Source organism: Mauremys reevesii, linkage group 3 (genome assembly GCF_016161935.1).
Source record: "Mauremys reevesii isolate NIE-2019 linkage group 3, ASM1616193v1, whole genome shotgun sequence".
Classification (NCBI taxonomy): Eukaryota; Metazoa; Chordata; order Testudines; family Geoemydidae; genus Mauremys; species Mauremys reevesii.
The window spans coordinates 101,997,385-102,122,608 of record NC_052625.1 but is presented as its reverse complement, the minus strand read 5'-3'; the positions used below and the strand labels follow the sequence as shown (position 1 = coordinate 102,122,608).

At 42.0% G+C, this 125,224-nt stretch overlaps 2 protein-coding genes across 14 annotated transcripts; both read right to left on the bottom strand.

The window, feature by feature from the left end:
* Positions 1-24,640: 24,640 nt before the first annotated feature.
* EPM2A (EPM2A glucan phosphatase, laforin) lies at positions 24,641-76,747 on the bottom strand. Of its 11 annotated transcripts, none has more exons than XM_039530702.1 (7): positions 76,377-76,509; positions 75,161-75,208; positions 72,693-72,822; positions 59,398-59,482; positions 56,226-56,400; positions 29,674-29,915; positions 24,641-26,547 (listed from the first exon to the last, which is right to left on the bottom strand). In XM_039530702.1, exons 4-7 carry the CDS (start codon positions 59,447-59,449, stop codon positions 26,273-26,275), a joined length of 744 nt encoding a protein of 247 aa, XP_039386636.1. In that variant the 5' UTR covers positions 59,450-59,482; positions 72,693-72,822; positions 75,161-75,208; positions 76,377-76,509; the 3' UTR covers positions 24,641-26,272. The 11 variants fall into 11 exon arrangements, with proteins under 11 accessions (XP_039386636.1, XP_039386635.1, XP_039386633.1 ...); XM_039530701.1 differs by having other exon boundaries at positions 72,693-74,388; positions 75,161-75,237; positions 76,377-76,492; XM_039530699.1 differs by lacking the exon at positions 76,377-76,509 and having other exon boundaries at positions 72,693-74,388; positions 75,161-76,317.
* A 23,078-nt stretch (positions 76,748-99,825) lies between these two features.
* FBXO30 (F-box protein 30) lies at positions 99,826-122,203 on the bottom strand. 3 transcript variants are annotated; one of them, XM_039532449.1, is made up of 5 exons: positions 121,956-122,203; positions 120,081-120,150; positions 116,473-116,578; positions 102,419-104,515; positions 99,826-100,565 (listed from the first exon to the last, which is right to left on the bottom strand). In XM_039532449.1, exons 4-5 carry the CDS (start codon positions 104,498-104,500, stop codon positions 100,362-100,364), a joined length of 2,286 nt encoding a protein of 761 aa, XP_039388383.1. In that variant the 5' UTR covers positions 104,501-104,515; positions 116,473-116,578; positions 120,081-120,150; positions 121,956-122,203; the 3' UTR covers positions 99,826-100,361. The 3 variants fall into 3 exon arrangements, with proteins under 3 accessions (XP_039388383.1, XP_039388384.1, XP_039388382.1); XM_039532450.1 differs by lacking the exon at positions 116,473-116,578 and having other exon boundaries at positions 120,085-120,150; XM_039532448.1 differs by lacking the exons at positions 116,473-116,578; positions 120,081-120,150.
* Between the last annotated feature and the right edge of the window lie 3,021 nt (positions 122,204-125,224).

Here is a 125,224-nt window from a genome sequence, read left to right as displayed (position 1 = left end):
AATTCTCCTGTTTTGCAGATCATTGTGCCCATGAACAACAACAATTGTTCTATAGTTGAAAATAAGTCTCAGATGTAAACCAACATATACAATGAGATATCATGCTATTCTCATGAGATCCCTGTGCATTGGTGTAATATACAGAATGTATTATCCAGTTTCTGGACACCTATACAACAACGTTGCACAAGAAGGTTGGCTGCCCCTATGTGTGGGAATAAAATGTGGCAGAATGATTTGAAGTGCTGTCATGATGGCACTTCAGAGCAGATATACCATTACCTGCAAACTAGAGCAGTACTGATGGTGCATTTTCTCCCAATTACAGTAGGCCCAAAGACTTATCCACATGCTTATCTTTACACTTGGGAGTACTCCTACTGAAGCCAATGGCAAAAACTGCAATCCTACTACTCAGTTAAGCATGTGTGTAACCCTAGGCACCCCAGTTTTCACACCCTACACACTACTGCAATGATTTTTGTACAAAATAGGCCTTCTGAGGTATCATTTGAAAACTAATAACACACTGGTTAATAATGTCAATGTAAAATATGTGTAACAATGCTGTATGTGAAATTATGGATATTCACTAACATTATGCTTTAAAGCCTGTGACTAAAAGGTTTTTAAACCAGGCATGTTAGGGGGAGTCGATAAACAAGTTTGCTCCAGACAAAGGAAAGAGGTTGACACCTCACACCAGGTGTGGCCAAATTCAATGCACTCTTCGTTTGTATTGGAGGTTGCAGCACAAAGATATAATTTGCATGGTAGCAACTATCAGTGGGGGGGGGGGGGGGTGGAACCAGCATAGAGCCTCATAGTCCAGATCTCATGGCTCCTTAACTCCTGAACTAATGAACTTTATCTGAGGGGACCTTTCAGAAGAATCCATTTCAAAGGTTCACAGAACTATAAAGACAGGGGGAGTGAACCCCTAAATTACCCTTCACTTCAAAGAAACCACGCGATTTGATCTCGCTTGTCCAGCTGGCCACTACAAAGTTGGAAAGGAGCCAGGACGTCAGAGAAACCATCTCGAACAAAGACTGTCTCTTGCTAGATTAAGTTTTAGACTTGTTAAATGTATGTTTTCCCTTTTGTTTCCTTGTAACCACCTCTACCTTCTGTCTTTTACTTGGCATCACTTAATCCCTGCTCTTTTGGTAATAAACTTGTTTTGCTTTCATCGTAAATCAGTGCTGGGTAAGTTCAGTAAAGTGTGTGCCACTGATAAGCTGACAAGTTGGAAGTTTATCCTGTCTCTGTAGAGGCAGTGAACTGCATACCTCTTTTGTGAGGGTCCAGTGAGAGGGACTGGATCTTGCAGGACAATGATTTGGGGGCATATTCGGGGCTGGACGGGTACTAAGATCAGCCCGCAAGGAATAACCAAGTTGGGCAAAGCCAAGGTGAACCTTGCGGGCTAATGGAAGGCTGTTGGGGCCAGAGTTCTGACTCAAGAAACCCAGGGGTATAAGAGAGACATTGACTGAACCCCTTACTGGCATGGGTGAACTGCAAAACATCACAATATGGTAGATCAGGGCAGGATTGGAGCCTTACCACATATGTAGTTAGGGCTGGAGTTCCTGGTTTAATTTCTTTAGATTTTCTGGGTATTTGTCACACCTTTTATATCATTTTTTGTTTTTCATGGTTTCTTTTCCTTCCTTTTTATATTAGCCTTAGGATAAGAAATTTAGGCTCCCCCTCCTTTTTGTTGTTGTTGCTTATATCCCACTTGAGAGCAGAACATATCTTGTTACTGGAAAGGCGAACATTCTGATTCTGTAGCACCACAACAGAATCCCAGCAAGCCTGGCAGTGTGCTGTGCAGCTTGACAGGGGACACTTGTCCGAGAATCAATCACAGCCCTTCATTCTGAGACTGGTAAGGGTGCACAGTTTGGCATTTTGTAGGCAGCACCCTCAATCCCATAGGCAGGGGACCATCCCTCACTTTTCTGTAGTAATTTGTGAAGCCATTTAAGAAACAACATTTGGGGACTTCAAAGGAATACATGTCTAGTTTTCCTTTGGTCACCATGAAATGAGGGTGGTGGGAATTAGGGTTTATAGCTTGTGGGTTTCCAATAAATCCCCCAGGACCCTGGCATCAGGCCTGATGGATAACACTGTGGGGGGGGGAACTGCAATGCCTGTCTTTCCGGGCTAATAATGCCGAATACTCCATCCTACCACAGGATATATAAAGGCAGCAGCTGCTCTTCAGGTGAGCTCTCTTCCAGGATAGCAGCCTAGGGTGATCAGATGTTCCAGTTTTGTAGGGACAGTCCCGATTTTTGCATCTTTTTCTTATATAGGCTCCTATTACCCCCCACCCCCTGTCCTGATTTTTCACATTTGCTGTCTGATCACCCTAACAGCAGCCTATTGTACAACTAACAAACCTATCAGGCTGATCTATCCACCCTCTCTATTAAATAAATCTCCTGGACTCTTCCTCCTTCCATTTCTTACTTCAGCAATGCCGATGCTTCTAACAGATTTAGTCTTCTTGAAATACTTACTTGATGTCATCTCTTTCTCATGTACTAAGCTTGCTGTGAGAAATCTTTGACACTGTCTGAGAAATTAAAAGGACGTGAGTTCTGAACATCTTTGTTCAACAAAACTTTCCCTCATGTTTAACACCTAGTGTCTCTCTTGCTGGATAAGCTCCTTCTTTGCCACTGTCTTCAATGCTCCCTTTAAATCCTCCTCCTGCTCTTATCTTTGCATCTTCTTCCCCAGGGAAGAAACCCATTGAGCTTCCTTTTGGAGTAGAAGTGCTGCAGAGATCAGTGTGTCAGCATCCATTGAGCCATGCAGCACTAGTCAGAGATTGCCTGCAGATGGCTTGAGTAACCTCTGCTCCACTGCTATAACTCTTCCTCACGCTACTCTGTCCCAAGACAATTCGCAGCAGGCCAAAATTGGGCCCTTTTGTTTTATGCCAGATTAATGTTTGGACCGGTGTGCAGTAGCTTTTAAAAACACATAGAAGATGCTTGGTTATATATTTTTTTAATTGATAGAGAATAATACAGAAGGTATTAGAGTGGTATTATATTGACCAGTGCTACACCCTCATTTGGAGCACTGTGCTCAGTTTCAATTGCCTCACTTTGAGAAAGGTACAGGCAAGATTTAAAAACTCCAAGGAAGGGCCACCCAGCTAGCTAGAGGGATGAAAGATTGACATATTGCCAAAACTAGGCTTATTGAGCCTGGAAGAAGAGTTAGAGTAGAATAAACTGATGTGCTCATCATTGTGAATGATGTGAGGATAAGAACATAAGAATGGCCATACTGGATCAGACCAAAGGTCCATCTAGCCCAGTATCCTGCCTTCCGACACTGGCCAATGCCAGGTGCTTCAGAGGGAATGAACAGAACAGGTAATCATCAAGTGATCCACTCTCTGTTGCCCATTCCCAGCTTCTGGCAACAGATGCTAGGGGCACCATCCCTGCCCATCCCGGCTAATAGCCATTGATGGACCTATAACTGTCCTGTCCTGCCTTTTCCCCTGCCCCTGAACAGGGGAACAAGAGGACACTCAATGAAATTAAATTTCAGACAAATAAAAAGGAATAGTGCTTTCAAGTCCTGCCTACAGGATTTACTTCCACAAGAGGTCAAAGAGTCCTGGAATGTGAATGGGTTTTTAAAAAGGCTGGAGACTGTCATGTGATCATTGGGAACCATTTGCAGCTCTGCAAGCTGAAATAATAAGGATAATTGAATATCATGCTTCTGGGTGTAAGCTAATTGCCTGCAGGGTTCTGGAGGGATTTTTCTCCTCTGTACACAGTATAGCATAACTGAAGAGGTGCATTCTGGGAGCCTTCCATCTTCCTCTAAAACATCACTGCAGAAGGCAAAATGCTAAGCTAGATGAACAAATGATCTAATCTAGAAGGGCAAGACTTCTGTTCCTATATGACTATGGTGAACAACCAGTCAGACTGCAGGATAACCTAATGCCATTGTATAACGAAGTTTTGAGTAGCTTCAGTCATTATTTTTTTCCTGAAATGCCAGTGAAGGTCCCAAATGGCACAAAATCCTGATTGCTATGGCAACATACGTATAAACTATTGTTCAGTTAATACTGATTTATGCTTAGCTGGGAACCAGGAGTGAATTGTCTGTATTTTAACAACACAATATCTCTTGCAGCCCTTTAATCTCATTTCAGTGCGGCTGAGTTTCAGGTAATGGAGAGGCACAGTATGAGCTCCATTAGGCTCAGATCTTACACTGTAACTGTAAGGGGAGCTATATGAGGCTGCCAAATAGGACTTCATATTTTAAAGTTATTTACTCAATTTTACATTCTTCCAAATGCACTTAATTGAGTGACGATTAGCAACTGATATTAATTAATAGGGTTCCTATGTAATTATTTCTGATGATGACCAAGTCATCACTGTGATGATTAGGGATTTTTTATTACCACGAATACCAATTCTCCAGTAAAGCTCTTCAGCAAACTGAATCAACTGCACATAGTTATTCTCTGTTCACAAGCAACTGCGATAAAAAACACTCACCCGTAAAGTGGGAAGTGCCAAAGATGACCCAGAAATATGCCTCTACTTCTGCCTTCGTGGCATGACCTCAGCATGGAGAGAGCTGTGCTTTGTAGGATCAACAGAATTTTAATGACAATCATCATACCGAAAAAGTTATCCACGTGGATGACCTTACTACTTTCCTCAAGATTGAAAAATGGGCATGTAACACTGTTTGATTCTCCAGACCTTTCCTCTGTATCTTAGATTCTTCTATAATATCTCAGCTAATAGAGACTGAAATCTTTCAGTCCAATACCAATGCCAATACTGTGGAATCACTATTCTCTACTCCCAGTCATAAGAACAGCCATACTGGGTCAGACCAAAGGTCCATCTAGCCCAGTATCCTGTCTTCCAACAGTGACCAATCCCAGCTGCCCCAGAGGGAATTATCAGAGCAGGTAATCATCAAGTGATCCATCCATCGTTGCCCATTCCCAGCTTCTGGCAAAAGAATAGTCAGAATAACTTATGATACAGAAAATTCAGAGAGCTTCGAACAGAGAATGCTGCCATATCCAAGGCATCTTCTGGACCACTTCACTTGCTGCCAATTTTCTTGCACAGTATAATTCAGGTTCTTCAGGAAATTGCAATAGTGACTGTGCAAGTTGCATGTGTCTTTCTGGCCTATTATTGAACCAATGCACCAGCAGAGAGTTCAGGGATACCATACTACTGGTTGTGCTGTTGTTCATATCAGGTGTTAAAGAGCCCCTGACTACTTGATCCCATAGTATTTTATGTAAGAGTGAGTGCTAACACCCAGGGCCGTCCCTAGGGGCAGTGCGGTGTCTGGGGCGGAAGTAACAAATCTGTCACTTCCGGGACAGACCCATCACTTCTGGGACTGACCACACTGGCCAATTGAGCTGGCCCATGGGGCCCCCCAAAGCGTGAGCCCGGAGCGGTCGCCCCAATTCTCCATACCCTAGGGACAGCTTTGCTAACACCCCCTTCCAGTCCAACCAAACTCCAACTTGATTAAATATATCTTTCAAACCTCATTAATTTATTATTATTACTGACAAATTTTTTTGTAAGTGTCCACTAATTTTGGGTGCCTACCTTGAGACACTTAGGGTCTGAATTTCAGAGCCACTGAGCACCCTTAACTCCTGTTGATTTTAACTGGAGATGTGGGACTCAGCACCTCTGAAAGGCAGGTCCGAGGTGTCTCCCATGAAGCAACCAAAAATGGAGGCACCCAGAAATTAATAGGCACTTCTGAAAGCATTGCCCATAGCGTTCACAGTGTGCTAGACATTTTACACCAAATAAAGAAACAAAGCCCCCTCTGGAAGGCTCTTGAAATGTAAAAGAGGCAATAAGCAGACAAGAGATGAAACAAAGCATATTGTTGTTCAAATAGCAATGTTAGTTCCATCTTTGTTTTTACAGGTGACATTTTTCTCTAATTTTGCCCGCAGTTTCCACTGGATTCTTATTTACTTCTCTCTGTAACTATGTTTTAGTGTTGCTATAAACTGTTAAACAGTTGCCATTTCCTGCTACTGAGATTTTGGCAAGCGCATTTCAACAGTAGGTACAGTGATTCCAGTAGACAGATGAGACAGATACATAGTGAAGTGCTGTTGGTCCTTGGGGATGAAAGGTGCATAGATATAAGCTGATATTATTCTATAAAAAAGAAAAAAAATGTCCTGACAGTCTGATGAAAGAAGCGAAGACTAGCTCAGAGACTCCTTATCCTCCCGTAACAAATATCTGGCAGGGTTGATTGGGATGCACTGGCTTGCACTTTGGTTTTTTTAGGAGTAATTATAGCAACCTAATCTGAATACAGAATGTCACCTTCTTTGGTGGTAGGTTTCATTTTCCTCCAGCAATAGAAATGAAAATGGAAATTCTGTTTTAAAAGCACGGAAAAAATAGGAACATTCTTTTCAGAGACAGAATAATGCATCCTTGAATCCTTAAAGGCCTTACAAGAAAAACTCTACAATTTTCATTTGCAGCCTTAAAAATTAAGACTCTAAAATCAAACTTTTCAAGACCTTCAACTAGAACTGCATAGCAGTTACTCAAAGGCCAGTAAAAACTACAATGAATGAAAAATTCAATAAATGCATAGCAAGGGACCATTTGAAAACAGAGAGAGAGGAAATCAAATTAGTTTGGAAGACATTTTAGGAGTATCATATTGAAAGAATGTGAATGCTGTGTTTCACCAGTCCTTCAGAGGGACACAGACTTGTTTATGTGACCCTGCAGCTCAGACTATGGGAATGTGAATTGTGGTGTGCACTGTTTAAAGAGGACGACATTAATGCAAACTAAGTACCTTTTAGTTCATGCCTGCAGCATCCCGACTGAGAAGTTACAGCTCAACAACACTGCAATTCACAACCCCCATAGTGTCAAGGATGGGGCCAGATAGACATAGCCTCAGTTCTATATATTAGTCGGTAATGAAAGAAGGTACTGGTGTGTAGATAAACATTTAAATCCATAAAATGTTTGATGAGGCATTGCTATTCCTTTATCTGCTACCTTTCTCTTTTCTTATGGTACATTTATTTCCAATGGCTCTGTTTTCTTATTTTATATAGACCACATGCTGAAAGTCCTTACTCGTACAAAACTCTCCATGAGATCAATGGGAGTTTAAACTGAGTTAGGACTGCAGGATCTGATCATGTATCTGCTCTATGTAATCTTTACAGTTTGGGCCACATTACAAATCCCGTCCTCACAATGATGAACACTTATTCACACAAATAATCCCACTGGAGTCAACAGGAATTAAGTGTGTGAATAGCCACTCACCTGTCAGGTTTACAATCTTGTCTTTTCTGAACATGTTACAGCAGTGCTTGACATTTCTTTAGCTAACTATTAAATCATACATGCAGTGAATTCATTCCTTGAGTACGTGATGGATTATTATTGTTGTTGAACCCCATGGAGGATGTTGGTTATGTAAGGAGGAATTCTTTTTGAAATACATTATTGTAAATTGCATCTGTAGTTATTGTTATGAATAGTTTGTTTGGCTTATAACTTAATAAAATTTTTAAGTATAGGAAATACTACCTATCCTGGGAAGTATGTCCAGGAGTGACATGTTGAAGAGTGGGTGCAGGGAGAATATCAACTGAAACACTGTTTTGGGTATTTGGGGCTTGAGTCTATTTTCCACTACACATCAGTCATTACCCATGAACCTAACACTTAATGTTTAAATGGTGCTTTTAATCTGCATATCTCCAAGAGTGCCACAGCTACTATTATTGTTTGTACTGCAGTAGCACCTAGGAGCCCTAATCATGGACCAGGGCCCCATTGTGCTAGGTGCTGTACAAACACAGAAGAAAAAGACAGTCCCTGCCTCAAAGAGCCTAATTATATTAACTTTGCATCATAAACTACATGTTATCAATCCCATTTTAGAGCTCCAGAAACTAAGGAACAACAAACTAAGCCCTGAGTTAGATGCTTGGGAATCTCTCAGAAGGGAGAGAGAAAGAAATCTTCTCCCCAAACTGGGACAACCTCTGTGCTGTTTGTATCATTCAGACCTACAGGGAAAGAACAGCTGTTGGATCCACATAGTGGTTGCGCTTTGGCCCCACATCTGGCTAGCCCGACCCCCACATCTGTCTGTCCACTGATTGCATAGAGCTCCCACAGTAACACTCAAGGGATGCACTCTTCTGAATGGACCTCCCAGAAGCCTCTCTGCCCCCAAAGCATACCACCCTATTTTACTGCAAAATATTGACTGAGCTTGCTGTAGGGACAGGGGCAGTTGTCAAATTCTACTCCAAGGACACAGTCTGTGGGGGAGGCTCAGCTTTCCTCCCTTCCAGATCAATTTGCAAAATATTATAGTGTAAGAATATGCCATTGCCTTAGGAATATAAAAAGAAAACCTAGAAGAAAACATAACTGGAGATAAGAACACTTACCAGCTGGAAGAGAAGGAAATGCAGAAGCCAGTTGCAAAATGGCCACTTTAGGGCTGCAGCTGCTGGTCTCTGCCAAATTTAAAGGACCAGTCTCTGGAAAGTCATGCTGCGGAAAAGTGCCTATAATAGGGCAAATCCACACTGATTAAAGCTACAGTCACCAATGAAAGTAGTTCTGAGGAAGGAGTTTCTTGTCTGTGTCGTATACCCCCACTGTAGCTTTCCAGTGTGCAAGTTCTAAACAATAATTTGGAGCTCTGTTTTACATAACAGGGGTATCCCTCTTTTTTGTTTGAATCCCACAAATATAAGAATCAATGCCACAGGCACTTTTTTATTGTTATTTTTTTATTTGGAGCTCAGAACTTTTAATGAAGTCACAAGCACAAAGACATCTTTACGTGTTTCCCCTTTTTTCTGTTCTTTTTCCCCTCTATCGTCTATTCATTTTTTCTCTTCCTTTCCATGCTTGTTTCTGCTCCTAGCTCCTCCTTGGACAAATTGAAAATGACAAGTTTTCTTTGCAGTTCCATTTTGTTTTTCTGCTAACACATGGAGCAGGTCTGTGTGGGTGGCACAAAGCATATGTTCTTTATATATCGCTCTCTGAAACATTCTGGGTTGGTGCCTAACCCTGGTTTACATCATGATCTACCAAACACATTTTGCTATACCTCTCAAGAGCTTACTCATTGAGGGAAGTTAATGCATGTGTTAGCCTAAAACTGTCACCCTTTTTGTTCTGCAGGATACTGCTATAGCAGCTGACATTACTATAAACTCTCATTAATGCTCCCTGCTGATTGATCCAATGGTACGTCGTGATGAGTAATGGATTCTGTACACTGACTTTCCTCCATTTTTCTCCTCTTCTTTCTCTCCAAGAAGAAGCGCACACAATGTGAGATGCCTAGACTTCCAAGGCCTGAGATGCTTGGTGCTGGCCTGCAGATCCACACTAGATTGATCCTCTTCCTAGACTGTTTACTCTTTCTTCAGAACAAGTTCATCTGGATCTAAAACCATTGGATCTGAGGGCTGTTTTCTGGCTCTATAATGAGAGTCCTTGCTCAACCCTGGTTCCTTAAATACCTCTGGATCAGATGGATCCTTCTCTCGTGGATTGGCTCTTGAAGAAGAGGCTGACACCAATGATGATTGAGCACTCTTGATTGACATACCAGCTGGACCCTTCTCTCATGGATTGATTCTTGAGACAGAAGACGACACCAAGAAGGTTTGAGAAGTCCTATTCTTTGGATCCTCTCTTGGTTTCTGGATCCCTTTGTGCTTGGTACCAAAGAGGAGGTGTAGTGAGGCGGCCTGGCTCCCAGCCGCCCCAGAGAGCAACGAGTCCCTACGGACGCCAAAGTGGACAGAGTCGCTGGAGCCTGCGCTCGCCCCCCAGAGGTCAAGGCGCAGGGCAGGAAGTATAAAAGCCCAGCCCCAGGGCTCAGAAGCTGCCTGGCTGCCGGAAAGGCCAGACGCTGGTGCCCTAGCTCCCGCTGGGGAGACTCCTGCCGCCTGTGACCGACCCGAGGACTGGCCGTACCTGCGGAGCCTGGATGCTGACCAGACACTGGAAGAGCCCCTAGGCTGGCTGGTACAAAGGGACCCCGAGGAGCTGCCCAGTTTACCCCTCGCTCAGTATCCTGAGGAGCCCATGGTGTGGGACGCTGCGGAAGACGCCGCCGAGACAGAGGTACCGGTAGAGGGGGAGGTCGGAAGTAGCCCGGGGGCAGCCGACCCTAGTCTGGCTGCAGCACACCCAGAGCCAATGTCAGTGTGTTGCGGCCAGGATCCCCACTGACACAGCAGCAGGCTGCCTGCCACTGTTAGGGCCCCAGGCTGGGACACAGAGGAGTGGGCGGGCCTGCGTCCCCCCTGCCACCCCACTCACGGGTGGCAGTCTCCCCCTCGCCCCAGGAGCCTGGGCTTGAACTGCTAACTGTTTGTTCAGCCCCTGCCTGAGCTCTAGTCCCATCTGGTTGAACATAAAGCACCTTAATCCTCAGAAAAACTTCATAAAGAATCCAGGATTGCTAAGTGTTTATCACCTTATTTGCCTGTAGATCATGCAGAGCTTTGAGAAGGCAGGGTAGCAAAAGCCTGAAACACTGAACTAAAGCAAAAATGGAGTGACAGAGATGGATGCATTGTTTCCAAACTCAATTTTTTAACCTGGGATAAAGAAGAAGCCTTTAGGAAGCAATAGATTCCTGGTGCACTCTCTGTAACAGAGCCACTACATCTCCTGCCTTTCCGCACAAAAGAAGAGTTCCTGAGGGAAAGAAGAGAGATTGAACCAAGGGCTGGGAGAGGGGGGCTCAAATCAAAGGAGCTTTTTCAGGACTAGGCAAGAATCTCATGAGTTTATTCTTTAAAGATACACTCCATTACCGCTAGAAAATAGATACAATCAATACACATAACTATAAGATAGGGAAGTGTTAACCCCAGGTCCAGAGCATTGGAGTAAACTCACAATATTTGTGCAGGTACCATATGTTTACTTGGATGTTTACTGACTCACAAAAGCCATTCACCGCCTCCAACCATAGACCCTTTTGGAGTAGCTGGCTATGCGGAACGGTTCATATCTCCCCATATGTTTGCTGTCATTCATCAAGAGCAGTGATGAAATGAGACTTAAAAACAGATCAGGAAGAGTTAGAAGAGTTGCCAGTGTGTAGGAACAATGATGGTTTCTTCAGGCGCACACGTTTATGTTATGTATGTTATATTATGTTATATATATGCTGGGTGAGACTGGTTATTGAAGTGCTGCATAGTAAACATACCCAGAGAAAAAGCTGCTCTCACAGGGAGCAGGGGTTTATAGGAACTGAACTCTTACATGTTTTTCCCCAAGCCAAGGCTCAGAACCAGCACTTCAAAGGAAACTGGGACATGAACTGATTTAGCTTCACAGCATCCCTCTCTGAGGCTCCTATTCTGCAAAGTTCTGAAGAACATGCTTGACTTAAGTATGTGCTGAAGTCTCATTGACTCATTGGCACATGCGTAAATGTTTTGCTGAATAGCAATAGACTTCAGCACATACTTAACGTTAAGTGCTTTGCTGAATCAGGGCTTATGAAAGGTAAGTATTATTAGCTCCATTTTAAAAATGCCCAAACTGACAAATAGAGAGTTTAAGCCCTAAACTCTGTTCCCAGCCCAGATAGCCGCACTGGACACTGGGGTTTTCCTTAATGGCAGGGAGAGAATAATCTTCTCACCAGGTGTAGACCTTGCTTGGAGCCCTAGGCATAATTAACAGTGTGAACCAAAGGCTGCGAACCACAATAGGCCTGGCCTTGGCAAAATAACCACACAGTAGGTATTAGCTAACACCAAATAAGCACATTCCTGACTGGAAAGGATGATTCAAAAACACACAGGTCTCTCAAGTAACTACATAAATCCATTCCTAAGTATGGTACAAGAAAAAAACCAACTTGTCGTAAGCTAGGGATGGGATGACAGAATAATGGATAAGGATGTTTTGTTCAAATCAGGAGGTACAAGGATAAGGGCAGTAACTAACCATGTCTGGAGTGTAAGACATGACTTGCTTGTATTGATGTAAGGAGAAGTCACAGGAGAGGCAACTTTGTGCTAACCTAGGGGACAGGATCCTGGTGTGCATTAAGCGGGTACCTTGTCATGGGCATACCTGTGTTAATGTACCTGTAGCTCCTATGAGGCGCTAGTACTGTGCTTTGTCGACAATAAACCAGGTCGAGCACCTTTGCCACCGAACTGAGCCTGTGGTATTTCTTGTGAATAACATTGAGGTCTGCTGAGTGAACATGCTGCACTGTGCACTAGGGCAGCTGACATTGGAGTGCCTAGAACAGCGACACTGGCAGCAGTGACAGCGCTGCAACATTAGCAACAACATTCCACAGCACTAACAGCACCAGGCAGTGGGGGGCCTCAGGGTCAGAAGAAAAGAAAATGCAACTTAAAGCAGCGATTCTGTTACCTGTCAGCTCTGGGCTTTTGGGGAACCAGGGTGCAGTGCCCAGGCTGTATGATTCACAAAAGCCTTTCCTCCCCCACCACCAGCCTCTGCTTGAACCAAAGCCGATCAGAATAAAACCTTACAAAAAGCAATGAAAAGGCAGTGGGAGACACCCCCTAAACCCCTTCGGACAAGGGTGATAGGATTAAGGAAATGCCCCTAGCCTCATTTGCATCGAAGATGGGGCAGGGAGGCATCCCCATTAGCATACAGAAGTGGAACAGAGATTCCAAGGCAAGAACCACATGGAACTCTGGGACCAGAAAAGCCAGAAAGCACTGCATGATGGGGGATCTCTACTCCAGATGTTAATGAACCCACACCTGCACACACCCAGTCCAGTAGTTATCAGACCAATTCTAGTAATAAATCCTTTCTTGGTATCCAAAATACTGACATTGCCTACTGGCATTGTGAGCTCCCTCCAAGGAACACAGCCCATAGCCAGGAATAATCAGTTCCTATTGTCTAGCCTGAACAGAACAACTTTGGTATACTCTGGGATGGGCAAACTTTTTGGCTCAAGGGCCACATCTGGGTGGGGAAATTGTATGCAGGGCCATGAATGTAGGGCTGGGGCAGGGGGTTGGGATGCAGAAGGAAGTACAGGGTGTGGGAGGGGGTGCGGAGTGCAGGATGAGGCTCAGGGCAGGGGGTTGGGGTGCAGAAGGAGTGTGGCAGGAGGCTCAAGACAAGGGCTTATGGGGCTCAAGGCGGGGGTTGGGATGTGGGAGGGGATGCGGTGTGCAGAAGGGGCTCGGCAAGGGGTTGGGATGCAGGAGGGGTAAGACAGGGGGTTAGGAGGCTCAGGGCAGGGGCTTGGGGTGCAGGATGGGTTCAGGGTGTGGGATCCGGCCCAGCACCCCTTACATCGAGCGGCTCCGGGGTGGCAGCAGCATGCAGATGGGCTAAGGCAGGCTCACTGCCTTCCCTGGCCCCGCGCTGCTCCCGGAAGTGGCCAGCATGTCTGGCAGTGGCTGCTGTGGGTAGGGTGAGGCAGGCAGCTCTGCCGCACGCTGCCCTCACCTGTGGGTACCACCCCTAGAACTCCCATTGGCTGCTGTTCCCTGATCCCAGCCAATGGAAGCCGCAGGGCACGGAGCCCTCTGCCCCCCCCCACTTCCCCAGGGGCCACAGGGACATGGTGCCAGCTGCTTCCAGGGGTGGTGCAGGGCCAGAGCAGGAACAGAGCCTTCCTTAGCCCCACTGCACCATGACGCTGGCAATCCCGTGGGCCAGACTGAAAGCCCTGACAGGTTGGACCCGGCCCACCCTACTCATGCTCAAGTAAGTGATCTGTTGCCAGGATCCAACATCTGCATCAGTTCCACTCAGACTTCATCTTCTCCTGACTGATCATGCTGGAGGCTCTGCCTGTCTCCAGCACTCTGGACTCCCAGCTCCCACCACCACCTAAGAACCCTGATCGATTCAAGCTTCACGGAGTGGTGAGATCCCAGCTCGCTCGCTCTCTCGGTATGGCCTTCTGACCCTGACTCATGTGGTCAGTTATAGTTTTCTAAATCTGACTTTTATAATCAAATTTAAGTTAGATTTAATATTGTAACTGTTTTGTTTGGTTGGCTCCCCTTGTATGGTTATTACCTGGCAATAAATAACTTTCATGGTTAAGCTCGTTGATTCTCTCTCTCTCCCCCTCGTGGGTGTTTTTTGGCTTCCCCAGTTGCTCTGCAGCAACATTCCTCGTATCTAAACTAAAGATCCCTGCAGCACCCAAAAATCCTGTGCGGTTTGCTCATCAAGTGGGTTACTACCAACACAAATGTAACATGAAAGTGCAGATAGGGACGTAACATGGCGCATATGATGGTTGCAGATTGAAAGTGCTGCTCGACTCAGCCTGCTCAGGCGTACTCTGTTCCGGTGCGGTGCCCATGGCATATGAGGGTGACAGCTTGGAAGTGCTGCTCGACCCAGCCTACTGAGTCCAGGAACATATAAGTGCTGATTAAACCGGTCCTCTCAGACGCGCTCTGTTGATGTGTATGTTCGTCTGATTCTGGGGCTGGAAGAACCCAGCCCTGGGGAACCTAGGTCCTGCAGGATAGCTCCATTGGGAGAGAACTTGCAGAAGGGAGAAGTAGAGCTCTGTATGAGAACAGAAGTGACACAGGCAGTACATTGATAGAATTACAGAATCCCTTGCCCCCCCACCCCCAAAGAGTAACCCGAATAAATGAGCATACCCCAAAGTAACGGCCAAATCTGGTAACAACGCGTCTGCCCTGTTGTGTTACACTCATTTGTTCTGTGCCATCTGTCTCTCCATGCACCCTGGCCCCTCAGCCAAGCCTGCATTACAGGCCAAACCCACGCCCCACATTACGATACTGGTAATTTAACCACAGAATAAACCAGATGCTGTATATTGGATGCACGATGTTTGACAATGCCTCCAGGTAGTTGGGGGGGTTATTAAATCCCAACACATCTCTAATGCATATGGCTACTTGTCTTGTTAAGCAATTGTACTGGGTTAATTGATTTGATTTGCTAAAATGTTGACTCGGTGTTAGATTTGGAATGAACAGCAGAACAGATTTAAAGTCCATTCTGTGGGCATCATGTACGGTTCCACCTAATTGTAAGCAATCTAATCAAGTGGGCAGATATGACCCTGCTGTGTTGCTGGCCTCATTGCTGGCAACAGCCATGAGGGTTTTGTAAGGAAGCCTTAGTATAGACAATAATACAAGTGGAATAATCACTTAAGCAGTGAAGTGGTAAAATAAAAAGGACTTAACATTTGTATCAAAATTCATGTGCAATAGAGGAGCCACATATGGAATAACACTAAAAACCAGCAGAGCTTCAGGCCTAGGAAACTTCTCTACCTCAGGTGTCTGACATGCAGGTTCCAAAGGGTGCGTGGAATCTGCAGAGCAGTACTTGGGAATAGGGTTATTCATGCATCTGAGAGCCAAAACGCTGGCTGCCACTTCTTCACTTCATGGAGAATTCTCCAGTGTTCTCTGGAGCCACTTGTCTTCACTTGAACTGGAAGTGCCCCCCAAAAGGGGCTGGTTTGGGTATAATTGGCAAATAAAAAAGGCACTACTTCGGCCTATGTCACCAGAGACTGGAAAGACTTAAGAAAAAATTAATGTCATACTATAGCTGGCACTCAAACCCCTTTGAGTGTATAGTCTGGTTACAATGCTTTTGCACATCTGTCAGATAAAGCAGTGCACTAGATGCACTCAGGAACAATAGCTGGATTTGGAATTCCTCCTGAAGGGATCTGGGGCCAAAGGAATTAACCAATTACAAGGAGGCAGCATGTTCAGATGCAGCAGGTATAATCTTGTTCTGGTATTTTCAAAGGTCTGGAACAAACTCTTACTGCGCATTGAAAGCATTGTAAGAGGGCCATAGCAGAATATAAACCCACACAAGGAAAGGAATTTTCCTTGAACTATCCACAGTTTGTGGGTTTGTTTTAAGCGGGGTGGAGTGGGGGGATGAAAAGCAAAAGGAAAAGTAGCACATAAGTAAACTCATTCATTGGAATTTAAGTCAATCATACGTGTGCATAATACATGTGAAACATTGCTAAGAACTGCAGGTCTGTATGAAAGATTGCCCCAGGATTCTGCCAAGGTCAGTGTAGTCACTGGAGTGTTCAGCAGTTATGCTTCTGAAGTTCATACGCCCACATCTTGAATACTGCGTACAGATGTGGTCTCCTCATCTCAAAAAAGATATACTGGCACTAGAAAAGGTTCAGAGAAGGGCAACTAAAATGATTAGGGGTTTAGAATGGGTCCCATACGAGGAGCGAATAAAGAGGCTAGGACTTTTCAGCTTGGAAAAGAGGAGCTATGATAGAGGTATATAAAATCATGAGTGAGATGGAGAAAGTGAATAAGGAAAAGTTATTTACTTGTTCCCATATTACAAAAACTAGGGGCCACCAAATGAAATTAATGGGCAGCAGGTTTAAAACAAATAAAAGGAAGTTCTTCTTCACACAGCGCACGGTCAACCTGTGGAACTCCTTGCCTGAGGAGGTTGTGAAGGCTAGGACTATAACAGCGTTTAACAGAGAACTGGATAAATTCATGGAGGTTAAGTCCATTAATGGCTATTAGCCAGGATGGGTAAGGAACAGTGTCCCTAGCCTCTGTTTGTCAGAGTGTGGAGATGGCAGGAGAGAGATCACTTGATCATTGCCTATTAGGTTCACTCCCTCTGGGACACCTGGCATTAGCCACTGTCAGTAGACAGGATACTGGGCTAGATGGACCTTTGGCCTAACCCAAAGGGGGAAAGAATATCTCAGTGGTTTGAGCATTAGCCTGCTAAACCTAGGGTTGTGAATTCAGTCCTTGAGGGGGCCACTTAGGGATCTGGGGCAAAAATCAGTACTTGGTCCTGCTAGTGAAGGCAGGGGGCTGGACTCAATGACCTTTCAAGGTCCTTTCCAGTTCTAGGAGATAGGTATATCTCCAATTACTATTTATTATGACCCAGTACAGCCATTCTTATGTTCTTATACATATCCTTTTCAAAATGAGTGTGACTGTCACTCATTGAAATTTTGCTCTTCTCACATTCTCCTCAGTCCAGAGTGTGTGGTCTCCCTTCTGGGATTGTGCATATATACAACACATGCCACATTTCAGTATGGGTGCTTGCACAACATAGTTAACAAGCACAATATGGATTTCAGACATAGTAAAGTGGGAGAACCAGTTTCAGCTTCTTTTAGTTTCCAATCCCCTGGAAAAATTAAGCCATTTCATCTGATCATTTTACTGGTATTATTTATTACATTGAGACTGTGATACAGACAACAAAGTCCTGAGTGTACTTCTAAATGCTAGCCATCATTTGCCAGGGCATTATGATGGCAGATATACACAAATTTAGACGTCAACTCATCATTAGTTAAAGTTGCGATCCAGCAAAGCACCTCAGCACATGTGAAATGTTATGACTGAAGTCCATGGGACTATTCTAATATTTATAGTGTGCTGAAGTGCTTTGCTGGATCAGGTCCTAACTGGGGCGAGAGTGTGTCCTGTACACTCAACCAAGGCTTTTATAATTCTAAAGAACAAATAGTTAGAATGGTTGATTACTTGCAACTTACCTCAATTACTGTCCACTTACATACATCACCAAAAATAATAATAATAATAAGCAAGTGTACTTTGTATAGGTATAAACAGGTTCTCAATTATCTTCCTTTCATGTCTCTTTCTCTCCTCTTTTGTCATTGACTAACAGATTCATAGGACAGATGCTCAGGTTACTCTTTGCTTTTCTCATCCGTGTTGATATTTTGATAATGGCAGTGGATTTTTCTTTATTTGTCACAGACTTAAATAGGGAGAACTCAGTGTCTTGACAACAGCACATGGTGGAAGCAGCTTTTGGTGATTTGGCTCTATGCTTCGCAGAGGTGATGTGCTTTAGCCCGGAGTGGGGGAGGTAACTAGGAAAAGGAGAGGATGACAGCTGCACATGGTGGGCCAGGTTCTGATCTCAGCAACAGCGGTGTAAATCTGGAGTAGTACTGAAGACAATGAAAATACTCCAGATATATACCAGAGTCTTTGAGATCAGTATTTGACTCTTTATCTGGTGGCCCTTGAAACAAAACTAATGTTAGGGCTAGTCAGGAATGGAGAACAAGAACCATGTACATGACTGAAATAACATTTTTTATTTCAATGTCATAAGCAGAAGCTCACAAATGGCAGAGCTCAGCATTTTCCACAGTGTATTCTAGTCATGTTTCATGTTATTTCTTCTCAGCAATCAAGACAAGCCTAATCAAATTTTTCCTTTTTAAAATAATCATCTTGGCAGACTTTGTTAAATAGTTTGCCAGGTTTTTTTTTAAGTCTCGATGCAGCATTTCCTCAGTCACCCCATCTTTATCCTTCCATACACTAAACTGTGCAATAAGGGGAATGAAATTTCCAAAGCAAATAGAAATAACAGAGGTAACCTGTGTGCTGAGGTCACACTGCTCTCACTCCCAGAAGCAGAACCATCTATTACCCCATCCTCTGAACCTTTCACCGGGTTCCTGTTCATTTCAAAATTGTCCTCAAGATTTTTGCCACTCTTCATGAACTCCTTGCTCTTCCTCTTCTCCTCCTTCTTACTTTGCTTCCCCAGCTTTAGCCACCTCTTCCTGGATCTTTTCATGTGACCTTGCAACATTGGAAGGTCATTCATTCTGCCCTGTCTAACTGGAACACTCCCTCCCTCTCAAGTCACATCTTCTCTTACTATTGCTATTAAATCTTCCTCTTTTATTAGTACAGGCCTGACTCTCATTCTGCAAAATGTTTTGTCATAATGTGTTGTAAAGCAATTCTACAGCATTTGTCATACAAACACAGTATGGTACCTATTTAATTTATTTATTGTTATCAATTCCTAAAGTTAGGCACCCAGATCCACAGTTAGGAAATAGGAAGCTTGACTTTCAAAGATGCTGAGCACTCACAGCTCCCATTGATTTCACTAGTATTTGAAGGATACTTTGAACAACCCTCAGATGCGAAGTGCTATATGAGCCCCCAAGTATTATTACGAAGGAAAGACAAAACAAACATCTGCCTGCCGAGGCTTGAATCCGTTCCTTGTTTTGAAATGAAACAGCCTATTCCAGGTTGGAACATTAGACCTTTTCTGTAAAGTATATGCACATTACAGAGCCAGAGAGTCAGGAGTCTTAGTAACTAGGCCACAGGGTGTCTGTGGCTGCAATCAAGTTGGCAATATTTTGTTTTGGTTTGGTGGTTTTGGAGGGAAGGCCGGGGTCCCTGTGATAGTTGAATCAATCACGTATATTAATATACTGTTAACTTTTAATTACAAGCTTACTCTGTTAATACAGAGTCATGCTCTCAGTGGAGTCTTTACTGCCACTATAGCTGGAGTCACTGATTCTCATTCCCTACCCCGCTATAAGCCCCAGGTGAGACTAGCATTATCATCAGCCTTTTAGAGACAGGGTCGCTCAGGCACAGAAAAGTGAGGTGATTTGTCCAAGCTCATGCAGCAAGTCAATGATTTCCAGGCTGGCCCCCTGAATGCTGGATCACACTGGGCCTCCCTCACCTCCATGCTCCTAAAAGGACTAGTTTTCTTCTCTCCCTGGCACATCTCTTCCAACTACACGACATGCCCTCTATGCACTTGGTCAGTTATGCCAGGGGGAGTTAGTACCTGTGCAAAATATAAAAATCAATCAACTTATAATTAACTGACTTTGAAGCTACTGTTGCTTCAACTACACTCCCCCACTCTAGGGCTCTGGCTTATAGGGTGACCAGATGTCCTGATTTTATAGGGACAGTCCCGATTTTTGGGTCTTTTTCTTATATTGCAGGGGTTGGCAACCTTTCGGAAGTGCTGTGCCGAGTCTTCATTTATTCACTCTGATTTAAGGTTTAGCGTGCCAGTAATACAGTTTAATGTTTTTAGAAGGTCTCTTTCTATAAGTCTATAATATATAACTAAACTATTTCTGTATGTAAAATAAATAAGGTTTTTAAAATGTTTAAGAAGCTTCATTTAAAATTAAATTAAAATGCAGAGCCCCCTGGACCAGTGGCCAGGACCCAGCCAGTGTGAGTGCTACTGAAAATCAGGTCGCATGCCGCCTTTGGCACACGTGCCATAGGTTGCCTACCCCTGTTATATAGGCTCCTATTACCCCCCATCTCCTGTCCCAGTTTTTCACATTTTCTGTCTGGTCACCCTATTGGCTTAATACTTGGGGGTCCTTCTCCCAGTAATACTTGAGAGGCTGTGCTGTAGCAGCACCATTTCTGTCTGACAACAAAGAGTGCATCAAGTCACACACATTTTGATGCGTCTATTTGTTTAGGCATACGTTAGGAAGTGCCTTTCCTACCTACTTACCCTATTCTGAAACACAATCCCACACATCCTGTTTAGGATCAAAACACCTGTTCCTGGGGCTTGACTTTATTAAACAAGTTGATTTTAATGCTCAAAAAATCACCACCTACAAAAGTGCATTCACATCCAGCACCTACCATGCAGGGCACTGCTACTGACTTTTAAGACTTGCTTTCTGTGGTTAAACTTGAGAATAAAATTTGTTCAGAAGTAATACATATCATGACAATCTCACTGACAGTGATGCCAATGGGAGTTTTGCCATTGACATCAAGAAGAATGGGTTCAATTAACCGTTTTATAAATAGTATATTCAAAACTGTGCCCCCTAAAATAGTGCCTTTCCCTGAAGTACCAGAGAAAAGAAAAAAATAAAAACAAATTCCCTTAGCTGAATATGTTAAAAAATACACTTCTGTTCATTTACCCATGAGAACACAAATGCTGAGAATTAGAAACACTTACCTGAGTGTGCCTGTTCTCAGCTACATGGATGCAATTCCTATTAAGCAGAGAGCAGACTTTTGTCTGTCTTCATTTTAAAGGCTGATATCTGCTTGCCAGATACGTGCTTTCTCTACAGTCCTTATGCTTTTACTTATATAGTCATGATTTCCCATTACATAGCTCCGGTGTTTCTTTGATTAGTGGTATGGGGTTATTTTGCTTTAAATTCTACATTATCTTTGCAACATCTCACTGCAATTTAGTAAGAAAGAATAAAAGGAGAGGAACAGAGATTTTATGGCAATTTTCTTTTTACTATATCAAATCAACAATTTTCCCAACTGCAGAACAGTAAAGTCAGTGTGCAATCCTGTAAAGTAGAGATGAAAAAAACCCTACAGTGGTAGGTGCTAAAGTCTATCCTTTTGTGAGGGAAAGAGTATTCCCTATGGTACCTTTGCTAGTGCTTGTGCTTCTTCAGAGATTGGGTTTCTATCAGTTCCCTTGGAAGACTATTCCAGACACACACAGGTCTCACATTTCCCAGCACCGTGCACCGAAAAAAGTTGGTTTAAATTCAGTGAGGGGAACATCAGTGTTTTCCTGGGCACCTGTCTCCCACCATGGCTTTTCTTGCATGAGGAGTGTGTGCAGATGTCTGACTGTAAGCTCCTGAGGGTAGGGACTGTGTTTCTTTGGTAACTTTTGCAGTACATAGAACACAGTTGAAAAAAATAATGAGACGTTGAAACTAAATGTAAAGCACCTAAAGGCCCCAGCCAAGATCATGGCCCCATTCTGCGCTCTACAAACATAGAGTGAGCCCCGAGAAGCTTACATTCTTAACAGGAGAGACTGACAAAGGGTGGCAAAGGAAGCAGCGGTAGGGAATTTATTTACCAGTAATCACAAAACCTGTCTGCAGCAGAGCCAAGAATAGACTACAGAGCTCCTGACACCCAGTCCCCTATCCACTAGATCACACTGCCATTCTAATTATTTTTCTTAGTCAGTGGACCCTATTTCCTCATTGGTCACATTTTTTGGTCTCAGAAGGAAAAATATTCATGAAGTCACAAAGCGCAGGCACATTAAGCAAGTCCCTCTGAGGGGATGAATGCCTCTTACGAAGATATTGAGGGGAGTTCAGAGCAGTTGGGGCTTTGCAATATTTGGCCATAGGAATAAATATGAATATTAGTATCTATCCTAATATTGATATTGAGATATCATTAGTAACCTGGAGTTGTAAATGGCCCAGGTTCATTCAGCAAATTCCATTTGCTTCTTCAATTAAACTAGATAAAATAATATGAGGGCTTTATTTCTACCTGGCACCAAATAGTTGATGTGCCAATTCTAACTGACATCTGTTTTCCCCAATGATACCTTCCAGTGATGATGACCTATATGAGCTATTGCATCGCTTTTCCCTCTTTGTCCTTGTACACTACTTTGGTTTATTTTGCCCACTTTAAAATAACTACTGCAGTTTATCAATTCTTAATTCCCTTCTTAGGAGTTATTCTCTTCTAAATATAGTCTAGCCATAAAGGTGCCACTCTCAAGAGGAAATATACAAGCATATTAGCAGCAATGCCCTCATCCTTTCACTCAAATTGCATAAACAGTTTAGTATGATCCAATCAGCACAAGAACACATTTCAAATTAGAATTTTAATAGGTAAGCATTAGATACAGGCTTATCATGTCATTATGCAGCTGGAAAAATTGAATACTTTAAAACCTTTGCTTTCATGTTGCTGTAGCCTTTTGCAATGGGCTCTTTATTATTTAAATATCTGGTGCTTACTAATTGCATTTGACAGGCAGGACTTTCAATTAGTGTTACCTAGTAGAGTGGCTTTCAATAGGGAGGCAGGAATCAGTGCTCTGGGGACAATGTGACAAGTGGGTATGTTACAGATTGTATTGTGGGTCTACAAGCCTTGGGAACCCTTCGTGCCATTTACTAGTACATTTTTGGCAGGCTGGTTTCATCTATCTAATCTATTTATGTAATCCACCTACTGTATGCCCTCATCACACTGTATCTCAGTGCCTCATCAGTATTTAAAAATAGAAGTATTAGTCTGGAACCATCATGTATGTAGCACTACGATTTCTTTGCTATTTGCAGCTCTTTGATGTTGACAGTATCCACTGGATATTAAATTACTGACGTTCTTGTCCAAAAAGACATGGAACACAACGTAGTATAAACTTGTACATCAGATCTGCACAACATGGGGTATTCCTGGCTGGCTCTTGTTGCCAAACAGTGGATGCCCTGAAGTATAGAATTCAATTAGCCTTAGCCTGCAACAATTACAAATGTAACCACTGTAAGGAGTAAGGAGCCCCTTTTGCATGGGCTACCCACAGAGGTGAAAGTAAGCCGGTGCGCCGTACCGGGGCGGATTGGCTTCCCCTGGCAACAATTTAAAGGGCCTGGGGCTCCCAGCAGCGGCTGGGAGCCCCAGGCCCTTTAAATTGCCACCAGAGCCCTACCGCCGGAGCCCTGGGGAAGCGGCAGCGGGGCTCGGGCAGTGATATAAAGGGCCCAGGGCACCTGCTGCAGCTACTGCTCCAGACCCTTCAAATCGTCCCCGGAGCCCTGGGGTAGTGACGGCGGGGCTCCGACGGCTATTTTAAGGATCCAGGGCTATGGCAGCTGCTACAGCCCTGGCCCTTAAAATAGCCACCGGAGACCTGCCGCCGCCTCCCCAGGGCTCCAGCAGCAGGGCTCCGGGGACAATTTAAAGGGTCCAGGGCTCCGGTAGCTGCTACCCCTCCAGGCCCTTTAAATCATGCCCGGGGCCTACTGGAGCCCTGGGGTAGCAGTGGTGGGGCTCCAGCAGCTATTTAAAGGGTCCGGGGCTGCAACAGCCACTACCGCCCTGGCCCAATAGCTGCCAGAGCCCCACCGCCACCTCCCCAGGGCTCCAGGGATGATTTAAAGGGTCTGGAGCTCCCAGCTGCTGCTACCACAGCACCAGCCCAGGCCCTTTAAATCCTGATTTAAAGCACCCAGGTATTTAAAGGCCCCACCTCTTCCTGTAGAGGTCACGCCTCTTTCGGTTGAGGCCCCGCTCCCTCCTCAGGACTCCAGAGTACCGATAAGTCCTTTAAGTTACTTTCACCCCCGGCTACCCAGATCTTGGGGCCAGGCACATAGTAGGAAGCAGGGCGACTTGCCTGCTCCGTCCCTCCCCAGAGTTGGGTCAGCAAGAGGCAGAGAATGAGTTGGGGAGCAGCAAAGAATTGACCCACTTCCCTTACTCACCAGACACCATAGCTAAGCTAGCATGGGTAGGGTGTAATTTACTGCTGGTATAGGCCAGTGGTAAATAACTACCTCCTAAGAGCAAATAGGAAGAAGAGGAGGAATCAGGAGTCAGGTGTGAGTTACTCCCACGCAGAGTCTCCCCAGGGCACCACTGCTTGCTCAGGACTGTGCCTAAAGTCACATTCTAACCTTAAGCGTATGTCCCTAGCTGAGTTGCATTTTGACATACTCATGTGCTCCATGAATACGATGGGCATCATCAGTACCCTTTAGTTCACAAGGTCAGGCACACAGATACGAAACCCGTTCTTGTTCCAGTCAGACTGTGGGAGACTAGAAACAAACAATTATGGTTCTAATGGCTACTGTCCGCTCTTAAGTATAACTAACAAATGTGAGCAAAACACATGAGAAAACACCCACTTATGGAAGTGTCATAAGGCTTTTATTTAACATTGGGCTATAGTTTCATCCAGTTTCTAACTGGTGACATACATTATTTCAAAACAGAAATCAGAAATAAAGTGATGATCAAATACATACATTTAAAATAACTTCCAGAAGCTTCTTCACATCAGAGGGCATCTAAGGGGTCAAAGATAAAGCAAAATATATTATGATGGACATTCTCCATGAACAGTGCCCAGCATATTGTAACAGGGAGATCGCTAACAAGTCTCCAGTAGTAGGATTTTCTTATAATTAAGATCATATGTCTCTTAACACCTCTTTATCATGGAATAAATCTCTATATAGACAAATCATTTTTCTAAAAATAACTGGAAAAGGGATTTAGTTCAGCCACCTGCCTCTAGAAATTAGCTTTTTAATTTTTGTATCCTTAACAAGCAACTCTCCCACCCAATCAGACCCTCAGCAGAGGAATTTCTCCACTTCCTCCCCTCGAGGTCATGAGTTGCAGCACCTATTTTTGGCTGAGTGGGGCTTGTTTGGACTCTGGAGGCTAGTGATGCCCTTCCTAGTTTAGCTAATGGGACAGCGACGTCTGAGCAGCAGTGGAAGCACTTGTCTTCCACAGGAGCAAGAGACGGCTGCTATTGCAGAACTTCCAGGCAACACCAAGTAGGGGAATGAGATGGACACTGCACCTCGGACTCTAAATTAGGCAGCACAGCCTGCATATAAGGCTCACCAGGCCACCTCCCATATCTTCTGCTTTAACTCCATTTTCTTTATTGTTATGTATCTTGTGGTAGCACCAAGAGGCCCTAATCAAGGATCGTGGCTCTGTGTTAGGCACTGTACAGACGAGGAAAACAAAAACAGTCCCTGCCCCAGAAATCTTACAATCTAGGATAATCTAATAAACCTGGAGATCTGCCTTGCAGTAGATTAAATATGCATAAGTGGAACTTTTCCCCACCTTTCTGCACAGCATCTACAATACCCTAAGCACCATAACGAAGTACAGCAGTACATTTTACTAAACCACATTAACTATAAACCTAAACAAGAGAGAAAGGGCAGCTCTTGCCTAATGAACTGAATTGAGCTTGCTATTTGTTATAGAAACACAACTGCATAAATCAATTTCCTTCTTCTTTTTCTCAGTCAGACCATTTCATTAGAAACATCTTTATAAACACAGCAAAACAGTAGGCTCTACCTGAAATGGCCAAACAACCCTGACTACCCAAGCCAGAAAAAAACAAAACCCCTACACCGCTGACTTTTATTTCTTTACATAACCCTTCCGCATTGCTCCACCTTCTTCCTACCACAGTCTTGCCATCTCACATGGTTGTATCTTGTGATATTTGTCCCAGCTCCTGGAGTCACATGAGCACATGAGAATCTCAGCTTTTGTTTTGCAAAGTAAGTTCCTAACCCACCTGGTTGCAGAGAAAAGTTTGAAAACAAGGACCCCAAAGGCTAAAAAACAGAAGGCAAATAAAAAGAGACTAAACTAATTATTGTTTTTAAATCTCATGATTTTTCACACACTCTCTCACTCACACATATGAATTTGGGTGGTCTGACTATGAATTTTGAATGCTTGGGGTTGGCAACACTGCAAGGAATCTCTCCCCTCCTCCAATCAGCTTTCCTACCACTAAGGTTTGCATGAGTAGCGAAGAGGGCCAAATTTCTGATAGAAATCATCTTCAGCACGAGCCAGAGCTTCCTCATCTATGTAGACTGCAGGTCTCCTGGAGGCCACGAAGTACTGCACTTTCCTTAGGTTCCATCCCATCACATACTTTAACCAACCACAGACTGCGGCTGTAGACCTGCCAACACCAGCATTGCAATGTACGTAGACGATGTGTCCATTCTCTAGCAGCCCATGCAGGAGACAGACAGCCTGAGGCAACATCTGTATTCTTCCTAGGATTAAAAACAGGGCACATTCCCATGAACACAAGAAAGGGAGGATCACTGTTAACAATATATTTCTCTATTCTGCTGTACTGTAAAATCATAGTGGCATGCAAAGAGAAATCTATTAAAGCTAGTTTCTCTTCTTTCTCTGGTAGGAGAATATGAATGTCTACATAGGTTTTCTGCACTGTCAGAAATTAAGTACCCTTTTGCACAGGCTATGCCTAAGATTTCCAAAAGTGACTAGTGATTTTGGGTGTCCACACTGAGATGCCTTACAGAGGTTTGATTTTAAAAGGGTGGATGTGAAGCACTTCCTAAAAATCAGGCCCCATCTGGTTGGCCACCCAAAATCACCAATCTCTGTTGAAAATCATGGCCTACATGTGAAACTATAGTGTCAGTTTTCCCAAATGACCTTCAACCCTCACATGTTGCTAAGTAATAGGTCCAGGTAATACAAAAGTCCACATAACTTGGACCCAGGACCTTCTTTGGCAACAAATGGTGATCTGCAATAAAACGTGTTTATAAATCAGTGGTTCTCAATCTTTTCAGACTACTGTACCCCTTTCAGGAGTCTGATTTGTCTTGTGTACCTCCAAGTTTCACCTCACTTAAAAACTACTTCCTTACAAAATCAGACAAAAATACAGAAGTGGCACAGCACATTATTACTGAAAAATGGCTTACTTTCTCATTTTTACCATATAATTATAAAATAAATTGATTGGAATATAAATATTGTATGTACATTTCAGTGTGATACTTGTGCCTGTTTTTCATTTGTGAGCTTTGTCTGAAGCCTGAGCCCCACCACCCTGAGCTGATGCATGTAACTTAGCTTTGCAGGGGTCCCCTGTGGCATGGGACTCCAGGCAACTGCCTTGCTTGCCACCTCCCTAACGCTGACCCTGCACTTGCAAAAACCCCCGGTTGAGAAACACTGATCTAGATGAGTTGAGTACCCCCTGGAAGACCTCTGCATACCCACAGAGATACACATACCCCTGGTTGAGAATCACCATCGGTTACTATTATATGGCCCACTGTCCAATACAGACTGAGTTGAGGCAACCAATTTTATTTCACAGACCACCATAGATTATGTTAAAACAGTAGAGCCAGAAGTGAAATGCTTTTGTCATACAGTGTTTGCGAAGCCATCCAGATTCCCTTTCATTTCTTGTCTCATACAAAGAATAATAAAAAAATAACAACTTATACAAGAAGTATAAATGTTTCAACCAATATAGAGGCAGAATCGGTCCACAGAGTCATAAGGAAAATAGGTACTAACTTGATTTATGTAATAGTATGGTTACTTTAGATGAAATATACTTTAAATTCAGCTAATTAAGGTATTAAATGAATTCATTGTCAAAATGAATTCATTGCCAAAACAAAGATGGTGTTTGTCATCAGTTCAGATATGGATGCTGTATAGTATTTAATCTGAACACTGTTTCCTCCCCTCCAAAAATCAACTTTTAACTAAACTATAACTGTATTCTTATATTTCCAATTTAAAATAAGAATATGGAAAATACACTTTACATTTTATCCAAAATGATGGGGACAAGAGCATCTCCATAAACCCATGTCTCTGTCTCAATTTTAGAAATGTGCAAAATTAGCAGCCTTCATAAGTCTCTCCTACGAAAATGCTATACACCTCTACCCCGATATAACCAGACCCGATAGAACACAAATTTGGATATAACACAGCAAAGCAGTGCTCCGGGGGCTGGGGCTGCGCACTCCAGTGGATCAAAGCAAGTTCAATATAATGCAGTTTCACCTATAACGCAGTAAGGTTTTTTGGCTCCCGAGGACAGCGTTATATCGGGGTAGAAGTGTATTTTGCCATCATAGTACATTAGCAATCTATTGGAACATTCTGTGTAGAGCACTGACATACCTTTCATATCATGCTCAATTCTGAACATTAAGTAACAAAGAAATCCTCCTAATCACACACCTCTCTCTACTTATATGTTTTTAGGGCCTATAAATGGCAAAACTTCTACTGACAAATTGGAGTGTTTGTGTGCAGTGGGGGGACGGTGGGGCATGGAATTGGTACTGCTGGAACCATGAGGTTCTCATGACCCATTTTCTTCAATTATGTGCATATGCTGCCACCTCCCATAGCTCCGTGTTGAGGGTGACTAGGTCTTTAGGCATGGAGGACTAGATGGGATTTCCTTTAAAATTAATCAACATTGCCCTTTAATTATCCATCAAGCACATGGTTAAACAATATGAAATCTTTTCCCCTCAAGGGTTGAGAACTTCCAGCCCCTATCAGTCCAAGGAGTGAGACTACAAGACTCAAACCCTCACTTTTTCCCATGGCATAGCTGAGCATTAACACCAAGCCAATCCATATTCTTGATTTCATTTTTCTTTCAAGTCTCTTGCCTCTCTTGGTGCATATAACTGACATGACAGTTCTCTGTCTGTGACACCAATATTACTCTGTATTAAAAATTATCCTGTATATTTTCTAGTGTGGCAAACCACTCAAGTTTTCCAAACTCCTGCTTATACATGGTTTCTTATCACTTAATCTATTTTTATCAAGGAACCAAGGATTGTAATAGCCAAATAACATATCCTAATTTATGTTACAAATTGGCGTGCTATGCATATCCTATATGATTACAAATTATTGTATGTGACAATACAGTGGCTCAATAGGCTGGCACATGACTGCAAAGAGAGAGTGGTGTACTAAGGGAGTAGGTTACCTAGCACTGCCTCTTTGCTTAAAACCAGCAGTTATGGCAATTTCAGAGTCTTGATGTGCAAGCCAATGGTCATCAACCTGATGAATTTGCATTCGCACTAAGTGCTGAAAGAAAAGGTTTTCAAGCTGTCACCAATTTTTGGAGGGGATGGGAATATACCGAGAGCGGAAGATATGTATCAGAAATTGTTTGGATGACCTCTCTGCATATGACAAAGTGTACAGAATTCATTAGGAACAACACAACAAAGTTCCAATTACTATCACACTAATAATAAACAGAAGCTATTCAGAAAAAAAACAAGACTAAAGCAATGTAATCATGTCATTGAAAGGTTTTCTTATTACTTATCCAGTTGTAAGACAGGTTTGAATATTACCTTCTGTGCTCATGTCTGGGGTTGGCATCCAGACATAAGCAAGACCTTCCTCTTTATATAGTTTCATAAGGACCTCTGGGCTCATGGGTTCTGGATAGCGGTTGCAGCCCCAGGAATTCTGAACAACATCCCACTCAGTCTGGAAGTTCATTACAGCTGTAACACCCAGTTCGTGTTTTAGCTTGATGGTTACATGCTCCACTTGCCGAGGGCAACTTCCCAGCCAGATGTTTGGCAGAATCCTAGCATTGAAAAAAATTGTAGCATAGCTCATTAAGCACTTTCAGCAAAGGAACTCTCCACCCCTGCACAAAACTCACATTTTCTGTCAGTTTATAAGGCATTCCAATTCAAAACCTGGGCAGCATGTGAGATACGTTGTTAAACACACCCATTTTGTGTCAGGAGATAAAAAGCTTCTTGTTTTATTACAATTTAACCTGTAATGTTGTATTTTAAGAACCAAACTCTAAACCCAGCGCACGCAGCCAAATTCACTTCACCTGTGTAGACTGGAGCCCTAGCAAAACCATGGCCTAATTAGTAGCACAGGTCCCAAAGACACCAGTCATTCAATCCTGCAGCTGAAACTTACTTGCAGCATTGATGACAACAAGGAAACCCAGAAGACTCACACAATCTCTGTGTAGAAAGAAACCCAACAGGCTCACACAATTCAAATGTGGAATGTGACAGTAACAAACTGTAAGCCATATAACTATTGTTGTTTTATAGCTACTGCCATCACAGCGGGAAAATCAGATCAGGTTAAGCCACCACCAGCCTAAGCCATATTTTCTGTGGTAATCAAAAGAGTTTGGATTACTTCTTCCCCACGTGCCTCTGCAATTCTGGAGTCCAGCCAGAACCAGCTACAGAAATGTGAACTAGTTTGGGCTCCTTGGAAGCTGGAAGAACCAGAAATTCTGCGAGAAAACTCAAGAGGATCGGATAATTTGTATAAACAGCCACACCTTTTGGTACTTAGCCAAACCAAACCTTCAAACCTTCTGTGGTTTACCCATCTCTAATGATCATAAAAACTATTATATGCCTTAGCAAGCTTTGGTACATAAACAAACTAAAGCACAGAAGTGGGTGCCTAATTTGCACATGCAATTAATGTGATTGCATTCCTAATATTTACATGTTTAAATCACCAGCTACACACTTACTTGGTCTCTGGCACATACAAATATCCTATTTGCATAGGTAGGTACAGTAACCACAGACACAAAATAGGCACACAATTGCACATGTAATTTTGCAAATCAGGCCCTTGGTTAGTCACAGCAAAAAAAATATGTCATCAGCTTCCATGACTCCTTCCAACCTATGATGAAAGTAAGTGTAGCCCACTCGTGGTGTGTGTTACAAGTCCCACTTTGCACCAATCCACAGAGGATATGAATTGTTACGGCACCCACCTAAAGAGCCTTGGCCCTTTAGTTCAAGCTGTAGCCACGCATGCTTTCAGCTCTGTTTTCATCCCCAGTGTGTTGGCCAAGACAGCAACTGTCACATGAGTGCTTCAAAAATGAAATAGGCCAATGATGTACAGCCCACAGCTTTTTGCAAATTCTAATCATTTGGGGCCAGACTGTGGAGTCCTTGCTCCCCCAAACGAGCATATATTCACGAGTAGTCTCATTAAATTCTCATGCGAATACCCCCCCTTAAATTTGATGGTGCTACCCCCAGCTATAAATGGTCACTAATAGGAGTAAAGGCTCTGCAAATGGGCCTTTGATAATGATTATAGCGTGCAGACTACTACTGTAGGATTGCTAGAAAGCTGAATTCAGTGTCATCGGTTTGTATTCCTTATAACTGTATTCCACTAGCACCCACAATATGCTAGGCACCCATTAAACATATGGGAACACACAGTCCCTGCCTTGAAGAGGCACCTCTCTTAATGTGAAGATGAAGAGTGTGATTTTAAAATTCTGTATTTACAGCAGGGCCACATCTCCCCAGTTTATAAAGAACTAATAAAAATGGTTCATTGGGACACATTTATTAGGCAGAAGTTGTATCTTGAGGATTGTCAGTTTAACTTATGATAGCAGTTTCTCCCAGGTCACTATGTGTGTGAGCTTGTTTGGACAGACACAGTTCATTTGATTCAGCATTAGGGGGACAGTTAAAGTGCTCCATATAAATGCCCTGGCCTACAATGTGATGGCTTTGCTTCCCCTCAGTGGTAGATGATGCAGTGGAAGTACTCTCGACAGTAATCAAGCTTTAACATGTTAGCTCTGGGAATGGGAAACTAGCATTTACACCACAGAAAACTCATCTCACTTGTCACTTCTCGTGTTCTAATGCCTGTTCTTCATACTTTACATTTCCAAGGTGTCTGGGGTGGAGGAGGAAAGAGTTGAAATGGGATGGTCAGGATTACAGTTCCTTCATTTCTCAAACTACATAGACCCACCGTAGTCACTGCTACACCACCCCACCTTCCACTTGCATAAGGGATATTGTATAGAAAAGGGGACCTAGTCAGGACTTGCTTACACATTTGAGATCTGCCACTATCATCATGGCCCCTTAGGGCCCTTGGTTGTCAGTATACATTGAAGCAGCTAATTTTCACTGAGGACTAGATCAGTGCCTGGATGACCCCATGATTGGGAGAGCAAAATGGTGCCTTAATGCCACCTTTGTGACTCCTCTCCCTATACCGAGCTGCACTGAGTGCCCCTTGGCCACAGCGATTCATGGTACGTGATAAGAAGACAAATGTGTTCTCTGAGGACAAGAGCATCTGGTATTTTTCTTCACAGTTTTCCTGAGAATTCAGTACATTCATAAAATAAACCCCCAATGTTTTATGATTTGGGAATCAACTAATGTACAGAGTTATCATCTCTTCCAGGGGACAGAAGTATAGATTCTAGCAGATGATTTAACCAGGAGGGACTAGAGTCCTTAGACCAGGGGTGGATAAACTACAGCCCACAGGCCAGAGCTGGCCCCTTGGGGCTTTGGATCCGGCACGCAGCGCCACCGGCACCACATCCCTGAGGCCCCTGGGCAGGGGGACACAGGGCTTCAAGGCACACCCCCTTCAAGGCACACCCCCTTGCCTCAAGGCACACCCCGCCTCAGCGCAGCTCCCATTGGCCGGGAATGGGGAAGCACGGCAAGGGCAGTGCACACAGAGCCCTCTGCCCTCTCTCCCCCATGGGCTGCAGTGCTTCCTGGAGTGGCACAGGGCTGTGGACAGGGAAGGCATTCAGGGAGCCACCCCAGAGCCACTTGAGGTAAGCAGGGCTGGAGCCCGAACCCCTCCTGTACCCCGCCCCCCAACTCTCTACCCTAAGCCCCCTCGTACACCCCACACCCCTCCTGCACCCCAACCCCCGCCCTGAGCCCCCTATCACACCCTGGACCCCTCCTGCACCCCTTCCCTGAGCCCCCTCCTGCACCACAACCCCCTTCCCTGAGCCCTCTTGTATACCCTGCACCCCTCCTCTGCCCCAATCCCTTGCCCTGAGCCCCTTCCTTCACACCGCACCCCCTCCGACACCCCACACTCCCTCCCGCACCCCAACCCCCTGCACCAGCCCTGCATCCTATTTCCCCACCCAGATGTGGCCCTCAGCCCAAAAAGTTTGCCCACTCCTGCCTTTGACCAATAATTCAATATAAAATTGGGCTACAGAGAAAACAGTACCTTAGAAATCGTTTCCTACGCTTATCCAGCATACATGCAGATGAAAATCTGTGGGTGCAACATATTCTATATCCAGATTATCTATCAGGTGCTTTGAGACTGTCCACCAGAACTTTTGGACCTTCTAGAGTCCCTATTGTACCTGAGTTCACAATTAGTGAATCATCTGGTGGCTTTACCATTGAACATCACCATATTTCCATTCAATGGAATGGAGGAAAATGGCAGTACACAGAGCAGAGTGAAGACTAGGGCGGTCACCTGCCTGGATTTAGACCAGATGACTCTTATGAACTGGTTCTTTGAGACCAGCTCCAGTAGTTTTGCCACTGAAGTCAATAGGATCAGGATTTGGCTTCTGGTCTTCCCTCGTCTGTTTATCAGTAATGGCTATAAAGCCTTGGTATACAGTGCATGTATTACTTAATTGGGTTTAATTGTTCTTTTATCAGGACAGCATTCATTATAGATAACGTGCAGTGCACAGTGACACCAAGTAGATTTGTTTATTTAGTCAATTTATTTAAGAGATCTAATTATGATTATTTCATTCTTTGGTGCCTGGGCTTTCTTTCAGCTTTATCAAGTTCATTCCTTTATTTTCTCTTCACTTAAAAGAGGGTTTTAGTTCAAATACAATCTGCAGAAATTGATGAACAGTTCAGTAATTGTATTCTATATATTCATCCCAGATATTCCTCACAACGGTTTCACTGTATGATAGATAATGGAAGTTAAAGAATTGTAATGCTAGGAATGATCCTTTCACAGTTTCACTTCCCTTACCAAAAAGTATGCCTTTTTAAAAAAATAATGAACTTGTTTCCTTCTGGAAGTTGCCACTTTATTTCACTAGGTAAGCAGGTTTGGACTGGGTTAGTACCGGTGGTGAGTGACCTCCTCATTTTCAGCTTTGAGCTGCTCAACAGTTGCTGCCTTCCAGCTCCAGAAGTGATTACTTTTCAATGGTAGATTAAGTAACCCTTCCATATAGTTTGAAAAACATTTACAGATTAAAGGGGATATGTAAATATAAGATCATTTCAACCATTAATCCCTTTCTCTTCCTAAAAAAGTATGACACACTGGTTTTTTAAAGTGGAATTATAGGTAGAATATGTCAATGCAAAAATGTTGTTTGCCGTATTGTTGTAGCTGTGTTGGTCCCAGGACATTAGGGAGACCAGGTAGGAGAGGTAATATCTTTTATTGGATCAACTCCCATAGGTGAAAGAGACAAGCTCTGTGTCTCAGCTCTTTCACCAACAGAAGAAGGTCCAATAAAAGATATTACCCCACCCATCTCTTGTCTCAGTGTAAAAAATGGCCCTTTCTTACTCAGTGTATCTGTGCACTGTGTTTCACTAAGGCCTGGTCTACACTACAGAGTTAGGTTGAAGGAAGCTACCTTAAGTCGACCTGTTAATGTATGCGTCTACACTATCGTGTCCTTTACGTCAACCTAAGTTACCTCTGATGTTGACTTCTGTAATCCACCTCTGCAGCGCTTAGTTTGATTTTCATGGGCCGACTGCAAGGTAGTGCAGGCGCAGCATTGTGTAATTCGACTTAATTGGCCTCCAGGTGGTGTCCCACAATGCTCATATGTGACCATTCTGGAGATCATTCTCAACACTGCAGCCAGGTAAACAGAAAACAGCCCTTCCCCTGCTAAAGCCCCGGGAATTTCTGATTTCCCATTTCCTGTTTGACCAGCACTGGGGAGCATGCCAGCTTGAGCACAGCTGATCATGGAGCCTAGATGCCCCAAATATGCTCCAGCCTGGTCTGCACAAGAGGTGGTGGATCTCATTGCTGTGTGGGGAGAAGAGTCTGTGCAGGCAGAGCAGCAGAAGAAATGCTCCAATCCAGCAGAAGAAATGCTGACATCTATTCAAAGATCGCTCGGGGAATGGGGGAGAAGGGCTATACGAGGAACACACAGCAGTGCCGTGTGAAAATAAAAGAACTTTGCCAAGCGTACCAGAAGGCAAGGGAGACGAACAGTCATTCTGGTGCTGAACCCCACATGTACCAGTTCTACAATGAGCTGCATGCGATTCTCGGGGGTGACCCCCACAAGCAACATGGACAGCTCACAGGTGTGTGAGTCTAGGGACAACTAGGAGGATGACGTGGTGGATGAGGAAGAGGAAGAGGAGGAGAATGGGAGACAGGCGAGTGGTGGATCCATTCTCTCCAAGAGCCAGGAAATATTTTTAACCCTGGAGTCTTGTAGGTCGCAGGACATCACAATCGACTTCATTAATTCGGGGGTTCAAGGTCGAATTAGATAAAGTCAATTTAATTTTGTAGTGTGGACAAGGGCTAAGACTAAAACACTACATAGGGACTTAGAAGACATGCTTAAATCCCATCTCAGACACAGACACCCTGTGTGACTTTGGGCAAGTCACTTAGGGTCCAGCATCTAAGGGCTCCTCTACACATTGCTTCAGGCCACACCAGAGAGGTGTTAGTCTGCACTAGCCTGTTGTGCACTGACTGGCCTGTGTGGACCCTAAAAGTTCCCCAGTGCATGCCAATGTAGTCCTGTTTCAAAAAGTACAGTACTACCTTTGTATACTAAGGAACTTCTAGTGCAGGGATTCTCTAACTTCATTGCACCGCGACCCCCATCTGACAACAAAAATTACTACATGACACCAGAAGTGAAGACCAAAGCTTGAGCCCACCCGAGTCCCACCACCCTGGTTTGGAGGGCCGAAGCTCAAGGGCTTCAGACCCAGGCTGGGGGCCTGTAACCTGAGCCCTGCCACCCAGGGCTGAAGCCCTCTGGCTTTGGCTTTGGCCCTGGGTGGTGGGGCTTGGGCATTGTCTTTGGTCCCAGCAAGTCTAACACCAGCCCTGGTGACTCCATTAAAACAGGGTCCCAACCCACTTTGGGGTCCCGATACACAGTTTGAGAACCGCTGTTCTAGTGGATGGCAGGAGGGTCCACATGGGCCAGTAAGTGCAGGACACACTAGTGAGGACTAATATTAACATCCCCTTCATGCGGACTAAAGCGTCCTTTTGACCTGTAAACTGAGGCAACCAATGGGGAATTATCACTCATAGAAAACAAACATGGAACCTTGTGAAGTCACTTGTACAGTTACTTTTCTGACTGTCTCCACTTTAATTATTTTTAACTATGCAAACATATATCGTGCTTGGATGATTCTCCTCCAAGACTCTTTATAGTCTTGATTAAATCATGGCAACTGAAACCACATATTTATTTCATGTAATCAATATATATGCAATAGTTTGCTCACCCATAAGGCCATACTGAGTCTGGAGCAGTGAAAGATTAGCGTCTTGATACATTTTTGCAGAGTGGATTGCCACTTTCAAGCTAAGAACATAAGAACGGCCATACTGGGTCCATCCAGCCCAGTATCCTGTCTGCCGACAGTGGCCAATGCCAGGTGCCCTAGAGGGAGTGAACCTAACAGGTAATGATCAAGTGATCTCTTTCCTGCCATCCATCTCCACCCTCTGACAAACACTCTCCACCAAAGAGCCACACCACTGTGCCTTTCAATCCCAGATCTTCATCTGCAGCCTACAGCCAATCCAGCATCTGTGGCCTTGTAGAAAACAGAATGATTCAAGCCTTCAAGGTTTATCTATTATCTGGCACAATATCCCAGAAGGTCTGCTTATACCAACGGCTGACAGCTTCGGTCAAGGAACAGTACTTTGCCGGAGTCAAAGTACTTCACACAGGTAATTGGCCATAAAGTCACTCTCAACCTGCAATTTGTTTATATTGCTAATCTCATTCAGATCAGTCAGTTCATTATTTTGAACACAGAGCAGTGAATTCTTCTTCTGAGGCCCACTCAAGATGTAATCTAATGTCATCGAAACTTGAAATTCACTTCACTTGGCCACTCAGATACTGCACTACCACCTCACTTGGATTAAGGAAGATCAAAATAAGAATTTGAGGATGCCAAGAGGAATACTAATATACAGGGATAAAAAGGCATCATGATTCAGCTGAGGTAACAAAGAAAACAGTCTTCAGGTTGACCAAGCCTTCCCTCAAGGCTTTTATTCCCGAGGGACTAAGGATACAAAATTTATAGCAAAAGAAAAACTTATTTTACATTCCAAGAAAAGCAATACAAATAATCCAGTCTGCATTACACCAGACTTCTGCAGTGCCTAGATATGCATGGAGTCTTATCTCTGCCAACTCTCCACTTCTGATATTATTTATTGGACCAACTTCTGTTCATCAAATTGTATTGTAGCACAGTATCTCAGAGATCACAGATGACTTGGACCTATAGTGCTGGATTACGACCTCGGTTACATCTGTGTATAACCTGAGTAACTCTACTACTGTAAATCTGTAATAACTCCATTAACATCAGTGTAGCTAAATCCACTGGGTCTAGTCCATGATCATCTCAATGAAGACTATCCCCTATGATATATTACTTCCTACTTTATTCATCTTAGTTTTAAATGATTCCAGTGATTATGCTTCCACTACTCATCTTCTTCTTCTGTTTATTTGTTGCAGCTCTATTCCAAAACCTAATTCCTCATACCCAGCAGATTTAGAAAGACTGATTGAGAGGGTATGATGACTGACCTACTTTCTCATAGCTAGATGTCCTCTCCCTCCAACCAAGAACTGAAACAATCTGTGCTGTGGTTTGACTTGGAATGCCACTGCCTGCACTACACCTATTATGTGGATACATGGAGGAATTCAGTCTCCAAGACTCTCAGTTAACATTTTTCACAAGAAATGGGGGTAAACAGTGAGAGAGCAAAATCTGCAAACAACCGAGAATTATTCTGGATAGTCAGGACTAGAGAAGTTTGTTAAAAATTCCACAGATACCAAACAAAGCGGAACAAATAGGCAGAACAGTGGTGGTAATACACCTTGGAATAAGTAATATGAACTACTCCCATATATAACTGGGTTCTAAATTAACTAAAATCAACCAGGAAAGAAAACAATGTGTCACTGTGGACAGCAAAATGAAAACATTACTCCAAGTGGAGGTCAGAAAGCAACATTAGACTATACAAAGAATGGCATTTAAAGTAATACTAAAAATATGGTAACACCATTATACATATTAATAGTAATCTCACATCTGGAGTCCTCCATTCAATCCTGGTCATACCATTTCTAAAAAGATACAGGAAAAATTGAAAAGGTCCAGAGATAGAAGATAAAAATGATTGGCATCATGAAAAGATTTCCATATGAGGGGAGACAGAAAATAATAGGCCTATTTAGAGGTAGACAGAGCACGACATACAGACAAATAAGAAAGCACATGGCAGAGGTATATAAAACAATGACTGGAATAGAGAAGGCCAATTGGCAAAGCGTCTGGGGAAGGGAGGGCAAAAGGGACATTTTGCCCCGGGCCCTCCATTTGAGTGGTGCTGCAACCTAGCGTTCAGGGTCACAGTGACACTCGGGTTTGGCCCAGTGGTCTCTCCATCATGATGGAAGGGCAGCCAGACCAAACCCAAATAACCCCGCGCACCTGGTCAAAATGTCCAGAGTGGGGAATTGGGACAGGAGCTGAGCCACCACTGCAGGGTGAATATGGCGCAAACTTGCTCTCCAACTTCCCCTTCCCCCTCCACTTCTCCTCAGTGGTAATTTGGGGGAGGGGAGCAAAGAGGGGCTCAGTTTCAGATTTTGCCTCAGGCCCCTCTAAACCTCTGTGCAGCCCTGTCAATTGGATAATCTTATTAATCCTTTCATAACACATAAGCAAAGGGATATCCAATGAAATTGAAAGGCAGCACATTTAAAACAGAGAAAAAGTTTGGGGGCAGGGTGGGCGGTTGTGCACAGGATAATCAACCTGTGGAACTCATTGCCAAAGGCCAAGAGCTTAGCAGGGTTCAAAAAAAGATTAGACAGATTTATGTAATATAACTGAATCCTCCCATTATACATATAATAAAAATATAAAGGATATAAACATTCATGATTCAGGCATAAACAAACCATTAAGAGGAAGAATATCCCCTTATGTGATGGTAATTCCACATATTTCCTTCCTTTCATCTTCAGCTGAAGTAGCTGGTACTGGCCACTGAAGGATACTTAACTATCTGGATCACTGGTCTGATCTGGTATGAAAATCCCTGTGTTCCATTAAATACACTTTACATGAAAATAAAAAAAACAAATCAAAATAACTCCTTATCTGATGAAACAGTGGAGTAGAATTGGCAGATTGAGGCCCAGCTTTTTCAAATCTGCAATTGCTTACTCTGAAGACCTGACCCATTCTGCTGGTGACTTACTGATAAAGTTTGCCTGCAGACCAGTCAGATCAAGTTTTACAATGAGAGGCTTGACTTGAATAGGATTGAGTGAAAACAGCCAGATGCACTGAACTACTGACAGCATGAGCAAAAACACTACTGACTGGAGTAAAAGAAGAAGACGATACAAGGATTTGCCAGCAGTATGATTTATTCATTGAAAACTATTCTCTAATAGGCACGATAACATCAATTTTATCAATAAAGACACATAAAACAGCCATAATCTGAGCAAAAGCCAACACAGGAAAAGAGCTGATTAATGGGGAAAACATATACTGCTGAAATGACATAGCAGCAACCTTGTTAAGGCTACTTACGCTCCAGAACAAAAGCTTATTTTTATCTAATGCCACAAGCAGAAGGAATATAATTTGGTGATTAGAAATTCATCCTAGTTTACTACTAAAGCTATAAGGTTTTTAAGTAGAGAATGCAACTGCAGGTTTTTAATTTAGGAGAATTAAATAGACTACAATATAGTTCCAATGGGTTTGTTTTTTTCCCGCCTTTCATTGTTTGTGGCACCCTGATGAAAAGTAATTAAGCTCTGGCAAATTTTCTTCTTAGATGTAATTTGGACTACTTATCTGGGATTCTCAGATGGGAGCAGACTTGGCAACTGAAAGGAAACACCTGCTTTTATTACTGCAAAACAACACAGTTTATCAGTCTGCAAAATTTCTGAAGCCCTTGAACACTCGTTGATATGCTTAATACACTTATTTATTCAGTGTTCACAAATTTATTTATGAAATATGGCATCAAAGAGCCTGGTTCACTGATCTGCAAGATGAACAAGTCATTAAGCCAATCAACCTCAAGTTAACAATGGAATCAAATGAAAACAAAGGCTAAGATATAAAAATAATACTGTGCTGATAACAGACATGAGCCTATGCTGACATTGAGGTGCTAAGCAACTCGCGTAGGTGCAGAGCACCCTCAACTTATATTGATTTGAGGAGAAGAATATGTTAGAAAATTCCAGAAATGGAGTTTGGCCAAATCGGCAGCCCCCTGCTCCAATATGCAAAAAGGATGGAAAACTGCCCTAGCAAGGTGGCTAGGGATTCTCCGTTATACCAGTCCCTGATGCATCTCTCAAATATAAGATGTGGAAGGAAGCATGAGCAGAGTGCAGCATGCTCCAGTCATTCTGGGTTGATGGAATTACCCCTAAGGGGCAGTTATTGATGGCATGAATTAAAGCATCCCAGTAGCTATGCTCTTTTACATCACAGCCTGAACTCGGCTTACCCCAAGGAAAGAGGAAGTGAAAAGGTGGATTTAAGCCAGCTTTGTTCCTCTGCCCCAATCAGAGCTCAGCTGGACCCAAGGATCTGGCCCAATATTTTTTAAGCCTCTAAAAGCAGAGGGCACACCCCACTGAATTCAATTGAGACATTCCTGCTTGTCAACCCAATTAATTTGGCCCTACAAAATAAGTAAAATAAATACATAAATAAACAAAACCAAAACCCTTAGTCAGTTTCTTTATAGCTTATAAGGCTGCGTTAGAGTCTTATGAGATGCAGTCAACCCTATAAAATGGTGTATAGTAGAATAAAACTACTTTGATTCTGTCTTCTTTTACGGGAATGTCCTAGCACAACTTGGCATGGTCATGCAAGGCTTTAAGTATGTGACCATCCTCAACTTTGAAAAATTAAGCGTTCTCTTCCCCATCACCTGATATGTAAGCCATGTTACATGAGGCTGCATTTTGCATTTGTGCATAAAAGTTAAGAAAATCTGTGTTTCAGATGGTTATTTATATACACTCCAGTGCCTTATAGGAGTTGATGTCCAAAGTTAGCCCTGTGAAATTTGCAGTCAAATTTTACCTTCTAGCATCCATGCTCAGGTCTCATTGACTCTGGGGAGATGTTTGCATACTATATACAGCAGAAAACAGAATTTGGTCCTCTGGGACCTGATTTTTCCCTCTCTCTCACTGATATAAACTGGGTGTAGCTCCACTGAAGGAAATGGCATGTCACTGGTGAAAGCCAGAGTGAAAGAAGAATCAGGTCCAGTGGGCTCATGCCAAATGATCTGAGGAGCTAGTCATGAAGATGGTTTCTCATTTGGCTTCAGAGAATTAATATGTAAATACTCTGATTACAGAACACAGCTTAGTGCATTGGTTGCCAACAATTACTTGCTACATATGTCTTCATCACATTGCCAGCATCCAAATTTGTTTTGAATTAGAACAAATAATGATGAATGTGAGGTACAACAGGCTGCTTAACAAAGCCAGATAGAAATGAGCCATGAATCTGTTGGCATCAGGAACCAGGATTTCTAACATTAGTGTTTAATGATGGGACTGATGCCACTACTAGCACCTTTAAAGTTAAAATGCCTTACAAAATTGGTTAATGGCCCTAAGGATGAAAATTAAGTAAACAGTTCAGAAGACCAAGGCGTTGCTGGTGAAAATGTCTTGTTTCATCTGTGTCCTAAGTTAACTTCACAATCTAAACTTCCTAAATAATGAGCTGTGAACCTACTGCCCAAAATCCTACTGCTGTGATCCATTGGGTACACATTAGAAACAAGCCCTGAAGATGAAAATTGTGTAATTGAAAATTAACTTATTTTGGCTGAGAATTGGCTTTGTTGACTAGTCCCAGTGTATAAATATGAAGATGACTGAAAGTCTCTGCTGGACATGAAGAGCCTAGAGCTTTTTGGAGGAAGCACATTCAGAATTTGTGGTATATGAAGAGGATGGAAATGGCCCACTTAATGTCACTCAAATGCAACCCCTTGGACAATTTTATTTGTAGTTAAAATGTCTTAGTTATTCATATTTTTTAAAAATAACACCATAGTGAATAGTAAGAATTGTTAAGAAAGCTAGAGACAAATGCTGGAGAATTACAGATGGGAGCATTAGGCCTTATAAATACTAATAGAAAAAATCTGAAAGAACTCATCTGACTATAGTGAGAACTCCAAACAGTTCTAAGACAAGGTTACACCCCAAAGCACAATCATGGGGACAAGATGGCAGGGCACTTCAATTGTATATAATGTCCCAATCAATTGCTAAATTATAAACCCAGGAAGAGCAGTATTGACAGGGATGGTATACTGCCAAAATTTTAACATGGGGCTGCCTCAGTCAGCCATACACATGTCATTCTCTGAGTAAATACTCTTCTCTGAATTTTAAATATACAAACAAATTTTATACGCCACCTGAGCGACACCTCCAGCACTCATTTTCCAACCTACCACCTAGCCTATCACCAGATATGAGTGGATACCCAACTAGCTATTCCATAGCCAGGGGCCATAAATTGTCCTATATGCCACTACCACCATCACCACTGAAGTTGTCACATAGGGAAGCTAACTACAGGAGCCTCCATGAGGTGCTGGGGAGCGGGAAGCATGGTGTATTAAGAAGTATTGGGCTGGGTTATGTGAGGAGGGACTGGTGGATTTGAGGTGGGGTGGAATTGATGGATTTGAGTGGTTTTCTCCTGACTCTTGGAGGAGGAACTTAGGTGGTATGTGTCGCAGGGAGAAGAGGAGTACTTTTGGAGTTGTGAGGACTGGTTTGAGAATAAAGCTCCCACCCACTACCAGGTATTCAAACTCTGGGCTAGATAGACAGCAGTGAGGAGAAAGGTGGGCTGCAGGACTCACACTCACTGCAACAGCAGAAGAGCCCTGTCTCTTCCCTTAAAGAGCTTAGTCTATTTATCTTAACAAAGAGAAGGTTAAGGAGTGACTTGATTACTGTCAGTAAGTACCTACGTGAGGAACAAATATTTAATAATGGGCTCTTCAGTCTAGCAGAAAAAGATAGAACATGATCCAATGGTTGGAAGTTGAAGCTAGGCAAATTCAGACTGGAAGTAAGGTGTAAATTCTTAACAGAGAGTGTGATTAACTTTTGGAACAATTTATGAAGGATCATGTTGGATTCTCAACCACTGATCTAGTCTGAGCTCCTGTATAACACAGACCATAGAAATTCTAAGAATTATTTTGGGGAAGTTCTATGGTCTGTGTTATACAGGACGTCAGACTAGATCAGTGGTTCTCAACCAGGGGCACATAAACCCTTAGGGGTACGCAGAGGTCTTTCAGGGGTACATCAACTCATCTAGATATCTACCTAGTTTTACAACAGATTACATAAAAACACTAGCCAAGTCTGTACAAACTGAAATTTCATAGACAATGATTTGTTTATATTGCTCTATATACTATACACCAAAATGTAAGTACAATATTTATATTCCAACTGATTTATTTTATAATTATATGGTAAAAATGAGAAAATTAGCAATGTTTCAGTAATAGTGCGCTGTGACACTTGTATTTTTATGTCTGTTTTTGTAAGCAAATAGTTAAGAGAGGTGAAACTTGGGGGTACACAAGACAAATCAGACTCCTGAAAGGGGTACACTAGTCTGGAAAGGTTGAGAGCCACTGGACTAGGTGATCACAATGGCCCCTTCTGGCCTTGGAATCTATGACTCTCTTCTGGCACTGGAGCAATAGGAAGGGTGATAATGTGAGGTGTACTCTCAGAGGTGGTAGGGAAGGGAATTTTTCCCCAGCAGTAGCAGGAGGCTCAGTCCTAACCTCAAAGAGGGCTAAGTGCAGTAACAGGTAGAGCTTTTTCCTGTGGCAGAGGGACCCCAAGAGGTACTATGTCCAGTCCTCTTCAGCCAGGACTGATAACCATATGGTGGAGTCCTGAGAAAGCTTTGGAAGTCAAGAAGGGGAAATAATTAGTTTGACTAGAACTTTTAGGAAGCTGGCCTACAGCCGTTTGTTTCTATGGGAGCATAAAGTTAACAAGCGCTGGGAAGGGAGGAGTGGTTGTCTGATTATTTTTAAAACTACTTTTTACTTAGATTTACTTTGTTGCCTAGGATTATGATTTCATCTGCTTTGAAATAGGAAGTGTGGGCACTTTGATAAAGGTATTAAAAGTGGTCAACTGTAGTTTATGTAAGTACCTCTAGATCCTTTGTCAAACACTATTATTGTAACGCTGTAAAGTGTTACTCAGCCCTGGATAATAGACAACCTTACTTCCTACACCACAAGTGTAGTAAGGAAACTGGATTTGTTTGTTATTTTCTCTATCTCCTGTGGTGGAAATGTTGCCTACTGGAGAGCAATGAAAATGCCTCTCTGGGCTGACCATAAAGGATATGAGCTCTTACAGCCCACACCTACAGTGCCTTGGCTCCATAGCTCAAACTGTAGCAACTCAGGCTTTTAGTTCTAGAGATCCCTGGTTCAATCCCCCAGGTGTAGACCAGGAAGGTGGACATCACAGAAGCACCTCAGTGTAAGGGTAAGTTCAGCAATAAAGGATTTAGCCTTCTGTAGTGATATCAATAGGCTATGTTGTGCTCATGGTGAAATTCACACAAATGTGAAGGGTCCACATAAGGCCTTCCACATCTCTGAAGCCTGTTACAGAGGGAGGGGCACCAAAGGCGCAGCATGCTGGGAAACTCTGCACAACTACCTGGTGGAGAGTAGGGTGTTTTTCCACAAAGGCTCTGAATATGCCAGTTTTGGGGTTGGCTAGAGATACACATATCCAGTGGCCCAAAACTGCAGGGCAGAGAGGCAGCAGCCATTGAGAGAGTCGGTTTTGTGGCCACAGCCCACCAACAGACTCTATGGGTGAATGTAGCTATCTCACTGCTCCTCCTTCCTCACTCAACACCCTGTTCAAAGTCAAAATACTTAGGCTGGGTGTTTGAAGGGGTAAGTTTCACCCTTAAAGAGCACACCTAAAAAGAACTACAACTACTAACATTTATCGCTTTCACAATCTTGTTTGCATTTCACTTTTCTCCACATTAAAAATTAAATTCATGTTTTCATTGCATTTCCTCCCTTTTTTCTCTCTGGATGCTTATAATCATATTCAAATTATGCAGTCTCACCACAGGAAAAAATAAAATAAAAAAAGGACCCTAAGACATTTCATTCTAATTTGCAACTCTTTTTGGTCTGTGTTTTTCCCCACACTAATAAAAAGGATTTGAAATCCATATTTCATATAGGTTGGTGACCTGTATAACACACTGCTCAATTTTTGTCATGGTTCACTGAGGACTTTCACAATAATAGGAGTTACGCACCTAACTCCTTGAATTTGAAATGAAATTTTCCACAGCACAGCATTAAAGCAGAAAATGAGAGATTTTCAGTTAGAGCCCTTTATCTTCTCTCTAGGAAAGCAGCAGCCATTCATCTGTTTTGTTTTGTTTTGTTTTCTTCTGCAGAAATAAAACAAAACTCAAGAAAATATAGCAGCAACTCTGTAATATTTATTTATTCTCAGGAAATAAAACAGTAATGTTTCTGAAACTAAACTTCAGGGAAACTAAAGGAGATATTCAGGTTTCATTTCTAATAGCTTTTTTGTTTACAGTTAAAATACAACAGGTTTCTTTTTTACACAGAGAAACCTTGTTGAATTCGTCTTTCAAACATCAAGGGTTTTTAAGCGGCAAATCTGCGTCTATCTTTGTTGTCTGTTTTATAAATTCCTAAGGCATGAGGGAAATTTTGCAGGTTAACTGTAGTTCATCAGTTTTTGAGATATTCTCTACTCTAGTTCCATAGTTACAATAGCTAAGCAATGTTTGCTTATTTTATATAGGGCATTTTGGGTCAGAACCACAAAGGGACTTAAGTACCTAAAGCCTGGTTGAAGGTGCTACTGAGATCCACAACCTCTCTGTCCCCTCCCCCCATCCATTCAGTTGCTGCCCAACACTGTAGATGCCTAAACTTATCTTGGCACCTAAAATTTTTGCTGTAAAAATTCTGTGGGTGCCTAAGTTTCTACCTCTGAGCATAAGCACTGCTTCCTCCCCCAAGACATCCAGAAACCTATCGCCTGCTTGAGCCACAGCATGGTCTACAAAATGGGGAATAACAGGTGTTCCCTCCTCCTCTCCTGCTGAGCTCTTTTGGATAGAGTTAGGCACGTGCGCAAGAAATGGCTTAGGTGCCTACACAGCTGACTCCAGCAGAGGCTAGCGGCTCCTGGCTGTGATGGAAGCAGAGAAGGGCAGGGTTTAGGATTCACCCCTCTCATCAGCTTGTTAGGTTAGGTGGCTCCCCATCTAGCATGCTGGCTTCTTTGGATCAGATTCTTAGGTGTCTATCTCTTCCCATTCTTTTTACAGGAAGTCTGGGCACCTAATTCAGGCTTTGCAGATCCCATTTGTGTTCCAGTCATTTTCTAGGCACTTAAAAGTTAAGCATTGCAATGCTGAGTGTTGCACCACCCATGTCACCTTTATGAATCTGGGCCTTTGTAATTTAGAAGATACTTGTTTCAGAAATACAGTATGCACCTAACAAAAAAATCATAGGAAAAAAGCTAAGTCAGTTTGTAATCATATCAGCTTGTTGATTATGGTCGATCAGTTTCCAAGAAAGAATAGTGCTGCATTCTAGCCTTGAAGCACTTTCCCCACAGTGCTGGCTGTGAGTGAAAATGACTCAGATTTTGGAATCCTAGTCAATTTCATTCACAGCTGGCAATGTAGGCAAACTGCTTCTGTATAGCAGCACAATGCTACTCTGTCTCTGACAGCTTGGACCTTAAAGGATAAAAAGGCAGTAAAATGGGGAAAAAACAATCAAAAGAAAAATAGAGTGAGGAACAGAGAGACAACAAAGAAAGAGGAAAGTAGTAATAGTGGAGATATACCAATCTCCTAGAACTGGAAGGGACCCTGAAGAGTCATTGAGTCCAGCCCCCCACCTTCACTAGCAGGACCAAGTACTGATTTTGCCCCAGATCCCTAAGTGGCCCCCTCAAGGATTGAACTCACAATGCTGGGTTTAGCAGGCCAATGCTCAAACCACTGAGCGACCCCTCCCCGCAACATGATTACAAGAGTAATGACCCAAACCAATTTTCCCTCTAACCAGGGTATCTCAGCTAATATTTGATTAATTGGACCATCAAGAGTTGCCTTTTGATAGCCCACAGGGTGAAAACAGTGTAAATCACTTTGTTTAAACCTATGGTTTCCTTGCCAAGAGGGTTCCTCTTCTTGCCTCGGCTTTTTTCCCCTGAAGAAATGGAATCAGTGTCCATTTTCCTTAAGAAATAAGGAGATCTTATGCAGCAACACAGCTGTGTGAATTTCCATTCAAACAGCAGCAATGTTTTTAAGCAAATGTTACACATTGGCAGCTAATTTAGGAAAATAACCATTTTGACATCACCAGCCAATCTCAGCTCACTGCTGTTTTACAGTGGGGAGATCATTCTACCCTGCATAATGACTCACTCACAACCATCTCTCTAAGCCCTTGTCTACACTGCAGAGTTTTGTCAGCAAAAGGCAGCTTTTGGTGACAAAAGAGTGGACGTGTACACACTGCAATGCCACTTTTGGCAACAAAACTCTTCACTCTCACAGCGCTTTAGCGTGGCTGTGTAATGTAGTGTTGTGGCTGTGTAGTTGCTGTAAAGATCTAGTAGGATGCCCATGGAACTATAGGATAGAGAAACCTGCATCACGTGACACAGTACCTGCCCCAAGAGGCATTGCAAACCCTTCCCAAAGCACCGTGTGGCCAGTTGCACAGTAGGATAGCTATCACAGTGCACTGCTCTCTGTGTTGATGCAAGAGCTACTAGTGTGGATGCGCTCCAGCGACACAAGAAGCATAGCGTGGACATGCAACAGCAGTTTAATTAAAATGCTTTAATTAAAGTGGCATAACTTTTGGGGACAAAACTCTGCAGTGTAGACATAGCCTAGATAATCTACTCAATCAGATAGCCAGTTCCCTTTCTCACATACATACAACAGAACAAAATCCAGACAACAACAACAAAACAAAACAGGAAACTACTAGGAGGGATGCTAAACTTCCTCGCTCACTCATTTTACATTGTTACTGCCCATTCCCTACTGCTGGGGTTGTAGATTGTGTGGTTAGATTGTAAGCTCTTTTTAGCAAAGGCCTTGCCTTCACATCTGTTTGTCAAGCACCTAGCATACTGTTGGTGCTGTACAAATAGCCAGCTGCTCCTGTGAAATAGTAGCATTATTTTTAATACAATCCTATGCATCTTTTCCTTCCCCCAATACCACCACTTCTAGTTCAGCTGAGCTGAACAATGACCTTACTATCAGCTATTTTCACTGTGTCTCGAAGACTTGTCTCTCTCACCAACAGAAGTTGGTCCAATAAACAATAATACCTCACCGACTGTCTCTCTATCCTGGGACCGACACAGCAACATTGCATATGACAAATTATTTCATTTTGAACTTCAGAACCCATCTGGTTATGAGAAGAATTCTGTTTAAATGACCATCAAAATGTATGTTTCAGCTCCAATCTCTTTGTAACTGCCATCCATGTGGCCAAATTCAATGCACAAAGCTAAACCGACCTCTGAAAGCTCATCCTTACTCCAGGCCCATGAAGTTGTATTTACTTCTGAGAGGGAATCCACATTTAATTGCAAGTCACATAACAGCTATGTGACTACAAGACCCCTCTTCTGACCAATGGTTGATTCCTTGACACCATTCTACCGGATCCCTAGCAATAATGTCAGGAAGGCATTGCACATTCATTCTGTCTCCCCACCTATGTAAGGCTGCGAAAGCCAACCAGATCAGTTCTTCCAGGGCTGACTCACAAAGGAATTTAAAAGGGTTTATCAGTTTTGACATTTTTGACTGTGGCACAGAATGCTTTTGAGAACAACCCGCTTTGGCAGGGGAGGGGTCAGAAGTACAAACCATAACAGGTATTTGTACAGGGAGGAGGAAGACTTAGGCCTTCACAAAATGTGCTGCCCCCCAAAGAAGAGTGAAACAGATGGAAAAGAAAGAGAGAGGAAAGGAGATGTAAGGGAGGAAGTTTCTTTTTAACAAGCTCTTGACATTTTTAATGGGTTTGAATTATTTCTGAACCGTAAAAAGAATTATTCATTTAATGACAATGACATGGTTAAAAAGGGATAGTCACAAATCCATGCCACACATACCAGGGCAATTACACAAAATCAATCACGAAATGTCACTGGAAAAAATTCCTGTTGTACATCAAGAATGATTCCAACTGCTCCATGTCCAAAGGTAGGCAAAATCCCAATATAAAATCTCAGGTTTACTGGACTATGAATATATGAATAATGCAAACAACATGCATGGTAATTTCCTGGAAAGAGGAGAAAGGAAAACAAAATACCCCCAAACCAGGTGAGCATTAACAATACTGATGGATATCACTTAATAAATAGCTTGACATAAAAAAAATAATTAATGGCTGCCAAAGTTGGCAAGGTTTTTAAACAGACCCATTTGCTGTCACAACAGTTTTTCGCCCATTTCATCATGTTTATACAAACAATCTACCATTCTTCGGTAGTTAATTCCACAGTGTCATTTCAATGTCTAGATAGTATTTTGTGTCCCGCTGATACCACAGTACACAATAAATCTGACAGAGTACTAGAGAGTGGCCATTCTTCAGGTTTAATAGAAAACATAATGCAGATAATGATAATAACGGTAGCTTAACAACTGATAAGAGTCAAGCAAAAATCCTGCTCTGAAATTACTCCACCTCTGGACAATCCTAAACCAAACTGCCCTATGATCTTCTGTTCAATTAAAATTATATCTGCTCTGTAATACCAGACTGCTTATAATTGTGGTATTCACCAGAAGTACACCCCAACCCCGTTATAACGCCACCCGATATAACATGAATTTGGATATAACACGGTAAAGCAGTGCTCCAGGGGATCAAAGCAAGTTCGATATAACACGGTAAGATTTTCAGGCTCCTGAGGACAGTGTTATTTTGGGGTAGAGGTGTATGTCTAGAGCACAGGATTGAGAGCCAGGAGTCCCAACTTCCTTCCCCAGTCTGACACTGACTTGCTGTGTGACAGTGAACAAGTCTAGGGCAATGTAGATAAGAACTCCTTGCTTGCATTCAGAAAACAAAATAAGTGGCTTGCTCAGTTTGGTTAATCTGTCCAACAAGCTGCTTCACGGGAATGTTGTAAGGCTTAAATAATGTTTAGAATCAGCTTCAACATCAAAATAGAAACTATTATCTTTAAATAGTTTCTCTGAAATTATTTTTAATTGTATTTTGTTACAGCTGATGTATTTATATATTTTTGTTATGCAATATTAGAATTAAAATTGGTCTTATTCTTAAACTTTCAGTAGCCTGTGCATGTTATTTAATAACTATAACTAGGCTTGGCAGAATTAAATGATAATATCAATGTTTATTTTTAAGCATATTTTAAATGTTCACAGTAGCACAAAAATATGGGATTATGCATTTTTTCAGTGTTTTATCTGTTTATATTTTCACAGTTGTGGGAAATTGCGGGGGGTGTCAGACAATTGTTTAATGACAGTAGATGTTGAGATGCAAAGTTCAAGCTTTATAACAGTTAAAACACGAACTGTCAATATCACATCAAGATACACAAAGTAAAGTGCCCCAAGGGTCAGTCCTGGGGCCAGTTTTGTTCAATATCTTCATTAATGATCTGGAGGATGGCATGGACTGCACTCTCAGCAAGTTTGCAGATGACACTAAACTGGGAGGAGTGGTAGATATGCTGGAGGGGAGGGATAGGATTCAAAAGACCTAGACAAATTAGAGGACTGGGCCAAAAGAAACCTGATGAGGTTCAACAAGGACAAGTGCAGAGTCCTGCACTTAGGACGGAAAAATCCCATGTGCTGTTACAGACTAGGGACTGAGTGGCTAGGCAGCAGTTCTGCAGAAAAGGACTTAGGGGTTACAGTGGACAGGAAGCGGATATGAGTCAACAGTGTGCCCTTGTTGCCAAGAAGGCTAATGGCATTTTGGGTTGTATAAGTAGGAGCATTGCGAGCAGATTGAGGGACGTGATCATTCCTCTCTATTTGGCATTGGTGAGGCCTCATCTGGAGTACTATGTCCAGTTTTGGGCCCCACGTTACAAGAAGGATGTGGAAAAATTGGAAAGAGTCCAACAGAGGGCAACAAAAATGATTAGGGGGCTGGAGCACATGACTTAGAAGACAGCAGAAGAGAAGAATGAGGGCGGGATTTGATAGCTGCTTTCAACTACCTGAAAGGGGGTTCCAAAGAGGATGGATCTAGACTGTTCTCAGTGGCACCAGATGGCAGAACAAGGAGTAATGGTCTCAAGTTGCAGGGGGGGGGGTTTAGGTTGGATATTAGGAGAAACTTTTTCACTAGGAAGGCGGTGAAGCACGGGAATGGGTTACTTAAGGGGGGGGGTGGAATCTCCTTCCTTAGAGGTTTTTAAGGTCAGGCTTGACCAAGCCCTGGCTGGGATGATTTAGTTGGGGATTGGTCCTGCTTTGAGCAGGGGGTTGGACTAGATGACCTCCTGAGGTCCCTTCCAACCCTGAGATTCTATGATTAAATATCCTTAAATCAAACTCTAATAAGTTCTTAAGCAGCAGGTTTCTTATTTTGCCTATCTCTAAATTGAGACTAAATGGACATATTTTTTTAGTTTGTGTGCCTATGGTGAAATTGACATTTACCAATAAAAATCTAATCCTTCCATGCCTAACTATAACTGTATGTTTATGCATCCATGCATATCATGTACACATATAGTATACTATAGTTAAAGGATTATTAGAACAGGCATCATAAAGAAACTAGCCGGTAGTTTAGTGGCGAGGCAATGCACTGCCACACAGAAGGTGCAAATTTAGGTCCCAAACGCCAAAAAAGTTTTCCCCATTGCTCTTGAGCAACCGCCTCTGACTGAGCTTTCTAGTTAATCAGATCCAGATGTTGAAGTTGATTGGTTGTCTAACCAATCTCAGGGGCCAGTGGGAAGGGGCAGTAGCCAACAGTGCCCTTTTCCATTTATGACTTGTTTTTCTAGATGCACACTCCCCCTCCCACCCCTCTTTGCTTATATCTTTTGTCAACTCCAAGGCTTATTGCAATGTGTTCTCAATGGAACTACACTTGAAGACCAGTCAAACGTCAGGAAGTTCAGAATACAGCTCTCTGCTTCTTCAACAGTACTTCCCTCAGGCAGCATGTTATACCTGTGCCCCTTGACCTGCACTGGCTTTCCATACATTTCTGGTTGCAATTCAGGGGGCTGGTTTGAATCTATAAAAAGGTCAGGCCTTGCTTATTTTAGAAACCGTCAGGCTGCTTGTGCAATACCACAGAAGTTGAAATAAGCTGAGTTTACACCTGAGGAAGTTGAGGACAAGGTGTTCTCAGTGAGGGGATCCCTTATCTCTGAAACTTGTTTTCTCTCCCCCAGTTTGAATGTGCTTACCTTCAAGCCACACTGCAATGCCTATCTATTTACCTAGGCTTTGTACGGGAAGGGTGTGGGAAGTTAATGAGGAGGGAGATTTAGAGCACTTTGATCTAGTCTTCTTTGACACAGGTCTAGATCAAAGCACATTAGCAGATTGTTAATGCATGTCAGCAGGGTCCACATGAACAGTCAGACTGTGGCAGACTAGTAGGGGTAGATTCACACCCCAGCTTGCTGTGAACTAAATGTTTGTGAAGACAAGCCCCCTAGGCTCTGTGGGGAAAAGGCTGACAGTGGGAAGTTAATGAGAAAGGAGAGTTTCAATTTGGGTAGGTTAGGGAAGGTCTTTCGTTGGTGAGAATCCAATTTTGATTTGTATGTGTTGTGAAGAAAATGTTGTTCATGTACCAAAGTTAGGGATAGGCACAATTTTAAATGTAAATGAGCCCAGCATATACAGATAAGGCTCTGTTCCCATAATGTGGTCTTCCTCATTTCTCCCCTCACCCCATGCACACACACACTTTTTTTAAAAATAACTAAGTTATAAATTGTTTAAAAATTATCTCCTGCATTTAATCTCTCTCCCCCACAGCAGATACCAGTAATGTCATCATACAACTCCAGATGAGGGAGACAAATTGATTTGACACCAAATGCAAATATACATGGAACACATAAATAAAGTGACTTTTTAAACTATTCTATAAAAGGTTATTTCTATTGTTAAGTAAACAAGAGAACAGATGTAAACAAGTTTAAGACTGTGGCTCACAATAATTAGATAAAGCTCAAATTTCAAGGATGGATGGTCAAGCCTTCACTTCAAATGTCCTGGCTTTGGGTGATTTTTGTATCACAAATATGGTTTAAATTACTTTTTTGAATTTAATTTATAAATGATTTGCTAAAATTATTGCCTTTTTTGTATCATTCACGTCCCATTCTTGCTCCCTTAAAATCACTAGCAAAGCACCCGTTAACTGAAATGCGGAAGGAGCAGGTCCTTAGTGACCTTTTACAACTACCCCCATCTTGTTCCTTATTTTTAATGAGAACTTGTGCCTTGGATTTTTTTTTTTTAACTTGCAGTACAAGGGATGACTCTTTTACTCTGTAGCTCATTATTTCTTAGTCCTGTTACTGAGGCTGTTGCTCTACAGCAGTGATTCTCAAGTGTGGCCACGGTAGCCGCATATGGTCACCACAACGCAGCTACATGTGCGGCCACCATAACTTTTGGGGTCCCAGAGCCCCTTCCCTAAGCTCTCTACCATGGGTCACCAGCTCTGCTCCCTCCAGCAGCAGCCCAAATCACCAGGCCCATGGTGGGCCTGGTGATGTTTCATTATAGTGTAGTAGGGCTGCTGCCTTTGGCTGTGGGAGGGAACCAGCCCTGAAAGAGAGAAGTATTGAACAATTCCTTTTCAAGAACATTTTGAAATAAAAAACAGTTTATTGATATTTATAACAGGTAACTTTAATGGTATTATTAGTAGTACATGTTATTCTTTAAATAGAAAGGATTTTATTGACATGACACTTCCAAATAACCACATGACTATGTTGTCACTTGTTTAATATTTTAACTAGACAGAACCTTCACTTATATTCTACACTGACTGAAATAACTCCATGGTATTTAAAGTACATATAAATGCCCATAAAACCCTGCCAAATAATGGTGGGGTTCCAGGACTAGTCTTGCTCAGTGACTTCTCTATCTCATCTGCTCAATTTAAAAATCAAACATTCAATTTTTTCCCAAATTCAACCTGACACTTAAAAATCAGGTTATATTTTTTTCTGCCTCTACAGTTACCACCATTAGTAAAAATACTGCAATATCAGCTCAGCTGCAGATTTCTGGATGTTGTCTGAGGCTTTCGAGAACCATGTTCGCTCTTCCATAGCTTTATTAGCTCTGTAATGCACAGAGTGGTAAAAATATTTTTCCCCACCAAATTAAACCGACAGACGTCAAAGATAAACAAGGCGCAGATATTCTGAAGAAGAAGATGTTTTACAGAAAGAAAGGTTACTCACCTTTTAGTAACTGGAGTTACTAAAGAGATGTGTGGTCCCACTCCGCACTCACTATGGGTGTGCTCCATGTGCCTGAGCAGTGTCCGCTGGTCTGTGCCTGTGCCTGCTCATGCTCCAAACTGGGGACGAAAGAGGCAGTACGGACGGACTGCCGGCCTCTCCGGTTCTTACTGTACTGTGGATTATAGTAAGGTTCCAAAGCAGAGAGGAAGGAGAGTGGGTCATGGACTACATATAGGGACCACACATCTTGAAGAACTCCAGATACTATAAAGTAAGTAACCTTTCTTTCTTCTTCAAGTGCAGGTCCCTATGAGTAGTCACTGTGTGTGACTTATGAACAGCATCACATTGAGGCGGAGGGTGTGAGGAACTATGCTGCATCACAGATCACAGGCCTGCTGTTCCAAAGGAAACCTCCATGGATGAAACTTGCGTAAGGGGGTAGTGCTTAGTAAAAATACCTACAAAGCCTCATGTTGCTACCTGCAGATCTCTAATAGAGGAATTCCTTGCGGCAAACCCACAAAGGTACTTGTGCTGTGGCACAGTGGACCCTCACACTTTGTGGGGGAGGGGTGACCATTTGTTCATAGCTAACAGGATGCAACCTGAAATCCATACCTAGACTTTGCAATGAAATTGCTTCTCCTTTATTTGCTCGGCATCACTACATTGCAACGTGAAGGTTGTTTGGGTGCCTTAATTGTACACTCTCATACTTAACATATTTGGGTTTCTTTTAAGTATAACCTTAACTGTGAGTTTTCTGGGTTTGTTATGCTTGGTTTTGGAATAACAACAACAGCTCTGTAAAGTTTTTAACCTTAAATTACTGATCAGTACTCTCACTCCATGGGAGTTTGCCACTGACTTCAATGAAAGTAGGCTTGAACTCAAAATCTCTCCATTATGCAGACATATCTGATTTTTATCTGCTATGGGGCAGTTAATTTGCATTAAGCTTTTCTGAGGGACTGTAAATTTAGCCTTCTGAGTTGCCTCTCTGTGTATGTGAATGGGTCGTTACTTTCTGTTCTACCCAAATTCCCATTTGCCACCATGTGGTCTAAGTCTCTATCCATCCTTTCAGTTCAGATTTCCTCTTTAGCTGCCTGGATTGAACAAGCCCTTGAGAATTCTCATTGTTTGTTTTTTTACCTGGAATAGTGAATGGCTTGATGGCCTGCAATACTAAAATAGAAGTCAGTTGTGTGCTTCATCTCATCAGTGTGTCCAGAGACTTCGATCCAGTGTCCTATTGGCAGGCAGTAAACTCCATCTACCAAGTTGCTTTCACTGTAGACACAGCAGCGGTCATGATGGGGCCCATTACCTGAAACAGAAGCAGCAACATACACAGGTTGTGAATCAACACTGTTTACATGGAATCAAAGTAAATGGGAATTTAAATATGAATTTAAGGTCTTTGGAACAGGGACTGTGCTGCAGGGTGGCTGGCGTCAGTAAATGAAGTAGATCTAGCTCTCCCCGGCCAGAACAGGTGCTTCCACTTGCCCAAGTTAGAGGGTTGGGAAGCATCTGATGCTATAAAGAAAAAGGGAGAATCAGAGACAGTGAATCAGAGCTGCCTGCGTGAGAGTCAGGAAGGGCAGATGAGAACGGCCAGAGCCAGAAGGTGTTTCCTGGGGGAAGGCTGAAAGCAAGGAGAGCAGCAAGAGGCGCTTTCTCACTGACATCCCAAAGCCAGAGAGTGAAGGGGGCTGAAGATGGGAGGAATAGCAAAGGGAGCTTTAAGTCAGAGAGCTGGAGCCAAAGGCCAGAGAGAGCAGAAGGCAGGGGAACCATTGGAGGGGCTTACTCACTGACATCTCCAGAGCTGGAGCCCTGGACCCAGAGAATCAAGAGAAGTCCATGGGGAGAGACAGATGCTCCCCTGGTAAAGATGCTCTCCCAGCAGAGTGGCTGTGGAGTTTCCCCTGGGAAGAGGAGGGTTGCACTCTTGTTGGAAGACCTGTGGTCACTGTCCTGGTACAAGGACAGGAGAGGATTGACAGAGTCTGGGCATGGCTGCAGGTGCCAGTGCATGGTATGTGGGGCATCCAGGGACAAGATGTCTTGAATTTTAATGACTGCATTGACTGTGTGTGGGAAATGGAATACACCTGAGATTTTGTTGGAGATTCAATTAGCTGTGTTTTGGTAATAAACCAGCCCCAAGGGGCGGGGGTGGTGGTTATTATTTAATCAAGAGAGCCTACACTGGATTTACTGGGGATACTGAAAGGCGAAATTGAGGCAGGTTTGCCTGTTGTGCCGCAGCCTGAAGAAAGGGGACTAACCTGATGGGGCTGCTCTATGACAGACTCCCATTTACTATATGTTTGGAGAACACCAAGCATAATACAATTCGTATCACCCAGTCTGACTGGCCTTAGGCACAACCACAAAATAAATGCTTAGCAGCCACCATCACTGAAACCTTTCGAAAGAAGAAATAATAAAAACTGTAGAGCAGGGGTCCCCAACCCCCGGGCCGCGGACCGGTACCGGTCTGCGGCCTGTTAGGAACCGGGCCACGAACCGACCCCTAGCACATCAAGCGGCATGTCTCCGGCGGGGCCCCTGAGCCCCGCCCCCTCAGAGCCGCGTGGTGAGGGGGCCGGGCTGCGAGCTCCGGGCTGAGCTCAGCTGCCTCCACTCGGCGTGGAGCTCCCAGCCCCACCCCCTCACCACGCGGCTCTGAGCAGGACAGAGCTCAGGCCCCGCCGGAGACACACTGCAGCTGTCGGGCGAGGCGCTGAGACTCCGGGTGAGGAGGGAGCCGGGGGTAAGAGGCTGGGGCCAGGGGGGTTGGCTAAGGGGCAGGGAGTCCTGGGGACAGTCAGGGCACAGAGAGGTGGTGGTCAGGGGGCAGGGAATGGGGGGGGTTGGATTGTGGGTGTTCCGGGGGGGTCTGTCAGGACTCAGCGGGGCGGGGATAGGGGTTGGGGCAGTCAGGGGACAGGGAGCAGGGGTGCGGTCCCAGGGTGGTGGGGGTCTCTGGGGGATGGTGAGGGGACAAGGAGCAGGATGGGTCGGGGATTCTGAGGGGGGCGGGCAGTCAGGGGGCAGGAAGTGGGTGGGGGTCAGATAGGGGGCAGGGCTCCCACTAATTCTGCATTATGGTCAGTTGTATAATTATTTCATTATATATTACAATAATGATAGAAATAAAAGTACAAAACTAAATGTAATGCGCTTGAATAGTCCCAAAACCATCCCACAGGTCCGGGCAAATTTTTTTTTCTACGAAACCGGTCCCTGGTGCCAAAAAGGTTGGGGACCGCTGCTGTAGAGGATCCCAAATCATCACCAGGATACTTCCAAGCACTTAAAGGTTACAAAATAGATAGATGAAACTGTTTGTTTTTCAAAGGTATGTCTCTTCTCTGCTTACCTGCTAACACCTGAGTTCAATGCTCCGTATTTCCCCTGCAACTTTTGAGGACATCACTAGTGCCTAAAGAAGGCCTCCTCTACAATAAGAGATTTTACCTAAAATTTTCCACTGTTGCTATCATCAGTTCAACTCCCCACGAGGTAAAGAAATCTAGACTAGACAATGCACCAGGTTTTAAGACCCATGTTGTGTAGGCCTGCTCTCAGCAGCGAGCCCTGTCCACACTTGCGCTTCCACTACTGTAGTACAGAGCCACAACAAAAACACAACCTCCTTTCTCCAATTACACATTTGTGGTGTTGTCAACAGTTGCCAGGGGAACAGAAAACTCAAGTCTACACAGATAAAGAGCCTTTCCAGTTCGTTGTTATAATTCTTTCACTTGCCATTTTTAAAGGTTAGAGTCAGAAGGCTAAATTATGCCTCTTCCAGCACGGGGATGCTAGAAGGGGGAGATGGCTAAATGGGCCCAAATAAGATTCAACACAATCCAAATTCCAACACTGGAAAGCATAAGGAGGTGTACTAGCTAGTTCCGCCAGCAGTGTTGGTGGTCCCAGAAACTGGATGAGGCACAAGAAGCCAATAGTGCAACTCAAGGGAAAGCAGTGGCTATGTCTGTTATAGGGGTGTAACAGAGGGTGCTCCCCACAGCACCCAAGAAGCATCATGACTTTAAAAGGTACTGTGTCTCCAAGAGCTGCAGCTGGTAGTACCTCTTGTCTCAGCCTCCCAAGAGGCATAATTAAGCTCCTGTTATGATCATGAGGTGGGAATCTCAAATTGTTGTTTTAAAAAAACACTTTACGTTATACATAAAATATGTGGTTCAATCAATAATAAAAACCAATCGCTATTCCTTCTCACAAAGGCAACAACATTCAAGTAATCATCCTTAAAGTATAAAATCACATAATGATATCCATTTACTTTCTCTGTTATTGGACTGGTATAAGGACCGATCTGTCACTCTTCTTCTCATACAAAGATCAATTTTCAGACCTACAGATCATACCTACAGTTAAAGAAAGATTAAAACATTTTTTTTTCTATTAAAGAATTAGTATGGAGCATAAGAAAGTTATAAATATAATTAGGGTTTCAATCTTGCCACTTATTTGATATTGCACACTCGGCTAGATTTGTAAGGTCTAATAACAAACAGAGACTATCTCAGATCAGTGAAATTGTGTTTTTAAAAAAGTATAATTTATAGGGACAAAAAAAGGAAAATATTTCAGTAGACCCCTGCAGTTGTAAAAAAAGGAGACTGAATAACACATGTCCTAAGAGGTAACAGAACGGTTGCTTGTGTAGCTCGATAATTGAGCTGAGGTACACTACCTTCAGTGTACTAGTGCTTACTGCGTGATGGTGTCTTAATCATGGGGTGTGAACACATACATGAGACAAATAAAAGTTATAGGAAATCTACTGTGAAGAGAGCACGTGAGAAAAACTAATGCAAATGATTAGGACGAACATTTAATAGTTCTTTATTTTCTACATTGCATGCAGCACTTTTTGCCCTAGTTCTGGGTTACTATTTTAATATAAAATAAGAAATGTAAAAGTACAAGAGAGAAAAACACTTCTCCCTCACATGTTGCTTAAATATTATATTCCATATGCAATGATACAATGCAACTTCCATTAAAATATGGCAATCAAGACCAGCTTATAGCTTTTAATGTTCTGACTCTTGTCCTTATGCATATTTTTATTTCATATCTTTCATTGTATGTTTGTCTTGATGCTTTTAAACAATATTTCAAGGCAGCAGAGCACAGCAAAAGTACCCTTAAAGTAGAAAAACAATGACATTTATGAACACACACAAATAAACCAGCTGAATACATGATGGTTAGGGCTTTCATTGGTAAGCAACAGCTTTCTTTTTTCTTTCTAGTTTATTTACAAAACTTATTTAAACTGGAAGGTTAATGACCCCAAGCCTGCAGACATGGAACAACTTTCCTGTATAAGGACTACTAGTGATCCAATAAAGGTAACAGAACTTAGCCTAAAACTTGCATCAAACCTACTCAGGATAACTTTCTGTGAACAACCCTAAATAAAATATTTTTCTTTAGAAATTCCAAAACATTCCTTTGACATTCTGAAAAATTTATACATATAAAGCACATAATGTTACATTCATTAAAATATATAAATGATTACTAACTGCTGTCCACTAAATAGCCACATCGATTGCCTTCTTCAACAGCTTTGGCCATCTTTCTCAATACTTACTTTTCTCATCTTATCACTCTTCACCTATTTATCCTAACTCTCCAGATCTCCCCCTCTTCCCCCGGTCTCCTCTCTTGCTCCAATTTACTCTACAACCTTCACTCTCTTTTCATAGTAACAGAGTCACACCTTCCCTCCCCCAGTCTAACACCACATTCCAACTCTTCCTCTTGCGCTCTTTTCCCTCACCTCTGGCAACAGCTGCTCAAACTCTACACTGGCCTTTTCACTTTCCTCCTTTCTCCCACTTGCTCTTATTCCTCCCGCTTTCTCCACCCCTTACTCCCACTGGAATTCTACACCACTGCACAATGCAGAATTTGCACAGAATTAATGTTCCCCACAGAATTTTTTTTTTAAATTTTCATGCAGAATTTGCTGCTGCTCCTCTCCCACCCCCCCACACACACACCCCAGTAAGAGGACTGGAGTTGGCTCTGCTGAAGATTGAGGAAGAGGATGCAGTTGTGGGGCAGCATTGCCAGTGCTAGGCACGAGACATGGAGGTGGCGGGCACCCAAGAGCCTGGAGGTGGCAGCTGTGGCTGCTGCTGCACAGGCTCATCCCAGCCGTGCTGGAGGCTCCCATGGGCACAATAGACATCCAGTGAGAAGGGGAACCCGGCTGGCAGGGGATGAGAGCGGTGCCCTGTGGCTTGGCTCCCTGCTCCTCAGGGGGACACTGCCAGGCAGAGCAGCAGAGGCAACGGGCACCAGGGCACATCCAACATGGTGACTGGCGCAAGCTGTGCTCCTCAGGCCACTCTCCTGAGTGCACCAGGCAGCCCAGTGTGCGATCCCTGCTCTGCTAATGGGCTAATGGCCAGGGAGCCCTTCAAGCTGAGAACTTATGCCCCTGCCTCAAACCTTGACTGAAGGAGCACTGAGAAGTGGTCCAATGTTGGCTTTCCAAGGTGTTGGGCACCCATAACCCCCATCACACGCAGCGGGTGGGAATTGGTACACATAGCCAACCACGTTTGGACATTTTGTTCTCAGTCTCCTATTCCCTTCACACTCTCTTTTCGTCCCATTCCCTCAGTTAAAAACAGTCTTAATTCATTAACAGTACAAGTATAAGAAGTTCGATTCTCTGGACTCACCGTGCGAAGTATCCTTAGCACTATATAAAGCTAATATGCTCAAAGGACTTTAACATTATCCCCTGACACGACTGCACAGCATTCTGCAGAGGTACAGAAATATCATTGTCCATTTTATATACTGGAAAACAAGGACACAGAAAGCGTAAGTGACCTTCTGCCCAAGGTCACACAGCAAGTGAGTGTCCACAGAAAGAACCCTGGAGTTCCTGGTTCCTAGCTTGGTGCTCATTTAACAAGACTGCACTTGTCTCACCGCTTATATTGAAGTATTTTACCAAGCACAGAGATTGGCTACCATAGATCTTATTTTCTGGGGGGAAACAGGCATAGAGGAAATTTTTTCTTGGATTGTAAACTTTGTGCACTAGTTTTGAACATTAATTTACTCAAAGTGACTTAGAGATAATGGACAATGAACTTTGGCCATTTGAATAATATTTTCTGAACCATACTCTGCTTATAGTGAAAATCCACTTATGAGGCCTCCACTATAAGGCTTCACTGATAATACAGATTATTTTACTTCGCTTTATTTTCTCTAATAGTCTGAGATCATTTTTACATTTTATATTTGATTATTTTGAGGAGAGCCTCATGAAATTCTTTTGTTAAATAATTTTTGTGGTCTTTTTGTCTTTTTGTGTTATTTCAGTTTATGGACCTGGGCACGGTGGGTCCTGCTTCCCATGGGGGTTGAGCGGGGAGACCTTGTGCTCACCCAGCTCTGCAGGTTGAGTACAGTTTCAGACTCCGGGCACTGCAACTTGAATCTTTTTTGTTGTCTATATTGTTACAGACATATTTGCTGACAGTATTTTGAAATAAATTATCAAAATAATTGAAACTGGCATGATTATAGTGTGTTATTTTGAAAAATAAAATATGCAGAATTTTAAAATATTGTGGGCAGAATTTTTAGATGCAGAATTCCCCCAGGAGTAACTCCCTCTGTCTCGCTTTAGTGCAGTCTAGAGTTGCTCAAGTTCCCTTTTTCCCTGTTCCCTCTGGGGCTCCTGCTTTAGTTTTTAGAAAGCAGACACAACCTGTGATGTCTCTCTCTCTCTCTCTCTCACTTCCTTCATCTTTGTTCTTACCGGCTTTCCCCCTGTGTGGCAGCCAGTCAAAGGAGAAAGCAGCAACCGAGGCAATGTTCCCATTCATCATGCTCTCAATAGCAGAAACACTGGCTTCCTGCTCTCCCATTTCTAACTCTTTTCCCTCCTCTCCCTGGAGGTTTATGCCATCTGCTGACTAACTTTCCCCTGTCTCCTCATCCTAATTTCTCTTCAACTTGGACTCCTGGTCCTTCGTTTCCTTTCTTCCCAATCCTCCATCTTAATTCTTGATTACTTCAACCTCTGTGTTAATGATCCTTTCAACTTTGCCATCATTCACTTCCTTTCTCACACGTAGCTCCAGTGCCAACCATACACAAAACTGTAGCCACTCCTTCAATGTATAGTCTTCACTAGGCATTGGTCCCTCTCTTCTGTCACTTCCAAGTAGCTTCCTTTCTCTGATCACTATTTATCATTGAAAGAGGTGGAGGAGTAAACAATCAAATAAAAAAGAGGTATGTTTTCATTTAGGTTTTATTTTTTAAACAAACACCCTCCATTCATACAGTGCATTTCATTCAAAATTACACCAAATTGTTGTAGTAGCAATTTTTCATGCACATCATACACACGTCAGTCATTCCACCCACCACTGAAATAGAGCAACAATGTACAGTGCACAGCAACACAATTTGAAACAGGAAGGGAAGACAACTACTGCATTCTATTGAAACCAATGACAAAAAAGTAGGTAGATGGAATGAAGTTACCCAATCAATATTGACCTAGGACACTGAAGTTTACATCCCTCTCATATAAGAAGTGCCATGAGACCTTAATTATTGCAAGTGATCAGGATTGTGCCTTTAAGTCTAATCCAAAAGATGCCACCTCCACCAGAAGTATCTCCTAAAACATGCTTGTTTTACAAGATAAGTACAGAATACAAGTTTCGAATTAAAAAGAAAACAAAAACCCACTGAATTAGTTTATATGATATCTTTACTGTCACAATTTCTCATGGGCTGTCCCAAATTATTTAGATACTGTAAAGTGGCAATGCAAGGGAAAAGTTCTAGCTACACAGAGCTACATAAACAAGTTTGAAGAAAAGTAGTGAGATAGCAATCATTTATAATTCATAAACTACTTTTAATAGCATTTTGCATGCACGTCTCTTAGTTTTTGTCCTCCAAAGCCATTTCAATAATAAAAAGCTGTGGCCCCATAGGAAGCAGAACTGCTAACACATTCTGTTGGACTTTGTCACAAATAGCTCTATTTGGGGAAAACCCCACAGCTAGAAGATGTATCTGGCCACAACTAGGTGAAGAAACCACTTGTGGTGATTCAAACCATCTGCTCAGTGGCCTGCTAAGTCATTCTGTACACCCCGCAGGTAAGATGCTTCTAGATCTACTGAGCTGGCAAGACAAAGCTTCCTGAGTAGGGCTGCTTCATGACAGACTGGGGAAGAGTGGGCTCCCCTCTGCTTGTTAAGGTAAAACATTGCCGTCATGTTGTCTGTGACAACTAACAGCCTGCTTCCCCTGATTTGCAATAGAAATACTTGGCACAGCTTTCAGTTCTCTGACACTGATGTGTAAAGCTAAGTTCTCTGAGGACCAGAGACCCGGCAGACAACTAAAATGGGCTCCCTATCTGAGGACCGAAGCATCTGTCCCTAGCATGAAAGTTGGTTGTGGGTGAACAAATGGAATGCCTATCTAGGGACTTGAGGACATGGGAGGGCACTCTTACCAGGGAATCCAATTGATGGCGGTTTGGTGGGTAGACAGATGCCAGCCAGCCTCACAGAGTTCTGAGTCACAGTCTGACATAGTGAACTACATAGGTGCAAGAGGCCATGTGACCCAGAAGCCTCAAACGGTTTGGTGGTGTTGTGAGCAGCAGACCTACGACAGTTGATCAAATTGCCTGGAACGTGGAAGAAAGGCCCTGGCTTGAGATGATTCCAGTGCAGCCCCCATAAACTCTACTCTCTGGACTGGGGAGAGGAGATACTTTTGTGTGTTGATTAACAGTCCCAGATCATTGACTGGATCAGGTTAACACTATGCACTTGCCATTTAGACCAGCCTTTGACAAGCCAGTCATCTAGATAGGGACAAACCTACACTCCTGATCCTAGAAGGAATGCAGCCACTACTGCCATAACTGAGAGCTGCTGACAGGTTAAGAGGAACTTAAGGTATGTCTATACTACCCGCCAGATCGTCTATACTACCCGGCGGCAGTCGACTCCCCACTGTGAGGACGGCCAGGTAAGTCGAACTAAGATACTTTGACTTCAGCTATGCAAATAGCGTAGCTGAAGTTGCATATCTTAGTTAGAAACCCACCCCCCAAGTGTAGATCAGCCCTTAGTCACAGTTTATAAGTACCTACACGGGGAACAAATATTTAATAATGGGCTCTTCAGTCTAGCAGACCTAAGGCATAACAGAATCCAGTAGCTGGAAGTTGAAGCTAGACAAATTTAGACTGGAAATAAGGCATAAGTTTTTAATTAACTAGGATAATTAACTACTGGAATAATTTACCCAGTGATTGTGGTGGATTCTCTACCACTGGCAATTTTTTAAATCAAGATTTGATTGTTTTCTAAAAGATCTGCTCTAGGTTGTTGTTGTTGTTTTTTTGGGGGGGGGTGTCTATGACCTGTGTTTTACAAGAGGTCAGACGAGATGATCACAATGGCCTTGGAATCTATGAATAATCACAAAAAGTCAGTATTATGCAGTTTCAAAGTTCCTGCATGTTTTAATTCCCAGGATTTGTTTTTCACTTTTTTTTCCTGCTACAACCAGTGTTAAAAAAATTAAATCACCATTTACACTCACCCTTCTATCCTTGGGGTAACACAAAAACAAGCACAAATACCCTGTGGAAAAAGGGCCACACACAACTAAAAGGATATATTTTTAAAAGCTCAGGCCACTTTTTAAATGGATCATTTTCTTTAATCTTGATTGTATTGATTTTTTTCCCTGAGAACAAATGTTGGTTTAATTTTTTAGAAGGTGCCAAACTTTTAAAAAGTTGTGAAATAAAACCCAGCCTGTATAGTGCTTTTCAAATATTTAATCCATCACTTACCATCTACAGACTTCTCTAACCAGTCATGTATGCCTTTCTAATTGAAGAACAAAGAATCTGGATAAGTTTATGAGCAGATATAGGCTTGACTAATATACATCCTGCCTGAGCCCCGCTGCGCTGCCGACCGGGAACCGCCTGTGTTAAGTGCTTCACAGTCGGAACCTGCACCTGCACCCACAACCCCAACACTCCGGGCCCCAGCCCAGAGCCAAAAACTCCCTCCCAGAGCCCACACCCCTCACCATCTCCTACCCCCCAGTACTCTGCCCCAGCCTGGAACCCCCTCCTGCACCCAAACTCCCTTCCAGAGCTTGCACCCGTCACTCCTGCACCCCAACCCCCTGCCCCAGGCTCAACCAATGCACACTCCACAGTTGAGAATGTTACACTGATTTGTGACAACCCCTGAAGGATTTTGGATCTATAAACTACAAATGACACTAATAAAAAGTAAAACTCATGAAATGTCCAGTAGATTCTATGAGATTAGGTGCAGTGTGACCGTATGACCCCTACACCCAAACTCCCTCCCAAAGCTTGCATCTCTCACTCCTGCACCTCAACCCCCTGCCCCAGGCTCAGCCCGGAACCCGCTTTCACACTCCGAACCTCTGTCCCAGCCTGGCGAAAGTGAGTGAGGGTGGGGGAGAGCGAGTGAAAGGGGGAGATGGAGTCACTGAGGTGGAGTAGATCTGGGTTGATCTTAAATTCAGAAAGTGATCTTGTGCACAAAAAGTTGGAGACTACTGCATTACAATGAAGAGAAACCTCAGAGTTCTATTATGGGCCGAATTCTTCTCATTATCTGTATGTTCTACTATATGGTGTCAATATCAGCAGTTACCACAATTGGACTTCCACTGATACACATACAGTGCTCAGATGTACTTATCCTTTATACCAGAGCCTGTTATGAAAGTCTCCCTGCTATCCAATTGTTTCAGTGAAATTCAGTCTTAGATGGCTTGGAATAAGCTCTGCCTCAACCCAACCAAGACTGAATTGCTATTGATTGCTACAAGATAGAGGTATGGGAGGATTGAATTTAGATAGGTCAGATATTTTGGCAGTTGATCCTGCTAGGAATTCTTAGGGTCATTTCAGACTCTTGTCTTTCTAATGTCAACATATGGAAATTTAAATCAATGAAAATTCAGATGTGGTTGATTTCACACAGTTGATGAATGTTGCCAAGATAAAACACTTGCTTTCCACATCTCATACAAAGATTCTTATTCCTGAGTAGACAGTTAGTTATTATGCTTTTTAATGCTGTCTTTCCTGCTGTCTCTATACAGTCTTTCCAATAGGTTCAGAAGCAGCAGCTAGCTTTCTTACACTGGTTAAGTATGATGACAGAATTCTTCATTTCCCACACATACTGCACTTCTAGATCAGTAGTTTGTTTAAATACCTCTCCTTTCATGAGCTAGTACCATGTGATTAGTTTGAACTAACCACACAGTACATCCTGGCATGATCTTTTACAGGAAAGATATAGAGAATTTGGGCTTGGGACTTCTGAGATAATAAAAGAATGAAATTCACAAATTTCCTGACTTGAAGGACTTGACAGAGTAAAAGTCATGTCAATTTCAATCCTTTGCAGACTCATAAGAGATACCAGTAAAGTACAAGGATGGTATAATGTGTACATTTGTATTATATACACTTGAAGATCAGTGATATTTATTTCTTTGTCCATCTCTGAGGTAGAATTTTAAGTCTGTTGCAGCACTCTGTTAAAGACCTGATGTTATTTTATCAGGGGGATAATTTATAACAGTAAATGTTAGTCAGGGGCCCACTGGGTCTAGGACTGAATCCAGTCAATCCTGATAGCCTCCTTTTTAAGGATCAGTTTAAACAACCACCACACCACTACCACCTGGAATCAGAACTTAAAGACATAAGACATATTGCTATATAGTAAACTGATATGAAGCAATCAATGAAAATTAGTTCCCAATCATGTCATAACTAAGTCACAGTGATATTTTAGGTGGACAAGATAAAACACTATATGCTATTGTAAGCTGAAAATGTGGTTGCACAAATTTACTGAGAAACTGTGTTTAAATGCAGTCACATAAAAAAAGGAAAGTATGATTTTGGGGCTGATTTCAAATTGATTCCTATTTACTCATATCAGTAATGTTTCTTCACAACTGAAAAGCATTAATATAACTAACATTTTCTCTATCAATGAAGCAATGGGTTCTCAGTAAACCATTGTGTATTACACATAATTAGTCAACATCAACATCCAGTTATACTTAATATTCCCTCCCTTACTCATTGAAAAATAAGTTTGGTGTGGGAGGAGAGAATAAAGTTCTACATTGCCTTAAAAAACAAAATAAATTATGCTATTGATTAAATTCCTATGTTGCTGCCTTCTGCAAGGGTTGAGGAGGGATTTGTTATATACAAGTAAAATGGTGACACCTAGTGGAAGTAATAATCAGCAAGTAAAACATCAACATTAAAAACAGGGTTTAGAAGTTTGGGTTTTTTTTCTAATTTACAGCAGTTTCCCCCACCCAGGGGATCAACATATTAGTTTGGGGGAAGGAGGAGATGTGAATTTCACCAGAAAGGAATAATAGGGCAGGGAAGGAAGAGTTATTTGCCTGAAATTCTGCTTCCTTAGAAATATCATGAAGGATTCCTTCTTGTGCTCTACTGCTACTGCTGCCCTCAAGGATTAAAATAAGACACAAATGGCAATTAGGCATCTAACTACCTTTCACTTCTTTGAAGCCTCCCCTTTCAGAGATTTCTACTAGCCTTCTGCTATAGTGCTGAGAAGAAACCTGCACAAACTGTATAGTTAAATAAAATGTCATGAGCTAGTCACTGAATTCTACATTCTCCACACAATGCCAGGGATAGTTCAGTGGTTTGTGCATTAGCCTGCTAAACCCAGGGTTGCAAGTTCACTTCTTAAAGGGACCATTTAGGGATCTACAGCAAAAATCTGTCTGGGGATTGGTCCTGCTTTGAGTAGGGGATTGGACTAGATGACCTCCTGAGATCCCGTCCAACTCTGATATTCTATGATATAAAAGTAAATTATTGAGTCCTTATAAGCAGCACACACCCAGAGTTCTGCAAACTCAGAAAGAATCCCTGACTTCACACATCTTCTTTTGTAACATTCAATCAGCCATGACAGCATGTGTGCTGGCCCCTCAGAGCCAAATGTGGAGCATGTATTTTTTTTTCCTTGAGTGGGGGAAAATTGAGAGAGAAAGCTACAAAAAATCAATAAAATAATAGAAAGTAAAGAGAAGGAAAGATGGGAATGAAACAGCTGAAGAAAAGGAAAGGAGAGATGGAGAGAGAAAAGCACATGGCAACAATGTAACAGGGAGAAGTTAAAGGGGATTCACCAGTTCATCGCAAGGGGGACTACAATAAGTTTGGGAACTACTTCTTGATGTAGTCCTCTGCTTAAATGCTCAGAACAGAAGAAAACCAAAACTAGTCTTTGAAAATGTTTTTGGAATACTGCAATTTTATCTAGAAGTTACCTATTAACTCAAAATGGAATGGACAGAGTCATTCAAAGCAAATCCCTGCACGATGACTGGTTGAGGGATATAATCAGGCAATCCAAATGCAGCAACTTGTACTATTGCCCGGGCTTGAGTAACTTAACAAGACTCCTACTAAGAAGTGGACACAAAATATTGAGACCCACACCAACAGAATCCAGAGGAAAAATAGAGCACTGCTCACAGGAGCACTCCCTACTTGGACTGATTATTCATGCTGAGTAAGACAGGGAGCAGAGCACTGATAAGAGATAGTGACTAAACACACCTAGCAGTGGGAAGCAAGAAATCTCACTGGAGTCTGAAGAAGAGCAACAATTAAACCCATAGGCATGGCTGATCTCAGTGCTTTTAACGCACGGGCCATGTAGGCACTAACACCAGCATCTTGACGCTTAACCAATTAGTTTAATGTGAAAGCGTACACTCGTCTCTTCAGTAGCCAACAGAACTAGGCTTTAAAAGACAAAGAATCCACTACCATTTATGGAGAGTTCTTTTTATTCCATATTGACAGAAGTAGTAGTACATTTTAATGAAAGGAGCTCAAGCATAGGTCCAAAAGTTGCCAACCCTGCTTGATCACTCCTGCACTAGAAAAGAGTATACTCACTATAAATATGCAGTTTGCTTTGTTATTTAAGCTGCTATGTGCCATATGACCGCTGCTATTTTCAGACCATTAAATGCTCAAGCCACTTGAAAATTATGAATATATTTTACTTCAGTTATTTTTTCCACTATTTATATCACTTTATTAACCAACACTAATTGCAAGTCTAACTGAAATTACAAAACTTTTTGAACTGCTTTCAGAAGATGTACATTTCCCAAGACAGAAAAATCCAGCTTCAGTTGCCTAACCCAACTTGGCAGGGGCTGGGATGCTGCAGAGGCAGCATGCTCAGCCCCAGGCTTTGTAGCATAATTATTTTAAATAGAATTGTTTTTCAAGGTTTGCCATAAGGCATCAGCTGTTCCTGAAAGCAAGAAAAATGAGAGATCATCAAGATTTCATTTGGAACCCAGAGAATCCCTAGAAAACAAAAGTGGGAAAATTAATGTGAACAAGATTAATTATTTTGGGAAAAACAAAATGTGTTTATTAAGTGCTTTGAGTGTATATTATGTCATTTTATAGTAAACACACCCTGCCCATTCTCTACTGTTTAAATAACTGAATTCACTTAAAAAAACCCTATATTAGTATGATGTTAAGACTGAAACTATAAACACAAATATTACTATTTGTTTCTGGTAGCAGCCACAATATGCTGGCACTTTACAAACCGAAAAAGGAACAATCCCTGCTCTGAGGAGCTTTCGATACAAAGGCAGACAAACAGTGTAGAAGGTGCATAGGATATATAGTTATGGGCCAAATATATATATATATATATATTTATATGAAACAAACTTTTTCCAAATTACTCCTCCAGCTTAGCATTGTCAGCCATCAATTTTTCCATAAGCATCTTGTCAGAGGTGTATATTCAGGAGTGACTTGAACGTAAAGAGGATAAGGGCCATAACGAGCAAGCTCAGCAAAGTAATATACCTGCAGTAGTCTTATTTTGGCCACGATGCATATGGATTTGTGATCTAAGCACAAATCTATAAATCTATCTAATTCTAGCTTTGATGCTGGCTGTCTCACTGGCTTGGAAGAACCATGATCTCTGTGTCTCAGTTTCTTCATCTCTAAAATAGTGATAATACCTATTTATCCTGCAGGAATTTTTATGAGGATTAGTTACGTTTATGTTTGCAATATACTTTGAAGATGTAAATAAGTATTAAACACAGTATTTTGAAGTATATTTTAAGGAACATTATCAGATTAAAATCTTATTTGAAAATAGTTTTCTTACCTAAAGCTGTCAATGTGGAACAAATCAGCATTATATCATAACTGATGTGATGTAACATGTTATACACTTAACTGGCTGGAAATCCTTTTAGTTGCATAGGAGTGCCTCAGCCCAGCTATTTGTAACAAATAATTCTGCCCACTCCTATAACACCCCCACTATTGCGAGTATGCCTTCAGGAGTTACAGATATTCTAATAACTGTGTTATAAATGTTTTCCTAAGAATTGGTTCATTTTCACCTTAAACAGATGGTACTGAACATCTGACATGTTGATTTATATTTTATAAATCTTTTTTAAAGAAAAGAATCCAGATCTGTTTTCAAACTAATTTTTACAACAGAATACAGAGGATCACCAATATAATAGTCAAAGTTTTTATTGATACATCATTGATACAGGGGTGTCTTGCAGTCTTTTTTTTAATTATTGGAAGGAGAAAACCTCTTGTTAAGCTCCTTTCCACATCTTATCAAGAACAATGATATCCAGGAATCTGAGGGTTAAAGACATAACCATTTTTGTTGACTGAGAATGGAGGAACTACTCCGATGATTACCATAAAAGCTCAGCAGTATGTTGACAATCTCAACAATCCACAGACTGTTTTCTACCTTTGCAGCCAGGCAGGAAGTTCAGATTGCTGAATACTCACCATGATAAAGAAAAAAATTCCATACAGGTTAGTCCTGAAGGAGTATTTATGGCAAAAGTAGAATATACTCAGTACACCGTCCATTAAACAAGCACCCAGAGATTAACAGAAGCTTTTATATTGTGGTATGTCTGAACTGGACAGCAACTGGGCCTCCATGGTTACATGTAAATTGGTTCAACACATTTTCACAATGTAAAAGAGAAGGGGGAGAAACATTTCCCAATAAGTACAGGTTAGCCTCACTGCAGCTAAATTCTATGGGGAGCTGAATGATGGTTTAATAACACAAATAAAAGGGGTTTTCACTCACCATAGCTAAACTAGGCTCTTCTGACCAAAATCAGTCACCCAAAAGCCTCACTTGCACATTTCTTGCATGTGCCCTGGGTCCTATCCTGATTATTAGAGTCAATCATTGTAAAAGTATTGACAACTGGTGATAAAGTTGCCCCCACCTTTCCTAGCGTCTCTTCTCATTCAAGCTCCAGAATAACAACTTCAGACTGACACCAAAGCAAGTTTGAAACACTTATCTTTATTGCTTGTCATATACTGTGTAATCTTAGAGTGGAAGTCTGCCGGGCCTTCCTACACACCTTCATTACACACATCATTGATAAGGCAATGAGTTATTTTGGACTTGGCCCCTTCTAGAAAAGGGCCTCATTTCTGCTCCTTTGGATGGATGAGAGATTTTGATTTCGTACGTTCCCCTTTCCTGGACTTCTGCAAAAGAAAGAAATTGTCAAAACAGGCTGAGTATGTCTAATTTAGTTGTTATATATAACAAATTTCATTAGTCACATGTCCTAAGCACATCAAAACATCAAAAGTTGTTTTCAAAGACATAAGATTGTTAGCTGTATATTCTTTTTTAATTTATTTATTTCGCTTTCCTTGGTATATAATTATGGCATGTCTTCCTGCATAACCTGTATGTGCAGCTGACTGAAATTTGATATGTATCCTCCCTAATGTGCAAAGCACAGCTGTATTGTCACTTGCTTCTTCTGTGCACAGAATTAAATTTTAGTAGTTTATACACTTTAATATACAAGTTGCTCCTTATTTAAAAAGATAATATCCTTCAATGCATCTTTTCCCCTTACATTAAGTCTCAAGCTCCCATCACTGAAAAGGCACAGAATCAGATCTTTAGCAGATTAAACAAACAAAGTGCCCATTCTCTCTTGTGTCTAAGATATTACAGTGAAATTCACTGAAATAGTCTAAGGCAATGGTTCTCAAACTGTGGGTCAAGACCCCATTTTAATGGGGTCGCCAGGACTAACGTTAGACTTGCAAGGGCCTGGGGTTGAAGCCAAAGCCTGAGCCTCTCACCTGGGGCTGAAGCCGGAGCTTTGGCTTAGGTTTCAGCTCCTCCCCCCCCAGGGTCACGTAGTAATTTTTGTTGTCAAAAGGGGGTCGCAGTGCAATGAAGTTTGAGAACCGCTAGACTACACTACACAGTTAGGTCGACATAAGGAAGTTTATGATGACCTATTATATCAGTGTCTACACTACAGCCTTCCTCCCACCAATACAAATGCACTACTACATTGATATCATAACTCCACCCTCCCCGAGAGGCTTAAGGCTTATGTTGGTGTAGATACTGCGCCTTTACATCTGCTGTCTTGTCAATTTCACTGCAGGAGCCATGAAATTGACAAGAAACAACCAGGGGCAGCTTTGGACCCTGCTCCAGGCAGGGAGCTGGGGTAACTTCAGATTCCACTCCTGGCTGGGTACTGGGGCGAGAAGCCTGAGTGCCCCCTCCTGCCCACCCATTCCCTAGTGGTCAGAGGCCATAGCTGCTTCCACCTGCTCCTGGTGGGGAACAGGAAGAAGGGGGGGAAGCCCACCGGAAGCCCAGGCTCTCAGCTCCCCACACTGCCCCTCTGAGGTCAGTGGAAACTCTCCTGGTGAGGACGCACACCACCAACACAAGGAGAGTAGTGTGGACATGCACCACCGCAGGTTTGTATTGTAGATATACCCTAAGGGAAGTGAAAGTCCCTTTAAAAACTAGATTGCCTAAAGCACTAGAAAATGGTGCAGGGAATTGGCAGAATAGAAAAAGTAATGTAATATGTCTTTTCCAATTCTGCCCTTGATTATTTTAATGGAAAAGCTCACCAGCTACAAAAAGCCACCACGCTAGTTCAGATGTTGAGTTCATTTAAAAAATTTTAATGAATCCTGGACTTGAAGCAGGAATTACTTGGTATAATTCTATGGCCTGTGTTGTGCCAGACTAGATGATCAAAATCTTCCCGTTTCATTAAAACTCTATGAATGCACAAAGTGGAAGAAAAAATATATGGAAGAATGACAAATGGAATTGTTTTCTGGTAGTCTTAAAAATCTAGAAAAGAGGATGCTTTATCTGACTTTTCTGTTACCAATTTAAAAGGAACAAGATTGCACATAACTGAAATCCTAGAAAATCCTCTGTGGATACATAATTCAACTATTCTATTTTTACAAGAAAAAAGTGGAGGCTGCAATTCTAATACCTTCAAGAAGATGAGCACCAAAATCCTTCCACTTGATAAAGAAAACCCACATTTTTCAAGCAATCAGATGGTTGATAAAGGCAGAAAGGCTTTACTACTACCATATCACGTATTTTCTGGATTCCTCACAAATACCCAATAAAGACAGAATCCTTAAAGTTGCCTGTAAAGTAAGTGATCTGATAGGAAAGAAAGCTCCTACTGTATTTCTCTGGACTCTGAACCAATCTCAAGAGCTTCACATAATATACAAGAGAAAAACACTGAGAAGCTTACTGCCTCTGAACTAAACTTTCCTTGACAAGAAAAATAAAGCTGCAAGTTTGCTCCAAAGAAAGCTGAGCCAGCTACATTGACATACTTATATATTTCTGGGGCAGACTGCTGTAACCCCGTTGGATAAAATCTGAGCCACAGTGACAGTTTTACTAGAACGGGGCTCTACATAAATACTGATTACCAGGGAAGTATATTTCTTATAAATTGAAAGATTTATTCGGGTCAAACACTGACCTTAGTGATTTACTATGTTACTATAATCCCACCTTTTATCAGTGTCTGGCTTCTTCAGCTCTTCAAGGAAGAGACTCTCTCTGTAAAAACACCTAGCACATTTTGGGTGCTATCACAGCACAAATAATAATTACAAAATGATTAAACAATTCAGTCAAATGATTGTTTGACGGAAAGCTATATTTTTTATATGCCAAGGGGTTATAATTAGCAGTTTGACTTGTTGTGTTATGTTAGGTAGCAAATTTTACAGGATGTGCAGATTTCCTTCTGTAAAAGGTAAACTTTGTGATAAAGCTCTTAACAGGTTGATTTCTCTTAGCCTTTGTACTGGACACACACTGAATACTTTGTGATATACATAGGGGATCAGACAGCAAGTGTGAAAAATCAGGATGGGGGTTGGGGGTAATAAGAGCCTATATAAGAAAAAGATCCAAAAATCGGAACATCTGGTCACCCAAGGTGTACAGAGGAAGGTGTTCTACCATTATACAAGCGGTTGCACATGGTTCTCTTTCTTGACATCTTTCATTGACAGTATAGGCCAATAAATGAAATTTAACTTCTTCATTGCTGAATAGCTTGTTCACACGTGCAAAACAAGAGGTATGAAACACATCCCAATAAAGGGATTACAGAGTGCTGATGCCCACCCCAAATCCTGTACTTCTTCCCTCTCCTTCCTTATTACTAGGCACATAGGGCACCTCTACACTACAATGGCAAAGCTGTGCCCCTACAGCGCGGTAGTGCGGATGCCTCCTGTATGGGGGAAGGGGGTTTTCCGTCGCTGCTGTTAATCCACAGGTGACGGGAAGACTTCTCCCAGCAGCGACCGAGCCGTTTCAACACCCTTAGCGCGTGGCACAGCGGAGCGAAACAGCGAGGTCAAGCTAGTCTTTCGGTGCAATTAGGCCTGAGGTTAGAAATCGGGATTGCTGTTGTTGGGCGCCCGCCCCCCGCCGGAGCGGCTCACCCCAGGCCGAGCGGGGGATCGTGCAGCAGCGGGGGAGGTGGGTCTCAGTGCAGGCGGAGGGGGAGCGGCGGGAGGACGCCGCAGAGCCCGGTGTGGGTGTGCGGGGGGAGGGGGGGGCCCCAAGCTCCCTAGAACCGAAACGCAGCGGGAGCGACCCGGCGGCGGGCAGCGCCCCCTCCGGCAAAGCGGCTGCTCCCAGCGGGCCCGGACTGGCTGAGCACGGGGCGGGGCAGGGGGGGGGGATCCCGGCGGCCGCGCCCCGCCGCTACCTTCCCAGACGGTGTCGGCGCCCCGGCGCTGCAGGAACTTGTACCAGAAGGTGCCCGCGGCCTCCTCGTCCGGCAGCGCCGCCTCCGCCAGCCACAGCGCGGGCTCCTGGGCGGGGAGCGGGGCCGCCGGGCGCGCGGGCCGCATGGGCAGCGCGCGCTGCGGGTCCCAGTGGCCCAGCTCCGGCCGCGAGCCGGCCACCAGGAGCACCACGCCCCCCTCGGCCAGCCCGGCCGGCAGCACCACCCCGAAGCGGAACAACATGGCAGCGGCCGGCCCGCTCCCAGCCGCCGGGAAGGCGAGTAAATCCCCGGGTGATTTATCACCTCCGGGACGCTAGGGGGACCATACAGACGCCACTTACTTCCGGGTTCTGTCGTCATCACGTAAACGCGTGGCACGCTGGCAAATGGGTGCGAGGCACGAAAGGGGGATATCACGTGACTCGGAGAGCCCTAGGGTGCAGTGCCTCATGCGCATGCTCAGGCGGGGGCGGGCGGCCGGGCGAAGGGGAGGAGAACCCCTGGGCGCGCGGGTCAGGCGCTGCCTGGGCGCAGTTTAGCTCTGTGAAACTGTGGCTGCTGCCAGCCCTCTCTGCAACAGATACTGAGCTGCCGCCTTCACTGTGGTACCTGGTACCCACCCCAGGGGAGGGCTAACACCTACCTTACTCCGGGAGAGTTCAGCCCCACCGCTGGCTACAGTGGAGAAGTAATCAGCAGACTAACAGGGGTTGCAACAGGGACAACATGGTTCAGCTCTGCTCATAACACTCACCTTTACTAGCAAACCAAACAGCAATCTGGTAAAGGACAGAGAGACCTAGTATTTGCATTACTTGCATGATATCTTCTGGAAAAATCCTCTGTTAGTCATCATCCACACCATTGTCATCCTGCCCTTAGCGCGTGCAGGTTGGGATACAGCTTTTATAATGTGTTAGGTTCATATATATATTTAAGGAGGTTTTAACCCCCTTTCCTTACTTGAACCTCCAAACTCACTACTTTGGAGTGCCCCATTTTCCATAGGTCAACTTGTGAGTTTCCCCTTATTAACATTTACGTCACCTTATCATCATAGTAACAGGCAGTTTACCTTAAGGAAGTCTCTAACATTTCACCCTAGCTACTAGCGGTCATCTCTTGTAGAAACAACTATCCAAACAGAATTATTTTCAAAATATCAGTATATCACAAACAGGAACAAGCTCTGCAAGTTTATTAACAAATTACTTATGCTAATTTAACTTTTTAAAATAGCTAATTTATCCTAAGGTCTAATTTGGCTAAGATAAATATTTTACAAGCCTGGGGCTTATGCATGAATTAATACTTATATTTCATCCCTATATCTTCAATATACCTGATATCTTTTATCCTTGGCTACTGACCACATACACAGCTAAAGGGTTTCAACAAAGGTTTGAGCAAGCTCAAACAAATAATATCTATTCCTTTCCTCATATAGAAAGATATTGGTTTTGTAACCAACTACCTCTTTTAATATAGCATTGCTCATGTTACTGTTTATACTACAGAATCTGCAAGACTCCAGTAGTGGTTAGGTCCCCATTGTGCTAGGTGTTGTACAAATAAAGAGATAGTGTCTACACAGAGTAGCTTACAGTTTAAGGCCCCAATCTTGCAAACAGCTACTCATACTAGAAGTGTTTGCAGGATTGGTGACTGTGGAGAATGTTAGGTAATGTGTTCAGTTAGTGTTATTTATATACAGAGTTATAGGGGAAGTGAGGCCTATGGTGGGACATGAGACAGTGAAGTAACATCTGAGGACTCTGTAAATGCATTTTGATTGCTAGGAACCATCTTGGAATGTTCAGTTGAATTCCAGCAGGTGGGCAAGGGCCATTGGAAGAGAGAAAGTACACTTTATATATATATATATCCTATACCTAAACCACACACTCTTTTAGGAGGAATGCAAATGTATTTGTCTAATTTATGTGTTTGATTTTAGATGCATAAATTAATTGGACAGCACTACCCAGAATCAAAGAAAGATTCTTTGCTGAAAATTTCAACAACCATTATTTGTTTTTTTAAAGAAACACCACAAAGTGAACTCAGAGATTTAAAATATGATGTTAAAATGATTATGCTAATAATAGGAAACTGAAGCTAATGAACTACCTAAACCAATAAATGAGGCACAGACCCAACTCCTGTAATTAAAGTCTAACTGCATGACTTAACTGTTTCAGATCTCTGTTTGCTATAATCTAATGATACCACAATAACAAAGAAAAGAAGTGGAGAATTTAGCTTTTATATGCAATGTCTGGGGGAAGACTATTAAGCAAATTAAGAAGCTGGTTATCACATAAAACTCTGTTGATAAAGAGAACAACAATGTTTTGGAGCTATTGCATAGCAGAAATAATAACTCCAGAGGTTACTGTAACTGTTTGCTGCTGGTTTATGATGTAAGAGTGTATTTTGTGCAGGATAGATTATAAAAATATCCATTTTAGTAAGTGCACTTAATCTTGAGATTTATACTGTGATATTAGATAGGGCGAAACACAAGGGATTGCTTATTAGTATTATTTAAAAGCAGGACCTGCTCCAGGCACCAGTTCAGCAAGCAGGTGCTTGGGGTGGCCAAGGGAAAGGGGTGGCACATCGGACTCTTTGGCGGCGGGTCCCTCAGTCCCTTTCGGAGGGAAGGACCTGCCGCTGAAGAAGAAAGCAGCGCGGTGGACCTGCTGCCAAAGTGCCGCCAATCGCAATAGCGGTTTGTTTTTGTTTTGTTTTTTCGCTGCTTGGGGCGGCAAAAACTCTGGAGCCGGCCCTGTTTAAAAGGAATCATAGAGTAGTATGAATACATGTTTATAGAGTAAATAATTTGCTACTGTTGTGAGTTTGTATTTGATTTGCCAGAAGCCTGTATCTGTAATGAAATGCCAAATTTAATATAGACATTGCAGGACTGTTAAAATCACTATGAAAATATTCCAGCCAATTTGAATTTTTCTGTACAGAGTATGTAAGTCATAGCAAGAGCTGATGATAAAACTTGCCGCTTAAGAGTCTATCTCAAGACTTAAATCAAATCCTAACAGCTTTAATCAAACTGAATTATTTTTACATTATATTGACCTAGCTGAGATCATTGCAAAAGCCATCTGAGCTCATTGGGCTCAGCTGTGCAAAGCTTATGTGATGTTACTGGCTGTTTGTGAAGGTGTAAGAAATTATTGAATAAGTTATACTGTGTCTGCATGTGTTATTTTATAAAGGATTATAGTACTATAAAGACATTTGCTACCTTGTTTTGAAGGCTTTAATCATAAGGCTAGCATTCACCACAGTTGCAAGAACACAATGAGATGTCTTGGAGGTGCTAATATTCCCTTTTCTTTTTAACATCGAAGCTGTTTCTCTTTGTTTCCTTGACTTGATACGAAAAGATGTGATTTGTTTTGAAAACCAAATCTAGTCTAGAGATTAAATGAACTGTGGCAGCAATAACTTTGCTCTTCTAATTTAAAACAGTTACACTGTTACCATATAGAAACACACTGTGGTAAAACATGAATTGCTAAAAACCTTTCCCTTGGGCAATATCATTTATAATTTATATAAAATAACATTCATCTTTTTAACGTTGCCTTTATGACCTTTTTCACACAATCACACCAGTTTGTAGTTCTCTTACTTATACTTGCTTGATATTTGTTTTTACTAGTGATTTTATGAAACGGTAGTAATTAATGCTATATGGACCTGATCAAAGCCAATTGAAGTCAATGGAAGGATGCCCCATTGGACTTCAATGGATATTGGAGGATGACCACCAAAAAAAAAAAAAAGTAATTACTTATTCATAATGCAGCATATTGAAATACACTGTTTAGTACTTAGTAAAGCTGGAAATGGTCAAAAAATCTGCAAGTATTTAATAATGCCAGGGCTGAGTGTATTCTTAGTACTTGAACTGAGATACCACGGGGGTCCACAAAAGACTACCTCAGTTGAGGGTGGGATGGAGGCCGGAGTCATAACTCTCATCCCCACCTACCTTGACCAACATAGCTGACCCCATGCAGGGATGAGAAGAGTTGTATGTTAATTGCAAAAGCAGCCTTGAGTCTAGGAGATCCTTCCAGTCAAGTATTTCCCTACAAGTGTCACTACAGTAATGGGCAAAAAAAGGTGGGAGCGATACATTATAAAGATTCCCAATAAAGAAAGAAGTTATAAACACCATAGACTATTAAAAATCTGTGTAAAGTCAATACTGTCTAGTGGTTTCAAGTAGAGATGGTGTGAGAAGTCAGAACTCTGGGGTTTTACTCTTGGCTCTGCTGCGTGTGAACTTTGGCAAAAATTTTACTTCTTACAGAAGTCACAGCCCAGAAGGAGAGGGTATATGGGGGCTGTAAGCCACTTTTGCATCATCCCATCCTGGGCTGCTTTGGGTGTTGGGCATGCCCTCTGCTGTAACTTAAAAGCCCAGAGGGCCTGTATAAGCTATGAAGGCTTTCCCAAGTACCCTGTGGGCTACAGAACTGCATGATGCAAACTCATTCCCCAAGATGTCCTCCTGCAACATCCCATATATCAGGGATTGCAAAGAAGTCCCCATGGCTTTCTTCTGCAGTGCTTGCACTAAGGCAATTCTTCCTTGGACGAATACAGGACTTTTGGGGCCCCTTACACCACTCTGACCCTTTAACCTCATTGAAGGGGCTGGAATGGAGATGAGGATCTCACTCACAGGGTTTATACGTACCACTTATATACCTCAGAGGGGTGTTGAGCAGGGTGGATAAAAATCAATGATTTTTTTTTTAAATTGGATTTTTTTATTTAAATAGGATTTTTTTGGTAAAATGCTTTTTGAGGAAAAAACCCATCTAAAGATAGTTTTAATTAAGATACATTATAGCTCAAAAATATCTCATAATGGAATAGGGATTATAAATTCTAATCCTACAGTATGAGAGAATATATTCATGTAATGTTTAAGAAAAGTTTTGTAAATGAGTTCCAATAGTTCATGGATTAGGGACCCAATCTTATAGGGTTCCAGGGGCTTCTGTATATTAACATGGTTCAGTCATTAAGACCAGGATACAGTCCACCCAACAGAGCAGATGTTGCAGGCAAATTGCTGGATAAAGTGTATGAAAGAGAAATTGAGCAGTGCGCAAAAGGTCTAGAGGATAAAATTGTTAACCTGAGTCTTGATGGGTGGAGCAATGTCCACAATGATGCTGTTGTATGTGCTTATGTGACAACAGAAGAAGGGAATGTCTTCCTTACAGAAACAATTGATACATCAGGAAATGCACACACAGCAGAATACTTACAAGAAGTAGCAGTAAAAGCTATAACAAACTGTGAAAAAAAATTCAAATGTCTAGTATGCAGCTTGGTCACAGATAATGCTGCAAATGTATCCAAGATAAGAAGAAATTATTTTGAAGAGAGTCCCAAGCTAATAACATACGATTGCAGTGCTCATTTGATGCACTTCGTAGCCAAAGACTTCAGTGTTCCAGAAATAAAGATTAATGTTGTTGAAATTGCAAAATACTTCTGTAACAACCACTTTGCAGTAGTTGCTCTGAAAAAAATGGGAGGAACCAAGCTAACTCTCCCACAAGACATGCGATAGATGGAACTCAGTAGTGGACTGTTCTGAGCACTATATCAAGAACTGGTCTAATCTGATGACAGTTTGTGAACAAACTCGTGAAAAAATAGATGGCACTGTCACAGCCAAAGTTCTCAACATTGGGCTGAAGAGAAACGTTGAACACATGCTGAGTACCCAGAAACCTATTTCTGTAGCCTTGAACAAAATGCAGGGAAATAGCTGTTTTATTGCTGATGCTGTTGAAATTTGAAAGGAACTGAGTGAGATCTTAAAAAGAGAAATATGCAATGACACAGTTAAATTACAAGCATTAAAAAAGCGAATGGGACAAGCACTATTTCCAGCTCATTTTCTTGCAAATATTCTGAATGCTTGGTACCAGGGTAAAATCTTAACTGTTGAAGAAGATGAGTTGGCTACGACATGGACATCCAGCAATCTTTCCTCCATAATGCCAACTATAATAAACTTCAGAGGTAAGGGTGAACCTTTCAAGAACTATATGTTTGCCGATGAGGTTTTAAAGAAAGTCACACCAGTGAACTGGTGGAAGTCACTTAAGCACTTGGATTCAGAGACTGTTGAAGTGATAATCTCACTTTTAACAACAGTAGCTTCTTCTGCCAGTGTAGAAAGAATATTTTCTTCCTTTGGACTAATTCATTCCAAATTGAGAAATAGTTTGGGACCTGAAAAAGCAGGAAAGCTTGTTTTTCTTTTCCAGATTATGAACAAACAGGAAAATGAAGGTGAAGACAACTGAGTTAGCTGCAGAAGCCAATATTTAAAGTTTCTTGTGTTGACCTGGCTGACATAGTTGATTTAATTTTTTTTTAATTTCATTTAACTATTTTAGTTAAAAACAGTTTTAACAAAAACAAACCTGATTTTAAAAATCTTGAATGTTTAACTAAATTCAAAAATTCATATTCTTGTTTTGTTAAATTATTATATGTTTGCTATTGAAGAAAAAAATCCAGAATACATAACGTTGTTGTTGTTTTAGTTAAATAAAACAAGTTAAATGTCTGTCTGGTGATGTTCTCCTCCCAGTACAGCGTAGCAAGAAAACCCTCCAAATATTAATGATTTACCTGTTGAATTGGAGGTAGTTCACGTTCCAATGACTTCATAAATATCTGCTTCAATTACCTTTGGTAAATGAAATAACCAAACAATTATTCATTTTCTGATATAGCTGTAAAACTAATCTGAAAAGTTTTCAAAATAAATCACACAAAAAAATGTATAGTGTACCTTCTAAAAATGGTCTATCTCTGAGTTGTGAAGACTATGTATTAAAGTTATAGCAACCAAGAAGAATGCACTTTTATGTAGAAATCCATGATTAAATCGAGTCTTCCTGGCTAGTGATTTAAATCAATTTGATTTAAATCAAATCCACCCTGGTGTTGAGACTTAATTAGTGTTTGCAAAGTACTTTGAGATCTTCAGGTGAAAGGTGCTGCAGAACAGTAAGTGCAAATTATTATTTCAAAGTCAATCTAATTAGAACAACTGAGGTCTTAAATTAACCTGTTATTATCCCTGGAATGTCAAGCTTCCCATTAAACATGAATCTTAGAAGAAAAAAAGATTCAGTTTGAAATGAGGCACAAAACAAAAGAACAACATATTTGGCTGTATGTGACATCAAAACACTATTCCATTAGTTATAGGAAGGAGTGGGTGACCCAAAGTTAATGTGACACACACCATGTGAGTGTTTACAAAAAAAAATGTTTCCTTTGTAGAAACAAACCTAATATAAACCTTTCATTTTTCAAAAGCAAACACAAACCATAGTAACAGACCTGCAATGGTACCGAATTAATGTAGTATCTGTAACAGTGCATAGTTTCAGTGTCCTTAGGAATGAGTGCACTTTAGCACCTTCTACCAGTTGGCAGAAAATTCCTATATTTTACCTTCCTGTCACTTGCTTTAAGAAAGAGTTATTGCTTAGTTTTCACTATTATGTGGGGTTCTCTGTTGTAAATGCATTATGCATGACTAACAACACTTCAAGAAGTCCAAACAGCAGAGGGCAAAACATTAGGCACTGAATCATCTGGAAGATCTGAGTTTTACTTAAGTAATATTAATTGTGCTTCATTTGCCTTCTTTAGAATAATAGTGGCCACAATTTTGTGTTTTGAATTCAGGAACAAACCAAAATCCCCACTGTTGTATAAAAGGGGAGGTGGGGCATGGGAGTGCCATGGTCAGTTTCCAAGCAACCATGGGAAACAGAGTGAAATTAGAAAAAGAAGATTTTCACTATGCTCTCCAGCACCCGATGTTATGCTTTTAGCATAGCTACAGCTCCATAGTTTTATTGGAAGTTATAATGGTATCAGAAAAATGAAAGGGATTATGTATAGATGGGAATATGCTTGAGACTAGATCCAGCTGACCACATTGTAACAATTAATATAGCAGCTGTAACCCATTTCCTGCTCAAAAATTAAAGTTAATAATAGTAATAATAATAGTAGTAGCGGGAGAGGGAGAAGAGTCAGGCTTTTCATAACCCTGTACTTCTTGGATCATTTAACTGTGTTTTCATCAATCCTTGTAAAAAGGGGAGGAAATTGTGTGGAGGAGGGAAATATAGTTGGATTGGTTTATCATCATTGTTATTAAACATACAGTGCCCAGGGTGTGCAACATACAAAAATCAAATCATGTTTGGAGATGGTGCAGGCGGACTCTCATTTCACCCCTTGACAACATCCTCCAGTTCTGTAAAAATCTAGGCTTCTAACCTTCTCCTATCGTTGTCTCCTTTATACTGACACAGGAGAGTGACTGAGCAGCTTGTAGCATTGTTCACCATGGAAGGAGAAAAAGGCAAAATAGAAGAAAATTGGATTTGTGAGTAAAAACTGGGATTAGAAAGCGCCCATCACACCCAAAAAGCAAATCTAATTAGCATCCATTCAGAAGTGAACAGACAGGTACCCTGAATACACTCTTATCCTTAGAAGGTTATTCCTGTCAATACAAAGGTCACTGGAAGGGCATCCAGAGAAGTTATGGAGTCCATGAAAGATATCATACTGTATCCTGAATCTTTTATTTCCATAGTTAAACAGCAAGCCACAACCATACTAAGGCTGATTACATGTTTCTCTAGAGTCAAGCTGTCAAAGATGAGGCCTAAAGGAATTGGATATAGCTTCTGCTAATTTGAGTATTTCACTACAGTTACCAAAATAAGACTATACATTGATAGGTATCCAATAGCATTTAGTATTTCTGTATTTAAAAAAATCACGTTTTATTCCATAATCTAGAGGTGAATGGAATTATCACGTAATAATATATATTTAAATAAACTTTAATATTATTTCTGTACCAGTGTACTGAGCACATTCCTTCATCATCTCCTTGGCTCCATGTATTCATCAATTCTGCAGCCACAAAATTGTGCTCCAGAATTTCATCTTTCATTTAAACGAAAATTCTGGGGCATATCCTCAGCGGGGATAAATCAGCATGACTCTTTTTGAACTCAATGGACTTAGATAGAATAATACCTGCTGAGGATTCTAGTCAACATGGCTGCAAAGAAAAGCCTGAAAATATGAACTGAGTGTAAATCAATGCAGTGCTGTCTGACGGAGTTTGCTAACATCCTGAAACAATAGTTCTAGAGAGGCGTGACTTCCCCCGTTTATATCAATAGACCATTAACACTGAAATTTAAAGATGACAATCTGTGGTATACTGAAAAATGAAAATGTAGGAAGAGTGTAAAGTAAACTGAATAACAAAAACAACACAGGAGTTACTGAACTGACTATATTCTTCTTTTTCATATTTAATTCAATACAAAACCTGTATTATAGATTTATCTGAAGCAGTCACAGATAGAATCTAGCAATTTTGCGACTGAATTTAGGCAGTAACTCTTTCAGAAATTATGACTCGTGCAGGAAGTATTGTTTGAAATTTTTGGCCTGTGTTATGCAGGAAAACAGATTGGATTAACACAATAGTTCCTAATGTCTTTAAAATCCATTAATTTAAATCCGCTTGTCACAGAGAACCTGTGGCTTTGGTTATCATACTAAAAGCATTAATGACATCTCATAGGATCTCATAGCTGATATTCTGATTTTGAAGTCCTTTATGCACAGGTTTTTCTGAATTCCCCAGAAAAGTCCTTACAGCTTCAAATTTAAAATGAGTGGTTTGTGGCAGTGGACAATTTTTTAATCAAATGAGAGGTTGTTCAAACATGCCACTGAGAAGGGGTGATGGAAACTAGCAGGAAAGGGCCAGTCAGAGAGTCAGTAAAACTGCGTGTCTCTTTCAGGGAAGTTGAGGGAGTGATGTGGACGAGATCCACAGGAAAAGGATATAAATATGCATGACTATAGAAACAGGAGCCACTGGTGTGGACTTAAGCTGCATTACTCTGCTAATTCCCCTTTTTTGCCTGCCTGGTTCCATCAGGGCCACTGGCTGTGTTCCCAATAACAGCCACCAAGGATACCTAGAGGGAGTTTTTGCTGCTTCAGTCAACATCAACAATATCCACTGAGTTTTATGTCTATATTTAGCATAAATATTATATATGTATATACACACACACACCCCTATATACACATGCTTCATATTTTGCAAAAATAGGTAAAATTACCTTTCTTAATGACATATGGCATGTCTTAAGTAGCCTTCTACTTGCCTAGAGAAACTCAAGATTTAATTCTTGTTTATTTAGAATCTCTCAATTGTATATACCATATATAAAATTAATTATATATAATATGTATATATGCACACAGCATATTTACATACACAGTAAACAGTATGCATAGCCTCAATAGGAACTAAACCATTATTTTACTTATATAGCAAAAAGGATTCAGGAATAAAAATAATCTCAAAATATTTGAAAGATTAAGACTAAATTAACAATTAGAGGATCATTTGTTTTCAGCCTGCAATTTTGCAGGTGCAATTATATACATTCACAATATAGGTCTTGTAGATGTTTTAATAAGTGTTTTTGGGAATAATCAAGTGCATAGACATCTAAATTTCCTAAATGGCATCCATAATTATAAAGGAAAACTAGATGAAAATGGCACAGTTGTACTAATAAAATATACTAAGGCCCTACTCCATCAAAGCACATAAGTGCATACTTAAGTTTAAGCACATGAACTATTCCTACTGACCCTATCAGGGACTTGTATACTAGAGTACAGAATAACTTATGTAGGTATCCTGAAGAATTATATGCAACTCTCCATTTTCAAATGGCATTCATCTATTTGGTACTCACTGTCTTTGACCTTATTTAGATTTAAAAAAAAGCAGTTGGGGTATAGGCCATTTGAGATACATCAGCAGTTTAACTTTTTTGGTTGCTGCATGAAGTTATATCTTGGTAGCTGATAATCCCGCTGGAAAGTAGCAACAGGAGCTAATTGTCTCATTTAAAGTTGCCTTTTCAGTTTATCTACATACATCAATTAAAATCATTCACATATCCACATAGTTATTCTCAGAAGAAGATTGTCATGTGTTACGGAACACAAATGCCCAAAGTCTTTTTGAATCTGGGGTAAACTGAAGTTGAAGAAGTTAGGGATTTGAAGATCTAGTGCCAGACACTAATCTGACCAACATTGGCATAATTGAGAACCATGTAGTTATTACCTCAAGTACATTTTTATAGTTCTGTGGTTTTCTAAAACCTCCTTAATCCCACTCACTACATATAACCGCAAATCAGTAGAATTGCTTTCTTGAACTAGCAGTTCATCAGTTTCCCAGACCAGGTAACTTTTGATCTGATCTTTCTCCCTTCAAGAATTTCTACCAGGAGAATTGATTTAATTCGATTGAGGTGAATCTCTTGCTTATTTAGTAAAATATTTTGCTTGCATGGGTATAATTGTATGTAAATTGTTAACAGCTATTTTTATTTTCCCCTGCAAGCATTTTGAATACCAGCCAACCATTCTTCTACTTAGTTCTTAATGAATTCTTGTAGTGGAATGTTGAAATTGCTTAGCAGTATTTTGAGTACTTAGCTTCATTTTCATTGTAGTCCATTTTTTTATGCTACATGTACTTAATACAATTCCAGAATTAGTCATTCACAATTACAGCTAATCTAGTGACTAAACAAAATATTAAGGGGGAAGGAGTGTGAATGTAGTGTTCATGAAAAGTGATATTCTGACAGCCAGAATTGGGCTCGTAGAGGACATCAAGACTGAATGCTAACTATGGAGCAGCTATTATTGTTCCATAATAAATATCCAGGGGTGGCTCTAGCAATTGTGCCGCCCCAAGCAGGGTGGCATGCTGCGGGGGGCGCTCTGACGGTTGCCGGTCCCGCGGCTCCGGTGGACCTCCTGCAGACGTGCCTGCGGAGGGTCCGCTGGTCCCACGGCTCCAGTGGAGCATCCGCAGGCGTGCCTGCGGGAGGTCCACCCGAGCCGCTGGACCAGCGGACCCTCCGCAGGCATGCCTGTGGGAGGTCCACCGGAGCCGCCTGCCGCCCTCCCGGCGGCATGCCGCCCCAAGCGCGTGCTTGGCACGCTGGGGTCTAGAGCCGGCCCTGTAAATATTGTCATTTGAAATAATTTTAACAAACAAGCAACGAAAACCAGCCATCTTATTTACCATTTGTGATGTTCCCCTCTAGTGTTATCTGGATCGGTGATCTGCTAGGTCACTCCAATCTTGACTCTGGGAGCCAGCCTTACCCTGCTCTGCTGTTAGAACTCCCACTCCCGGGTTGTTCCCTCACAGCCTCTGGCATGTAAGCTGCTTCTTGGCTTGTGCAACCGAATGACACTAGCCAATTCTCCGGTCCCAGACACAGTCCTAGGCACCTCCATCTTTCAGTGTCCCATTATGCCCGCTGGACATTGCAAGCTTATATGAGTTTGTCAATTTAACAAAGAAATTGATATGCACCAGGCTTGTTATCCCAAGGGGAGTTTCTGACATGCTTCAAACCAAATGCACTGCTTCAGGTAGAATAAACAAATTTATTAACTACAAAAGATAGATTTTAAGTGATTATAAGTCAAAGCACAAGTAGTCAGATTTGGTCACATGAAATAAAAGCAAAACACATTCCAAGCTGATCTTAACACTTTCAGTGCCCTTACAAACTTAGATGTTTCTCACCACAGGCTGGCTGGTTGCTCTTCAGCCAGGCTCTCCCCTTTGATCAGTGCTTCAGTCACTTGGTGTGGTGTCTGTAGATGTAGGTGGAAAAGAGAGAGGAAGAGCATGGCAAACATCTCTCCTTTTTATCATGTTCTTTCTTCCCTCTTGGCTTGGCTCTCCCCCCCTTCGGGATCAGGTGAGCATTACCTCATCGTAGTCTCAAACTGACCAAAGGAAGTGGGGTGACTCACTCGAGAGTCCAACAGATCCTTTGTTGCTGCCTAGGCCAGTGTCCTTTGTTCCTGTGAGGCTGGGCTGGGTTTGTCCCAGATATGCCCTGATGAGGTGTGAACTGCCCCTCTGCTCTTGGAGAGTTTTTGCCTGGGCTTATTTTAAGTTGTGAGGACACATTTTCAGCCTCATAACTACATACATGAAATTACAACCTATAACATTACTATAATACCACACAATGATATTATAAGGACGAACATGGGGGTATAGGATGTTCCCCTGAGGTACAGAGTGTCACACCATTATACCCTAATTTTTTGAGTTTGAGAATGTAAATTAGTAAAACTCTTATTTCTACATTATCAACAACTCAGCAATACTAATAATGTCTACATTCACAGCCCTAATGATTGGTGTAAATAGTTGCAATAAAACAAGCTTACCTGATGCATATCTGAACCAACAGGCACTCCCAAATATCTAAGTGTCCCAAACCAGCCACCTAGGACTTTATTTCAAGAAGAAGAACTTCTAAGAATATCAGGGCCAACCAATGAATGCTTCCAGTGCTATTACTGCAGAATTAGATGAGGAACAATAAAGAAAAGAACAATGCTGACCACAAGATTTAAGTGTAAAGAACACTTGCTTTAGCATGGTCTTCTGATGGGGCCACACTGGAGCCATGAGGATGACTCTTGCTCTGTCCTGTTTGATCTTTACCAGGATCAATGGATCAATGGCACTGGTGGAAAGGCATACATGAGTGCCCCCATCCATGGAATGAGGAAGGCGTCTGAGAGGGAACCCTTGTCCAGACCTTGGAAAGAGCAGAACTGGTGGCACTTCCTGTTCTGTCTGGACATGAACAGGTTCACCTGGGGAATTCCTCGCCATTGGAAAATCACCCTGACCACCTCCAGATAGAAGGACCACTCATGGCGAGATGAGAAGGTCCTGTTGAGGCAATCTGCAAGGATCTGGACCCAGGCAGATGGGTGGTGATCAGATGAATGGCATGCCATACACAGAGGTCCCATAGGCTGAGTGCCTCCTGGCAGAGGGCAGAGGATCTGACCCCTCCCTGCCTGTTGATGTAGTACATCATGGCATCAGGACCTGCACCACCTTGCCTTTCAGGTGGGACAAGAATGCCTGGCAGGCCAGGTGAACCGCTCTGAGTTCCCTGATATTGATATGGAGGGCCATATTGTCCCGCAGCCAGCACCCCGAAGTTTGCCCAGGTGGGCTCCCCAGCCCAGATCCAAGGCGTCAGAGACCAGGGTCAGCAACAGGGAAGAGGCCGCGAAGGGAACTCCCTCCAACACTGACTTGGGGTCCCACCATCAACTCAGGGATGAAAGGACGTGACCACTTGGTCCGGGGAGTGTCTGTTGGGGATATAGACCGAAGCCAGCCATGCCTGCAGCAGCCGCAGATGAAGTCGAGCATGGCTGACCATGTACATGCACACGGCCATATGCCCCACCAGACGCAGAAAGGCGTGGGCTGTGGTGACCGGGTGCCTTCTTAACTGGCAAATCAGGTCCTCCATGGCCTGAAACTGTGCTTCTGGAAGGAAGGCTCTGGCCCACGTGGCATCGAGAACAGCCCAGATGAACTCTATGCATTGGACTAGCATGAACATCAACTTTTCTGTGTTTATTAACAGACCCAGGTCACGGCAGATGGAGTTCACCAAGCCGAGATTTTTCTGTACCTGATCCGGAGATCTGCCCTTGATAAGCCAGTCATCGAGGTATGGAAAGAGATGGACCCCCTGCAGCATCTGAGGTAAGCAGCCACCGATGTCATGCACTTTGTAAACACCCTCAGGGCTGAAGAGAGGCCAAAGGGTAGTGCCGTGGAAATGGCACCCTCCCACTACAAAACAGAGGAAGTGCCTGTGGCCTGGGAATATAGAAATTTGGAAGTAAGCATCCTTCAAGTCGAAAGCAGCGTACCAGTCCCCTGGATCCAGAGAGGGGATGATGGAGGCCAAGGAGACCATGTGAAACTTCAACTTCTTGAGAGACTTGTTGAGGCGGCGCAGGTCTAGGATGGGTCTGAGGCCCCCTTTCGCTTTCGGGATTAGGAAGTACTGGGAGTAGAATCCCTTTTCTTTCATGTTCCGAGGAACCTCCTCCACAGCCCCCAGACGCAGGAGATTCTCGACCTCCTGAACAAAGAGTTGCTTGTGAGAAGGGTCCCTGGAGAGGGACGGGGAAGGTGGTGGGGAGGGGCTGTCAAAAATTGCAAGTATAGACACGCGATATTATGTCCAGGACCCAGTGGTCTGACATAACCCACAACCAGGCTGAGCAGTAGGGGAACAGGTAGTTGAGGAAAGGTAGCGGATCCAGGGAATTAGCTGGGGCATTTCTCTCGATCGCGCCAGCAAAACAAGCATTTCTGCTCTGCAGAATGCTTGGCTTGGCCAGCTGGTGCAGGTGAGCAGGAGGTAGAAGGGCTGTGATGACTAAAATCAGTGTCCCTGCCCCTCCTTCTCACAGGTCTGGGGCAAGACTGCCATGACCTCGATGGCAGGGGCAGCCGGGATGGCTTACGCGCCAACTGTAGCATGTGGATACCCTTGATGTCCTTCACCCTTGATGTCCTTCACCCTGTACAGCCTCACATCAGTCTGCTCAAAAAACAGACCATTCCCATCAAAGGGAAGGTCGTGGATAGAGGTCTGCATCTCCTGCAAGAGACCAACGACCTGAAGCCAGGAGCTGTGCCTCATAACCACCACGGCTGCCACCACCTTGGCTTCTGAGTCCACTGCGTCCCATGCCATCTGAAGAGCAGATTGGGCCACTGAGGTGCACCAGAGTACACAACCAGAGTAACATACTCCTGGGCTCAGTCCTATGGGAGGGAGTCCTTGAATTTATGGAGAGAGTCCCATAAATTGAAGTTGTAGTGGTCCTGGAGGGCCTGGTGGTTCACCACCCAAAATTGTAGACTTCCAGTAGAATAAATTTTTCTTCCAAACAAGTCAAGTCTTTTGGCCTCCTTATTTTGTGGGGTGGAGTTGGTGCCTCTGCTTCTCTTTTTCATTGGCCGTGGAGTCAACCAGTGAGTCAGGAGGAGGGTGAGTATAGATGTATTCAAAGCTTTTGGCCAACACAAAGTACTTCTTCTTGACCAGCTTTGAGGTGGGAGGGATGGAGGAGGGCATCCGCCAGATTCCTCTGGCAATTTTCAGGACGCCCTCATGCATGGGTAGTGCAATACAGGTAGAGGTGCAGGCTGACAGGATGCTGAAGAGAGTGTCCTCTTGCACAGCCATCTCCTCCACTTGCAGGCCCAGGTTTTCGGCCACCCGTTGGAGCAAGGTCTGGTGGTCCTTTAAGTTGTCAGGTGGGCTGGCACTGGAGGGCTGCCTCATCAGGGGATGAGGAGGAGTAGTGAACCGTAGAGGGGGGCTTGGTCTTCCTCCTCCATTGAGGAGGATGGCTTAGGCATAGGTGCAGCCTCCTGAACCTTGGACACTGGGTGTGTCTCTGGTGCCAGGCCCGGTGCCAATGATTGCTGCTCCATTGCTGCAGCCGATGATTGAGCTGAGGGGAAACAACGCCATGACCAGATCCTCCCAGGTGTTCCAACATGGCCACTGATCAGGCCACTGTCCTGGTTGCCACTGTCTCGATGCCTCCACTGGCTTGGATGCCCAGTCTCGCTGCTGAGGTTGGGGCGACAGGCTGAAATGCCACTCAGTTCCGGAGGAGTCCCCTTCCAAAGACCACGGAGTGACTGTCAAGGCCTGAGTTTGCCTCGAGACCGGTGTCCCTCCCAAGGGGACTGGTACCAACGGCAGTGCCGAGGAGATCAGAATCAGGAGGGAGATTGTTCCCATGGCGTTGGTGCCTTTCCCTCGGTGAATCACATCGCAACAGCGGTGACCGTAATGCTGGAGACCAACGGTAAGTTCACAATGATCTATATGATGTGTCTGTCAGTGTGGAGGTGGAGAGTGCGCCATTGTCTTGAGCAACTGGTGGCACTCCACGACTCCCTGGGAAGCTTTGCCCTCTTGGGGCGCCTTCGTCGAGACCTGCAGCACTGGTTGTGCTGTCAGCATGGGGAGAGGCCTGAGCTCCTTCAGCACCTGAGTTTGCAAAGGCGTCGGTGCCAGCAGGAGAGTCAGTCCCATACCTCTTGCTGGAGTTGGACGTTTCCTCAGGCTAACAGTCCCAGCAAGAGATGGTCGACTGAGGCTCCAGCATGGGCGTGCGACTTGGGGCAAGCTCCTTGCTCGCTGCCACCTTCTTTGTCGGTGCCAGGGAGTTGTGTTTTTTAGCCCTCTTCTTAGGAACCAGCAATGAAGAATGGAGCTGGGCAGGCACCGATGCCAGTGGTGCACTTTGCACCTATGTTGAGGTGCTGGGTGACTCAGGCCGGACCGGCTCGGAGGCTGGGCGGAGGGCAGATTCCATAAGGAGAGCCCTGAGCCTGATATCCCTCTCCTTCTGGGTGCGAAGCTGAAAGTTCTTACAAATCTGGCACCTCTCTTTAACATGCACTTCCCCCAGGCACTTGACGTAGCTGCCATGGGGGTCACTAACAGGCATAGGCCTGTTACAGGAATCGCAAGGCTTAAAGCCCGGAGATCGGGGTGTGCCCTGCTGGGGGCAAAATCTCCGCTGGGACCTAACTAACTAACAACACTTAACAGGTACTAAAGATAACTATGTACAAGCCTAACGGCACAAAGTCCAAGATAAGGAAAACTGCAAGTCCATGACGAGCAAAGAAAGCCACTCCAACTGACCACCATGGGCAATAAGGAGGAGCTGTGAGGGCGTAGGGCTGGCAGCACCTGATATACCAGTGCGTGAGCGCGGCACTCAAGGGGGCGACATAGCCCCTACGGGTACCACTAAGACAAAAATCTCTGATGACCACGCACGTGGGCGCGTGCACACCTACAATGGAATCGACATGAGCAAGCACTTGAAGGATCAACTGTCAAGTTTCTAATAGTCTAATTAAATTCCAGATACTGATTTGAATATTGTATAAATGTAATTCTTTACTGCTTTTCTGAAAGTATGGCAAATATTGTAACTTTGCCTTTAGGGACATACCATCCCTCATGATTCCAAATCAAAATATAAAAGGGAAAACGATTGAACTATTTATTACCTGTCAGCTAACAAGAGTGATGGATGGATTGAACATTATTACCTAAATCACATAGTGGCTTTTTAATTGAGAAACATTCTGAGCAGCAAACAGTTTGATTTTGATTAGCAAAGTTTGAAAATTGCATGACAAACCATTTGAATCCACTTAAAAAAAAAGCTCTACTCATTTCCTCCAAAGAACTTTTTTTATTATTTAATATTCTACTGTTGTCATCACACAGCTGTCTGAACATGGAAGTGAACAGCAAATACATTTCTTTAGCTTCCATTTTTAAAAAGCTGCCCTTCTCCTAATATAGTTCTTGGTGCTAAGAGAGGTTATTTGTTAAAAAGGTTAATTTATGTAATAAATCCAAGAGACATCACCTTTCACTCTGGAATGTTCTAGTTAATAAAATAATTCAGTCACTAACAAGGTTTCTAACTGTGAACAAGTTTATTATTAATAAGAGCTTTGTCCATGTTGGTGGAGAATAAATGTCTTTGTCCTAGACAGCTTTATTATTCTACTATTCTATAAAGAATTCATTTATATATGCTGCACTATCCCACAGCTTGTTTTTAACATTGTTGCCAACATAAATTCAAGGAAACAAAGCATCTTTGATGTATTGATCAAACCAAGGTTTGAATGAACTCTGAATGAACTCCACATGATTAATCTAGTCACACTAATTGTTTAGCATCTCACTTCACTGATTTTAATGTGATTATTTCTATATGATCCATGCTGAACAATAAATAAATTACTTTTGTGCAATAGCACCACCATCTCCCATCATCAGTTAGTTCTACAATTCCACTACAAGTCTGTGGACACATGCTTCTCGCACAGAGGCAGAATGGTGTTCTGTCTATATGACTAATAGTATTTTTACCCTTAATTTATTTTAGTTTTTGCCCAAAATGGCATCCGCTGGAACAGATTTGATCAAAATGTACTACTAAAGTTCAGTCCTTCAGGTGTCATTTTGCACACACCTGCTTTAACACAAAAGCAGAACTGCTTTACCATGCTGTATAAAACACTATCTGCTGTCAGATTTCTTTAACTGCATGGCTAAATCATGAACATCTTACTTGTCTGCGTGTCAAAAGACTCTCTGTGTGCATAATGCGACCTAAATCCGTAACACTGCCAGGCTTTAGAACTAAGATTAGCCAGCAGAGTTATGATTCTACTTGGATGGACAGATGGAGTTCTTATCAAAAGGATTATTCACATACTGAATGGTACAGACACCTCTGGCTAAACGTAGTCATGACAACCCGTTGTTAACGTATCCCTGAATGGAAAGTAAAATAAGAGAAGTCTGTGAAAATATACGAATAGAAAACAGGTTAACTCCATATTTTATCCAACAGCAGCCAAAATTTTCAAACCTGGGGGTAAACTTTTGAAAAACAAACTGCAATAGTAGCAACAGAATTTTTGCCATCATTGAAGGATGGATCCAGCGGCACATCTTGCCCCCATCACACATGATACATAAATGAGGAACCATGGCTATATCCCAACCCTGTCCATGCCATAAATTCACTGCATTCTTACAAACAATATCGGAATTGGGAAAGTCCTCATCTTATGGCTAGACCACTTCATCAGCACTGTCACTGCTCTCCTCCTCCAGTTTGTATTACCCACCTGTCCATGAGATTAACCAACTCCACAGCAGGCCTGTGAAAACTCAAACCAGCTCCTTGAAATAGTGACAGGGCACTGGTTATCAGAGGCCTTTTCAACATCTTTCACCTGACAATACTGCACCATCATGAACATTATTCTCTCTCCATTCTGCACAAGTTCACTGGATCCTGCTCTCTACAAGATAAGAGATGCTCCAATACACCTTCTGACTGTGTTTGGAAGAATTCAGTTCAGCCTGAATGCTCTCTTGTCAGAGTAACCAAAGTTCCCATTGGGCCAAATTGTCCAAACAGCCAGTCACAGCTATCAACAATTTGCCCAGCAAAATAGGAAAAACATTTTAAATCTGGCTGTGGCTTCCTGCTAACTTAATCAGGTATGTCCTCTGGAATACCTTATGCACAAAGAATCCCCAGAGGAAAGACAAAGTGACATCCTCCACATTGTGAGATGTTCAGTGTGGAGAAGGGAAAATTTGATTTACTTAACAAAATAGCCACATATTCCTATGTACTGATAGGAATATAGCTATGAGTCAGAGTAGGCTGCTGTCGTTTAAATGATTAATAATCATGTATTGCGTGGACACAACCTTTTTATGTTTAAAGCTATCTCCCCATACCAGTCTTTAGCATAGTAAAAAGCTACCGTGTGGATGGAGTCCCACTCTTTCATGAATAATTCTAGTATATGTATGTTAAAAAAAATTCCCAAGAGTTTTATTTACATTTTTCCTAACATTCCTAGTATAAAGCCTATCTCCACTATAGTTTTTACTCACAGCCTAGTTGCTCTGCATTGTTGCTACTATTATTTTAAGCAACAGCCTTCTCCATATGCCCAAAAACTTTAGCCATAGGCACAGGAGACTAGATATTGAAGCGTTCTTTGTGGCTATGGGGAGCATTACAACCAATAAAATATAACCTTGTGGTCAGTTTAATTTTTCTTTATTACCACTACTTCCAGTTGGAGCTTTCTGAGTGAGTTATAAGGATAACTGATAGAACTAGATTAATCAAAATCCACTATCTTTAATGGTGGAGGAAAACCTACATAACAGCATCTGCCAGCTTCAATAGCAAAACATCAAAGTATATCATTATGTGGAAATCCACATACTCAGAGAAAATTTATATTATTCAGGAGTATAAAGTGAATTTGGGTTTAGAGATTAAGTGTATTTATAGATTATGTATCTTCCAGTTTTCAGAAGTCTGATTTGACAGTGAAATTCCCTTGTGCTAATGTGATTTAAAAAATATTCCTAACTGCAATCCAACAGCCAGCCATAGAGTGCCACATTTAAATACTGAAAGGAGTGTTCAGAAGCTTAACAAAAAAATATAAAGTAAATTCATACCAAATAAAGGGAAACTCCAAATGTATTTTATTAGAATTTTAACAGACATTGCAAAAAAAATTGCATAATGATTGAAAACGTAACATTTTAAAAAGGTAGCAATGCAGCATCAAGTAAAAGACAAAGAATGCAACAGCTGTGTACATATGCTGTAAAGGAGATTGCAACAGGGGAGTCGGAATTTGGGGAAAATGAGAATGAGGATATTTTTAAAGTCCCAGGACAAATATGAACAAAAAGGCAAGTTCTGATATGTAATCAGTCTATTACCGATGTTTTACAGACTGCATAGCAGTGTAAAATAAATGTTGTTATACTAATTACTTAATGTATTCCTGCATCTGAAACAATTTACAAGCAGAAATTTTGTTTACATCATTGATATTTTAATAGCTCTGGATTTTCATAAAAATAGAAACTTATATTAACAAAAAAGTCAGTATCTAATATTTGAGAACAAAAGTGCATGTGTTGAGAATGTAGTGTTATCTGTCAAGATGAAAATATCTAATATTTAAAATGCCTATTTTAACAAAGCAGCATAACTGATTTTACTTTAGCTGCATATTTGCACTGAGCTACAGGCTAGATTTTGTCAATATAAGCCCTTGCAGTACCCTCTTCTCTCTAGAGAAACACCTCTGCCCAGCCCAGTTATTCTATAGTAAGCAGGATCCTGGTAGTTACAAACAATACTAAGTACCAAAGTCACAGCAGTCCTTGGCTAAGTGAATATCTACTACCTTGGAGGCAGTTTTAAAGATGGAGCCTGAATAGTCTGAGTTCTTCCAGTATGACAGCTACTTCTGGATGTCAGGGAAAGGCAGCAAGGGTCTATTACAGCTAAGAGATACAGTGCTGAAAGGGAAACTGTCCCTGCATGGGACTGGAGGTTTCTCTCTCTTGATTTTGAGAGTAAAGGGCATTGCAACACACTAGAGGGCAGGGGGGTAGGGATCCTTCTACCTACAGCTAAAACCTAATTTGTATGTCCAAATTAGTATATCATCTATGTTCCCTGCAGCCACCACCATAGATACGTATGGAGAGTTACCGAAAACAGATTAACTTTTTTTTTTTGTGCAGAGGGTTCTTCCCTCATTTGCTCCCAACCAAGGTGGGAGGAAGAAGTGCCCAAAAGACACATGGTCCAGAGATTCAGACATTCTAGAGAACAGGATGCAGAGAGCTTGTTTTGCTTGAGCTCTTCAACAGTTTTGTCATATGGCACTGAAGAACTGGGTTTTGTTTCTTTCTGGAGCACCTTTAGCATTCTGAACAGAAAAAGGCAATGACTGTTTAGCTGGATTGGACCCAGAATGGACAATACACAGATGCTGTAATTGTGAACTGTAGCCAGGATAGCCATAAACAACTATGTCTTATAGAAGTTACAAGCTTTAAATTTAACCACTTCTGTAGCATTCTCTCCTTAAGGGTACCTTGTTTTACCTAAAATTGAAATACATACTGTATTTCATCATTCCAAACTCTGGTCTGTTTTTGTTTTAGCGTGTGGCACAGTTACCAAGTGCAACAGTCCGTGGTCACCAACACAAAAGTCTGAAAGTTGTTTTGAATTAAGCTAGTGTACTTTTGCTATTACCAGGGCATTTCTCATAGTACATACTTCCTATTCACAAAATGCTATGCAAGTTTCTACATTACAGGAGACTGTGGAAACAATTTAGAGTTGTTCATTTAATCAAAGATGTGGCTGAACAGAACATTTTGAATATGCCATATGCAACTCATGGAAATGGTCTCATCTTATGAAGATGATACATTTTGATGCACTTAGGCAATTAAAATGCCTTCAATCAGTGTAGCATTTTTATAGACAAATTAACAGAAATGAAAGACAATACATGTCACAATACCATAAAACAATTTAAGCCCTTTCATTAGCTGCATTTTAAATCCACAGTTGTACATCCCATATTCCAATTTATGACAAGAAATAAGAAGATTTTGTTCAAGCATTTTCTCCTTTAATCAACTATAGGATTGGTGAATGGGATTAAAAAGAAAATTATAAACTCAAATGCCAATTTAACAGCTAATAAATATTTCATGGTTTTAACTTCAAGAGGTTTGCTCCCAAAAGTGAAATAACTGTTAGTTCGCAAGAAAAGTAACCACTGCTGACTCTTCAAAAGAAAGTTGTGCTAAAATTAATCTGCCATAAATCAGAGTTCACTTAGCTCATTGCTACATATTTTTAAAATGCATATCCTAGGATCACATGTATATTAACTAGGATGAGCACTAGAACACTGATTAAACTAAGAAATTCGCACACGTGCTTAAAAAGTCAAGGGTTTGTCTGAGACATCTACTTCAAAGTTTTGAATAGTGTTCAGCTTTTGAATGTTTAGTAATTTGTAACAAGACCAAAACACACAAAATGTGTTTGGTTGGGATCCTGTCTCACTACAACTCAAAGTATCCTATTTGAATGTGCATACCTATAGAAGTTCATTTCTGAAATTTTATTAATTCAGCAAAAATATGGGCACCAGTGAATCAAAAAAAAACAAACCCATACATTAGAGATTTTTTTTTAAAATTATATAAGTTAGATAAAACTACCCTGTCCAGCAAGTTCCAAATTTTTCAAACATTAAGGCAACTTTCAATACTTTCAACTAAACAGTATTATAAAAAATAAATGTCACTTCCAAACATTATATACATAGTGACAGAGTAGATTTAACTAGAAATTATCTTTAGTACATTAATAAAGTGTCACATAATATTACATAGAGGTTATATCAGGTGCTTGAGTGTATGTGCAAGTGGAGTGACATCGCATTTAAAGTACAGGTTTCAAGACAGAGCGGAGTGAACGTCCTTCTTTAGTGAGTTCTCGTGTTACACACATACATGGCAGCGGGACAGCCTCCTCCCTTCTCTCTACAGCATTATAATTACATTTCTTCAAGTGGTCAGCCATGCTTACGATGTCCGCAAACTTCCACTCATTTACAGTACAAAAAGCTGTACTGAACCGCCACACCTGGAAAACAAGTACGTGCTTAGCATCAAACTGGTTCTTTGTAAACAGAAAATCAAACTAGTCCTACCCTGAACACTTCATTTTGTAACTAATTCGGGTCCACCACTAGTTACAGCTAAATCAATACAACCAGCTAAGTTCCAGTCAGTAATATCCAGCTTGACTTTCAGATTCTAGGCTGAGTTTACAGGATGGAAGTTTGGGGTAGGAGCTGAGGTGGGGAATAGAATCATTTTACTTTTAAACTGAGCACATTTGATCAGGAACTTACGTCAGGCAAAAACATTGTGTGGTTTTAAGTCAGTGTGGTTCTAGTTTGAAAAGTAAGGTTCTGGTTATTTGTCGTGCTAAGTATCTGCAAGTCCAACTGAAGAGAAAGGAGATGCAGGTACTCAACTCTTCTTCATGTAATGTGTAACTTAGTGCCTGATTTTTCAAAATTATTTACTTGATGAAGACACTCAATACCATGGCAAGAGACATGATATAAACACCTGAATAGAACTTAGAATTCTATGCTTTCGTTTCTTATCTTTATACTATTTAAAATTAGACAAAACTCCTGCTTTCAGATTATATAAGTATAGTATTAAATAAAGTTATGGAAGCATAACTATACTATGGTTTCTAGATAAATTTTTCCTAGTATTACAGAACTATTACTTTACATATTACCATGATAGAAAACAATGGACAGGAATTACCTCAAATCCCGTTCCCCAAACTGTTGGGGATACGTTGAATGTGCTAGGAACATAAGAACGGCCGTACCGGGTCAGACCAAAGGTCCATCTAGCCCAGTATCCTGTCTACCGACAGTGGCCAATGCCAGGTGCCCCAGAGGGAGTGGACCTAACAGGCAATGATCAAGTGATCGCTCGCCTGCCATCCATCTCCATCCTCCGACAAACAGAGGCTAGGGACACCATTCCTTACCCATCCTGGCTAATAGCCATTAATGGACTTAACCACCATGAATTTATCCATTTCTCTTTTAAACACTGTTATAGTCCTAGCCTTCACAACCTCCTCAGGTAAGGAGTTCCACAAGTTGACTGTGTGCTGCGTGAAGAACTTCCTTGTATTTGTTTTAAACCTGCTGCCTATTAATTTCATTTGGTGACCCCTAGTTCTTGTATTATGGGAATAAGTAAATAACTTTTCCTTATCCACTTTCTCCACATCACTCATGATTTTAGATCTCTATCATATCCCCTTAGTCTCCTCTTTTCCAAGCTGAAGAGTCCTAGCCTCTTTAATCTCTCCTCACATGGGACCTGTTCCAAACCCCTAATCATTTTAGTTGCCCTTTTCTGAACCTTTTCTAGTGCCAGTATATCTTTTTTGAGATGAGGAGACCACATCTGTACGCAGTATTCGAGATGTGGGCATACCAACGATTTATATAAGGGCAATAATATATTCTCAGTCTTATTCTCTATCCCCTTTTTAATGATTCCTAACATCCTGTTTGCTTTTTTGACCGCCTCTGCACACTGCGTGGACATCTTCAGAGAACTATCCACGATGACTCCAAGATCTTTTTCCTGACTTCTTGTAGCTAAATTAGCCCCCATCATATCATATGTATAGTTGGGGTTATTTTTTCCATTACTTGGAAAAGGTGACAACCAAACTACTTACTGTAGCACTTTTTTTTTTTTTCAAATTGGCTCTCAGAATAGCATTGGGTTCCACAGAAGATGGTCTTTTTCAACAGACACCATGATGTCAATTAACCAGGGGTGTGTGGGTGTGGGTGGGGTGGGGATAGGGAAAATAGTCATCCTCAGAACAAGAGCAGATATTTCCCATACCTTCCTTCCTATCTCCAAAACACAAAATTATCTTACCTTTTCTTTTATTTGCCATGAAGAACTTCCATCTGGGTACTTTCTCTTTTCCCAAAGCAGTATGACCATTCCACGTGCTTGAAGCAAGCTTCCACATACATCTCTCATTAATCGTGACACTCTTGAAAGCTGACACAAACTAAAACCATCTAGAAAACCAGCAATATGTTGTAGAACCTCAAACGGAAGACTACTCAGATGATCACTACATGGACCAATGAGGCAGCTTTTGGCTGGTTCTACTAATACTGTAGATATACAAGGCTGAACTCCGAATGACCGCAGATGGCGATCATGAATAATCTTTGCCCCTTGTGTTGAAGGACAAAACCTACGCTGAGAGTATGTACACCCATAGTATGCCAAGGGACACCTCTGCTCCATCCAGCCATTGAGGCCAGCATGAATGTCACCATGCACATTCTTAAAATGTGAAGAAAATTCATTTCGCCTAAACAATTGTCCACAAACAAATGTAAACATTGAACGCTGTTTTGTTTGGTATCTAGCCACACATTCCAATACCAAGTCCAGACCAAGTGTCTGAAAAGGACTTGGATTTGAGAGCTGTGGGTTGGCATGATCACATGCTGAAGCTGAAGCTATTTCCCCTACCATTGTATTCGTGGCCAATATCGCAGATGGAAGGGAAAATGTTTGAGTCCCAAAATCAATGCGATATCCATCAACAATGCGACTATCTGATATCCCCCTACCACCCGGAGAGTCTCCTAGACAGAACAGCAAAGCTGCTGTGATTAGATCTATCCCCTGAAGACCCATAGGGTCTTCTGTTATCTCCAAATCTGATGTATCAACAGCTTTGTCTTCCTTTGGTGTAGACCAACAGTGGTTAACAAGAAAATTGTATGATCGATGATGAATTAGAGAAAACACATCTACATTTCTCAATCTTTCTTGTTCCAATTGCCTCTCTAACACTTCCTCTCCACTGGAGACATGTGGCAGTTGTATATGGGTAACAGCGCCATTAAATAAACTGTGAGGCATTATCACTTCTCTAAGTTGTTGTGCTGCTACAGGAAAGGAGCTGCAAGACTTCAATGCTCCATCATCAGGAGATGCAATACATTCACCATTTGCTACATTAGATGGTTTTGAATCACACACATCTAGATCTTCATTCTGGTCCAATGCCTCTGTACCTATATTTTCTGCATGAAAACCATTACACAGAGCAGAAGCATTACCAAGATTCACATTCAAGTCATGTTTTTGCACTATATCATAACAAAAATCACTTGAACCATTTTGTTCCGATTGTGAATTTTGGCTCAGGACATCGAAGTCAATTCCACCAACTGCTCCCATGTTATCTTCATCTGGATATTCATGGTCTGACAATTTACTTTGAATACATCCATTAGTAGTTTGTTCTTTGATCTGAAAATCTTCATTCATCTCATATGGCAAAATACATAGTCTTGAACTTAACATGCTTATGTCTCTTGTAGCAGTGTTCAGTATATCTAATGCAGCAGCTAAACTCTTAGTAGTTTCTACAGTAGCTTGATAAAGTGCACTGTAGGAATCTCCATCTGCAGGTATCAACCCATTTGAAAGCATTGTGTCAGGAGCACTTGACTTAACAGAAGTCTGCTCTCTAGGTTCTGATATCTGATCAGCTGCTTTTGACATCATAGTTGCTACTTTGAGGGATTCTAATAGCATGCGCTGGTCTTGAAGGGCTAAAGCCATGTCTAACTGCTCTACTTCATCAACATCTTTACTTAGATTTTCATAAGATTTCCGGTCTGCATAACTGACTGGCCATCTATTCCATTCCATAGTGCAGCAAACCACACTTGCGGGACAAATTTCTAGATGTTCAGCGATTTTGTTTCGGGCTACATTAAAGGGACATCCAAAGCCACTATTCAAACAAGGCACTCTTTCAAATGGACACAAAATACGATGCTCTTCAGCTTTGCATGAATGAAAGACTGCTCCACAAACCAGCGGGCAGCCAATCAAGTCACAGGAAATTCCAGTCTCTGGTCTGGTCATGCAACGCCGACTGACACAATTGACACAGTGTAAATGCTGCTGATGTTCCTCCATGATTCAAGTCCAGCTCTGGGAAGGGAGAGAAAGGAGATAAAACAATCTTAATTTTTAACTCAGTATTTGTTAAAGTTTACTAATAAAACAAATAACTACTTATCCTTGGTCTATAATGCATACAGAGTTATAAATGAACACTACACTAACTGATCACAAACCATAAGTACAGTAATAAGTGACACTTTACCACCACCACCCTGCCCCCAAAAAAAGAGAGCTTGAGTAACACAGAGAAATGATGGTTACTCAACTGTAACCTAGAGTTTTTCAAGATGGAGAACACAGCAGGACAAGAGGCAAACCTCTTAAATCCTGGTCTCTTCCCCTCTGAATCAACCATAGGATCAGTAAGCCTGAAGCAAGGTGCAGGAAGTAATAAATACATTTATAAAGAAAACAAATGAACTAAAATTTCTAATATTAATCCTAACTAAGAAATCTAACCAAGTCACTGAGTGTTTAAAGAACATGGATAAGTCTGGAGAAGTTCCTAGTCCATCTGCTGCCACAGTTGGAAGGTAATAAGGTAGTTGGAGTGTCGTGGTGCCTTTTACTATCTTACCCATAAAACTTTGAGGAACAGCGAGGGGAAGACAGTAGGGGGGCACTCCAATGGCCACCAGCAGAGCTGCACTGCTAGTGCATCCTATGAGTGGGAATATATAATGGCCACTCAAGGAAGAAATCAAGTTACACTGTTTTAAAGTGACCTCAAACAAGATCATGGACACTTCTTAAATTTTTAAAATAGTTTCACATCTTTATGAAAAGTGTTTGCTCAAAGCTCTAGTGTGCAGCAGTTTTACTATCCTTTCTCATTTACTAACCCCCTCCCCCCAGATCAGTAAAAACAAAAAGGCACATTTCCAAGTGTCCTAAAATGGCTTTTACTTCTCCCTATTTGGTGATGCTAATGCTAGTGAGAAGATGGGGGAGCAATAAAGGAACTCCACATAATTGGAGTCATGTGATCAGTTTTATTGTGAAGTAGGCACAACTGAAAAGCACGTTGGCACTAGAAAGTTGGATTCCTTGTTCTGATTTGGACGGCAGAGTAAACCCGGCATTCCATGTTTCACCACTGCAAACATTTGTATTTGAAAGTACATTGCATTACTATGTTTCAAAGTCAGTTTATCTTCCCCTCCCTCACACATTTTTAAGATACGGGGAGGAATACACTAAAAATTAGAGGGCAGGGTAAAGGAGACAATTGCACAACAACATTTTCTTACTGCTATTTACATTCAGTCCATGTTTACCCCAAACCCTTGTGGTTAAACTCTATTAATCTTGGAAAAAAATAAATGTACAGGTTGCTCATTTATGCTTTAACCCCTTGCTTTAGCACATTTAGCAATCTCACAATATCACAATCATCATACTGCATCACTCCATGATTCTCATGACATGTTTTACTGAAAGACTAAACCGATGAAGTACAGAAAATATTCTTAAATCATTAATTTTTTGTAGAGATTTAAAGGAACACAGAACAAATTTACATCCCTCTGCCCACCAAAATAAATATGTTTTCTAAAAATAAACTGAATATAAAACTTAAAGTTAATACAACAGAAATGTTTCCATGTTTGATTTCCAATGGCAAACAAATATACCCTGCAATGTTTTCAACTCAAGCAATGCAGCAGTATGCTATTGCAGAAAAACTTTGAAATGAAATTAACTGAATATAAATAGAAATGAAAGGGACTAGAATTTTTTTCATTGTCTAAACTGACAAATGTCAGTAACCAACCAACAAACTAACCAGTTTTTATTTTTTTACTTTTAATAACTTAAGGTATTATTTGTCACAGAAAGTTATTCATGGGATTTTAAATCTATGCTCCTCTGATACTTAAAGTTGGCTTGAATTTCAAAATGTGAAGTATCAGCCCCCTAAATTTGAATAATTCAAATGTTTTGGCCACCCACTTTTCTGAACTCTACTAACAAAGAAGCATATGTGCTGCACTTGATAGGCACAACACAGCTGGTTTATTTTTCCCCACTATGAAGAGTTCCTTTTTATTTATAGGTAACAAATTAGCTTTTCATCCTATGTTGTAAATACAGGTTTCAGAGTAGCAGCCATGTTAGTCTGTATCCGCAAAAAGAACAGGAGTACTTGTGGCACCTTAGAGACTAACAAATTTATTTGAGCATAAGCTTTCGTGGGCTACAGCCCACTTCATCAGATGCATAGAATGGAACATATAGTAAGAAGATATATATACATACAGAGAACATGAAAAGGTGGAAGTTGCCATACCAATTCTAAGAGGTTAATTAATTAAGATGAGCTATTATCAGTTTACCAATCACTAAAGTTACACAATTTGTCAAAGGCTTCTTGCATACATCCTACAGATTAAGTCAATAGTGTCTAAAGCAATTCTTCATTGAAGTTTTAAAACGTATTGACTGTAAATAATTAAAAGGAGGGTGGGGGAAGAAAGGTCCCTAACAGAATTTTCCATTAGCTATTCTGCCAGGAGTTCCTTTTAAGTTGAGACTCATGCACAAATTTCTAATCTGAATAGAAATAGTTTAAAAATGACCTCTTTACCGCTATGGAAAAATATTTCCTTCCCCTTCGGATTCTATTAGTTGAAAAGGAACATCGAGCAGGTTACTCAAAGGAAGCATTCCTTTCACCATATTAGAATTAGTTTCTCTGATAGGACCGCCCCATCCTGCACACACACAGGCAATTTGCAACCTTTATTGCAAGTTTATTGAAGTTACAAAATTACTACAAAATTCCCCATCACAAAGTGACCTAGTCATTTAATGTATGGTTGAAAGGCTAACTGATGAGACTTTGTGTTGTAGGAGCAAATTGCCAACAGTCCTCAAATACAAATTGAGTTTGTTTAGGCATTGTCTACACTACAGCCGTGTCACTAAAAGTCAGGCAGTGTAACCACTGTTTGCTGGCACTTTTGACAACAAAATACTTCCATCCCCTACAAGCAGGGTTTGCATGTTCGCATTGTGGACAGGAGAGCACTCCTGCCTTCAATGAGCCGTTTACCCTGCCACTTGCCGTGGCAAAACTTTTGTCTTTCGGGGGAGGCTTTTTTAAGCACCTGTGAACGACAAAAGTTTTGTCGTTCAATTGGTAGTGTAGACAAAGCCTTAGTCTGGAGAAGAGAAGGCTGAGAGGAGAAGTGATAACAGTTTTCAAGTACATAAAAAGGTTGTTACAGGGAGGAGGGAGGAAAAACTGTTCTCGTTACTGAGGATAGGACAAGAAGCAATGGGCTTAAATTGCAGTAAGAGTGGTCTAGGCTGGACATTAGGAAAAACGTTTTAACTGTTAGGGTGGTTAAACACTGGAATAAATTGCCTGGAGAGGTTGTGGAATCTCCAGCACTGGAAATTTTTAAGAGCAGGTCAGACAAACACCTGTCAGGGATGGTCTAGAGAATTCTTAGCCCTGTCATGAGTGCAGGGGACTGGACTGGAGGACCACTCGAGGTCCCTTCCAGTCCTACGATTCTATGATTTTTAGTAACTGTTCCCTAAAATCTAGTCACCCAAACTTGATGTTCAAAACTTGTCTTTCATAAATATTAGAGCTGGTCAGGAATATTTTGAAACATTTTTGTTTGAAAATGCTGATTTGTCAAAACCAAACCTATTTTCAGGAAAGGGTCAGTTATCCCAAGTTTCTTGGTCTGAAAAGCTTTTGGAAAGTTTCAAAAAACTGTGAAGCATTCTTGGTTTTGGTTCTAAATGTCTAACATTTAAGTTAGTTATAATAAAACATTTTTAAAAAAAGGTCAACATCAAAATGTTTTAACAAACCCAAACCAACATAATTTTTCAGACTGTCAGTTTACCAAATTTTTTGTTCTACTAAACATGCAAACTATGGCAGCCAATTAACACTGGTGTACATTAACATATATTCCCTAAAGAGATACATGTAATAAAAATGTAGCATCTTTAAAATGCCAAGAACTGGGCACACATACTCTGGGTGCCTCCCAACCATGACCCTTTGTGTATCTCCTGCCCCTTCATGTCATCCTTTCCCCCTCCATATGCTCAAATACCCTCCTGAGATTTTTTAGGGGAGTGTGTGTGGGGGCAGGGGAGAAATAGACATGTAGCAACAAGGCTTGGTTTATTCAATTTCCCATAGTTATTTTTCAAGAGAACTACAAACATCATTAAAAGTGACCAGTGACTTCACTAACTCAGCTGCAGCCCAGATCAAACAATGATGCACATCATCGAGAAGTGCCTGCTAACCAAATTTGGCAGTGGGCTCCGAGAGTTCCACTTGGTCACTAAGCCCTCGTCTACATGGGGGGGCGAGGGGGGGAAGAGAATCGATCTAAGATATGCAACTTCATCTACAAGAATAGCATAGCTGACGTCGACATATCTTAGACTGACTTACCTCGTGTCCTCACGGCACAGGGTTGACTACCTCCACTCTCCCGTCAACTCTGCTTCTGCCTCTCGGCAGTGGTGGAGTTCCACAGTTGACGGCAGAGCAATCGGGGATCAATTTATCGCGTCTACACTAGACGTGATAAATCGATCACTACCTGATCCAATAGGTAGTGAAGACCTGCCCTAAGAACACTATTGCTTGGCTCTGTGAATGCAAAAATGTGAAACAAATAAAGAAGTAAATGTAGCCATCATGAAACACTACCTTTAAATAGACTATACAAGTTTACACAAGAGCACGCTACTATAGCACTAATGCACCCTAGCAAGCTATATTGGTCTTTAAAGTCAGATTGTGTGAAATTTGAGCTCTGTGATTAGTAATTCATCTTTTGTTAAGTTTCCAGCCTCCTCTCGCAGCCACTAGCTGGCATTCACTAGTACTGAGTCAAGTATTGATCACACACATGCAGACAACATTTTAAAGTGTTGTTTCTCCCTCTCCCAGACAAGGAGTCCTTGTAGCACATCAGAGACTAACAAATTTATTTGGGCGGGAGGGAGGGAGGACATGGTGGAGACTTTTCAAATAAACTTAATGGACACTATATTAATGCCAGATCTGACACTAAAATTTAATCATTTATACTAGGCAGACTCAACTTATTTAGCCCAGTATTAACTAGGTTTTTGTGTTTGCACTGAATGAATATCTGCTTCTTAATAACAATGTTTTTTAAAAAAACAACCTTTAGACATGGATTTACATTTTCAGTAGGCAATTAGTACTTCAAATTTACCAACATTCTGCAGGCTGCACAGTTAGGACTTCAGAACACCAGTTGAAGAAGTGTAATTTTGTCAGCAGAGTGTTTTATTCATATCTTATTACCAAACAGCAAATCTTTTTGGATGTTCTTTTCATGAATTTGTTATTTTAATCCCTGCTAATCAACATTGAACATCTACAGTGGACTTTCACTAGTTTAAACCAACCATGAACTCACTGATACTTTAAAACACTGTCAGTGTAACCCAAAAATTAATTGCCCATAACTAGGGCTACGATTATGTCTTGGAGGTCATGGAATCTGTGATTTCCAGAGACCTCCGTGACATTTTCTGCCTCGGGGCTGAACTGCTGTCAGCAAGAAGCCCCACAGCTCTCAGCTGCTGCTTGTGGAGGCCCGAAGCAGCTCCTAGCCACTGGGCAGCAGGGGGACCCCGAAGCTCTTTCCCTGGGGGTCCCCCAGAGCTCTCACTCACCACATGTGGCTGGGCTCACCGCAGCTGCCCAGCTGTGGCGGTAGGCAGAAAGTCCCCACACAGTAGCCCAGCCACTATGGGTACTGGACCTTCCTCCCTCCCCATTTTGTCAGAGATATTTTTAGTAAAAATCACAGACAAGTCACGAGCTTCTGTGAATTTTTGTTTATTGCCCATGACCTGTCCATGATTTTTACTAAAAATATCCGAGACAAAATCTGAGCCTTACCCATAACACAAAATGTTTTAGTCTACATCAAAATTTGTACATTTTCCAATTGGGAAATTTAAGTTTAAGTAGTATTCATTTGTTTTAGGAATAATCAAACATATGAATGATGAGTTAGTTGCCATTACTACATTTAATTTTTCAAGCTAACACACCTACTGAAGTTCCTAATTTTTATTTTGCCATTTTCATTAGTTACAATATCCCCCACATCTAAGCTTCTGTGTGATCCAGGAAGTAAAGAAATCTTTATTACTCAAATTTCAGGCTACAATCTTTTAAATAAAAAATGAGTGATTATTATGTCACTGAAAACAGGGAGCAAGAACCTCGAAACACTAATGTATGTGTTAACTTGAAGAGAAGAAAAACTTTGGTAAAAAAGAATTTAGGTTTGAAGATACCTAAACGTTTAACACTGTGTGAAAGTTGTTCTTTAAAAACAGTAATATAAAACTCGAAGAGTAAACAGATCAAGTAGTTGTGTTGCAATAACATGAGAAATGACAAGGGAAAATATAAACATTATTTGCAGATAGAACATGCCCTGAAAAAGAATTGACTTATGTTACCTTACATGATACTAGTTTCTTACCATACTTTATGTCAAATTAGTGACTATACAAAGAACGAACAGCTGTACTTTTCTGATTATGTAATGTCAGCAACTAGGTTCAGTTCATCTGAGATGCTGAAGTATTTACGCTTGACTGTTACTAGCAGAGAAACCTAAAAATACATCCAGTTCCAGTGAGGTGACCACCGCTCTCAGAATTTGAAGGGTCACTTGATGTTATTGTACATACACTATAGTCAGCTGACCAGATCAGCCAGAACATGCTTTGAAAACCTGCCATAATGAAAAGGATTAAAATTCCAGCTGTTATGAACAACCTCATGATGATAGCTGTTGTGCTAATACAAATATTAAGACAGAGTTTAATAATGGCTTCAAATTGTGGGCATACAATATTCCGGATGCAGTGAAGGGAACCTTCTCTCTCTGCCTCTTCTATTCTATAAATAAGCTGCTGTACTGACACAATATCAAACTCAAGAGTGAATAGTTGCTTGCTCCCACACTCTCCTCAGATATAAATGCTTGCCTTTTTTGTTTCATGTGTTTGAGAAGCAAAATTTTACAAGATTAAGTTGAGGTATCTTTTAGACCTTGTAGCAAGGCACCTTCTTCACCTCACTGGGCTCAACGTTTCCCCCTCTGGCAATTGGGGGCCCGGAGCAAATCAGTCCCACTTTGGAGATTTTTTATTCCTCACTCAGGTTTTATTATTGAATATTTACAAGGTGGGCCTCAGGGTAGGCCCAAGGCCAGCCAAACAAAGAGAAACAAGTTCATAACATAAAAAGGAAATACCTCTCCCTGTCCCCTCTCTGGGATGGTGCCTTGTTATGCTGCTCTGGGGTGCCAGTCCTTCCCCAAAGAGTCTGTTAGCTGGCTTGTTTCCCTTATAAGCAAGAAAGCAGTCTTCCAACCAGGAAGATTTTTCTCCCTGCTGCAGCTTGTCTCTCATCTCTCCCTCTCTCTCACACACCCACACCAGAAAAGGGGTTTTTAAAGGTCACAGGGAGCCCTTAATTGAACTGAGGTGTCCTTAAGTTGACCTGAAGTAACCTCTTTCCCACCTCTCTCTGGTAGCTGTCTGTCCTGTCTCATTTTGTCACAACTTGCATAGTCATGATGCTAAAAAGGCCACTTTCCTATTTGCTTTCACTTTTAAAAAAAAGTTTCTAGCCCTTAAGATTTTTAAGGGAACCTTTCCAACGTGAATCAAGTATAAACTGATGTTATATAGCATCTGCCTGAAGGCAGACTAACCGATCTTTGTGCCTCTACTGCTCCTCAGCACAGGGCCAGCTCTACTGTTTTCGCCGCCCCAAGCAGCGCACCGAATTGCCGCCGCAGACGGTGGGGAAGTCCATGCGACGTTAGGGCGGCACACGTGTTTCCGCGGCGGCGGCAATTTGGCAGCAGCTTCTGTCTTCAGTCCGAAGACAGAAGTTGCGCCGCCACGGACAGCTGAACATAGAAGCTGCTGCCAAATTGCTGCCGCCACGGAAACGCGCATGCCGCCCTAACGGTACACAGACTGCCTCCGCCATCCACGGTGGCAATTCAGCGCGCTGCTTAGGGGCAAAAACACACAGACTGCCGCCCCTTGCAGACTGCCGCCCCAAGCACCTGCTTGGAATGCTGGTGCCTGGAGCTGGCCCTGCCTCAGCATCTTCTAAGCTGCAGCAGAATGAAAAATGACCAGTCTATTCAGAATCCTTTGAAATTGATAGTTACATTCTAACTTTTGTTTCGGAAAAAACAAGGAACAGAAATAGGAAATGCAGCTAGTCACTGAAGAAGAGGACTCAAATGAAGACAGACATTTCCTTTTAGCAGCCAGACAGTTAATACAAAAGGCAGAATCCAGAAAGCGCATCCAGAAGAGAATCCTGGTAGTTTGGGGAGGATGTGGAAAGATTTGGCATCTCATCTGGAATGGCTCCTGGACACTGCCACCCTACTGACCCTACCATCTTTCATACTGGTTTTTCACCAGTATATTTAGTCCTCTATTGTGTCTGGTAAAAATTTCACACCCTATATTTGAGAGGGTGGATTTGTGTGTTGAGTGTAGGTGGGCAGGAGAGACAGATGGGGGAAGATTTATGATATGTGTTAGAAAACAATTGGATGAAAGATTCTGGAGAAGAAAGGAGAAAAAATACTGGAGAAGATAAAGAACACAATGTAGATAAAAATATAAGTACATGGAAGCAGGAGAAAGAAAAACTGAAGATAACTCAGGAAAATATTCATCAGGATTCATCATGGGAGAAAGAACCCACAAAGGGAAAGGCGGTGAATCAATCCACCCTCCCAATGAAATGCAAGTTTCAAGTGCATTACAGAAAATGGATCAACAATGGTTACAGTTAGATACAGAACACAGATAGACCTATTTTACTCTTTTAAACCACATGATGCATGCTTGGATAGAAATCTCGCATTTTAACTAGTAAATTTAGTTCTCAGGTTAGTAAGCATTGGGTAAATTTTTAAAGTTCTTATATAATCTTCCCCAGCCCACCCTCGCCACCTTCAAAATTTTAAAATAATTTACAAGTTAGAAAAAAGTGAGATAAGAACTCATCCTCTACTGTAGCAGGGCAATTACACTAACATTTCAAGTATGCATATTATTTGTAGCACTGTTTTTTTCCATTTTATTAAGTTTCAAATAATGGGGCAGATTCATTGAACTGGTAGAAGAACATGCAAGTTCTATATCCTTGCTTCAACTAGAACTCTTCTGCTAAAGGAAGTTTTACCCTAAAAGAAGGCAGGTGATATACCACAACCTGTCATTCCTATGGGTTTTGACTAAAGGAGGGTAGCTTTAATGCCCACTGAGGGCTTTAGAGGAACAAAGGTGCTCAGATAAGCTGAATACAGCCATCCCCTGGCCATGATCGCTTCAAAGCCAATGCAGTCTCTGCCACCACAAAACAGAGGGTGCAGCCTCAACTTCCTGCTCAAACTTCACTCCCCACTTCTGCACTGCTGGAAGCAAGTGCAGACTGTGAGGGGAATTTAACCCAGTATTAGTTTCTTTATTGTAAATAAATAAAATCTTTATTTTTGTTGTAAATGCATACTATTTTATTAAAAATGAGTTATTAATCAAGTTCCAGTCATATCTAGTGTTATTTGGTAATCATTCATACGAAATAATTATCTAAAACAAGTAGATGGCCATATATAATGCTGTATATATAATCATAAGGTACATTTAGACACTGATCTCAGTATGTATTTAATACACACGCATAAGCCCTTTGACTGGAACTTTATTTTATGATGTACAGCAATTATTATGCAATTTTTAATTGTTTCTTGGATAAAAAATTTGGTTATTATAGATAAAGCACCCAATAGTATTAGGCACTTCAGATAAATACACAATATAGCACTTCCCTGATGAGTTTATAATCTAATTTTAAATTTATAAAACTACAACAGTAAGGACGATGAATTAGCAAGGGTAAGGCTTATAGTTTCAAGATTAAGCAGCTACTCAGCCGAGATACGTGCACATCTTGATTCCAGAATTTTTTTTATTTATTTTTTAAGGGCAAATTAACACTTCCTGTAGCAAGAGTCAAGTGAGTTTTAGGAGATACACCTCTATCCCGTTATAACGCCACCTGATATAACATGAATTCGGATATAACGCGGTAAAGCAGCACTCGGGGGGGGGGAGGGGGAGGGCTGCGCACTCCGGCAGATCAAAGTAAGTTGGAGGCTCCTGAGGACAGCGTTATATCGAGGTAGAAGTGTACTTGAACAAAGAGGTTTTGTTCAGAAAAAAGGAACTGAGAAGGCATGATTTGTCTGAACAGCATAAAAAAAAGATCATAGACAAATTGTCAAAGCATATACAATGAACAGGATTTTGTATTTTATACGGATTTATAATCCCATAATCAGTTTTCAGAAAAAAATACTGTAAAGGCAGCTTCATGGACTTGTATGTTTCTCTCATAATTACGTCTAATCATATGTATTCAGTCTACAAGAGGTTTTCCCCATAGCATTTAGAAGACATGCTGGGTTCCTTTCTTCTCATCATCATCATAAGGCTCTACAGGCCACTTACATCTTCAGCAATAACTGTGCAAAGCAACTGCCCTCAATCCATTTGCACAGGTGAATACAACTAGAACAGGGGTCAGCAACCTTTCAGAAGTGGTGTGCCAAGTCATTTATTCACTTTAATTTAAGGTTTTGTATGTCAGTCATACATTTTAACATTTTTAGAAGGTTTCTTTCTATAAGTCTAGAATATATAACTAAACTATTGTTGTATGTCAAGTAAATAAGGTTTTTAAAATGTTTAAGAAGCTTCATTTAAAATTAAATTAAAATGCAGAGCCCCCCCGGACCGGTGGCCAGGACCCGGGCAGTGTGAGTGCCACTGAAAATCAGCTTGCGTGCCGCCTTCGGCACGTGTACCATAGGTTGCCTACCCCTGAACTAGAACTTAGTAAACAAGGCTTTTGATGCCCAAGAAGGAACAAAATTCCACTCCCTTTCTTAAAGTGCTGGCTCTCCATGGCTAACATGAATAAAAAGCAGTAAACTTACTTTAATCACTAAATTCAGTAGAGAGAGCTCTGAAAACACACAAGTAACATACTACTAACTTTACTGTCATAAAGCATGACTATTTAGAACCACTATAAGATAGAAAGCAGAAAAACAACATTCACAACACTGTTTCCTGATATCTTATGGGGAAAAAAAACACTAAGAGAGATTCAGTTAGCATCTTACAGCTCTATGCATCAACAAACTATTTCTGATGAATGAGCAAAACAAATACTATAATGCTTCGAAAGGCAAATGACCTAAAATCATGTCTGACGCAAAATTATAGCTGCTTCTAAGAAGTCCAGCAGTGATACTGAGCGGAAGAAATAAAAATCCTCAGCACTTATTATTCCTTTTTAGATTTTAATATTAGAGAGAAAGTTTTATATATTTTACTAGCTCTAGGAGTTATAAGCCTGTCTAGAGGCCCCTTATGCCTCTGTTTTCTTGTCCTAAAACTATCTCCCCATTCTTCAGAGTATTTATTAAGACATACTTCCTTCAGAAAGCCTTCTGACTATAGTCCAGAAATAGAATAATTTAAAGAAAAAAACCCCAAGATCATTCTACCGCTTCTAGATTGGACCCCCTGCAGTTGGTGTCTTAGTCTGCAAGACACCAGTCTTACTTCAGAATGCAAGCCTCTCTCAGGTGGAACTCAGCCTTCTCTCCAACAGCTTTAAATAAATTATTTAACATATTGTCATTTTAAAAAGAATTACCAGGATTTCCGTTTTGTGTTTTTGTGACAGGTCTGCTCTGCTTTCTTGGTGTCTTGCCCCATTCCCCAATTAACAGTCCAAAACTTTGATTAATCTTGGGCAATGGACTACTACATGACAACTACACCTGGAGCAGCTATACTTAGTGCATGGCTCAGGCACAAAAGCACTCTACCTGCTGAGGTGGTGCCAGAGGGAAGTCAGCTAGAGAGCCAGTTTGGCTTCATGTGTAAAGTACTTCTGAACTTGAACTCAGTACAACTGCTTGATTGTTGCAGGCTCTGCAAAAGATGAAATCAAAAAAGATAAAAGGCTACATTTTTTACTGTAAGGACTACTCCCTACTTGTACAATCCTCTAAAAAGAGTTGTGTGCTTGCCTATCTCAGACTGCAGGTATGTTTGTATGACTAACATTTTGCAAAATTCTATATTCCACAAAGGACAAATAAAATTCAATTAGTTTTATTATTAATCTTAATAAAGAATAGGGCAAACAGCCTTAGCACCAAAGACGGTAAGTTTTTAAACACTTGTCTGATGCCAGTTATCAGTCACGCGAGATTGCTACTTCATAGATTTTAAGGCCAGAAGCAATCATTGAGTTTATCTAGTCTGCCCTCCTGCATAACAACCACCACTGATTTCACATAGCGATTCCTACATCTAATTCAAAAACTGGCATCTTGAATAAGAACATATCTTTTAGTAAGATTTCCAATCATGAATAAAAGATTCCAAGTTATGAAGAATTTACCACAGCCCATGGGTATATGTTCTAGTGGTTAATTACTCTTAAAAATTTGCATTGAATTTCCAATTTGAATTTGTGTAGTTTCAATTTCCAGACATTGGACTTTGTTAAGCATTTATCTGCAGCATTAAAGAGCCTTCAAGTGCCCTATCTTTGCTCTGTATATGCATGTAGCCACGCACTGCTTGTAGCTGCTAGGGGATATGGAGCACAGGGATGGTAAAAACGAAGGGGGAAAAACGTATTCTTTAAGACTGTACCCTCTCTCAGAAAAGTTCTGTCAAGCTAAATCAGAGGTTAAGAAACAAGATCAGAAGGAAGCAGTCTGACCTAGAGAAGTAATGAAACACTGCACAAGCATAAGAATAATTATGCACCTGTGTTTATACTTATAAATGCAAAGATCTACATTAATGCACAATGGTTGACATTTTTAGCTGCATAATCAAAACCACAGCTACATACACCCTCTTGCATATATGATATACATTATTTCTACAGAGTGTGTTACGTTTAATCCTTTAATTCATGCATGTTGTCGCATTTTCACTGGAAAAACATCTAAATTTGTGACCTTTGCCTAATTATAGAAGTCAATCATAAAATCTTGTTGAAACTTTGTATGTGTAGAAACCACAGAAACATTTGTAGGTACCCATATTGGAATGAACAAGCATATTTAAATGCAAACTGAACAGATGAAATCCTGTATCTAGTGATCAAGCACTGAAATGCAGGTGCAATGCTTTGTTGTTTAATTTTACATATATGCATGCATATCTGGGGATCTGATCATTATTTTGTACTATTGTAGCACCTAAAGGCCCCAACTGTGCCCCCATTTTTCAGTGCACTAAGACAGTCTCTGTCCTGAAAGAGCTTCCAATCTAAATAAACAAGACATACAATAGAGAGGAGAAGGATACACCATACATATGTGCAAACAGCAGGATGATCAGTCCCCTTAAGTCCATCCTATGTGTTAAAAGTTAAGAAAATAAACCTCCCTTCTACTTTCAGGCACTTAACTTCAGTATCATTAAACCATGTCTCATTATACAATTAAAAACATTCATACTCGCTGGAGTCTAGCGTGTTTTTTCCCCCTATTTTCCCCTCTATTTGAGTTTTAGAGCATCAGAAATCGGAGGCCCTTTTTACCAGGTAACTGAGTAATACAAAGCAGGGAGGAAAAAGAATTCAAGGCTTTTCATTAACCTTTAAAAAGCCACTTTTGAGCTAGAAGTAATAATGAGACATCTAAGCCCCCAAAGTAAGTTTCAGAATGTTATAAAGGACATGTAAACAAGGGCTTAAATTTGAAGAGCTCTCTCAAATAGTTGCTAGAATGTACCTTTTAGCAACACAAAAGAGAATGTGTAACTGCCCAATGATCATATCTGTCAATATACTAGCTGTTTTATAGTTATTGAATTAGAATGAAGAAGACTATGTAAAGAAAAAAAGATTGGCTCTTCACGATTGTTTTGAGATAATTTTTAGAGGACAATGAATCATCCATTTCTCATCTATATTTGCCAGTTAAAAACAGAAGTATTTTCCAAAAGTCAGCACACATGAAACTAAGATATATAATCCACAGGCTCCAAACGAGCATGCTTGTCCAAACCTTCTCAAGGGCAGATGACAATAGTGACTCAGCTAAAACAGAGTGTTTTGAGTATTGCAATGCACTGTGGCTGTGGTAAACAAAGCATACTTTAAAAAAACTACCTCATTTGTTACTGAGCTGTCACTCAAAACTGTTATGCTTCTCCACAGCACATAAACATACCCACATGGGGGGCGACGGACAGGGGTGGGCAGGGAGATGACGAAGACGACTACTGATTCTATGAGAGACATACTTCTAAGCAACTCAAATTTACCTTAACTTTAAGTATGATTGTCAAAACTGAAGATAATTTTAGCACCTACATAAAGTTTTTTTTAAACTGTTGCAACAGATACCAGTTGTTTGATGAACAACTTGAACCAAGATCTTTTGTTAAATGTTTTTGTACTGACCATTACTTCTGCTAAGATTTTGTACTAAAAAGCAGTAAGCTTACTAATTAGAAATTTAGCCAACAATATACCTTATATTTGCTTTTAAAAAAACATTTGACAGGATTTATTTTATAGTAGTGCTTAGAACAATTGTTTTGCCTTTGGTAAACATAAAAATTGGTTTCTATGTGATTATATTCCCTCCATTTATCCATAAATGTCTGTTGCATATTCTTTATATACACGTGGTACTGAGAGGTATTTCAACACGAAAATATTCAGACATACTATATATCAGTCATAAGTACTTTCATAATTACAGTGTATACACAAAAAATGTTAAAGACATTAGTTTTCAAAGTCAGGTCAGAAAAATCTAAGAATTTAGATTGCCCATGCAACCTTAATTCTGCCCTGTTGTGTGTATGCATTACAATACAGTCTTTGATTACATGATCACATACTATTTTTAACAGGATCATTGCCTCATTCAGTGCAGAGAGGATGGACTACACTCACAGAATGAGTCAGCTGTTCAACACTTCTTTTTATCCTGTAGTAGTGGCTCCTGCATACCATCCAAAGCCTTCAGTGAACAAGGAATTATTAATTTCTTCATGGTCTTTTCTAGGGTATTCATCATAGTAGTATCTGACTGAATGCCTCACTAACAAATGAATTTATCTCCACTGTGAGATAAGAGCATTATGCCCAGATGGGGAAAATAAGACAGAGATTTGCCTAATGCCAGACAGACAGAATTAGGATTCCTAACCCTATACTCATACCTCCAGACCACATTGTATTACTGACAGAGTGCAAAGCATCCACTTTATTTGCAGTGGGAGCACTTAACGCTTCTGTTTATCGGGCTCCAAGTGTTTCAAGTTGAGCACCCATAATATAAGAAACACATAAGAAGCCCCCTGCCAAAATTTTGGTTTATGTGACTTGTGTAACATCACATATGAAGTTTGAAACAGAGGCAGTGAGAAAACTGTGCTTTCATGTGGCATTCACCTGCCTTGAACATGAGACCATCCTCTGTTCTTGCAGTCTCTTCCTTTCTTCTCTAAATACCTTTCCACTTCTGCAGCAAATGAGGCAAAGATCATACAAAATGCCTCACACAAGCCTGATTCATTCTTATACATTGAATAAAGGAATGCTCTTGTAAAAAAAAAATAGTATGTGATCATGTAATTAAAGACTATCATAATGCATACACACAAGAAGGCTGAATTAAAATTGCACAGGCAGCTTAAATTTAGACACTTTTTAACCTTTCAGCTGTTTGACTTTGCAACCTAAATAATATTCTTTTAACAGTTGTGTGTTATGTTATGACTTTTTTTTTTTAAGTAAAAACAAAAGTATATGCAAATATGACAATCCCACTATTGTACATCATCTGCAGAGTTTGAACCCTAAACCTTCAAAACTGCAACACCGGTTGAGTTACAGGATTAGTTATATTACCTGGCAGTGACAAAAGGTTCTTATCCTGGGTGATGTGGGGGATTGGGCTATGTTCTGGGCCCAGAGAAAGGGAAGGGAACCCAGCCCAGCCCACCTCTCTCTTTCCTCACTTCCTGGGGGAGGTTATCTGCTCCCTGGGCTCTCAATGTTGCTGTTGCTGCTTATTTAATGTGTTAATAATACAAACAACAGAAGAGATATGCAGATTTGAAAAGTTTCTCAGACAAATCTGAATGGAATTTCAGGGGACAAAGAAAAAAAACTTCTCCAGCCCTACTGCTTTCTCCCTACCAAATATCCAAGGTGTTACAGCATCTCAAAATAAACTGCATGATTTTTTTTTTACAGCTAAAAGTTTTAGGCAAAGTCACTGCCCAGCCCCTCTATATTTATGTTTGTTATTCTTTATTATCATAGAATCGTAGGACTGGAAAGGACCTCAAGAGGTCATCTAGTCCAGTTCCCTGTACTCATGGCAAGATGAAGTATTATCATCAGTGTTCAGCTATACCCTCTCCTTATGTTTATATAGGAGCAAGCTGCCTCCTGGTTTTTTATTTCCACGAATTAAGCAACTCAGGGACCAAGTCCCCTCTTAGACAGTTGGAGCTGTCACTTACAACACACACACAGGGTCAGAGAAACCTTTCAGCAACAACTAGGAATTATTTGCTCCCCTCATCTATGAATAAAAGAGCAAGACTGCACTGTGGGGCAGGGGCTGACTTTTTGTATTCGGATCACACCTAGCGAAATAGGATCCTGACCCTACTCTTTGGGGGGGGGCACTGTAATGCATATATTTATTAATATTAACAATAGCAGCAACGGGGAGACTAAACAGAGAGGGAAAGCGGCCATATGGTGAACGTCTCCCTCCACATAGCCATTGTGTGCTCCGCAAGGAACCTACCCAGGCAGGGCCCATAAAGGGAAAAGGGGTGGAGCTGGTTCGCCAGCCACCCTAAATGGCATGTTACCACCACAGACACTCTGAGATCGGGATTAAAACCCAGTAGCCAAGGGAGGGGTGACACGATCGCCCCTCCCCCGCCGGCGGAGCCCCTGCACGGGCCGGGCTAGGAGAACCCCCCCCCCGTGCAGCGAGAGCGCCCCGGCTCCGGGGCAGCGGGGAAGGGCGGCGGGCAGCCACCCAAGCAGCCAGGGCCCGGGTTACCCACCCCCCGGAGCGCGGGGAGGAGGGGAACCACTCCCCGGCCCGGACTCTCCCATGGGTCGCCGAGCTTCTCGCGGCTGCGGCAGCTGAACTTTCACCGCTTCCCGGCCAGCCGGCGAGGGGCTGTTCCGGGCCGGCCCCAGGCCCGGACTAGAGACCCCGCCCCCCTCTGGCCCTGGCGGCGCCGACGGGGAAGATGCGGACTGAGGAGAAAACCCCTCCCGGCCCCGGTCACTCACCGTCCGCGCGGCGGCTCTGCCCCGGGCAGGGCTCCGTGCGGCCCCGCTGCCGGCCGCTCCTGCCTCCAACCGCCGCGCGAGCGGCCGGGCACGCGCGCAGGGAGGGAGCGCGAGCGAGCGAGCCCCTCCGGATTCAATCCGGTTCCGGGATGAAAGGAGGAGAGTGCGCGCGCCGACTCCCCCCGGGACTGGCGCTGCCAGCGGCGTCTTTCTCCCCCCGGTTCCATGCAGTGGGGGCGGGGCGGGGCGCCGGTGACGCTATGACGCACGCCGGAGGCGGGGAGGGGAAAAAAAAAAGGGACGGATGGAACGTCGCCCTGGAGAAGGTGAGCGCGTGTGCGTCAAGTACCCGGATGTTACCCCGCCCCCTTTGTGGGCTGCGCTGGGGACGCGCGGCTCGGTGCCCGCCCCGGCTTTGGCTGGGGCTTGGGACAGACGCAGGCGAGTGCGGGTTGCCCGGGGGGGTGATGATGGCGGCGGCGGCGGCGGCGGCGGGGCGGCCTTAGGTTCGTCACCCCGCGAGGGCGCTGCTGCCCGCCGTGCCGAGCGCAGGGGGCCCCGCGTGCTTTGGAAGCCGGACGCCGGCTGCAGAGGCCGGAGCCCCCCAGGCTGCGGAGCGGTGCCGCGCCGCGGGAGAGGGCTGAGTTCCTCTGACAGGCTGGCTGGTGTTTTACACGGGCTCGCCGGTCGGTGGGGCCGGGTGCGGGCCTGGGAAAAGCAAACGTTTTACACGTAACTTATTGTCACTCTACATCTGCTCCAAAGCAGGAGGTGAAGTAGCTGGAACGAATTAAATTCTGCCCCCATGGGAAAAGCCGCGGGGAGCAGAGTGGGCCTGTAATCCGCTGCCAAAGGCACACTTACCTCACGCCTAACTTCTGCATGTGTTTGTCAAAACCCTTCTTCAAATTCTCTGGTCATGGCTCAGGCCAACTCTTACTGAAGGGTCAAATCCAGAGAAATTCTGGACTCCTGCAGTGAGCTGTGGCTGCTGAGTATCTCTCAGGATTTAGCCCATAGCTGATAAGTGCATTATAAGAAATACAGACTTGGACCCATGGATTTTTATTTAGAACATAACGAAAAAGTAAGACGTTCTCAGAATAACAAACACACAGAGAAGACATGAAACTGACAACAGGGTCTAATAATAGGGAGCACTGCCAGCTTTACCTGTAATGAATATTTGCAAGTTTGCCAACATTTACATAAAGTCTTGATCCTGCATTCAGATTCCTGTGGAGAGATCTTTGTTCCTGCATAGATCTGATTACAGGATCAGGACACAAGTATCCTGCATATAAGCTCAAGAAGAGAGGCATGGAGCCAGTCCTTGCTATCTGCAAAAGCAAAAAAAAAAAAAAATCCTTTAAACTATGCAGCAGACAACTAAAGAGATTCACAAGTAGTTGAAGAAGTCCAACTCTCACTTATTGGCCCTGTATCTTTATTTGGGCTGGTGCACCCTATGGGAGTTTTTGTAGTGTTACTATCTCCAACTGGAAATGTGAACTGAATTCTATGTCTAGTTTGAGATCAAGCTGGCTAAACATTGTTAATTCTTTAGTACTGTGTGCATTTGTGTACAGCAGTGGTTTTCAACCTTTTTTCATTTGCAGACCCCTAAAAAATTTCAAACGGAGGTGTGGCCCACTTTTGAAATCCTAGACAGACCCCAGGTTGAAAACCACTGTTATATGGTAACAACTTTTTACAAACCTCTTGGACAAAGTCTGCAGACTCCCAGGGGTCCACAGACCACAGGTTGAAAAACATTGGTGTACAGAATTTATGCTTCCAATTTCCAGTGTGCTATGGCAGGACTTTTATTGTGATAGTGGGTCTCCTTGTTCTAATTACTTTTTTGAGTAGGGAGAATAATTTTCAAGTACATGGACTTTTTGTTCATGCCCTTGGCTAATCTCACCCGTAGATGTTCGGTCTCCCAGGGGAGAATCCACCCTTGCATTAATACATTAGTGGACTTGCTCATACTCAGTGAGCTCTCGCCCTTTACTCCACCAATCAACATAATTTCCATGAGCATGGCTGCCTTTTAGGGTGATCAGGCTGGGTGGAATCACACAGTTGGTATTCTGTGGTTACTAAAGAAGAGGTGGTACTCCTTCAGCACAGTATGCAGTGGATTCCAGTGCTTCATGGTCCAGAAGGCCTATGAGGGTTCTGTGAGTAAGCAACTGTGGAGGCAATTTTCTGCTGGCTCAGGTCCAAAATGAATGAAACTTCATTCTTTATAAAGGGAAACTGAATATCTATGCCTGGGCCAGTATTGTTTTGCATGTGGAACTCCTGTTAAAATCAGTGGGAGGTTGGGGTGTGAACTATGCAAAATCTAATTGAGTCTCAGGCCAAATGCCATCCAGTTCTTTCTACAAGTCTGAAATAAAAACTCTGATCAAGTGTCAAGCTGTTCACTTGTGTGTGCAGGCTCTGAGAAACTCCTGCAAATTAGTAATTGTTTGTGAGTAAAATGTTAGAAGTTTCCAAGTCTACAAATAGGTTCAAATTATTTGCCAAGAACCAGTCTTCTTACATGTCAATTGTTCCCATAAATTTTAAAATATATAAACTCTGTCTCAAGTTGCAAGTAGATATAAATACCCAAGCTCAGAAGAGTTTTTCTCTTGCAAGAATTTGTGCATGGAAATTGTGTGTACACCAAAAATATTTAAAGTTTTGGTGAGTGCTGTAAATATGAAAATAGGTGCAAATGCTTTCAACACATATTTGCAACAGATTTACAAGTATGTAAGTATTTCTATTTAGCAGGGTATAAAAATAAAAAGTTTTGGTATTGAATTCTGCCTGCAGATCCGCACATACAAATTCCACTGTTTGCATGCACAGATCTCAGAGGGCAATATATATAAACAACAGAGACCTCATACCAAGTTCAAAATACACATCAAGGGCCAACTTTTCAAATAAAGGCACACTGAAAGATTTGTGCCCCCCCCTCCAATTTTTTTTTTAAATCCGACGTGGTGGCACTTCACAGTCCTTTCCAGCAAAGCTCATCTGCTCCTATTAAAAACATCAAGCAGTAAAACGGGTTCATTTTGTAATGTCATAGGATAGCAACAATACTAATACTAAGCCTCACAGCATTTGGCATACTGACATTATAAGAGAAGTGGTTTGAGAAGCTCCCATGACCTGTTAGATTTCTCTTACTGTTGCCTCAATACATTCTGCCTTTAATCATGAAAGACCTGTTTGCTTGTAGGAAGAAATGGTATTTTAACCCC

Bases quoted from the DNA above. Each gene is read 5' to 3' on its own strand.
- FBXO30 (XM_039532449.1), bottom strand. From the start codon at position 104,500: ATGGAGGAACATCAGCAGCATTTACACTGTGTCAATTGTGTCAGTCGG. The intron at 100,566-102,418 runs GTAAGATAATTT...CTTGTTTTCCAG, and splicing joins CATGGCAAATAAAAGAAAAG to GTGTGGCGGTTCAGTACAGC.
- EPM2A (XM_039530696.1), bottom strand. From the start codon at position 76,638: ATGTTGTTCCGCTTCGGGGTGGTGCTGCCGGCCGGGCTGGCCGAGGGG. The intron at 29,916-56,225 runs GTAAAAAAACAA...TTTCAATGCTAG, and splicing joins CAAGCCATTCACTATTCCAG to GATTCTGCCAAACATCTGGC. The intron at 26,548-29,673 runs GTAATATTCAAA...TTTTAATCCTAG, and splicing joins CCCAGACATGAGCACAGAAG to GAAGAATACAGATGTTGCCT.